Source organism: Peromyscus leucopus, chromosome 4 (genome assembly GCF_004664715.2).
Source record: "Peromyscus leucopus breed LL Stock chromosome 4, UCI_PerLeu_2.1, whole genome shotgun sequence".
Lineage (NCBI taxonomy): Eukaryota > Metazoa > Chordata > Mammalia > Rodentia > Cricetidae > Peromyscus > Peromyscus leucopus.
In genome coordinates this window covers 129,453,138-129,582,522 of record NC_051066.1, presented here as the reverse complement: position 1 = coordinate 129,582,522, position 129,385 = coordinate 129,453,138, and the positions used below count along the sequence as shown (strand labels likewise).

At 46.9% G+C, this 129,385-nt stretch overlaps 3 protein-coding genes and 2 pseudogenes across 10 annotated transcripts; 1 reads left to right on the top strand and 4 right to left on the bottom strand.

The window, feature by feature from the left end:
* Positions 1–8,766: 8,766 nt before the first annotated feature.
* On the bottom strand, positions 8,767–33,246 carry Mapre1 (microtubule associated protein RP/EB family member 1). 2 transcript variants are annotated; one of them, XM_028887445.2, is made up of 7 exons: positions 33,115–33,246; positions 28,374–28,497; positions 18,674–18,819; positions 17,540–17,747; positions 14,888–15,009; positions 13,081–13,233; positions 8,767–10,462 (listed from the first exon to the last, which is right to left on the bottom strand). In XM_028887445.2, the coding sequence occupies exons 2-7, from the start codon at positions 28,492–28,494 to the stop codon at positions 10,406–10,408; spliced, it is 807 nt and encodes a 268-aa protein (XP_028743278.1). In that variant the 5' UTR covers positions 28,495–28,497; positions 33,115–33,246; the 3' UTR covers positions 8,767–10,405. The 2 variants fall into 2 exon arrangements, with proteins under 2 accessions (XP_028743278.1, XP_028743279.1); XM_028887446.2 differs by lacking the exon at positions 33,115–33,246 and adding an exon at positions 32,846–32,934.
* An 8,476-nt stretch (positions 33,247–41,722) lies between these two features.
* On the bottom strand, positions 41,723–78,027 carry LOC114705587 (DNA (cytosine-5)-methyltransferase 3C-like). The gene is made up of 19 exons (XM_037205319.1): positions 77,843–78,027; positions 74,935–75,097; positions 73,640–73,701; positions 67,386–67,505; positions 66,129–66,332; positions 58,691–58,817; positions 57,240–57,362; positions 57,053–57,097; positions 55,476–55,555; positions 55,091–55,203; positions 54,661–54,847; positions 54,278–54,362; positions 53,646–53,791; positions 52,968–53,058; positions 52,475–52,623; positions 49,443–49,528; positions 46,211–46,280; positions 45,440–45,558; positions 41,723–42,408 (listed from the first exon to the last, which is right to left on the bottom strand). Exons 2-19 carry the CDS (start codon positions 75,089–75,091, stop codon positions 42,267–42,269), a joined length of 2,106 nt encoding a protein of 701 aa, XP_037061214.1. The 5' UTR covers positions 75,092–75,097; positions 77,843–78,027; the 3' UTR covers positions 41,723–42,266.
* Positions 69,424–69,575, bottom strand: LOC114705606 (annotated as a pseudogene).
* A 10,586-nt stretch (positions 78,028–88,613) lies between the features above and the next one.
* Positions 88,614–127,362, bottom strand: LOC114705546 (DNA (cytosine-5)-methyltransferase 3B). Of its 7 annotated transcripts, XM_037205314.1 has the most exons (23): positions 127,066–127,362; positions 113,121–113,298; positions 112,472–112,533; positions 111,842–111,955; positions 109,844–109,969; positions 109,070–109,276; positions 108,281–108,439; positions 105,994–106,101; positions 104,993–105,137; positions 104,543–104,602; positions 103,073–103,195; positions 102,886–102,930; positions 102,031–102,110; positions 101,645–101,757; positions 101,076–101,262; positions 100,303–100,387; positions 99,663–99,808; positions 99,202–99,292; positions 98,800–98,948; positions 97,891–97,976; positions 92,827–92,896; positions 92,062–92,180; positions 88,614–90,126 (listed from the first exon to the last, which is right to left on the bottom strand). In XM_037205314.1, exons 2-23 carry the CDS (start codon positions 113,290–113,292, stop codon positions 89,985–89,987), a joined length of 2,589 nt encoding a protein of 862 aa, XP_037061209.1. In that variant the 5' UTR covers positions 113,293–113,298; positions 127,066–127,362; the 3' UTR covers positions 88,614–89,984. The 7 variants fall into 7 exon arrangements, with proteins under 7 accessions (XP_037061209.1, XP_028743283.1, XP_037061210.1 ...); XM_028887450.2 differs by lacking the exon at positions 104,543–104,602; XM_037205315.1 differs by lacking the exon at positions 109,844–109,969 and having other exon boundaries at positions 127,066–127,184.
* LOC114705547 lies at positions 122,675–123,118 on the top strand (annotated as a pseudogene).
* Positions 127,363–129,385: the final 2,023 nt, after the last annotated feature.

The following is a 129,385-nucleotide window of genomic DNA, read 5'->3' as shown; positions in this document are numbered from 1 at the left end:
AAAGCAGCTAAGAAACTATTGTAGTCTGAAGATGGTTCAAGGAACCCGACAACTAGAAGCAATGTAAGATTTTACACTGGATCCAAGACTGGAAAAGTAAAACACTCTAGGGCCCAACAGTAGGTGAAATCGGAATAAGGGTTCTATATAACTATTGACTGCATTTGTTTTCTAGTCTTTTTTTTTCCCCAAGAGTGTTTCTCTGTGTAGCTTTGGAGCCTGTCCTGGAACTCGCTCTGTAGACCAGGCTGGCCTCGAACTCACAGAGATCTGCCTGCCTCTGCCTTCCATGTGCTGGGATTAAAGGCGTGTGCCACCACCACTCAGCTTGTTTCTAGTCTTTTACGAATATGTATTGCTTAGGAAACACGCATACTTAAATACTTTCAAGGTAAAGAGACATGAGATCCTTAGCTTGTTCTCAAATGGCTCGACAAATACAAGCAAAGCAGATCAGGGTGATGGTCACAATCTGGGCAAAAGGGAGTTCTCCATACTATTCTTCCAGCTAGTGTGTGAGTATGTATTTGGTCTGTGGATATGTGCTTAGTATGCACTGGTGTGAGGTTCCACCAGGTGTGCATGCATGCCTGTGAAGGCCAGAGGACAACTTTGGGTGTCATTCCTCAGATGCCATCCCCAATGAGACAGGGTTTCTCACTGAACTAGACATCACCAAGTAGGCAGCAAGCCCAGGAACCTCCACTTCCCCAGCACTGAGATTATAAGTATATGTCATCATGCTTGGCTTTTTTTTTTAATGTGGGGTCTAAGGATCAAACTTAGAATCTGCATGTTGCATGCAAGGCAACATTTAGCATTAAGTCATCCCCAGCCCCTCAAAACTAAATTTTATAAGAGACATATGTCTAAGTGACAGTTCATGCTAGCAAGGATGTGGAGCAAGGGAAACACTCCTCCATTGCTAGTGAGAGTGCAAACTTATACAGCCACTATGAAAATCAGTATGACAGATCCTCAGAAAGATGGGAATCGATCTACCTCAAGATCCAGCTATGTTACTCTTGGACATATACCCAAAGGATACTTCATCCAGCCACAAGAAAACCTGTTCAACCATATTCATTGCTTCCCTATTCGTAATAGCAAGAAATTGGAAATAACCTATATAACTCTCAACAGAAGAATGAACAAAGAAAATATGGTACATTTACACAATGGAGTATTACTCAGCTGTTAAAGAAATGACATCATGAAATTGCAGGCAAATGGATGGAACTAGAAAAAAACATCCTGAGTGAGGTAACCTAGACCCAGAAAGATAAATATGGCATGTATTCAATTATATCTAGATATTAGCCATTAAATAACTTATAACCAAGCTATAATCCATAGACCCAGAGAGGATAGGCATGAGAAGGGGACTAGGGGGACACGTGATCTCCCTAGGAGGAGGAAATAGATTTTATGGGTGGGTTGGAAGGGGAGGGGTGAGAATGAAACGATCAGGTGGCAAGGTGGAAGGGAGATGGGATTGAGGGAGGGAATGAGGGGAGAGACATCTAGAATTGAAGGGCATTTGAGGGGCAGTATGGAATGACTCCTAAACATATTCTGCTATACTCATAGATCAATGCCTTATTCAGACATCATCAGAGAGGCTTCCTCCTGCAGCAGATGGACATGAATACCAAGACCCAAAGCCAGCCATTACAGAGACCTTGGAACACACAGCTCGAAATGAGATGTGTCCGTCAAATCCCTTCCCTCAGAGCTCAGGGAACCCCGCAGAAGAAGAAACAGGAGTAGGAAAGACAAGCGGGATGGAGGACACCAGAACAAGGTCCTCTAAAACAACCAAGCAAAGCTCTTAGAAACTCAGAGACTGAGCAGCAAGCACAGTGCCTACACCGGTCTGCACCAAGCACGGTGCCTACACCGGTCTGCACCAGGTCCCCTGCATATTTACTGTAGCTCTCGGTTCAGTACTTTTATAGGACTGACACTTTTACGGGATGTGTGAACAAGTAGATCTCTGGTTCTTGTCCCTGCTCTTGGGGCTCTTTTATTTTTCTGTTGATTCATCTTATCCAACTTTGATATGATGGTTTTTGTTTTATTACATTTTATTTTGTTAGAAAAAGAGACCTACGTCTTTAATTAGAAGACAGAGAATAAACGTGTGGTCATGAACGAGGCATGGCATCAAGTGAGATTAAATGTATTGTTCAATGGTGGCAACAGAGACCACTCAAAAGAAATGGCCAAGGGCTGGAGGCACAGCTCAGTGGAAAGCACTTGCCTAGCATGCATGCCGCTTTGCATTTCATCTGCAGAACCAAAGAGAAAGGGACACAGGAAAAATGAAGGTGGAACCGAGAGGAACTTGAAGTCCAGAGGGAAGGAGGAAACAGGCAATGCAATTTATATTTAGAATCTGAGAGCAAGTAAGATCCCAAGTCATACCCACTGCTTTTAACACACCCAGGAGTTCTGTTGATGAAAGACTGTAGGGGGAGAGAAAGGAGGGTACAGATGGAGAAGTAGGGAGCACGATAGCACAGGAAGGGAGTAACCGACATGATACATTGTACTTGGTTGGCATGCAGTTATAGGGCAGATGACTCAAGGCTAAAGATATTTGTCCCAGAAATGAAAAAATGCTTCTGGTTCCCATTCAGCCCCTGGAGTCAAGCAAATTACTCTCAAGGCCAAGGTGTCCAATTTTCAGAGGACATTCACTCTGATCCAACTTGATCTCCAAGGTAAACTTGATGGCTGGCAGATAGCTATCAGTTTTCAACATTCACATCCTTTGCAACCTCTTGGCAGAGATCCGAGTCTACCTGACCGTAGTCAGCTGGCCATTATAAGCAGGGAACTGAGGAAATTCCACACAAAGAAAATGAAGGGAACGTTAGACTCTAATCCATAAACCAAAAACACACAGCCTTTTTCACCCAGTTTGAGACTTTTATTGATAAAATTGACTCGCGGAGGGCAGTAACAGCACCAAGAGCCAGGACAACAATGTGAATATAAAGCAATCCATAGGACAAGCACTGGCCCAGAGAGCCTCCTTCTCAAGGGAACCACAGGAAATGCCAGGGAGTCCTATGGTAAAGCAGGTTCACCAACCAAAAAGTCCAACTGGTTCCCCCAGTTCAGAGAACAAGCCTCTGACCCCCACTTCTGCATCAGCACCAATTATTTAAGAAGAGGAAGGCAACAAGAGCATTACATACAAGAAGGTGGGCAACCTGGACTTGGTACCTTCATCTATCTTCATCATGGCATAAATGCCAGAGCCAGCTGGTGCAAGGTCTCTTAAGTGAGACTTCTGGTAGGGCCGTGGATTCTAGATCTTTAAATCTGACTGTAAGGAAGCAGACATTACCACACTTTCAAGACACCACCACCAGCCAAAACTTCCTCCCTGGGCCGAAACAGAGAACATCAAAACACCAAAAGTCATCTCATCTATCTCACCCTAACGGGACAAAGGTCACACTGGTGGACAGGAAAAGGTCAAGTGGATGAATACGCTTTGGAAAAAAGGGCACAAAAATCCTTTCAAATAGTTTAGTTAGATATGAAGAAACTACATGAATGAATAAGCTTTGAAAAAAGGGCACAAAAACTCATTGCATGAGTTGGCTGTTTGAAACCTGGAGCTTATGCAGGGACACTTGACTCAGTCTGGGAGGAAGGGACTGGACCTGCCTGGACTGAGTCTACCAGGTTGATCACAGTCCTTGGGGGAGGATTTGCCCTGGAGGAGGTGGGAGTGGGGAGAATAGGGGAACCCGTGGCTGATATGTAGAACTGAATGGTATTGTAAAATAAAATTAAGAAATGAAAAAAAAAAAAGGGCACAAAAAACCCTTTCAAATAGTTTAGTTAGATATGAAGAAACTACAAACTTTTAATTTATTAGAATGGGGAGGGAGTGCAGGAGAGATAAATCAGTGGTTAAGAGCACGGATTGCTCTTCCAGAGGACCTGGGTTTTTCCCAGCACCCATATGGTGGCTCATAAACGTCTCTTAATGCCAATCTCAGGAATCCCAACGCCCTATTCTAGTGCATCTTTTTGGATACTACATGTACATGGTGCACAGAGGTATATGCAAGCAAAAGACCCATAAACTGTGTGGCCTACGTTGGGTGGGGTGGTGGGGGTTGGGGGTGCCTGTAGAAGACAGAAGATAACTTTCAGTAGTTGGTTCTTCCCCTCCACTGTGGGTTCCCAAGCTTGAGCTCAGGTTGTCAGGTTTGTACAACACACAACTACCTGCTGAGCCACCTCACTGGCTGAAACTAGAGATTTTCATAGTAAAAAACACAAGGCTGATGTTCCCCGTTAGTTTTCGGTTTTGTCCCTACAGAATGTTGATTCTTATGACGGTTTCTACATTTTTCCAATGATACATTTACTAATTTAATAGTGTTTTTTGTTGTTTTTTTATAGATCATATTTTCAATGACTAAACTATCAGTATTTATATAGTTAAAATACGCTGGGAGATAATTTTCCTTCTTTGGAAAAAAAATAGGGTCGGGGGAGACATGGGCTCCACTGAATTCATTTCTTCAAGGAAAAGTTCAAGAATCAAAATATAATCAATAATTCAAATTTTTTAAAATGTAGGAAGGCAGGCCAGGCGGTGGTGGTGCACGCCTTTAATCCCAACACTCAGAAGGCAGAGCCAGGCCGATGATCTCTGTGAGTTCGAGGCCAGTCTGGTCTACAGGGTGAGATCCAGGCACCAAAACTACAGAGAAACCCTATCTCAGAAAAAAAAAAAAAAAAAAAAAAAAAGTATAGGAAGGCATTTAGAAGAAAATCTAGATAAATCTCAGCACAATGATTCAGGCAAAGTTCAAGGCCTACTTGAGATGAATTAAACTACAATCTCTTCAAGGACATGCTGATCACTGAGAGATGCAGTAGAGCACTCAGGCAGGCATGAACCACAGCAGACACAGACCCTCAGAGCAGGCACTTCCTCGCTGACATTAGGCAACACCAATGCTCTCCCCTCACTGTGGACTCTAAAATGTCAAAACTCGACCTTTCAGCTCTATGTAACTTGCCAAATTTTTTAATATGCAAGCCAGGCATGGTGGTGCACACCTGTAATCCCAGCACTTGGAAGGCAGAGGCAAGTAGATCTCTGTGAGCTCAAGGCCAGCCCAGTCTACATACCAAGTTCCCGGCCAGCCAGGGCCAGCCACATAGCGAAACCCTATCAAAAATAAGATAAAATTATTAAGGTGTAAAGTGACAGAAACTATGGATTTCTGCCTGCCTGTAAAAGGAACACATAGGTTACCATCCTCAAAAGTAGTTTAAAATCTCAAAGTGAAACAGCACTCCTGAAACTAAATATGTAGTCTAGCTGGTGGAATGTTTGCCTAGCATGCAGGAAGCCCCTGGATTTGATGCTGCATATACTGGGCATGGCAGTGCATGCCCATAATCCCAGCATTCAGGAGGTGGAGGATCCAAAGTTCAAAGTCACCCTAAGCTACACAGTGGATTCAAGGCCAGTCTGGAATATATAAGACCCTGCCTCAAAACAACAAAAATACTCAAGGCTCTGAATTAAGGAGACTAGAAATAGGACTGACTCTAAGGCTAGACCCACTCACCTAGACGACCAAATTAATGAAGCTATCAGACAACAGATCAACAGAAAGCCCCTAAACTACAAGGAGGGAAAAGACTGACATTCACAAACTGCAACTAGGCAGCAACCTGCTAAAGCCATATAGGTCAGGGGTTCTAGCTATGGTCAGTTCAGTGAAAGCACAGAACCCCTCCTTGTCTTTGAGAAAGTTTTGCACACCTATTTACACCATGATTCATACACTATGAAAAGAGGTAGTAAACATAATAAAGGCACATAAATATCACCTTGTTCAGTTTTGAAATTTTATAAATGTTGTGGAGTATTAAGATGTATTACATCTGTTTATGCTGTGAAACATTTGTTTAATGATGCAAAGATGTGTTGCATTCTTTTATGTTGCCTTTGTCTAACACTGTTAGGCTGGGTTACTTTGCCTATCTAAAACACCTGATTGGTCCAATAAAGAGCCAAACACCCAATAGCTAGGCAGGAGAAAGGACAGGTGGGGCTGGCAGGCAGAGAGAATAAATAGGAGAAAAACAGAGAAAGGAAGAACAAGGAGAGGACACAAAAGGCCAGCCACCCAGCCACCCAGCCACCCAGCCACCCAGCCACCCAGCCACCCAGCCATCCATGGAATAAGAGTGAAAGTAAGATATACAGAAGTAAGAGAAAGTAAAAGCCCAGAGGCAAAAGGTAGACGGGATAATTTAAGGAAAGCTCACTAGAAAAGTCAAGCTAAGGCCAGGCATTTATAAGAAAAAATAAGCCTCTGTGTGTATTTATTTGGGAGCTGGGTGGAGGGATCAATTATGAGAATTCAAAAGTATGACATCACTCACAGCAAGTGATAGGACAGAAAATAACCAGTGATTCATGGACTGATCACAAGCTAACATTTAGCTTGGTTGAAAGCAATTCCTTTCACTCTCCCTGCTGACTACAGTAAGATTTGGGTCACTCACACACTAGCAAGCTAATCTGGCCAGGCTGGTCAGGCTTAGAGCCCATGGCCTGATTTGTAAACTAAGCAAACCATTGGGTTATGGGAAAATTACCCAACGAGCTCTTCACACTAATGCTCACGGCATAACCTTTAAAGAAAAGCTTCCCCGAGGAGTCCCATGCTTACAGCAAAAGAAAGCTGCTTTGTCTGTCCTCACCTTACATCCTAGAGAACAATCCTGGAATCATTGATGGTTTTTCAAAACCAGTGAACTGGGAGTCACTAATTCCTCCTTTACATGAAACCTGAAATGTGTTTAGTGGGGAGAACAGGATAAAAACCTGCCTAAAGACAAAGGAGCTTGACATCACCACCACGCTGAGAAAGAGCCACTAAGAGAACTCAATACCCACTTTTCTAAATACCCAAAGCCATGTCCTGAATTCTCAGGGCACAAAATCCCATTCTAAATTTTTTCTGATCTATAAACAACTTCCGGCCATGAAATAACATCTCTGGAGAGCTTTCCAACCCTGCAGCTCCTGCACTGGCCTGTTAGCTTCCTCTGATCCCAAACTGCAGCATGGGAGGCCCTCCAGCCAACAACAGTGCCTCTGATTTGCAGGCAAAAAAACAAAAGGTGGATTAGAACCCTCATATCTGCTGTTCTCACTGAAACATTAAGACTTGATGCTACCTCTAGGCAAGGCCCATATCTAGGCCACCTGAGGGGCTTGTTAAAATGCAGAATCATAGTCTCCCAACTCAAAGAACTTACGGGGATGAATTTCCAAATGTTCTACACCAACAAGCTCCCAAGAGATTGGAAAGCAATCAATTTAGCCTAAGGAACAAATCCTGAACCCCAATCTATCTACAGTACTCCATTCCTCTATGTACCATAGACCTTGCCAAGCAGCATATTCAAACTCACTGCACCATTGCCTTAACATGAATTAGTCACACTGAGGCTTTATATGGCTCAGCCAGGTCAATGGAGAGTCTCCACTTCACTTCTTACCTACTAACTTCTCAGCTGACAGCACCCCACACAGGTCCCTGCACATGTCTTCTCAGAGATGACGAGTGCAGACAGTGCCAAATTCTTCCCAAAACTGGGAATGTTTCCTGGATGGAATCATGCCATTAACTTCCAGGGAAAGCAGTTGAGTATAAACGTGATCATCAAGTTCTGCTCCCAGAGCAGCCATTAAGTAGGTACTCTCAAGATCAGATGAGTTTCTCTTCCCTCTTTTTAACATTATTTCAAGAAGAAAAAACAAGGGCACGTCACCTTTTTAACTCATTTTTAAAGGTATTAAGACTTTACAAAACAGGAATGGGGCAATAACTGTATTTTCTAGTTTGAGACTGTGCTGCCTTTGAAAATGCATTTTCAGGAAAAATGAAACAATGATCTCGACTCATCTGCCAAACAGAGTCCAGATGCATTTCTGAAAACAGCCCTAAGCATCCAGGGAAAGCTTTCCGCTTCTGTGACGAAAACTTTCTCAGGCTCACAGGAATTTAAAATAGCAGGGGACTGAGAAATGTAATGTGAATGAAAGAGAGAGGGACAGAGAGAAACTTCGAAATAAACATTTTAAAGCAGGCATGGTGGCACACACAATCCAGCATTCAGGAAGCCAAGGAAGGAGGACTACGCAAGTGTGAGGTCAGTCAGGACAATAATAGTAAAAGCCCTGTCTCAAAAAAAAAAAAAAAAAAAGAGGGAGAGAAGGGGAGAGCCAGATGGGTTTGAAAAAAGTGAGGGATTTGAAAAGATTAGTTCTATTTAAGAAAGCAGGAATCTGGGGAGGTGGAGATCGATGTGAGAGGAGTTAGCAGGAGTAAGGAGTGAATACAATCAAAATATATTATATGAAAAAACTAAGCCGGGCGGTGGTGGCGCACGCCTTTGATCCCAGCACTCGGGAGGCAGAGGCAGGCGGATCTCTGAGTTCGAGGCCAGCCTGGGCTACTAAGTGAGTTCCAGGAAAGGCACAAAGCTACACAGAGAAACCCTGTCTCGAAAAAACAACAACAAAAAAAAACTAAAGTTTTTTTTTTTTTTTTTTTTTTTTAAAAAGGGCTCACTTCTCAGCCTTATGTCTAAAATCAGTTGAAGACCCTGACCCTGACCCTAATGGATGTATGGCTACCTTATCCCTAAAATTAGAAGCTTACACCCAAGGCAAGACACATTTCAGAAGACAGGACACTCTTGAAATACAGAATTTTATTTAAAAACTGTTTAAAGTAGAAAAAAACCCTGTCAAGAAAGACCAGGTGGAAAAATGGGTTCCCAATAAAATGGAATTTGGGGGCAACAGAAGTCTAAAAGGCCACAAAGGAGAAATAGCACCACTGTCGTTTGAACAATGGCTAGTTACTTGCATTTTTTTTTTTTTTGGCATTGTTAATCACTAAATCTGGATTTTCCTCTGAATTCCACACACAGCATGCACTACATAACAATCTGTCATAAAATACCTGTTTTCTACACACAGCATAAGACAAGCTACCACCAGAAACAAATCAGTACGAACACATCAGGGGCTGAACAACCTCAGTAGTGGGTAACATACAGTTTGCAGAATTCTGCCAAACAAAGAAACTGAATAGGCTGTGGGCAAAGCAAATGAGGGAGAATTAAGGAATGAAGTATTTTAAATATTAATATTTCAGTCATGGTACTGTATATTCTTTAAAATAAAAAAAAAAAAAACATTTTAACATTTAGTAACACACTAGAGAATTTTATCTCCAAAAAGATTAGTGCACTGGCAAAGTATTCAGGTGACAATGGAGAGCTGTGGACAGCAGACACCGAACACCCCAGCCTCACAGAGCCCAAGGTGACACTGGCCTTCACTGATCACTCCTTTGCCAGAGGTCCAGAAAGAACTTGCAGCACGATCACCAGCCTGCTGTATTTACAACACTCAGCAGCAAACTTAAGGAGCCAGAGGAGTCCCCAGAGGTCAAGGGGAGCAGAGAAGAGAACGTGTTAAATGTAAACTTAAAAAGACAGTACAATGGGACTCAGTGCCCATTCAAATCCCAGAGATGTGGGCAAGTCCCAGAAACACAATACATAGGAACTTGGAGGACTGTTTGAAAAGTCCTCAGGGGAAAGCCCAGTGAAGACTGAGCTCTGTCTCAGGCACTGCAGGGCCAAGACACCCTCTATCTACCCAAGCTACCATGCTGCTTGTTTTTATAGCAGGGATGTAACCAGTCAGTGATACCAAATGGCTTTACACAACCACTTTTCAAACCTTCCTTCTGGGCCAAAGACTACATCTGTGAGATTCAAGAGGCCTTGAAAGGCCTGTGACAGCAGGTTCCAAAGGGTCTGAAGTCTGGCCCTTCCTTCCCAGACACATCATCAGACACACAAAATCTCCTGTCACGTTATATTTTATATTTTGAAATATGGAAGCATATTTTAAATACTCTTAAGGCATTTATTTATTAAAACGTTCTCTGCCAGAATTTCACATTAGCTTAAAATTCGTTTCAGTCTTTACATTTCTCTGAGGTTATCACCTCAATGTATTACAAAACCCCCTTCTCCATCAGTCAGTGTGACCAGCATTCACATGAAGGGCCCCATGGTTGGCCTCTCTGTTCCCCTGGTGAACCAACTAGATGTTAATACTGCTCTGCTACAAGGCAACAGCTCCTAACTCAAACTCATCGGAAAGAGACTTCTGCAAAGTGCACTTTGAAGAAGAGGTACTTTTTGCTTATGAAAAGAAACCAGTGAATCCTCTAATAATAATAAAAGGGAGTATTTAACAGTTAAGCACATGATTTGGAGTGAAGAATTCGGATGTTGCTCTGCTGGTCCAGGCTGCTTAATACTCTTCTTGTTCTTCCTGTGGGCCCCCTTCATCAGGTATCACAAAGCCTTCCTGAAAGGGGAATGAAAGTGGGGGAAAGCTATTACTCAACCGTTAGTGCCAGTTCCTCCCTCTGCTCACTGACTCACAATTTAAGCCTCTCCATGTAGGCAGTTCTTCCTGTCTCACACATACCTGGCAATCAAGCACATAGACCAGGTGACCACTATTATACTGTTTTAGACAATAGCATCATTTCTTTTTTGTTTGTTTTGATTTTTGATATAAGGTCTCCCCTATGTAGCCTTGTCTTGCCTGGAGCTTGTTTAAACATAAACCAGGCTGGCTTCAAATTCAAATTGTCCTGTATCTGCCTCCTAAGTTCTAAGTTTAAATGTGTGTCCACCACACCCAACAACAGCACCATTTCTTCTTCTTCTTCTTCTTTTTTTTATTTTTTATTTTATTTTTTTTTTTTTTTTGAGACAAGGTTTCTCTGTGTAGTTTTGGTGCCGGTCCTGGATCTCGCTCTGTAGGCTAGCCTCGAACTCACACAGATTCAACTGGCTCTGCCTCCCGAGTGCTGGGATTAAAGATGTGCGCCACCACCGACTGGCTAGCACCATTTCTTAATGCCAAAAGCTACACACAAATTTATCCTCAAAGCATTAAGTAATAAATATTTATGTGCCTCAATGTATGTTTAAAATATGCATTCCCTCAAAAGCACTTAACTCACCGGGCGGTGGTGGCTCACGCCTTTAATTCCAGCACTCAGGAGACAGAGGCAGGCGGATCTCTGTTGAGTTTGAGGTCGGACTGGTCTACAGAGTGAGTACCAGGACAGGCTTCAAAGCTACACAGAGAAACCCTGTCTCAAAAAACCAAAAAAAAAAAAAAAAAAAAAAAGACCTTAACTCTAACTCCAGGAATAGTGGTTCACACCTGTAATACCAGCCCTCAGTAGGCTAAGGCAGGAGGATGGCCATGAGGCTGAGGCCAGTCTGTGGCTAAAGACTTGAGTTCCAGGGCAGCCTCAGGTAGAATGAGACCCTGCCTCAAAAAATTCCTGGCAGAGCACTTAACTACACACAAGATAAAACTGGATTCAATCCCCAGCTACAAAACAAAACAAAAACATTTTTTTCAAAAAATGACATTTAGGAGCTAGAGAGATGGCTCAGCAGTTAAGAGCACTGATTGCTCTTCCAGAGGACCTGGGTTCAACTCCCAGCACCCACATGGCCACTCCCAACTGTCTGTAACTCCAGTTCCAGGGGACCTGACAACCATGGCAAAATACCAATGCATATAAAATAAAAATAAAAAAATTAAATAAATAAATAAATAAATAAATAAATAAATAAATAAATAAATGACATTTAAGCAGGCAGAGTAGCATGCACTTGTAATCCCAAAATTCAGGATGCACAAACAGAAGATCAAGGCCATCCTTAGCCACATAGTGAGTTCAATTCCAACCTAGGTTATGAAACCCTTGATCAAAAACAAAAATCCTGAAGTTGACTATCAAGTTCAGTATCCTAACTGGGTGTGGTGGCTCACACCTGTAATTCTAGCACTTCGGAAGAGGCTGAGGCAGGAAGACTGCTAAATTCAAGGACTGCCTGGGCTATCTCAAAACAGAAAGGCTAGTATTCCGACGTTCTAGTGCTGCCTTCACGCATGTCACACTGAACACCAGTGCTGAACCGAAGCACCTGCGACAGCAGGACAGGACTGGCCCAGGGTCAGTGAGAGCTGGGAAGCAAAGAGCAGGGCAGACTCATGGCGCCTCCCCTGCTCATTACAGGACACACTGCACGTCTGTACAGCACAGAATGGCCACACTGCTCTGCCATAAAAACACATCTTGATTTTTCTTAGTAACTAAATCTCTATAGCTTGAAGTAGTTAAGATGTACTTTCACTAAAGGACCAAAGACTCTTAGATCTTCATCATCTTTTCATTTCTAAACATAATGCAAATTTTAAGGATTTATTGCAAAAATTAGCAGCTTTTCAGTCATCTGTCTTAATCCTCCAAAAAATTCTAACAGTATGTTTAGAAAACTACTAGTTTATATTTGTGTAGTATTACACAGACCTTGTGAGGTGTGTGCAATCACAAATACTGAGAAGCAGTGCACACAGCCAGGTATCAGATCCTAAACCCAGGAGGAAGAAAAGCAGTCTTCTCTAATGAACGAGTATGTCACGACTAAAGGCTATGTAATAAAGACGGCTCCAAAGACGATAACAAAGGGAGCCAGCAGGCAGGCTCCTGGGAGGGAGGAGCAAAGGCACACACACCCTGGCGGCTATGGGTGGGCGCAAACGGAAGGACCAAGGACATGCCTGGGTCCCGATAATGGCAGGCAGCACCACCTCCACCGGAGTGGCTGAGCGGCAAGGGTGGGAGGCCTATAACCACAGGCACTGGACAAGCCAGCCACTTCTCTCCACTTCTCTGGTCTATTGCTCCCTTCAACAAAGACACAGGGACTTCAAGGGCTGAAGCTAGCTAGGCAAGATGCTCTTTGGCTAACTTCCAGGAAATCAAAGATGAATTTTTCTGGTGAACCCTACACTAAAACACAGGTACCAGCACAAAGTGAGCTGAAATCAACAATGCTAGATTTTTTCTTAGTGGCAGAATGGAAAGAGAACACCTCCAGGGGAACACGTACATCTGTGGCATAAAGAATGTCTACAATCCTCTGCAGTACAGGGTCATTTTCCCCCTCATTTTCTTGGCAAATCAATTCAATGTTCCTTAGCTTTCCGAAGTAGAAGTCTCTCTCTTTCTCCAAGTCTTCAACAGTAAGCTTCAGTACTTTGACCTGCACAAAATATTGAAAACAGTGAGCACTGGTGTACCAATATAATATCAAACCCAAAAACGATGTGGTCTTTGATCAAAATAAAACATAAGCAAAAATCCAGTTCAGTTTAATGTCAATTTTCTTCAGCCTCAGATAAGAAATACATACTAGTTCACAGCAACCTAGACTATGAGTTCCCAAGAAAGAGAAGACTATAAGAACAATAATCAGAACTGTCTTTTGTCCACTATCATTTATCCCAATGGAGTCTATACCAAACACCATTCGAGACATCTGAATTACTGTGAGCGAGTGTTAGCTCACATCCAGGCATAGTGATACACATCTGTAATCTAGCATTTGGGAAGCAGAGGTTGCAGCATGGCCACAAGTTCAAGGCCAGCCTAGTCTGCATAGTGAGATCCTGCCTCAAAAGAAAAAAATGGCCGGGCAGTGGTGGCGCACGCCTTTAATCCCAGCACTCGGGAGGCAGAGCCAGGCGGATCTCTGTGAGTTCGAGGCCAGCCTGGTCTACCAAGTGAGTTCCAGGAAAGGCGCAAAGCTACACAGAGAAACCCTGTCTCGAAAAACCAAAAAAAAAAAAGAAGAATGTTTAAAAAAAGAAAAAAATGAACAACAAAAAAAACCACCCACAAAGTATTAGCCCCCAATGCATACATGAAGTATTTAGTCCAGAGAGGCTAACGGATAAGCATCAGTGAAACAGTGGCGGAGCTGGTCTCAGTTACCCCTGTGCTCGTCATGAAGAAAACTGTCTGTACCTGCAGAACGCAGGGTCAACCTGCCAGCCATGTGGCCTCAGCTGATCACTCTTTCTACTCTTGTATTTTTTTTTCCTGCAACCGCTTCCTCTGAAGTTTTAGGGAGGTCTCCTTTTCCTCCACAACTCTGTATTTCACAGTAACAGTGCCTAGTAGGTACCGAGTCAAAATAATCACCCAAAAGCAATGAACAAGGGTACGATTAATATAAAGAGGATCAACATCCCCAGTTTGTTTTTCTGATCTACCTCCAGTCACTTAACTGTGAAGAACAGAACCAGAAGAGCAACAGGGCTTTCCTAGCCCTTCCATTCTCAATCTACAGAAAGGAACTTTGTTATCTTTCACTCTCTTAATCCCAGAGAATCCCAGGGCATTCCAATGAGGCTCAAGACTGACTATGATCCACACTGTGGATCATAACTGCCTATAACTCCAGCACTAGGGGATCCACTGACCTCTTCTGGCTTCTGTACACACATCAGACACACAGACACACACACACATGAATAAAAATAATTTTTGGCCGGGCAGTGGTGGCACACGCCTTTAATCCCAGCACTCGGGAGGCAGAGCCAGGCAGATCTCGGTGAGTTCGAGGCCAGCCTGGGCTACCAAGTGAGCTCCAGGAAAGGCGCAAAGCTACACAGAGAAACCTGTCTCGAAAAACAAAACAAAAAAAAATAATAATAATAATAATAATAATTTTTTTTAAAGTTGGTTTCCAGATAGACATAGGTTTCTGTGGTACTAGGGAAGCCTGAACCCTATTCTACTCTGCAGCCAAAGGCTCACACATCAAGAGGACTGATCAGGCAAGCAGAGAAGCCCTGCCCTAGGAGTGAAGCAAGAAACCCACAATGACAATGTCAACAACACAAGGAGCATACCTGCTGCATCAATTCAGCTGCTTCGTCGTCGCCATTGCCCACACCAGGATTCTTTCGCACCATCCCTGGGCCAGCCTTAGGAGCTGCAGTAGTTCTCTGTGCTGCAATGGGTCTCTGCGGAGCTGAGAGAAGACTAACCATGTTAGGAGAAATTTCAAAAACAGAAACACACAAAAAGCAAGTGTCCGTGATCAACTGCTTTCCACAGACAAGTCAGTGAAGGGAACTGATATTAGAGAGCCCAGATAAAACAGCACAACATCCCTAACACAAAGTGGTTCTTATCCTGGCAGTAGACTTAAGTAGCAATTTTAGCAAGCTCCTTCATGCTGGGGATAGTCCTCCAATGAGATCTTAACTCTGTTGCAGTGAACTGTCAGCTGAGAGGTATAATCACACTGGTACATACAATGATGGACCTTAACCCACAAGCAGGCAGTTTCATGGATCAAAGGCAAACCTTGTATCAAGAACAGATCACAATCCCAGATCACAAGTTCAAGGACCAACTGGGCAATTTTTGTAAGAGCCTGTCTCAAAATTTAAAAAAAAAGGTATGGATGTAGGAGGCTGATATGGTTCAGAGGCACACAGCTTCCCTAGCATGTGTGAGACCGGCGGGGAGGACAGAGATACAAAAAGAGAAGTACCAGCTGGGTGTGGTGACACATACCTTTAATTCAAGCTTTTGGGAGACAGGCAGACAATCTCTGTGAGTTTGAGGCCAGCCTGGTCTACATAGTAAATTACAGACAAACCAGAATTACATAGTGTGACCGTCTTTAAAAAAAAAAAAAAAAGTCAATAAATACTACAGCACAGATGAACTTTGAAATTATTGTGCTAAGTAAAGGAAACAGACATAAGATGGCACATATCCCATGGTTTCATTATAGAAAAATGTCCAAAATACGTGAAGCCATAGACAGAAAACAGGTAAGTGAGTATCTAGAGCTGGGAAAGGGAAGAAAGGTGGAGGAAATGAACGGTGACTGACACTGAGCACAAACGGGTTTCTTTTTGGGTGATCAAAATGTCCTTAAATTGCCTGTGGCAATAATAGTTACAAAATTCTTTGATTCAAAAAAAAAAAAAGTTGCCTGGGGCAAACGTGTACACCTTTAATCCCAGCATTTGGGAGGCAGAAGCCAGTCTGGTCTACGTAGTGAGTACCAGAACAGCCAGAGCTACATAGTAAGACATGGCTTTAAAAAAAAAAAAAAAATCACACACACCAAAAAAAAGGTGAGGGCTTTTCTAAGTTTTGCTGGCTTTCAGTCAGTAAAACGCTTGCCTTAGAAGCCTCAAGACCTGCATTGTATTCCCAGAATCCATGTAACAATGCAGGCTTGTAATCCCAGTGATGGAGAGGCTGGGACAGACAGATCCCTAGTGCTCCCTAGCAAGTAAGCTTAGCCTACTAACCAAGTTCCAGGCCAATGAGATATCTCAAAAAGCAGGTGAATGGTACCTGAGGAATATCCAAAGTTGTCCTTGATCTCCAAATGCACTGCACATACGTACATACATGAATACATGCATGAACCTACACACACACTGAGGAGCTGGAGAGATGCGTCAGAAGTTAAGAGAACCCTCTTCCAGCGGGCCTGGTTCTCAATTCCCAACTCTCACATGGTGGTTCACAACCATCTGTTATTCCAGTTCCAGGGAATCCAACACCCTCTTCTGACCTCTGAAGTCACCAGGCACATATGTAATACACACATACATGCAAACAAGACACCCATACACATAAAAATATTTTAATTTTTTTTTTAGGTTGAACATTTTAGGAAGGTAAATTATATAGTATGTGAATTCTTTCTCAATAAAGTTATTCAAACAAAATTCCAATAGGTGGAGCAGGAGGAACAAAGTTCAAAGTCATCCTTGGCTACAGTGAGTTCAAGGTCGGCCTGGGCCATCTCAGAAAAAAAAAAAAAAAAAAAAAAAGACTTCCATCTTTAGCAGGGAGTGGTGGCCCAGAACATATGTACATATTCTATGAATATACTACCAAAAAAACATCCTGGGAAACCAAAGAAGCCCATTTTTAAGATGCTCTCTACCATCCACTTCCCCCTCCCTCCTAGACCCTGCTAGCAGCAAAGCAAGCCACAGCAGCTCTCCCATTAAATCTCTATGAAAGAAGCCATAATAGGCACAGAAGGCTGGCCCAGACTGACGGCATGATGATGCAGCCAGCCTAGAAGAATCCCTGAGATCTAGAAAGCTCTTGAGGTCCTAAACTTCAGACCTAACTGTAACTTACCCTCTTGGGTCTTCATAAAATGCCCTAATGTCCCATTTAACTAAAGCTCTCTTATGTGAGCTAGTATAAGTAAATTCTATTACATCCAACAAAAAAGCCCTTAGGTAACGCAGTATACAGTAGCTCATCCAGGCCAGTGCAAGTGTGAACTTCCCAGTTTAGAAAGAAGGAAGACCTGGGGGCACGGGAAAAGAGGGTCCCGCGGAGCTGCAGAGCACAGGCACATATCTGCCATATGCAGAACCCATGTCCCTGCCAAACGCACAGGGCAGGCCCATGGCTACTCCTGATTCAGGCTACAGCACAGTTCTATGTGGAGCACCTATGCCCAATGTTGAATGAGTGGAGTCAGTGGAACCAGGCTAATGGTTGTTTACCTGCACTGCCGGAGCTGAGAGGTTTCTTCGGTTTACTCAGAGCTGGAGCGACAAGAGAAGGAGCCACTGCCGTTTCTTGACCTTGTCTGGCAGCTACAGGGTCATATTCTTTTCCATCATAATTTGCATCAAAAAACTTCTTAAACCACTGAACAAATTCAAAATTGTCCTGAAATTTTCCTTTTACTAATTTATCCACAGGAATTATCTGCAGAGAAAGATCAAGACTATTTAGACCAAAGCAGAGGCTTTGCATCAAATCTACCTACTCATGAGAACAACACAAGTTTTGCCAAAATGAGAAAATGTTTTAGAGATCTTACTGCTAAGATCAGTTGCCTTCAATACAGTACCAACCCTTAGTCCCTCCACGGAAGGAGGAAGAATGCTGAACAAAAAAGGAAAAAGGGCCAGGGATGCTTCAGTGCCTGCCTGGCTGCCCAAGGCCTTGGGCTGCATCCTCAGCACCACAGGGAGCTAAGTCACAGCCGCACATCAAGACACACTGAAAGGCAGCAGACAGTTCACTGTACCACAAAGAGAAATACCCTGGCTGGATGCAGTGGCACACATCTGTGAACACTCTAGGAGCTGAGACAGGAGCATGTCAAACTTGAGGTCACCTAGGCTACCTAGTAAGACCCTATCTAGAAAGGGAGGGGAGAAAGGGAGGGAGGGAGGGAGGGAAGGAAGGAAGAAAGGGTGAGTGGGTAAGAAACATGTCAAAATGCAAGGTGGTGGCGCACGCCTTTAATCCCAGCACTTGGGAGGCAGAGCCAGGCAGATCTCTGTGAGTTCGAGGCCAGCCTGGTCCATAGAGAGAGACAGGCACCAAAACTACATAGAGAACCCGTCTCGAAAAAAACAGAGTGGGGAGCAGAGGGATGGTTCCATGGGTAAAGACACGTGCTGCCAAGCTGATGGCCTGATTCCCCGCCCCCCAGGTGTCCTCTTGCATGTGCGCACTCTCTCTCTCTCTCTCTCTCTCTCTCTCTCTCTCTCTCTCTCTCTCACACACACACACACACACACACACACACACACACAAAATCATTTTGTTAAAGATATCTAAAACTTAAATAAAAATTTTAAATATAAGAAAGAAACCTAAGCAAAGGAATAGAGCTCACTTACTTTGTCAACACCCATCCTCTTGAAACCTGCTTGGAGTATTTTGAAGTTCTGGATGTACTCATGTTCTAGCTTAGCTTGGAATTTCACTTTCTTCAAAGCAATGGAGCCAGGGAAGAGCATGTCCATAAACTGACAGTATGCAGCCCCTGAATCAACAGTAACACAAAAGAAAAATTCAATAAACTGGGTAACTGAATGCCATGTTTTCCCCCCAGACAGAATTTCACTATGTAGCCTTGGCTGGACTGAAATTCCCAATGTAGCCCAGGCTGGCCTTGGACTCAGAGATCTGCCTGCCTCTGCCTCCTGAGTGCTGGGATTAAAGATGTGTGCCACTGTGGCCTACTCTAAATGCTACTAGTAAAAAAACATGGTCATCCACACCTACTTAACCCAAATACAATCTGTTAAAGATAGGTTTCATGTGGCCTAGACTAGGCTCAAACTCAAAGGAGCAAAGATAACCTGGAATTTCTGATCCTCCTGCCTCCACTTCTGAGTGCTGAGATTTTTTTTTTTATTTTTTATTTTACAATACCATTCAGTTCTACATTATCAGCCACGGGTTCCCCTATTCTCCCCCCTCCCACTCCCTCCCCTTACCCCCAGCCCAGCCCCTATTCCCACCTCCTCCAGAGCAAATCCTCCCCCAAGGACTGCGATCAACCTGGTAGACTCAGTCCAGGCAGGTCCAGTCCCTTCCTCCCAAACTGAGCCAAGTGTCCCTGCATAAGCTCCAGGTTTCAAACAAAATATCTTTTTGTTTGTTTGTTTGTTTGTTTGTTTTTCGAGACAGGGTTTCTCTGTGTAGCTTTGCGCCTTTCATGGAACTCACTTGGTAGCCCAGGTTGGCCTCGAACTCACAGAGATCCGCCTGGCTCTGCCTCCCGAATGCTGGAATTAAAAGCGTGCGCCACCACCGCCGGTGTGCTGAGATTTTTAAGCATAAGAAAATACACCCTGTTATCTGTGTGGAGCTCAGGGGGCTTAAGTATACTAACCAGGCCCCAGATACAATTTTACATTCCCAGGCCCCAAATACAATTTTACAATTTGTACAGTAGACCACAGACAACCAAAAAGATAGGGCTACAAAGACAGTTCAATGGTTAAGAACATACACAGCTCTTGCAGTGGACCCCAGTTTAGTTTCCAACAGCCACATCAGGTGGCTCTCAATCACCTGTAACTTCAGCTCCAGGAAAATCTCACACCTCTGTGGGCAACAGCACACATGTGCACAAACACACACACATAAAGTAACAGAAACACATGTGCACAAACACACACACACATAATTTAAAGTAACAGAAACAAATATTTTGGAGGACAGATTATTATATGAATGCAAAATCAATTTATAAAAATCTATTAACAAAGGGCTCAGAGAAGCCAGGAGGTGGTGGCGCACACCTTTAGTCCCAGCACTCAGGAGGCAGAGCCAGGTGGATCTCTTTGAGTTTGAGGCCAGCCTGCGCTACAGAGTAAGATCCAGGAAAGGTGCAAAGCTACACAGAGAAACCCTGTCTCGAAAAAACCCTGTCTCCTGCAGAGAACCTGGGTTTGATTCCCTACACCCACACAGCAGCTCACAATGGTCTGTAATGCCATTTTCCAGGGGATCCAATGCCCTCTTCTGGTGCCAAGGTACCTGGTGCACATGTAGTGTACAGACACACATGCATGTAAAACACTCATATACATAATAATTTTTTTAAATTATTATTAACAAAATAACAAGAGGTCCTATGTTTGGTTTTAGAAATATGTAGCTCTGGGAGACCTGAAACTTACTGGGGAGCCCAGGCTGGCCATGAACTCACAGCAATCCCACTGCCTCAATAGGGAGTGCTAACTCAAAGCTGCTTTTGTCTGACTTAATTCTCTAACATAATTTCAATTTGGAAAATGGGAAGAAAACGAAGGTTGCTTGTAGCTAGTTTTCCTGCCTTGCCCACAGTCAGGACAAATCTCTCTCACCCACCAGTCCCACAGCCGCTCAGACCCAACCAAGTAAACACAGAGACTTACATTGCTTACAAACTGTATGGCCAGGGCAGGCTTCTTGCTAACTGTTCTTATAGCTTAAATTAATCCATTTCTATAAATCTATACCTTGCCACGTGGCTCATGGCTTACCGGCATCTTCACATGCTGCTTATCATGGCAGCTGGCAGTGACTCCTTCTGCCTTCCTGGTCTTTCTTTTCTCCTCTCTGTTAGTCCCGCCTATACTTCCTGCCTAGCCACGGGCCAATCAGTGTTTTATTTATTGACCAATCAGAGCAACACATTTGCCATACAGAATATCCCACAGCAGTTGCTATGAAAGTCTAACTCTTTATTTTTTGGTTTTTCGAGACAGGGTTTCTCTGTGTAGTGCTGGCTAGCCTCGAATTCACAGAGATCCACCTGCCTCTGCCTCCTAAGTGCTGGGACTAAAGGTGTGCACCACCACCAAGCTGGATTTCTCAACTCGTTAGAAATTGTCATAAATAACCACTAGAAAGAAAAATGAATGCCCAGAAAAGGAACAAGGAAAAAGAGGCACTGCTATGGGATGTTCTGTATGTCCTGTGGGAGCCCATTCTCGGGTTCCTCGTGGCTTTACCCAGCAGGTCCGCATAGAGGATGATTAGGACCACAAGCCTGAGTGCAGGTGTCTGAGATGATCTGCACTTGGCTGTGCTGGGGAATGGTCTGTATGTCAAGTTGCTCTGATTGGCCAATAAATAAAACCTGATTGGCCGTGGCTAGGCATGAAGTATAGGCGGGACTAACAGAGAGGAGAAAAGAAAGACCAGGAAGGCAGGAGTCACTGCCTGCAGCAGGAGCCAGGACAAGGAAGATGTAAAGTACCGGTAAGCCACAAGCCACGTGGCAAGGTATAGATTTATAGAAATGGACTAATTTAAGATATAAGAACAGTTAGCAAGAAGCCTGCCCTGGCCATACAGTTTGTAAACAAAGTAAGTCTCTGTGTTTACTTGGTTGGGTCTGAGCAGCTGTGGGACTGGTAGGTGAGAGAGATTTGTCCTGACTGTGGGCAAGGCAGGAAAACTCTAGCTACAAGGCACCACATTTATTTTCTAAATCTTCACAAAGATACAGACTCACTCCTGTCTGTCCTGGGTGCAGTGGCGCAGACCTGTAGCCCAGCACTGAGGGCAGGAAGCTGGGGCAGGCAGACTGACTCGGTGAATGGCTCCATACCTAAAGATGCTAGCTGTGCATCCCTGGCAATCTGAGTTCGAGCCCTGGAACCCAGGTAAACAGAGAGAACCAATTCCGCAAGGTTGTTCTCTGGTTTCCACCATGCCATCATGGCACATGAATGCCCACATACATACATCATACACACAGTTTTTGTTTTGTTTTGAAGCGGAGTCTTACTATGTAGACCAGGCTGACCTTGAACACACCTTGAATGCCTGCTTCTGCCTCTTAAGTGCTGGGATTAAAGCCACGCACCACCACACACAGCACAGTATTTCTTTCTTAGAGCTAAACAGTAAACAAATATACTGACCAACCAACCAACCACTTAGCAGCCAAAGTCGCCTGCCTCTTAGTAAGTCTGCTCAAAGAATCATTAGTTTTTATTTTAGAACTCAAGAGAATCCTTAGAAATACTATAACTTTTAAAAAATAAACATGGGAGTTGGAGATGTAGTTCAGTGATAGAGCACTTACCAAGTACAAGGACTCTTGAGTTCAAGCCTCAACACACACACACACACACACACACACACACACACACACACACACAGAGAAACTTAAAAACAAGGACCAAAATATGTGGCCCAATAAATACCATAGAGGCCAGAGACCAACCCTAGCATCACACTGAGCACCTGATTCCCATGCATGGCTGTTCACATTAGTAGCCCATAGGGCACCATACAGTTGGGAAAAGCAGCATTTCCTAGAAGGGGAGTGTACCATGTGGCTACAATCTCATTGACCAAAATTGTGTGTGTGTGTGTGTGTGTGTGTGTGTGTGTGTGTATTTTTTAAAGTAAAGAAAAAAAATTAAGGTCCCACTAAAAGAATTGGGGATAGAGCCCAACAGCAGAGAGCTTCCCAGCTGTGTATGAGGATGGGGGTGGGGGGGTTGGTTGGTTGGTTGGTTGGTTGTTGTAGAGACAGATCTTGCTACATAGCCCAGGCTGGTCTGAAACTCTCAATAAATCCTCCTTCCTGCAACTCTCCAATGCTATTCTCAAACTGGGTACTACCATGCCCAATCCTCCTATCCTTCTCATACATGTCTCAGCTAGAAGGAAAAAAAAAAAAAAAAAAGGTAATTGGGGTGTCCTTTCCAGTCTCTGCCTAACTGAGACTAGGGCAAAGGTTGACAACCCAAGCAGAGCTTCAAGGTAGCCCAACAATCTTCAGCAAGACAAGTCCACTCAGCCTCTAGCTTGACAGTGTGAACTAATGGGAGGAGACTAAGGCAGTGTCAGGGTGTCCACTGGCTGTCACAGCTCCACTCTAAGACTCTGTTTGGGAACAGAGACCACAAAATACAAGGCCAGGACACAGCCCAATACCAGACAATTTCTTATCTCAAGTGTACTGATGTTCACCCTGGTTCAGTTCAGGGCACTCTTGAGAAAGTCTAATGAAAATCCTAGCCAATAGTACACATTTGTAATCCCAGAACTCAGGAAGCTAAAAGAGGTGCATCAGGAGTTCAAGGCCAGGCCAAACCCAGAAAAGGTCCGATAAAATATAATCTGTAATCCCAGCATCCTAAAGCAGACAGGAAGGGGTCCCAGGGAATTGCCTGGAAGCTGTAGGCCCAGCCTGGAGTACACAGAATGGCAGAAAAAGAGGAATCCCTGCCTCAACAAGGTAGAGGAGAATCAACTCAAGACCTGTCCTCTGACCTCCACATGTACACCATGGCACACTAGACCCCTCGACACCCACACAGCACACACAAATAAATAACTCCAGGCTTTAGTGTTAACATACACAAAACACACACGACTACTGAACATGAGGGGGTTTAGGCTTCAAAGAGCACCTGCAACCCGATCATCTTAGATGATGAATAAAGTCTGCACAGAGAGGGGCTGGAGAGTCATTAATACAGACCTTAAAATTCAAGCTCAAAGTATTTTAACCAGGGAAAATACTATTTTGATTTTTAAAGCAGTAAACAGAACTGTATAGCCAGCATTTGCTTTGCTTGTATGTTACTCATGGAAACAGTCTGAGGGGCAAAAATCTGGAAACAAACTACACAGCCAATCCACCAACAGAAGACTGATCAAAGAAATTAATAGTACTGCCCACCAGACAGAGGGCGGTCACAAGCAACTCCTGGCTCCTTCAGGACAAAAGCAAGCTTGCTGTCAAAGTCACTGTGTGTGAAGACACTCCTTCTCTGAGTATCTACGGCAGACTTGACTGGCTAGCACTCCAAAGGTGATCCCTGCAGAACACAGGAAGCCTCTTCAGTCAGCCTGCCAGTGTCACCAAAGTTCTCACATGGAGAGCAGAGCCAAGCAAGGGCTCCTTCCTCTGTGAGCGGGTGGGAGCTAAGGGTTCTGACAACACTCAGTCACTTCACAGCCAGCAGCATGTTACCAGGGAAGGACCCCCAGCTTTGTACTGCTAGAGAAAAATCTATCCTTACCTCCTAAAGACTGTGCTTGGTGGAAATGTCTGGTCTTTTTGATCCACTGCTTATTAGAAGTTGGATAAGGAAGAATCAGACCCAGTGCCAAAGCCCCACCCCCACAACTCTTCAGGAATAGTCTGCAGCTTATCCTGTGTGGTCTCAGGCTACAAGTGAGAGGTGCCTTCAAAAGGCCAATGTGAAACATAGTGCAACCACCTACGTACTCCAAGAGTCATCCCACGCAGCTTTCAGGAGGACAACGAGCAGTGTATAGAATTGACTAACACATCAGTTAAATGTCTTATACTCAACACTTTCTACTAAGGAAAAACGCCTTATCTGGGATAAGTGGCAGAAGCCAGAAAAACTGAAATACTTCACAGAGTTTATGGTAAAAGAGTGTCATTATAACTAATTATACACAATTGTATTCAATTCTCTTCCAAATGCCTCTGTAAAAATGCAAAACATGCCATGTGTAATCAATCCCTTAGTAATACTATACAGGTAATCCCAACATGTGAAAAGTAGAGGCAGGAGAATGGCCACAAGTTAGAGACCACCTTGGCTATAGAATAAAACTTCATCTCAAAAAATGATAGGGTGGGGACTACAAGTTAGAAACCAACTACCCTTGGCTACAGAATAAAACTTTGTCTTAAAAAAAAAGGTGGGTGGGGGCACAGTAATCAAGAGCACTGGCTGCTCTTTCAGTAGACTCATTTCCAGAACCCCCATCAGGCAGCTCACAGCATCTCTAACTCTGGCTCCACGGTTCCAAATGTCCTCCGAACTTTCACATGTCACACACACACACAAACTAGGTTCAAACCCAGGCTCTGCAATGTCTAAGCTATGCCCCATGGGCAATCTCCTCATCTTTAAAATGAAGCAATCTCTACTCACCACCAGGGTCTGACAGATAATAATATTACAGGGACCCTGACAACAGCCACGCTGGTGAGCCAGGACTACTGCCCCAGTTCACAGCTGAAGAAACAGTACAAGAAGACCATCAAAGAACTCATCCAAGGTCACATGGCTCAGAGCAGACTAAGGCCTCTTCATGCCATGACACGTCAATGACAGCTCCCAGTCTAAAGAAGAGAAGCCTGAGGCCAGATCGGGACATGCACTACTTATCTACACAGGAAGAAATGCATCTTCTAACTAAGTGAGAAATATTTTGGACTGCATTTATAGACAGAAAGAAACAAGGAAAAACTGCTGGTGAGCAAGCAGTCTCCAACAAAAATGAAGATGACCTCACCCCCACATTACTCATTACTCACAGCACGAGGCAAACAAGTGCTTTAAAAAGCCTTCAACAAACTGTGGCACAGCAATGAAAAGTTGAGAAAATGAATAGGAGCTAGAGGTCAGCAGCACCATTCTGAGGCAACCTACTTTATAACAAAACAAGGTTAGAAAAGGCCATTCATTCTTGGGAACCACAAGTTACTGTATTCCTCATGTACCGCCTCCCTCTGAACACCTGTAAAACAGATTGGACCTCACAGGGCACATGAAGCAAACAAATGAAACCAGCAGTAAGAACCCCTCCCTGCTCAAAAAAAAAAAGGGAAGTACAAAAGCTGAGCACCACAGGAAGCAGCTAAGGAATGGCAGTCTCTTTAAGTCAGTCAAGAAAAAGTCCAGTGCAAATAGGGTGTAGGGACTGAAGAATACAGGTTCGTGATTTGGAAACAAGTTCAAATCCCCATTGCACTCTTGGCTCTGTATGCCCAGATTCATTACTCAAATTCTCTAAGCCATCTGTCCCATCTGAAATCGGAAGTACCTGTACCTTCCTCTTGGGAATACACTGAGTTATTTGAGATGTTTGAGAAATGTCTACATAGTTGAGCCTGGTTGTCCAGGCTGTCTGTAATCCTGGCTTCTTAGGAAGCTGAGATAGAAGGATCATAAATTCTAGGCTCCACAGTGAGTTAAAGCCAGACTGGGCCATTTAGGAAGATACTGTCTCAAAATTTAAAAGGAGCTGGGGCTCAGTGCTAGTGCACTTGCACAGCATATGTTAAGTCCTGGGTTTAATCACTAGTACCAAAAAAAGTTACTGACTAGAAGAAGCAGGGTTCTGACTCTGGGTCATTAATAAGACTTTCCCCCAGGCTAGGGACTGAACCCAGACTTGGGCATGCTACCCAAGTGCTTTTCCACTGCATTACATCACATCCACTAAAACAAGAATTTCAGTAGTTAGAGGGGAAAATATCCAATCTCTCTCTCTCTCTCTCTCTCTCTCTCTCTGTGTGTGTGTGTGTGTGTGTGTGTGTGTGTGTGTGTGTGTGTGTCTGTCTGTCTGTCTGTCTGTCTGTCTAGGGCGAAGGTGTTTCTGAGAAAGGGTTTCACCACATAGCCTTAGCTAACCCAGTACTTGCTGTGTAAGCTATATAGACTAGACTGGCCTCGAACTCAGGTCTGCCTGCCTCTGCCTCCCAAATGCTAGGATTACAAACACGTACCCTCACACCCAGCTCTGGTATACATATTCTTGACTCCATCTACTAACTGTGGAAGATCCAGTTTTATAGCCGACATGCAAGGCTGAGGAGATGGCTCAGTGGTAAGAGCACAATGGAGACATCTAAGTCTGAATCCCCAACACCCATGCTAAGAGTCAGGCATGGGGGCTGAAGAGATGGGTTAGCAGTTAAGAGCACAGACTGCTCTTCCAGAGAACCCGAGTTCAGTTCCCAGCACCCACATGGCAGCTTGTGGTGATATCGTGTTCCCCAATATATCATGCACCCCAATAAATTTATCTGGGGTCAGAGAACAGAACAGCCACTAGACAGACATAGAGGCCAGAAAATGGTGGCACACACACCTTTAATCCTAGCCTTGTGGAGGCAGAGATCCATCGGGATCTCTGTGAGTTCAAAGCCACACTGGAAACAGCCAGGCATGGTGACACACGCCTTTAATCCCAGGAAGTAATGGCAAAAAGCAGAAAGGTATGTAAGGTGTGAGGACCAGGAACTAGAGTGGTTAAGCTTTTAGGTTTTGAGCAGCACAGTTCAGCTGAGATTCATTCTGGATGAGGACTCAGAGGCCTCCAGTCTAAGGAAACAGGATCAGCTGAGGAACTGGCAAGGTGAAGTAGCTGTGGCTTGTTCTGCTTCTCTGATCTTTCAGCGTTCACCCCAATACCTGGCTCCAGGTTTGGTTTTATTAATAAGACCTTTTAAGATTCGTGCTACAGCAGCTCACAACTGTCTGTAACTCCAGTTCCAGGGGATCCTCACACAGACATACACGCAGACAAAACACCAATACGCATAAAATATATATATATATATATATATATATATATATATATATATATATATATATTTTAGTTTGTGTATGGGGTGGGCGGGGAGGACAGGATATCAGTGAGTTCAAGGCCAGCCTCGTCTAAAATGTGAGTTCCAGGACAGGCTCCAAAGCTACACAGAGAAACCCTGTCTTGAAAAAAACAAAACAAGCAAACAAAAAAAAAGTCAGGCATGGTGTGCATGCCTAGAACTCCAGCACTGAAGGACAGATGGGCAGATCTCAAGTCCTCACCCATCAGCCTACCCTGGACTGAAAGCCTAGCCAAAACAGCAAGCTTCCACCTCCGGTCCTCCAGTTCAGTGACAGACCCGTATGAAGGCGATTCCGGTGGAGAGGAACGGACAGGACACTGATGTCTTGATCTCCACAGACACAGACATTCATACTCACACTCTCTGGCAACCAAACTCAGTGCTCTGTGAATGCCAGCCAAGAACATTATCAACTGAGCCACACCTCCCAGTACTCAGCATGGATGGCTAAAAGAAAGAAACTATATTTCTTTGTGGCTCTACACAGAGGTCTGTGCGACCCTAAGGTCGCACGTGCTTTTAAAAGGTGGTCTAGTGAGCCAGGTATGGTGGCGCAATCTTTAATCCTAGCACTCAGGAGGTGAGGCAGGACAGCCTGCTCTAGAGTTCCAGAACAGCCAAGGCTATTCAGGGAAACATTGTCTTAAAAAGCCAAAAAAAAAGAAGGGGAGGGGGTGTCTAGTGAATCCTCTTACCTGAACACAACTGTTCTATCTTTGTCAGATTCAACTGCAGAGATTCATTGATCCAAGCCAGCATGTCATGTCGACTTAGGTTATCACTGGTGACTGACGTCGAATACACATTCACTGCCATCTTCTATAACATGCAATCAAAGAGAGAAGGCTCCTGTTACGGTGAGCATGAAAGTGAGGGCAAGCAGTTCCCAGGTCACCCAGAACAAATCTCTACAAATACTCAATTTTAAGCCCAGCCTTCTTCCCTGAGAGGTGAGACCAGACACTAAGACTCCAGTCATAAGCCAGAGTTCCATGCATAAATGACCTGAAATAATAAATGTCCCAACTAGTCAGTCTAAAACTTAGGCCCCATCTATGTTAATAAGACTGATACACAATTACAAACCACAAAAGGCACTAAGAGATTAGCACGTACTTTATGAAGGGAGGCTGCCTCACAAACAAGAACATTCTGTTCAAAAACACTAGTCCGAGGGCTGTGGGGTAGTTCAGAGTAATAGAACATGTATTCTGCATGCATGACACCTGCGCTCAGTCATCAGCACCAAAGAAAATAAGAAAGGCAGGTGGGTGTGGTAGCAGCATACCCGTACTCAGGAGGCTGAGGCAGGCTCAAGTTCCAGGCCAGTGCAGGCTACAAAGGAAGACCTTTGAGTCCTCATCAACACCACACACACACAGGACTGAGGGCACTGCTCACCAGTAGAGAGCTTTGCACCAAGTCCTGCCAATCCCTAGCAACCCCTATCTACTTTCCCAGTTTCCAATAACCTAGGTACTGTACACAGGTGCGGTCAAGTGACAACCTCTCAAAGTCCCCGGCCCTACTCTTCTCTGCTGCACTCCCTGGGGACTAGGGAGTACCTGAACTCCAACAAAGTATGAGGTCTCTCAAAGACACTTGTCGCTGAACTGACAATCCTCTTAAGGCCCCTCTTCACTCTCTTCACTCCAGGGTGAAGAAAGGAGGCCCTGAATATTTACAGCCCAGCCTCATTTTCCCATTTCTCAGAAAATGCTACCCCTCACCTTTCAGACAGACTTCTAAAATAACCTTTTTATTGCCATGTTGCACAGGCAGGCCTCAAACTTCTAGGCTTATGTTATCCTCTTGCCTCAGGCTTGGGAGCAGCTGGGACTACATGCACCCATCATTACATTCAACTATAAATCTCATTTAAAGCACTAGTGAATGTGGGTGCCATACTCTATAAATACCCATTCAATAATTGCTATTCTTCATACTTTTTATTTACTGTGTGTTTTTGTGTGCAAAACGTCCTTAGTTCTCTCTTTCGACCATGTGGTTCCGAGAGCTCAAATTCAGCTGGTCAGGCTTGGTGGCACCTTTACCTGCTGAGGCATCTCACTCACCCAAACAGTAGGTTTTATAGTGACCCATGACACTTAGAAGTGTCCTAATTCCCTGAGACATCAGCCTTGCCACTGGAATAAGGGATGGAATTCACAGCAATTTACAACAACCTTGAGACACCCCCCCCCCAGCTCTCCTGGGCGCTTCACTCCCTCCACCCAGTAACTAGTGGGTGAGGGGTTCTTCCCACACTCATCTCCTGCACGGAGCTGCTGTTAAGCCTTGAGTCACACCTCTAGTCTGAGAACCAAAGACGGGGTTCCTTCTCCTCCCGCAGTGACTAGGAGGGGGACTTATGAGCAGTGGTGACTAGGCCCTCAGACACAGATGACTTGGCAGTCTATGCCCGATGTCCCTGCCCTCTCCCACACCCCCAAAGCCCCACCTTTCTTTCACACAGTGCCTTGAACAGAGTGAGTGCTAGGTAAATGTGGTGTGTTTCAGACTGTGGAGGAGGAAAGAGTGTCTAAAGCAACTCTCTTCAGAAAGCTAACTACCAACACTCTCTACACTCCCTAGTGCAGCTGACAGAGCTGGCAAGAAGACAGCGGTGTAGCGAGCGCCTCATTCCACAGGGAAATCCTCCTCCTGCTTCCAGAGCACTTCATTCAAACCCCTGGGACTTGAGTATCACACTGAAATGGTCGTTATTCCTCCATTTCTGAGCTTCCCAGACCATCTGTAGGCCAGGAGGCAACTGGAGAGCCTGGGTTTGAACATGAGTCCATCCCATTAGCCATGTGACTCTGGCACGTTACTGAGTCAGTGTAGCGCAACTCTACATTAACGCGACCATCTGAAAAGGACCTCAGAGAGAGGTATGGAATAAGGGACATAACATAGCCGGCATCATATCAAACATGAGGCACAGGACAAATGGGGTCCAGGGGAGGGGCCGCCTCTCTTTTAAGCTATCTTTGGTGCTGAAAACTGTGCCTGATATCTGCTGCCAACACCTCTCAAGATCCCCTGCAAGCCCTCAAATTAGTCTGTCTCAATCTGTTCCTACACGGCAGCCAGAAAGAATTTTCCTGAATCACAAATCACATGAGGTATTTCTCTCCTGCTTAAAAATCCCTGAACAAGTGAAATGCATACTGTGTGCAGAACGCTATTATCAAGTATCAGTGAGAGCCATCCAAACAAAATGACATGATCCCAGGCTGAGCACTTACAATCTATCTTGGGTATACATGTATACATTGGGTATTGTGTGTCTCAAGCTACCATAAAATGAAAGCAGCTGGTAAAGCCACATGTGTCTCCTGACCACACCCCAGCTCAGAAAAGGTTAATGGCCCTTCACCATCATGTAATTTCAAACTCTTTCATTAGCAGTACATTAATACCAGGTCCCATGTGCTCCACAAACTCTGTGGCCACTAAATACATGGGATTAGGCACCCTGTGGATGTGCAATAAACATCCACTCACTCAACCAATTAATTGGCTCTTCCAGGCAGTCAAAACAGAGACTCTCTCTCTCTCACTCTTTCTGGTAAGAATGTCTGATGTCTGAGCCAGAAGTGAGGGCCCATGCCTATAAACCTAGCACTCAAAAAGCCGAGGCAGAGACGTCACTCCATTCTAGGCCAGCCAGGCCTACAGAGTTAAGATCTTGTCTCCAAAAAGTACAAAAACATCCGTTGCTTAGCCTTGGTTTAAGACCCCTGAGCACAACACACCCACCCTTTTAGGGCTGAGCTGGGTATAACCAAAATGAAAACTATCCTTTCCTCACACTCAAGGGTTTCCCTCCCTTCAGTGACTCTCCTGGTAGCCTCCCTAACTCATTCTATCCTGCTCTTTCACACACGACTCATGATCTAGCTCTGAAGCTGGATGACCTTGAATTCCTCGTTCTCCTGCCTCTACCTACCCAAATACAAGGACTACAGGCATGTGCCACCTCACCTGGCTCCTCAACTCACTCCAATTCAGCACAGGCTGAATCACATCATATTTTTCTCCAAGGACCATCCCCAGTCCTAGGGAAAGGCAAGAGGGGGGTGGCACTAAAAAACAAAACACTATGTGACCCTGAATGAAAAGAAACAATTCTCCTTTCCTCAGAAATGGCTTACCTGTAAAATGGGAAGACCCTACCTTCTGTACAAAGCTGTGATAAGGATTAAGAATCCGAGTGAACACCCTAAGAGAAAAGCACACCTCCTCCCAAGCATCCGTGTGCTGACACTTTGACCCAAGAGGCATGTCTGTATAAAATGCCCTTTCTAGATGGGGGAGAGGGGAGAACACACAGTCTATGAATCTGGACTTGAGTTACCTGCTGGGCAACATAAGGCAAGTCATTTCACTACCTAGAGTCTCAGATTCGCCTCTGCAAATGTCGACCAGCCGAGAAGCAGCTCAGTGACCCAGTGCTTGCCCGATGTGGAGGGTGGGGGAACCGGGGTCAACTCCCAGCACCACCAAGAAAATAAAATGAACAAAATACATCAGAGGAGAAAGAAAGAAAGAAAACGAAGATAACACATCCTCAAGACAATGTGACTATTCAATGACACAATGCTAAATCAAGCTCTAATAGGCACTGCACACAGCAAGTGCCCATTAAAGAGCTATCTTGATTAATGCTCTTCAAGACATCCATCCCATCATGGGCAGACACCAGGCCTCGCTTAACTTCCCTCAATGGGCCTGCCTCCAGATCCTCATCTCCAAGGGGCAGAGGTCAGGCTGCACCCTGCAGTGCTAGTATCACCCTTTTACAGTAATTACAGAAATTATCTTGGCCATGTATTCATTTTCTTGCTTCCTAGCTCTCTGCCCACAAAGCAGACTCCTAGAAAGCATGTCTTTGCCTGTCTACTCCCTGATGGAAACCGGGCCTGGCATCCACCAGGCACTCAACGAACACCGGCTGACCGCCTGACATTTGCCAGGCCCCGCGCTGAGACCTTCCTGTGCTTCATCCTACGGTCCCCATTTTACAGATGAGGAAACTGAGACACAGGGAGGCTGGAGCGTCTGCCCTAAGGTCGCACTCTGGGGTCCAACACCGCAGACCAACTCCCCCCACCCATTATGCAACGACGCCTCCTACACCGAGGGTCCTCGCCTCACTCACCCCTCGCGCACACACCCTCCGGGCTCAGCCGCACAGCCAGGACCTCGCCGGTCGCCACTAAGTGGCCCCCACTTCCGGCCCACGCCCCGCCCCCGGGACAACGGAGCGCGCGCCCCCGGCCCAGGCCGCGCGCCGGGTCACGGCTCCGCCCTTCCCCACCCCCGGCCCAGCGGCCGCGCGGCGCCGCAGCGCCCACGAGGGCCGCCCCCCCCCCCTGCCCCCGTGAGCTCCCGACCGCGGCCGCCGCTCGGGCCCGCCAGCCGCCTCACCGGCTCTCGGGGAACCCGCGTCCACTGATCGCGCGCCCGGCTCCGGTTCCGTCTTCGTCTCGTTCAAACCGTCGGACCCCGCCCGCCCGCGCGCAATGACTTCACACGCACCCCGCCGTGACGCGGCGACGCACGGGCTCGTCAGCGCCCGCCCCGGGCCTTTTATAGAGACGGACAGGCCCGCGCGCCAGAGGCGGGGCCGAGCCCTTGATCGACAGCGGGGGCGCCGGGGGGCGGGGCGGGGAGCAAGCCTGTTGGGCACGTGGTCGGTTGTGGCCAATGAGTTGTGAAGTCCTCTTAGGAGGCGGGGTCCGGTGGCACGAACCGGTTCTCTGTTTGGTTCGACCGAGGTGGGATTATTGAATGGGCTCGGGACGAAGCTGGGTCGCGATGCTCGCCCAGCATGCGGGAATTCTTGGGTTCGGTCCCCAACACCGCAGAAACCGGCTGTGGCGGAGCACACCTGTCATTTCAGCAACCTGTCATCATCCCAGACCCTCTGAGTTCAGCCTGGGATACATGAGACCCTGTCTCGGAAAAAAAATAACAAAGAAGAAACCCGGAGTGATGGGCCACTCCCGTACGCTTGGACAGGAAAGAGAATCGCTGCAAATTCAAGGCCAGCCTGGTCTACATAGTAACTGGCCATCCGGAGCTACACAGCGAGATCCGGTCTCAAAACTAAAAGAAAAGGGGCCATCGAAATGGTTCAGCAGGTACATGCCCCCACACCTGGCATGAGTTCGATCCCCAGGACCCCACTGATAGAAGGTGAGACCTGAATCCTGCAAGTTGTCCTCTGACTTCCACATACGTGTGGTGACTCTTGCACGCCTACACACACACAGACACTGCGCACACAAGTAAATGTAAAAAAATAAAAAATAAAGATAGATTAACCTAATGTGGTGGTATAAACCTTTAATCCCAGGACTCAGTAGGTAGAGACAAGTGAATCTCTGTGAGTTCAAGGCCAGTCATAGTGCTATGCCACAGTGAGACTTTGTCTTAAAAAAAAAAATTATTTGGTAGACACTTGTCTTAGATAGTGTTACTGTCACTGTGATGAAACATGACCAAAAGCAGTTAGGGGAGAACATGTTTATTTGGCTTACACTTTGGTAGCACTGTTCATCATGGAAGGAAGTCAGGAACCTAAACTAGGGGCAGCAGGAGCTGATGCAGAGGCCATCAAGGGGTTCTGCTTACTGGCTTGCTACCCATGACTTGCTCAGCCTTCTTTCTTATAGAACCCAGGACCACTGACCCATCACTGGCCCCACCCACAACGACTAATTAAGAAAATGCCCTACAAGCTTGCCTACAGGCCGATCTTAGGAAGGCGGTTTCTCAATCGAGGTCAGCTCCTCTCAGCTGACTTTAGCTCCTGGCAGGTTGACATAAAACTATGCAGCACAGCACCTTAATAAAAAAAACTTAAGTCACCTCACAGGAGCACCTGCAACATCATGCAGTTTATTATTCTTAGCACTTCTGAGGAAGTTTCCTTGCCCTTCCTGCCTTTATCTTCTGCCTTCCCGAGGTGAAGCTTTCCTATTCTAGTTCCAGACCGTGTCTCAGTCCTGTACGTTTGATGAAGGGATGAACTATACCACTTCACAGCAGAGGAAGCAGGCTCAGAGAAGCCAGATGGCTTGTCCAGAACCACAGAGTTGGATCTATGTAACACAAATTGCTAAATGGTCTTATTAAATAAACAAATAAACAAATAAACAAATAAAACCGGAGCCAGATATTGGGGTGAGAGCTGAAAGATCAGAGAAGCAGAACAAGCCACAGCCACCTCGCCTTGCCAACTCCTCAGCCGATCGATCCTGTTTCCACGAATCCTCAGACTGAAAGCCTCTGAGTCCTCACTCCTGAGGGTCTCAGTTGAACTGCTACTCAGTTCCTGTCTCCTCATGCCTTATATACCATTCTCCACCCAGCGATATCACTTCCTGGATTTAAAGGCCTGTGTGCTTTCCCAGCAAAGGCATGAGATCTCAAGTGCTGGTATTAAAGGCGTGTGCCACCACTGCCTGACGCTGTTCCCAGTGTGGCCTTGAACTCACAGAGATCCAGACAGATCTTTGCCTCTTGAGTGATAGAATTAAGGGTGTGTGCCACCACTGTCTGTCTAGTGGCTGGCTCTGTCCTCTGATCCCCAGAGAAGTTTATTAGGATACACAATATATCAACACAGATCTAGGTCTCAGAATGGTTTCTTTGTCTCAATACCACTTATTTATATACTTCACATTTTTTTGAGAAGGAGCTAATATAGCCCAGACTAGTCTCCAACTTCCTATGTAGCCGAAGATAACCTTGAACTCCTGACCCTCCTGTTGCTACTTTCCGAATGCTGGGATTACAAGCCTGTGCTACCAAACCTGACTGCAAGCCTTTATTTTCTCTGACCAAACAGGCCCTGGGCATTTGATGGTGAGATAAAAGCAAACGTAGCCTCTGACTTCCAAAAGTTTCTACTGTGGCAAAAGAGGCAGAGTGGACACATGAGTGACTCCAATCTTGGTCTAACAACAGATCAGATGGAGGGCTAGGCAAAGGCAGTGATTAGCAAGGCGCTTGCATTGTGTGCGCTGGCTCCCTGAAAGTCTGGGCCTAGTTTCAATTTCTGAATCTCAGGGAATTTTCCTAAGAATGGCTAGAAATCTGACAAGGTAGCAGTAGATGGCTTACTGATGATCCTTCTGCCTCCACCTTCTGAGTGCTGGGATTACAGTTGTAAACCACCACATCCATTTTCTGTGAGGCTGAGGATCAAACACAGGCCTTTGGGCATTCTAGGTGAGCACTCTACCGGCTGGCTGTATTCCCAGCCTGCACACTGACAGTTTCCATGGTAGTAGAACGCCAAGCATATCACAAGAGACTTGACTTCACTTTGCAGCATGGGAAAACATCCCAGAGTTGACACTGGTCCCAAAAGATGTGCTATTACCATTCTAAAAGGGCTCATATAGGGAAATACCAGCAAGAGGAAATAGCAGAGCATAGTTTAATACCAGAATTTAGGAGGTCAGGAGGACCAGGTTAAGTACAACCCAGGCTATGTGAGACTCTCTTAAAATTATAATGAAGCATCAATAACAATAGTCCATCTAAAATACTTGTAATTTTATATATGAAAACATATCCTAAGTAGCAAAGCTAGTAGATCTGGATTTAAACCCCGCCTCTGCTAGGAATTGGAATTAAATAAGATATGTACTGGCCAGGGTCATAGCTTAACAGTACAGTAGTTATCTAACATGTACAGGACCCTGGGTTCCCTCCCCAGCACCACACACCCCTGGGAGAAAATAGACCTATATAAAGTTTTTCTTCTTTTACGTATATATTTTTATGCATAGGTATATGTGTGTGTGAATGCATGTTTGAATGTGTGCCAGTGTGCGTGAAGGAGTATTTACTGGTATGGAGGCCCAGGGTTGACACCCAGTGTCTTCCTCTATCACTCTTCACCTCTTATACTAAAACAGGGTCTCTCACTTGAACCCAGAGCTCACCAATTCTCTAGTCTAACCAGCCAGCTTGCTCTGGTGATCCCCATCTCTGCTTTCCATGTGCTGAGATTACAAATGGACCACAGTACCCACTGGGCTTTTTTTTTTTTTTTTTTTTTTTTTTTTTTTTGTGGATGCTGAGGATCCAAACTCTTGTCCTCCTGCATAGGCGGCAAGTGCTTTACCCAACCCTGTGTGAAGTCCTTAGCACCAAGCACATAGTAATTGCTCACTAAGTGTCAGTAAGGTCTGGGCTCTTTCAGTTCATGTCAGTTATCAAATTGTCAAATTGTGCAGCTTCATCATTTCACTCTTCTTTTTTTTTTTCTTTTCTTTTTTTTTTTTTTTTTTTTTTGGTTTTTCGAGACAGGGTTTCTCTGTGTAGCTTTGCGCCTTTCCTGGAACTCACTCTGTAGCCCAGGCTGGCCTTGAACTCACAAAGATCCTCCTGCCTCTGCCTCCCGAGTGGCTGGGATTAAAGGCTTGCGCCGCCGCCGCCGCCGCCACCACCACCGCCCGGCAATCATTTCACTCTTTACAGGCCATGCTGCTTGGGATGTGAGGACATTCATGTGGGGATAAGATCAACGGACAAGGTGCTTTGAGATGGGTATGGTGGTGCACTCCTGGAATCCTAGCACTTGGGAGGCTGAGTTCTATGCCAGCCTGGGCTACACAGCAATACCCTCTTTACTGGGGTGGGGCCGGGGTGCTTCTAATACAGGAGTGAAGTACTCAGCTCTAGAAACATAGGGAGTCTCGGTGCCTGAATCAGTTTCTGAAATAAAACTCACCTTCACTCCATGACAGCTCCCATAGAGAAGAGAGAGGAGCTCGTGGCCCATTAATCCTTAGTGACAATTTGATTATATCTAGAGTCAGCTAGAAGAGTCTGGGCATGGCTGTGAGGGCAGGACATTTTCCAAGGGGTTTAACTGAGGAAGGAAGCCCTCTGCTGAGCATGGTGAGGACCTTCCCATGGGCTGGGGTCCTGGTCTGGACAGAAAAGAGGGACAGGAAGGAACCAGCTAAATACTGGCATTCCCCTTTCTCGACTTCCTCTTCCACTGGTCTGTAAACACACTGCCACACACTCACAGCTCCACAGAGAGGCCTGTCACCATGTTCTCCTGACATGCCTGATGGACTTGCTCACAATGACAAGAAAAATGACTAATACACCAAGCTTATCTCCATCTCAGTACGTTTTGATCAGAAAGTAAGTGGAAAAGAGAATTTCATCCTGTCAGAGAAACAGTTTGGGAAACAGGGTATGGTGGCCCCAGCCTCTAATCCCAGCATTTGGGGGCTGAAAGGAAGAGAATCACAAGTTCAAGGCCAATCTGGGATACATACCACTCTGTCTCAGCACACACACACACACACACACACACACACACACACACACACACACACCACACACACATATCCCACAACATTTTTTTGTTCCTGTTGCTGCTTCTGGAGTCCAAGTCCCACTGTGTAGCTCAGGCAGGAACTCACTCTGTAGACCATGCTGTCTTCCATCTTGCACAAATATCCCTGCCTCTGCCTCCCCAGTGCCAAGGTTACAGGCTATGGTGATGTACCATGTGTAGAGACTTCAAGACCCACACTCAATCAAAAACAGGGGCTGGGGACATGGCTCCATTAGCAAAGTGCTTGATGAGCAAGCACGAGGTCCTGAGTTCAGATCCCAGCGTGCACACAGAAGCTGGGCGTGACCTATAACCCCAGCACCGGGGAGATAGAGACAGGACCCACAACCATAAGGAGAGAACTGACTCCCACAAGTGTCTTCTGACCTCCACACATAGACTGTCACACACACACACACACACACACACACACACACACACACACATACTCATACATGTAAAAATTTAGTTCTAAGTTTTTTTTAATTCAATAAATTCTGACAGGAGAAGAAGAAAGGGAGGAAGTAAGATAGGCGGTAAGGAAGGGGGGCAGGGGGACCAGAAGATGGGAAGGTGGGAAGGTGGGAAGGTAGTGTGAAGGCAGCAAACTGTACAAGTGCCGAGGGCTGCGGGGAATTTTAAGTTCCACCGAAGCAAAGCAAAACGAGATGCCGGCAGGATGGAGGAGCAAAGACAGACTGGCTGCAGGGATCAGGCTTCTACTTGCTACCCTAAGCCTGATAGCTGTGTGTCCCTGTGAGGTGGCCTCTCCCAGTTCTCTGCCCCCATAGCTGCAGTGGTCAGGCCTCCCAGAGGTTGCTAGGAGGGCTCAACTGCAGGCAATAGCATTTCTCAACCATGCTTCCAGAACGCTCAATCATTCGAGCCACATACCAGCCCTGTGTGTTCATAACTGGGGAGCGGAGAGACCCAAAGAAGATACCAAAACACCCACACTCACATGGAGGAATGGGCCACCAATACGAGGACCCAGATAATCTGGCTCCAGGGAGGAATAAGGAACCAAGAACATCCCAGTGCAGACACTTAATTACTTAGCTAGAAAACAAGAGGGATGGAAGGATGGGAGAGCCATGTGCCTTGTGCTCACCCGACCACCACCACACGGCCGTCGGACTGACCCGGGGCCGGGTCCTGAAACTCAGACAAGATCCCCACCTCTCACCAAAAGCCACCTTGCTCCTTCCCTAACAACACTAAGACCTCACACGGCGGAGGACAATGAGGGACACAACACCAGATGCTGCTGTTGCCAGTGGGCAGCTGCTGCACATCTGGGCAATACTGTCCCATCCTTTTTTAAGGACTTCATGATTCATAATCATTGGTTGTTGCTCTCATTACCACCGTCTTCATTGCCATTAACATCAAGATGATGGATGGCTTTCGTTTCCTTAATGCCATCTACTACAAGTGTAAGGCTTGCTGCCTAAAAGGCACGAAGCAAAGCATTTTCTCCAGATCTCACCCATGGAATTCACCAACCTATAAAGTATACAGGATGTGTTATTCTCGCCTGTTAGATGTGAAATTAAAAGCTCCAGAACTCGAGGCATCTGCTTGAGGCAATACAGCAGTGTGTCAGACCCCAGACACAAACCCACGAGAGCGCTCCAAGAGACCTCCACGGGATGCCAGCTCCAACCTTCGTCCCAATATGTTTATACTCCTCCACAGCCACACAGCCTGGGTCACTCACATTCAAGCCTAGCCTACCCTGAGAAAAGTTACAACTGCCCCCCCTCGAGGTCTCCACCAGCTACCCCACAAGCAGGCCGGGACACCCTAGAGCCCCTCACCTGGAGGGCCCGTCGGTTTCTTCTCTTGAGGTTCTGAGGAGGGAGCTGCTTATTCTGCTTCATCTTGTCCTGGCATTTGGTGCAGTGCTGTACGCTGTACACAAGATGGCTTAATTGGGCAGCAGCCGTCCCTCGGGTCTCCAGTCCTCGGAGAGGAGAGTACACAGGCCCAGTCTTTTGCTAATTGCCAGTTGTGTCTCCATGGCAAACCTCAGCAGGGATGCTCTAGCCGGAGGCAACTTTCTAATAACCTATGTGGTTTTCCATCCTTCCACTTGCAAAGCTTCTTCTCACCCTATCTGCACTTGTTAACCCTGGGCCAGACCCTTTGAGACCCTGGCCATGTCACACCGTGAAGCCGAGAGGGATCAGTGTGAGGTTAATTCAGGGCCACGTGCACCCCGTGAGCATCTTACCCTCCGTCCCACATGCTGGTAACTGAAGTAGGTCCTCCTTGGCCCCTGCTTCTTGACTAAAGGCTGGAACACGTCATGATGGGCTCCAGGTGTTGGACACCTTGGTCACTAGCTGGCTCCAGCCAAACTAAGGAGGAGCCATCAGAGGCGGTTGCAGTTTTGAGTGTGAGGAAACAAGTACATCTTTAAATGGTCAATAAATATGATGTTAGTCTGGGCATTCAACTCACTCTAAACCAGTCTAGATGAAAGATTACATTACGTGCCGGTGAGATGGGTCAGTGGGGGAGGGTACCGACTTCACAAGCCTGATGATTTGAGTTGGATGCCCAGGGAGAACCCGTTCCACAAAGTTGTCCTGTGACTTCCAAAACACACATGCCGTGCTAAACACACATACATACTAATTAATAATAATAGATGAAATTTGAAACTTAAAAAGCTTGCTAGAATCACAGAAGCCATTCCCAGCCATCCTGGTCACTAAAGGTAGCTGCACCATGTCAACTGGACAACTGGGAAATGAGGTTCAGCAGACTCCCACGGAAGTTGTGAGGAACAGTAGAAGTCAGGGCTCATGTTCTTCTGCATGGGTATCATCTAGTCAGCTTCCTAAGAAGTCTGGAGATGAGTGTCACAATCAAGCCTTTGCCAAATGTCCTAGTTGGTTTGTATTGTCAACTAGACTCAACCTAGAGTCACCTGGGAAAGGGGAGTCTCGATTCAAGGAATGCCCAGATCAGATTGGCCTGTGACAATGTCTGTGAAAGATTATCTTGATTGATAACTGATATGGGAGGGCCCAGCCCACTATGGGCAGCGCCATTCCTAGGCAAGTGGGCCTGGGCTCTATGAGAAAGCTAAGTAAACCAGGGAGTGGGCCAGTAAGCAGCATTTCTCCATGGTTTTGCTTCACTTCCTGCTTGAGTTCTGACTTCTCTCGATGATGGTCTGTGACCTAGAAATGTAAGACAAATAAAGGCTGAGTTGCTTTGGGTCAGAATGTGAGGTTTTGTTTTCTTTGGGGGGAGGGGATGTTTTGTTTCAGACAGGGTATCACTGTGTAGCCCTGGCTAGCCTGGAACTTGATATGTAGACCTAGCTGTCCCGAACTCCTGGAAATCCACCTGTCTCTGCTTCCCCTGTGCTGGAATTGAAGGGATGCCACTAGGCCCAGCAAGTCGGAGCAACAGAAAATGAACTGGAATTTAAGGCTTGAACAGGCCTTTCTAGCCCTGGAGCAGCCACAAATGAAGCAGGGACTGTCAATGGGGCTCCCAGCAAGGACCGTGAGACACTCCCAGGGGATGGAGACGCAGTGTCCTGAGGGCACTGCAGGAGATCTCAGGCTCCACGAGCCCCTGCAGACCCTGGGCATCCCTGTGCTTGATGAATGGATGACACACTTCCACAGAAGAACAAAGTACAGATGAGAAATATTGACTTTAATTAAACAAAAGGGTAAGCTCTTCATCTGTCATCTTTCAGCCTAGAAATCAGCAAAAAACTGTTGAAACAAAGCACAGTTTCTCCCATGTTGTCACATGACTCTGGTTTTGGGGTTTTGGTTTGGGGTTTGCAGTACAGAGTTTCTCTGTGTAACCTTGGCTGTCCTGGAACTTGTTCTGTAGCCCAGGCTGGCCTCAGACTCAGAGAGATCCGTCTGCCGCTGCCTCCCGAGCTCCAGGAGTGAAGGTGTGTGCCACCACCGCCCGGCTTGGTTGTAAAGTTTAAAACTGGGAAAACATAAGAACCACGTTGGGCCACTGTAAGATGCCAGATCTGAGCTGTGCACAAGTAGGTTCCCCTGTAGGGCCAGGAGGCTCTGCTACCACCGAGCAGAAAAGACTGAGTATATAGTGAGACCCCACAGAGGCGAGCTAAGGAAGGGCAGAGCTGGGGTGCTTCCAGGACCAGTATGACTCCTAACAGCTGGCATTAGCCCCAAGACCCCAGTCCTGGGTAGAACTATTCACATGCAAAGTAGTCCTTCAAGGGGGCAAAGAGGTGTCTGATGACTGGCACACTCCAGGACTTTCCCAGCAGCTTCTGGCGGGCACCACGGCCCATGTTGGAGACATCTGTGTAGTGGGCAGGAAAGCCGAAGATCCTGGGAGAGCACAGAGTGAAAAGACACAAGGTTAGAAGGGCCCATGTCCCCAGCACACCAAGAACAGCTGTGTTCTGGAAGTCCAGGCTTAGGAAAGCTAGCAGGCTGCCACTGTCTCTGCCCACAATTACACTTCCCCACGCCTTCGGTCAGGACTACTGGGCTCAAAGGAACCTTCTAGACTACCAGTTCCACTGGTTCCTCAGAAGACTTGCTGATAGCTGATAGCTGAGTCACAGGGCACTGTGCTGTCTCCTGTCCCCTGCACTGGGACTATGCTTCTGGTCCTTATGTGCTGCACAGGGGCCATTCTTAAGTGCCTAGTGTGACTTAATCCATGCACGATTGCCAGTCAGCCCATGCACTTGTATTTGACTTCAAAACTCAATGAGAGAAGTTTAGCAATTTCCTGGGGTGGAGAGATGTATGTGTGCACATGTCTGTGGCCATGTGGCCAGAGGTTATCCTCAGTCCTCCGGTGTTATTCTTCAGGGGCCAGGCATTCCCTTTTTTTTTTTTTTTTTTTTGAGACCGGGTCTCTCGGAACTTACAGATTTGGCTCGGCTGGCCGGTCAGCAAGTGCCAGAGATCGATCCCCTTGCTCCGCCTGCCACACTTGGCTTGAACTCAAGTCCCTACGCTTGCCTGACAAGCACTGTAGTGATAGAGCCATCTCCTCAGCCCCACAGTCTCTTTAAGAAGGAACAAAGTAGTCGGGCGGTGGTCACGCACGCCTTTGATCCCAGCGCTCAGGAGGCAGAGGCAGGAGGATCTCTTTGAGTTCGAGGCCAGCCTGGGCTACAGAGTGAGTTCCAGGAAAGGCACAAAGCTACACAGAGAAACGCTGTCTCAAGAAGAAGAAGAAGAAGAAGAAGAAGAAGAAGAAGAAGAAGAAGAAGAAGAAGAAGAAGAAGAAGAAGAAGAAGAAGAAGAAGAAGAAGAAGGAACAAAGTCATTCCCAAAACAGCAGAGCAGATGTTTCAACCCCAGTTCAGTTGAGTACAATTTAGAATTCAGAGTCTGGGGGCTGGAGAGACGGCTCAGCAGTGAGATCACTGACTGCTCTTCCAGAGGACCCAAGTTCAATCCCCAGCACCCACATGGCAGCTCACAACTGTCTGTAACTCCGGTTACAGGGGACCCTCACACAGACACACACACAGGCGGGCTGGAGAGATGGCTCAGCCGTTAAAGGCTAGGCTCACAACCAAAAATAAAAGACACACACACAGGCAAAACACCAATGCACCTAAAATAAAATTTAAAAAAAAAAGAAGAATTCAGAGTCTGCCTACAGCATTTGTCCAGGCACAGACAAATACACAGGCAAAACACCAACAATAATAACATTTTAAAGAAAGAAATTCTGATAACCCAGTTCTAGGAACAGCACCACTGAGCCAATGACTGCCTCCAGCGTGGTTTCCCTTTGCTTTGTGTCATCCTTCTGCACCAGGCCTCTGAATCACAACTCTGAACGCCTTGCCAGGGTTTGCAGAAGGATCTCTTCATAGATAGACTGAGCAATGTTATCTACAGTTCTTCTACGAATGAGAAATTACTATTTTTCAATTATTTATTTAGTTCATGTATGTGCATGTCTATATGTGTTTGGGCAGAGGACAACTTTCTCGGGTCAAATTAAGGTTGTCTGGCTTGTGCGACAAGTGTCTTTACCTGCTGATCCCTGTCACCAGCCCAGAAATTAACTTTCTAGGCTGTGTATGGCGGCTCATCCCTGTAATGCAGCCCCTGGGAGACTGAAGCAGCCTGGCTGCCGTGAGTCTGTGGGCAACCTAGGCTCCATACTGAGTTCCAGGCTGGCTACAGAGTGCGCTAGCTACAGAGGGAGCTTTGCCTTACCCCTAAAAAGAGGTTACATTTTTATTAAAGCTATTTGTTAAAGAAAAAAATAAACTCAGAACTGAGGTTTGTGATGAAAATATTCAATACGAAAGTCTTCAGAATAGAGCTGCGACATTTAAAAAAAGAAAGAAAAAAACTTGAAATCCAAGAGTCAGATCTCCACGTGACAATGGACAACGTAGTCCAATAAAGCGTCAGAGGTTAAAGACAATCTGTGGCCAAGGAGAAATAAGCTGCCCCTTGAGGAGTGTGGCTCAAAGAGCTGAGGGGTTTCCCATTTTCCTAAAAACCCAGAAAGCTGGGACAGGAAAATGTCAGGGCAGCGCAGTTGACAGAGAGGCAGTGTTATCTACGAACCTCATGCCTGAGATTCCTCATCACCACAGTGTCGCCGTTTCTGTGGGAAAAGAAGGGCTAGTTCTGAAAAACTATTATCACGCAGACCCAATGCTTAGGGCCAGGGGGACCTGGAGGAACCACAGCAACTAAGGCTACGGAGCGAGGGCTCTGTGTGCCACTGGCTCTGATTCCACACTCTCCCTCCTGCCTCTGTCCCCACAGATTCCCTCTCCCAGTGCAGCCTTGTTCACTGTGGTGAACAGAGTGATAAACACCGTGTAGTTTCATTTAGAAGATGTGGCCTTGTGGTAGTAAGTGTGCCACTAGGGGAGACCTTTGCAAGTCTAAAGATTCTATTTCTCTCCTTCTCTCTCTCTCTCTCTCTCTCTCTCTCTCTCTCTCTCTCTCTCTCCTTCATGCTTGCTGTTCATGATGTCAGTTCTCAGCTTGCCATTGGAACCACCGTGCCTGCTGCCATGCTTCCTACTTCCCTGACATGATGGACTCTTACTCCTCTGGAACTGTAAGCACAAATAAACTCTTCATTTTATAAATGTCCTAGGCCGGGCGGTGGTGGCGCACGCCTTTAATCCCAGCACCCAGGAGGCAGAGCCAGGCGGATCTCTGTGAGTTCGAGGCCAGCCTGGGCTACCAAGTGAGTTCCAGGAAAGGCGCAAAGCTACACAGAGAAACCCTGTCTCGAAAAACAAACAAACAAACAAATAAATAGATAAATAAATAAATAAATAAATAAATAAATAAATAAACAAATGTCCTTGCTCCTAGTGTCCTATCACAGCAACAGAAGAGTAACTAACACACTCACCTTTCGAGCTCAGTACACCACAAAACATCGTCCTTGCCATTCATGACTACAGGGGAAAGCTGGTTTTTCCCCTGTCTGATGGAGTTCGACTTGGTGGTTATTGTCTGTACTTTCTTTAACTGGAGGGGGAAAAACATTTTGGGGTGAGCACAGGAGGCTTCCACGTGGGGTCAGGCTCAGAAAAATCCAGAGGGCAGAGGATGGAAGGCACGAGTTAGGAGAGGTGGCGGGGACGGGCACACACAGAGAGAGGACAGAGACTTACGTGAAGAGATTCTTTCTGCTTCTCACAAATGCCACATAAATTTTAGCCAAAAGTGACCATGAAGGAGCACATGGGGGCCAAGACACCAGTTACTGATCAAAAGGGTCATTAAGAGCAAAAACCACCCAGACTCAGCATGGCCAACCAGAGCTTGGGCAACAGGCCTTCCTTCACTTTTCTCAGACATGGAGGAGCAGGCACTCAGAGGCCTTCCTGTGCGTCTCTGACTTCACAGCATCCGCCACTGCTCCTTACAGCAGAGATCACCTGCAGCACAGCCTCTGGACCTCCAGCATTAACCACTGCAGAGCCTGCTTGCATTTTCTTACTGAGGTTATTCACCAAGAACATCTCCTACTCTGTACTCGAAGAAGGGACAGAACAGTTCTGTGGGGAGAGGAAAGAGGCCCAGCACCAGGAGTGTGTGAGGGAGTGAGCAGGAGCCACGTGGATAGAGCCAAGGTCAGTTTTCCAGAAGGTGCAGCATAGACCACTCAGCATCTTACCTTTGCTGTCCTACTGAACTCCAAGCAGTCCTGCAGCTCGAGCTTATCATTCTTTGAAGCTATCACGGGCCTGGGAACAGCCAAAACCCGTTACTCTCCAGCATCTGCCCTGGAGGTCTACACTAGAGACCTCACAAGTCAGGTGAGGAGAGAATCTGTTTTGCCCAAGTGTACTATGGCAGTGACCATGTTCATCCACAGGATGAAAACTGACAATTCTGTGTGGTAAGACCAAGATTCCGCTAGTCCCCAAAGAGTACAGCCCAGGGCCCAGAGGTAGTGTTTCTCTGAACTTTAGACGTTAGTATTGGGCAAAGTGAGCTTCCCACAGAGGGACAGGAGCACCACAGTGGGATCTGTGCAGACCAGGAAAATGTGATAGAGGAACTTGGTCTAGATCAGCGGTTCTCAACCTGTAGATCTTGATCCCTCTGGGGGTGGACAGCCCTTTCACGGGGTCGCCTAAGACCACTGGGAAACACAGAGATTTACATTACAATTCATAGCAGTAGCAAAATTACAGTTATGAAGTAGCAACAAAAATAACTATGGTTGGGGCATGACCACAACATGAGGAAGTTTAAGGGTCGCAGCATTTGGAAGGTTGAGAACCACTGGTCTAGATGCTGGTGAATCGCTTTTATAAGAGCATTCCACACTTTAAAAATGAAACTCAAGAGGCTTTAAGTGGGTGCCATCCTCGCAAGGAAGGACACTCAAACTTTTCACTTTCCCTCTGCCAACCAGTTTTGCAAATGCAGAGACAAGTAAGCTGAGAAGGCAAGAGCCCGAAACATCTGCATGGGGGAGCCATCAACACTGTCGTGGCCCCAGTTAGGGACCTCAAAAGGAATAAAAGAGCAAGTGCCACAGAGGGGCTGAGGAGTCACGCCAAGAATTTCCCTTGACCACACCTTTCAGCTGTCCAACGCCAGCCCTAATTCTGCTTTTAAAAATCTATTACTAATGTGTACATGTGTGTTTGATGTATGTGGACATGCATGCCACAGTGCATGTTTGGAGGTCAGAGGACGACTTGGTCAAGTCAGTTCTCTCCTTCCACCTTTACAGGAGTTCTGGGGATCAAAGCCAAGCCATCAGGCTTGTACAGCAAGCTCCCTTACCCACTGAGCCATCTCACTGGTCCCTATCTCCTTTTATATCCTCCATGGACCTAAGTAAGGTGAGGGGCCAGGAGAAAGGGGACATGGAAAGCTCGGTGTTATATAGATTGAACGATTAAGATTCATACAAACACAGAGCATGGTGGCACACGCCTTTAATCTCAGCCCTAAGGAGGCATAGGCAGAAGGATCTTTGTGAGGTCAAGGCCAGCCATGGTCGACATAAGGAATCCCAGGCCAGCCAGGGCTATATAGTGAAAAGATCTTCACAAACCAGATGATTCAGGCCTCAGCCCACATGACAACTCATACACCCTCTCTGTCACCCATCAGCGCTCAGTTACAACAGCCCATCATCCTATAAACTCCAGAGGACACTGCCACCAACTTCATTTGCTTTCTCAGCGGATGGCACCTTCTGGGACACAGCGTAACAGCTGGCCATCTCACCTCCTTCTGCAATGTGCCACCTCCCCAGTGCCCTCACAATATCTAAAAATGTCACAATATCTAAGAGATAATTGCTTCAATTCACTACAATTAATCTCTTGTGGTACCCTATGCCCATGTACAGCTAAGTGGCACCATGTACCAGGCCTGCAGGATCTAGCCAGAGATACTTGCATCTCTCTTTTCCAGTCACTCTTGACCTAAGAATACTGATCTCCAAGCTGGTCTGGGAATACCTGCCCACCATCTATCCCAGAGCCCTCCCTTCTGCCTGGATTGGCTCCATTCCTTTAGTTCTGTTGGATGAGGTCTCTCTCTTTCCCTACCCTACTTTCCAAGGCCTCCTCCCCAACCACAAACATACAGTTACTCACTGTGTTTTCTACCCCTCCCACTAATATGTCTACTCTACAAGAGCCACTGACATCCCTGTGTCCCCCATTGAATTGGTAGCAATACAGCGCTTGGCAGGGAGAGCTTGATTGTTGAGTAAATCAGCCCATGTGACTCCAAACAAAAACATGGTACCTTTAATTAGATGGTTAGCTGAATAAATACTATCTATCCCAGGAGTAAAAATAATATTAAAAATTTGAATTAAAAAATGTCACAATATCTAAGAGAAACCTCCAAGCTGTTCCAGGACCCTCTGACTTCTGTCCACACTCTGCCAGACTCTCAAAGTTTATGCTTCTAACACACCTTTCTGAAAGTGTTTCACAGCTTAACTCATTTGCATATACGGGACGGTCACTACGGTCACATTGCTGGTCTTAGTTAGCAAACTGTTCTTGAAATCGCAAAGGATGATATAAGGAGGCGCCTGCAAAACTCCTTGCTTTGTGTCTAATCCTGAGACCAAACACTGGGTATGGCTACACAAATGTGAGATGAGTAAGGATGACACCAACAAACATGCCAAAGTGGACGAAGAAAAGCCCACGAGGCCTCAGCCCTACCCAGAGAACAATAAGCAACTGAGAAAAGCTGGGAACAGGAAAGGTGGCCTTCCCCAGGGAAGATCACACCAAATGGTTGCCTAGTGCCAAACAGTCAGCCCTGAAACTGTACATGCAAATATCATTCTATGGACGTAACAGGTTATATTTAGGAATGTATATGTATACACAAGTACATATATGCATACAATAACAACTGATAAAGAGAAAGGCCATGAATTTGAAGGAGAGCAGGGAGGAGTATAAGGAAGGACTTGGAGGGAGGAATGTTATAATTACATTATAATCTCAAAAGCAATTTTTTTAAGGGTGGAAAATGTCCCTGACTGAGAAAACTGGAGGGAGCCAGCATCTGTGCTACTGTTTGTCACTCAGCTCTTCCCCCTGGTCGGTCACCAGTCACCTAGGCCAAGGCCCACTTCATCTCAGGGGCAGAGGATGGTGTCTCTGACACTAAACATTTGCAATGGAAGACAGCACAGCAGGAAGAACAGGGAGGCTTCACAGTTTTGTTATCCTGGGGACCTTGAGAAACGCCCGCCCGCCCGCCTGCCCTGCAGCTAGAGCAAGGCAGCGGCCCCAGGAGTCCTGCCCAGTGCTCCACTCATCCAGAGCATCCTAAAGCTCTAAAACTTTCTAGAATGCTAGGATGTCAGTCAGACATATATGTCTGTTACCTGTCCCACTCAGGGTTCTTACCTGTTCATCCCAGGGAGGTTGCCCCAGAAGTATCGGGCCCTGTGAGCGGCAGAAACCTTGATGGCATCGATCATCACTGGGTTACACTGCAGGAAGAGAAGGGGAGCTGCTGGGGGACACCTCAAGACTCAGCTGTCAGTCAGCCCAGGTCTGACCTGGCGGCTGACCAGGCTTTCCTAGCTAAACAAGAGGAAAGGAGACAGACCAGTTCCCACCCAGAGGCTGGCTGGAGCAGAGCTGATGGATGTTCACAGCAAAAGAACAGTGGCCAAGACAAAAGTTGGGTAGTGCTGTGAGAGACCTGACCATGCTGTCTGTTGGCAGGACGTGGACTTTGGGACTTTGGATAGAAAAGCAGTTGAACACTAAAGCTTGAAAGTGGGGCATACCAGTAGGAACATGGATGGCAATGCTGAGAGCAACATGGGCCCAGCTCAAGAAGTTTCAGAGGAGAAGAATATTAACACGTGGCCTAGAGACCATTCTGGTGATTCTTTGGCAGAGAAGGTGGCTGCTTTCTGCTTTTATCCTAAAAAATCTGCCTGAGGCTAAATTGAAGAGGTTTCAGGATAACTGTGTAGTGTGGTTATCAGTCATCACTCTTAGGCAGATCTATAATGAAAAGGACCAAGCTGGATAAAGAGAATTGCCAAGTGTACACTTACGAGGAAAAAGGAAGCACCAGGAAGCGTAGTGGAGCTAAGTCCAGTGTTCAAGGAGATAAAAAGTTTTTTGTTTTTAAAAGCCTGATGTTAAATGGAGTAAATGGAGTGGTGACCTCAGGGCAAGGCAGGACCCCGCCCAACTTTGTTTCCAGCTTGTGAAGAGGAATTAAAGAAAAGCTCAAACAGTGAAGGAGACCCTCAACAACAGAAAGCTGATGCGGATGTTAACTGAAAAGGGCCCAAATTCCAGCCCTACCCAGCAGCATGGTTCTGGTTTTAGAGTCAAAAATACAAGAAAAGGGTTGTGGAATCTTCCTCCTCCACTAAAGAAAGCAGCTGAGGCCAGGAGTGTGTCCGGGTGTCCCAGAGAGGCCATTATGTGAAGCTGTGAAGGTGAAGCCTGAATTGTGTTGGAGATCCCAAGATGCTGGAGATGCCAGAGCCGTGGGAAACCTGCCCAAGAGAGCTTCAGACCAACTGTGAATCTAGTCCAAGAGAGGGAAGTGTGTTACATTCAACAAAGCTGAAATCAATTGGAGATCTGAAGTGCGCTTTGACATCAGATGTGGAAACGCAGAATTTAGAGTTTGCCCGGCTGGTTTTCAGTTCTCTATGGCCCAGTATTTCCTCACTATGCTCCCTTTCTTCTCTTTTGGAATAGTAATGTATGTTCTGGGCCATCGTATGTTGGAAGTATGAGATCTGCTTTTTTATTTTTATTTTTACAGGGGGTTACAGCTAAGAGACTGCCAGGAGTCTCAAAAGTGATTTTGAACTTTTGACTTTTAAACAGTATTGAGACTGTGAAAGAGTATGGGAACTTTTGAAGTTAGACTGAATACATTTTGCATTATGGTATGACTACAAGCCTACGGGGTAAGGCAAAGAGTAGAATGTGATAGTTTGAATAAGAGTGGCTCCCACAGGCTCATATATGTGAATGCTTAGTCACCAGGGAACGGAACTGTTTAAAAGGATTAGAAGGATTGGGAGGCATGGCCTTGTTGGAGGAAGTGTGCCACTCAGGGTGGATTTTGAGGTTTCAAAAGCCCATGCCAGGTCCAGGCTGTCTCTCTTCCCGCTGCCTGTGGATCTGGGTGTAGAACTGTCATCTACTTCTCCAGCAGCATGCCTGCCTGCATGCTGTCATGCTCCTCACCGTGATGGTCATGGACTACACCTCTGAAACTGTAATCAAGCACCTAACCAGTTTATTTTGTAAGAGTTGCCTATGTCATGGTGTTTCCTCACAGCAATAGAACAATAATCAGACAGCTGATCTCTGCTTGTGAATGGGGGGGGGGGTGACAAGTCAGATCAGACCTGCACAGTCTGAGTCACGCCAGTGACAGATGTGCTCAAAGGTAGAGATACTTCACGGCAAAATCTGCTAAGTCAAACCCCAGCTGCAGAAAGACTGTGTGAGCAATGTATGACTCAGGGTGACATGTGACAGTTGGAAAACAGCCAATTCTATCACCTCTGAGGCCAAAATTGTAAAATTCCAATGAAAACTAAGGTACAGTCTAGGTGTGGTACACACTTGTAATCCTGGCACTTTAGAGGTGGATACAGGAAGACCAAAGGCTGAAGAAAAGCCTGAGCTACAAGAGACTCTGTCTTAAAAAACAAACAAACATGGGGCTGGAGAAATGGCTGCTGTTCCAGAGGACCTGAGTTCAATTCCCAGCAACCACATGGTGGCCCACAACCACCTATAATGGGACCCAGTGCCCTCTTCTGACATGTAAATGTACATGCTGACAGAGTACTCATATACATGAAATATATATCTTTTAAAACAGAAGAAGAAGAAGAAGAAGAAGAAGAAGAAGAAGAAGAAGAAGAAGAAGAAGAAGAAGAAGAAGAAGAAGAAACCAGGAAGTAGTGGCACACACCTTTAATCCCAGCACTAAGGAGACAGAGGCAGGCAGATCTCTGAGTTCGAAGCCAGCCTAGGCTACAGATCGAGTTCCAGGGTAGGCGCCAAAGCTTCACAGAGAAACTCTGTCTTGAAAAACAAAAACAAAAACAAACAAACAAAAAAATGAAATCCAAAAACCTGCTTGCTACAGTGTTTGATGTAACGCAAGTGGTGGATAATTAACTTCTCTGTAACTCCTGAAGCTATCATCTTCAGAAGAAAAAGGAAGCAGGAACTGACTAGAGTGGAAGTAGATCTGGTACCTTGCACAGGCAGGGTTATGTCAGGGATAAATGTCACCCACGCACTCAAAAGTGGGCTGTGCCTTTCCTCCCCAGATCTAGCCACAAACTGGGGAATCATACCCACCTGTCAACACTCAGTAGCCTTAATGCCAACGTGGTCTCCCTGACCCAAGTCGTCTTGACACTCAGGTCACTCACCTCCAGGAACCGTGAGATGTCCCTCTTGTCACCCACCTCCATGGCCACCACATTCTCAAACATCCAGAAGAACGGACGGTTGTCACACTCCTCAGGGCGTGCGTGATTCAGCAACCGGTAAAACTCGAAGAAGAGTCGGCCGGTGCCCTCTACGTCCATAAAGAACATCGGAGAACAGGGTTTGATCAAAAGCTTCGATGCAAGCCCCCACATTCCCTGAGGCCAAGAGAATCTCAATAAGCCCCATCCGTGAAGCCAGTGCCCTCACATGCCAACCCCAGAATGACCAGGCAAGGACACAGGGAGCAGCAGGTCACCATTCCCTGACACCTTTCTCTGGGGGCTGAGGATTTGCAAAGGGCACAGGCAGTGCTTAAGGACCAGTGCTAAACAAGAATGATCAGAAGCCAACAGCCTCTTCTGAGGCCACCCCACATGGACCAGCACTCAGATATGGTAGGATCTCTGTGAGCCAAAGCAAATGGCTGCTCACCAAACAGGCCTTTCCTGACAGGATTCACACAGGAGAGGTCATTGCAAGGGCTTCCACCAATCACCAAGTCGAATGGGCCCCACTCATCAACCTGAGAGAAAACACAAAATGCTGGGATGAGCCCGAGGGAGGAGGGAATCCTTGGTTCTGGGGCAGGCGAGATGGCTTGGAGGTGTATAGGTACCTGCCATGTGAGCCTGGCAACCTGAGTGTGACCCCCAAAACCTATGTAAATGTGGAAGGAGAGGACTGACTCCACAAAGTTGTCCTCTCATCTCCAAAAATGTGCCACGGTGCTGGCACCCTCATCCATGTACATGCACGGACACACTGATGATGATGATGATGATGATGGTGATGATGATGATGATAAATTGTTTTTAATTTAAAAATAAAGAAAGCTTAGATTATTAGAGAAGTTGCTAAGAAAAGTCAGTTCTAGAAACTTGCTCAGTCAGCAACCCCAGTTCCAGCCCATGGAGCCTCCATCGACGCTCACATTCCACTAGAAGTCCTGAATTTTTCCTATTACGTCACCTTTTCTGAAATGTCTCTAGCTGTCTTCTACCCACAGCCCTAGGCCTGAGGGAGAGAGAGAGCAGCCCACCATGAGACCAAGGTCCAGGGCATAGAAGAACAAGCAAAAAATGAACCCCAGGAAAAAAAAGCCACCCTCACATCTTCCTTTGTGATGTTCCTGACGTCATCCACGTATTTGATTTGGCCTTCATGCTTAACGGTTCCCACAGCGATGGACTCTGAACAGACTTCGGAGGCGACGTACTTTTCCACTTTGATACCCAACTCTTTGAGCACCAAGTACCCTGTGGGGGATCAAATAGAAATGTGAGGACAGGGGAATGAGGATCCATCCCCTCACTCCATCACTGTCGCTTCAGAGCAGCCGTGTCGACTCCAGGGGCCCTCACAGCTTCGCCCACAGTGGCCATGCTCTCTCCTTCCATGCAGGGGACGTCTCACGACATGGAAAGGAACCAGGACTGAGGAAGGTAGTTGCTACCTAACTGACCACGAATGTATCTATGCACACAGAAGGCAAAGTTTAAGAATCAAGGTTAAAATGCAAAGAGCTAAGAAGTATGTCCTTTGAAAAGGGGAGCAAGCCCCCTGCATGAGCCACAGCAGACCTGAGAGTGCTGTGCATGCTGACTGATTCCTACGTGCACAAACGGGAAAAACTAGAAAAGAGCCCAGACTGAGGGGCTTGCCAGCAAGCCGACGGTCCGCAACTGTCACAGGGGAGACACCTTCAGCCCGTCTAGAAGCGTCTTTCATTGCCTCAGACTCACCTGTCGCAATTCCATCAAACAGGGACAGGACTCTAATGGGCCTCCTCCTGGCTGCGGGAATTGCTGGGTACAACTTGGGCGGCTCCTGCCAGATAAGCAAAGAGAGTGATGCCTCAGAGTGCCCATCCATTCTCCTGTGCCCAGATGCTTTGATGGGAACCGGGAAGAAAGCATTAGCCACAGGCTGGCCATGCTGTCCTTAGATAGGAGGGACACACAGAGCCAGATAAGGAGCTGGACCAGTCGCTGCCAAGGCCTCTAAGAACAGGAGATCAACTCCTACAATGTGGGAGCAGCTGCTCTTGTAACCCACAGGCTCTGAACATTCCATCTTGTTCCCTCCTCAGAAGGCACTGGAAAGAGACTTGTCGGCTATGGCTTACAAATTCTTCGAGGTCAGGATCAGTCGTGAAGAAGTCTTGCAGGCGCATGTTCCAATCCTTCCTGCGCCTGAGGACACCATGGCAGCGCTGTGGTAGGCACATATAGCAGCTCCAGGGTTCCTTCAGCTTGGCATCCTCCGCTGTCCCTGTCCCCACCAGCACCTCCAGACACTCCACACAGAAGCACCTGTCAGAGTATCCAGAGGCAACGGGCACCAAGGTTACCAGACATTTGTCATGCAGGCCCAGTTAGATCTCCTGCCTGATGCTCAGCACTATGCATCAATGCAGTGCAGTTCATGCCCGTGAGCACCAGACTCCACAGACTATCGACGGGGTGCTTTTTCTGTTTGGTTTTCGCTGCCTACAGAGTGCAGGAACTGTGAGGTCCCCCAGGGATCTGAGGCCCTCTTGTCCGGCCCCCACTCACCTGCAGCAGCTGGTGTTGCTGCAGAGAAGCAGCTCCCGGCCCTCGCAGCACACGGTGCAGTAGGACTGATAGCCGTCCTCATCATACATGTAGAAGAGCTCCAGGAAGCGATCCTGACCACCAGAGAGAAGCACGTGAGACCACAGGCCTGACCTCAGCCAGGCCTGGCTAGCAAGCTGGCTGGGGCCCTAGCCGGTGGCCTGGCATGCTCTTCAGCGGCAGTGCATGTGATTGGAGGGCCTTCTCTGCTGCAGCACCTGTCCCCCAAACAGGAAGTGGGGTTGATGTGCCCTGGGAAGCTGTTCACTAGTGCCTGCAGCAGGAACTGGGCTGGGGGCCTGGACGGGGGAAGGATGTGACAGGAGGAAGGGGCAGGAAGACTCACCCGGCAACTCTGGCAGAGCCCACCCTCAAAGAGGGGATGGAAGGACACAGGGTTCTTCCTACCGCAGGACAAACAGCGGTCTAAGAGAAAGACAGGTGTCAGAGTTATGGAAATCAAGGGCCTGACATTTGCTGATGAAGTCTTAAGCGGGACAGTTCTCAGTATCTGCCCCTGGCCAGCCATGTGTGAGGACTCTGTACCACATCCAGTGTTTAAGTCATTTCAGGCACATTTCAGATGAGATATGGTGTGTTCGAGGTGGTTAGCCATAGACCCAACACTGTTTAAAGTGCCATCCCCACGCCATAGTCCGGGAAAGACAAGTTCAAACTAACAAGAGGAAGCACAAGGGAGGCCAAGGCCTGGCCAGGCAGAAAGACAAGAGTCTGAATGTTGTTTTGGGTTTGGCATCTCCATCTTTGATAAACATTAAATCTCAGACATTGAGGCCCTGTAGTGATTCTGACTGACTTGGTGGCAGATACAGAGCCTGCCTGCAACCATGCCCTCTAAACACAGCACAGATCGCCGTCCCAGACTTTGGTTTTTGGTTTTTTGTGTTTTTTGTTTGTTTGTTTGTTTGTTTTTTTTTGTTTGTTTGTTTGTTTTTGAGCCAGGAGGCCACTCTGCCTTTGCTCTTAATTGATTCACTATTCAAGAGGACAAAACCTTTAAATGGCCAATACTGTTCCACTGGTGGAAAGGGTCAAATGGTGGATGACTCTTGGGATGCATGGAGGACCATGGGTCAAATGTTTGTAAAATTAGATGGGTGGTGGTCATGCATGCCCTTAATACCAGCACTTGGGAGGCAGAGGGAGGCAGATCTTTGTGAGTTCAAGGCCAGCCTGGTCTACAAAGTGAGTTCCAGGATAGCCAGGACTACGCAGTGAAACCCTATCTTGAAAAACCACACACACACACACACACACACACACACACACACACACACACACACACATACACACACAATTCTAATTGTAGGTACTGATCTAAACTGCAGCTTTTCTGGGGCACCACGGATCCAGGTCTGTTTTCTAACCTAATAATGAGTAACTACTTGATAAATATTTGAAAATTAAGGCACATTGGACCAAGAATTTGAATGAAGAATCCATCACATATTCAAACTCCATTAGGTCTGTTCTTGGAAGATTTCTGAATCCCAGTGCAATACCCTCTTGGGGAAAGGATACCAGAGTTAGCTCGAAGAGGAGCCAATAACAAAATGTGTCTCATTTTAACCTAGAAGTTAGCTGTGCTTACTGAATGGAAAGCTCAAGGTTCCATTGATCTGGAGTTTTCAGGTATTGGCCAAAGTGCCCCAGCTTCCATTCCTCCCCCACTCCAGTCACCCTGGTCAGTGGCTGCATCTGATCCAGTTAAGAATGGAAGCAAATCACACCACTTGATCAAAAAAAAAAAAAAAATGTAGCAACGAATACAGAAGAAACAGAAATGGTCCTAATCTAGGTCAATACACAGGGCTCTGGATTAATCCCATGCAGATGGTCAACATCAGGCTAAGGCAGGCCTGGGGCACCCCTGAAGGGAGGAGGGCCAGGAGACGACAGTACCTTCCAGATTGCCCTTGTTGTTGGTGACGTCAGAAGCCATCCTTTCTGTTGAGGAGAGAGGGACAGGTGAGAGAAGGTGGGGAAGTCTCTCCTTTCCCACGCAGCTGTGCACCTCTGTACCCCACAGAGGACCTGCTGTTCCTGGTCCTGCACCATGCATGGCCAGACCTTTCAGCACCCAAATCACCTCGGCTCTCGTCATCCTCCCCTCGGTCTTTCCCTCCACAGCTGTTTGTCTTGAGGCGCTTGGGTGTGGGATAGTACTCAGAAGCGGCAGAGTCATTGGTGGTGCGTCTTCGATCTTTGTTCTCTGGAGGGGAAGCAGACGGATGTGACTGAAGGTCTAAGAGACAAGGCAGGCCTAGGACAAGACCATGCTTTGTCTGGGATGCAGCTGCATCTAGAGCAGAGGACAGTGATGGGTGTAGAGAAGCCCAGAGGGGAACCCACAGCAGAAGCCAATTCAAAGCTCCTCTCACCCGGGAAGCAGGACAGACTCGTGTTCCTGGGGTTTACACATCTGAATGTGTAAGAGAATCCATCCTTCTAGAGGTAGCCCAGAGCACATGCTGGACCACAGCTGGAACTCTGAGGTTCCTACAGTGACGCCCCGGACAATGCCCAGTGGGAGCATAAAGCTACTGAGCATTTTCTTGTTTTGTTTTGTTTTGCTTTTCAAGACAGGGTTTCTCTGTGTAGCCCTGACTCTACTGAAACTTACTCTGTAGACCAGGCTGGCCTTGAACTCAGAGATATTCACCTGCCTCTGCTGGGATTAAAGGTGTCCACCATCACCACCTCTACTGAGTATTTGAAATGTCAGGAGGGACAAGATTTCATACTGAGGGTCAAGTCCAAATTGTCAAGTGATGCTACTGATTTGGTTAATTTGGACTGACTTGCACCCTGGGATCTACTTAGTCAAGTTAGGACATTAGTATGTGTTCATTAATCAATTTCAGTTTAACTTTTACCTAAAGACATCATTTTCTTAGGGCAGTACTAGAGAAAAGTGAAATATCTCAATGTTTTATATAGATTAAATGTTGAAATGCTAAGTTTTTAAAATATTAGCATAAAACTACTAGAAAATAAGTAAATTACATTCTGTGGCTCCCATTCAATAATGTTTCTTTTTAGTTTTATTGGATCTATTGAATCACAGTGGACATGGTTGAATCTGACTCTTCCTCATTCACACATACGAAGAAAGAAAATTAGATCCCCATCAAAAGTCATGAGGAGCCAGATGAGGTGACACATGATTCCAATCCCAGCCTGAGACCAGACAGGACTACGTAGTGAGACTGTTGTCTCAGAAAACAGAAGCACAAGGAGCCTGTGACGGCAAAGTGACATTTGCCAATGCTCATATATGCCATTAATATGAAGACATAAAAGGGGAGGCAGGAGTCCTAAGATTACAGGAGGCCGGATGTGCACCCATGGTTAGCCTGGGGGTCATATGTGAGGGTCAGTGACTCAGCTCAGCTTAGGAGACTTGATTCTTCTCCAGTGAGCACTGTAGATGCCAAGAAATCGCAGGACAGAGCAAAGAAAACAGAACCTTCAAAGATGGCAAGGGAATACCGTGCCTCCTGGGTTCTAAGTTCCTGCTGTCTGTACCATCCATCCCACCTGGTTGCTTGCTGTTTGGTTTGAGGCCCTCGACGCCGTGGGCCCACTCCAGCACGGGCTTCAGCTGGTCCTCCAGCGAGTCTCCCGGGCTGCTGGGGAAGGTCTTGCCAGCTCGCACCCTGGCTCTCTGCCAAGACACAAATAAAGGCAAAGTCTGTCCATGAATGGGAGCAGGCGAATGAGGTATGTGCCAGGGTGAACGCAGGGATTCCTCCTGCTGGGGCCTGCATTCCCCAAACACTGGTGTCTTTCAGAGCTGGACAGCTGTCCTTGGCTTTGTTATGTGACAGGGGCCTGCTTCTGAGAGACTGGTAATGAAACAATAGACTATAGGGGCAGGCACCACATACGAGCCGTCCACTGTAGAATCAGGGAGTGGTCAGCTCGCTCCCAAAGCAGGGTTTCAACTCAGCTTTGTTACTTAATACACAGCAGCTTCCGGCAGTTTTACCCTACCCTCCCGTAGCTTGTCTCAGACAGCAGACTTCTTGCTGTGTCTTCCCTGAGAAGATCTGGATGTAGTCACGCATTCTTCATTTTAAGGCCAATGCCAATTTACATGCCTAATTAGGCACTTGGCCAAGTAGGGCAGGCTGGTAGGGGTTGGAGGGAAGTGGTGGGGAGCCTAATGACTGAGAGGAGATACAGGGTCTACAAACCAGGAGAGGAGGCAACAGGCTGGCTCCTCTAGGCCTTGAAGGACCCTGCTTGAAGAAAGAAAGCTCACCCATCTCTGGGGCAGCCTGTTCCGCAATATCATTATTTCCCCTGTGACAGACGTTAGTTACACTGGTCCATGGTCACGGGCTGCTTAAGCTCACTGAGAGCCAGCTCTGGAAGTGAAAGGGCCTCCCTTGTCTCAGACTCAAACATATTGATTTCAAGTGTCTTCCAAAACTCCCTGTCCTGGGCAAGCTGGGCCCCTAACACTGTGACAGGGACAAAGAAGAACAGCAAACAGCGGAGGGCATTAAAGACCCCACACCCTTGAGAGCAGCTAGAGTAAAACCATTTCCCACAGAGGTTACATGGTTTATCCTGTGAGGTAAAGATGGCTGCCGGTAGGATGAAAGCAGCTAACTGAAGGTGGCCAGGTTAAAATGCTGGCTGAACAGCCCAGGGCCAAGGACCACCAGTTTGTCAGCAGAGACCTAGGAGAGAAAGACATCACCAATATCTACCCGCACCACAGTGAACAGGTGGACACTCTGGGTGTACATATTCACCCAGAGCCTGTTCCTGGGATGATTCACAGATACCAATACCAAAAGGGGGGAGGGCAGTAGATAGCCCATATCATGGAACCTGAGATAAGAACACATGATGCTCCAAATGGGAGAAAGAATGAAGCTCAGAATGTGTACATAAGATGCATCCCATTTGTGTTCACATAGTGTATGTATGCATGCATGTATGCACAGTCAGTGTCGCTGGTAGAGACAGGAGACTCAGTCCCAAAATTGGCTTAAATGTATTTTGTGCAGGCTCTTTGCCCTTCCTGAGTGTGAGGACAGTTATTGAGTCTCCAGATTCTCATTCAGTGAGTTCCCATCATGCATAGGTTCAGAGAACATGCTTGGCACAGAGTGAGCTCTTACTGCTCACAATGATTGCACATCTTGATCATGAATGGCAAGCTGCATGTGCCAAGTCCCCAGACGATGCAGAAAGAATTGTGGGGTGGCATTCCTAGTGAGGGGGACGATAAAGCAGGGGTTTTCGGGCTGTTTACCACAGTTGTCGGATATATGGGATGTCCCGGAATGCAATGCTTGCTTTCACACTCAGCCCCATCTTATGCTCAGAGCCTCAACTCTGTGGTGTGGCCACCATGGGTGACAAGGTAGTGCCAGCTGCTCTAGCCAACATGAGCAGAACACAGTGGATACCAGGTAGGCTCTGGACCACAGCACATTGTAATCCTATTCCATAGTTCTCCCTCACCATACTGCACTTTATTGCCATCTGAGCCTGTCTAGAAATGAGTATGTTACATCTCACTGAATATAGCAAGCATCCCTCATCTATGCCAAACAAGTCATTGTGCACATATCCCAGAGTGTGATGCTTCCGTGGCCAGCATAGGCCCAGGACACTTATCCTTTTTCTCCCTCTGCTGGTCACACGGCACAACTACATGAAGTTTCTCATATTGATAACCTTTTTTTTTTTTTTTTTTTTTTTTTTTTTGCCTCTCTTGGGAAATTTTATGCATGGAAATGACCCCAAGGGAAAGTAACTCATGAGAAAATCAGAACCTCAAATGGAGGCTGAACCCTAGCAATGTTCTTTTTAAAACGGCTTATAATTGTTTATGTGTATTTGTCCATGTGAATGTGTGCCACATGTGTGCTAGTGTATTCAAAAGGCAGAAGAGGGTGTTATCAGATACACTGGAACTAGAGTACAGGAGGTTTTTGAGCTGCCCAATGTGGATTCTGGGCACTAGACCTCTGGAAGAGCATCAAGTGCTCTTAACTGACAGTTGAATCATCTCTCCAGCCTTCCCCCACCCCCAGCAATCCAGCAATGTTCTTTTTTTTTTTTTTTTTTTTTTTTCATCTATTATGTATACAGTGTTCTGCCTGCATGTACACCAGGCCAGAAGAGGGCACCAGATCTCATTATAGATGGTTGTGAGCCACCATGTAGTTGCTGGGAATTGAACTTAGGACCTCTGGAAGAGCAGCCAGTGCGCTTAACCTCTGAGCCATCTCTCCAGCCCCCATTCGCCCCCTCCCAGGAATGTTCTTAATAGTTTCCCATGTGCTTTTATCCTGCCCCATTCCCTGTGTCCCTGTCTCTTATGTTGTGAGTTGATCCAGCACTGAGTAACATTCCCAGGAGACCATTACAGGAAAACCATTCTATCTACATTCTTCAATTCAAAATCTGTGTAGCTCTCAGACCAGCTGTTCAACAGCTGTAAGGTCCAAACTGGGGTCTGGTGGAGTGGCTCGCTGATAGAGTCTGCCTGACTCCTACCCAGTCATGGCCTCCTGCCTGCCCTCCATGCAGGACTAAACAATACTAAGGGGCAGGACCTACCTCTCTTGTCCCTCCCAGGCTTCTTTCTAAATGCATGGGTGTGTGCCTGGCTGTTCCTGTGCTATCAGGGCCTGTAATGGTGACTCTGACCCCAAAGAAGCAATTGCCAAAAAAATGAATTTAAATCCGTGGGGCCCTGCATCCAGAACTTTCTAACCCTTTGCGCTTATCAAGAGCAGACTTGTTGTCTCTGATCCCACATGCCACCAAGAGTTGATTTAAGGGAAGTAACTCCGGAAGTCTTTGTCCAGACCCAGCATCAAAGTTTAATGTATCCATTGGCAGAAAATTGTCTTCAGAGCAACCCCAGTAAGGAAGCCAGCCCTCAGGTCTGTGAACCCCCAAACCTGCCTTGTCCCGAGCTCACCTCAGAAAACTTGCCATCACCAAACCACCATCCCCATTGCATGCCAAGTATGGCCTGGTGCTGGGAGGTGCCTTTCCAGGACACCACCATGGCAGGCCACCAGGAGAAGCCATCCATCTTTTCCCACATGTGAGTGAGTTCCAGAACAGACTGAAGGATCCTTGGAACTTCCTGGCCAACCAATATAGTCCAATTGGTGAGCCCTGAGCCAGTGAGAGACATTGTCTCAAAAATAAGGTGGAGAAGGCTGGAGAGATTTCTCAGTGGTTAAGAGTACAGGCTGTACTTCCAGAAGACCCAGGTTCAATTCCCAGCACCCACACAGTGACTCATAACTGTCTGTAACTCCAGTTCTAGGGAATCTAACACCCTCTTTTGACTTCTAAGGACACCTGGCATGTACACGGTACACATACATACATGCAGGCAAAACATCCACATACATAAAATGAAATTTAAATTACATTAAATTCTGCATGCAATGAAAATAAAATAAAGTAAGGTAGAGGGCTCATTAGATAAAGCACTTGCCATACAAGTATGAGCACCAGAGTTCAGAACCCATTTAAAGCTGCATGCAATAATGCATTTCTGTTATCTAGCATGCCTAGAACATGAGAGAGGTGGAGACAGGAGAATCCTTTGAAGCCTGGGGGCTAATGCCTGTCTCATAAAGTGGTAAACAGCAAGCGACCATGTCTCAAAGCACAGTGGAAGCCAAGGACTTGAGACTGTCCTCTGCCTTCTACACACACTATGGCATGTACAACCTGTGGTCTCACATTCACACAAACACAATAACAGGTGGAGATGTGACTGAGGAAAACATCTGATGTCAACCTCTGGCTTCAACCTGCACATGCACATACTATGCACATACACATGGCGGGGGGTGGGGCACTGTTCACTTTGATGTCCAGGAAAAGAACAGGCAAAGGAAGAGCCATGTTGCATTTGGAAAATACTTAGAATTGTAATGTATAATAAAAATGACAACAATCGCTGGGCATGATGTTGCATGCCCTTAATCCCAGCACTTAGGAGGCAAAAGCAGGTGGATCTTTGTGAGTTCAAGGCCAGCCCAGTCTATAAAGAGAGTTCCAGGACAACCAGGGCTGTTACACAGAGAAATCCTGTCTCAAAAAAAAAAAAAAAAATGACAACAATCATAGTGGGTGATCATTATACAACTGTTATCTCTTCCCTATATTCAGAGGCTTAAGGTAGTGTGGTAGTTTGAATGTAATTAGCCCCCCCATAAGCTCATAGGCAGTGGCACTATTAGGAGGTGTGACTTTGTTGGAGTGTGTATGGCCTTATTGGAGGAAGTGTGTCACTGTGGGCGTGAGCTTTGAGATCTCCTATGCTCAAGCTACATCCAGTGTCACAGTTCACTTCCTGTTACCTGTGAATCATGACGTAAAACTCTCAGCTCTTTTTCCAGCACCATATCTGCCTGCATGCCATGTCCCACCATGATGATAATGGACTAAACCTCTAAAACTTTAAGCTGCCCCAATTAAGTGGTTTCCTTTATAAGAGTTGCCGTGGTCATGGAGTCTTTTCACAGCAATAGAAACTGTAACTAATACAGAAGTTGGTACCAGGGACTGGGGTATTGCTGTGATAGACCTGATCGTGTTCTTGTTTAGAGGAATTTGGACCTTGGTACTTTGGGTTAGGAACATGGTGGAATGCTTTAAGCACTGCTTAATGGACCATACTGATAGGAGCATGGAAGATTTGAACTATGGGAGGCTGGCTCAAAAGGTTTCAGAGGGGAAGAATTTTAGTATGTTGCCTAGAGATCATTCTTGTGATATTTGGGTGAAGAAAGTGGCTGTTTTTTGTCCTTGTCTGAAGAATCTGACTGAGGCTAAAGTGGAGAGATTTGGATTAATTCTACTGGTAGAGGAAATCTCAAAACAGCCTAATATAGAATCTGTCATATGGTTATTGGCATTAACTCTAATGAAGGTATATAATGAAGAGGAAAAAAATACTGAGCAAGGAAAAATACAAAATGTACGATTTGAGGAGGAAAGGAGCACAGGGAAGTGGAATGGAGCTAAGTGTGTGTTCAGAGAGACAAACAAATTAATAAATGGAACAAAGGGAGTGGTGACCTCAGGGCAAGATCCCACACAGCTGAGTTTCCAACTTGTGAAAAGGAATTAAAGGCTGGGTGGCAATGGCACACACCTTTAATCCCAGCACTCGGAAGGCAGAGCCAGACAGATGTCTGCAAGTTCGAGGCCAGCCTGGTCTACTGAGCAAGATCCAGGACAGGCACCAAAACTACACAGAGAAACCCTGTCTCAAAAAAAAAGAAAGAAAGAAAGAAAGGAAGGAAGGAAGGAAGGAAGGAAGGAAGGAAGGAAGGAAGGAAGGAAGGAAGGAAAGAAGGAAGAAAGAAAGAAACAAAGAAACAAAGAAACAAAGAAAGAAAGAAAAGGAATTAAAGAAAAGTTGAGATCTGGATGTAGTAGTGCACATTTTTAAACTTAGCACTTCAGGACAACCAAGTTTAGGCAGTGAAGGAAATCATCAAAAACAGGAAACTGGTGAGAAGATGTACTTGAATGATGGGGCCATGTTCCAGACCCAGCAAGCAGCAGAACTTGGCAGCTTCAGCCATGTGGTTCTGGCTTTTAAGTCAAGGATACCATAAAAGGGTTATGGTAGTGGAAACACATGAACTGTGGACCAATAGCTGTGGAGCCCCCATGGTACTGGACTAGGCCCTCTGGATAGGGGCCTAGGGGGACCCTAAGCAGTAGGATCGGGATCCATCCCTAGTGCATGAGGGGGCTTTTTAGAGCCTAGTGCCTATGGTGGGACACTTTGCACAGCCTTGGTGCAGGGAGGAGGGCCTTTGACCTGCCTCAACTGAATGTATCAGACTCTGCTGACTCCCCATGGGAGACCTTGCCTTGAAGGAAGTAGGAATGGGGGGTGGGTTGCGGAGAAAGGCTGGGAGGCGGGAGGAGGGAGGAGAGGGGGATCTGTGATTGATATGTAAAATGAATAGAAAATTTCTTAATAATTAAAAAAAGAAAGGGATTATGGAATCTTCCTCTGTGACTAAGGAAAGCCACTGAGCCCAGACAGGTGTCAGGGGTGTCCCTGAAGGGAGGCCTAGAGAGATCATTGTGTGAAGTTGTGAAGTTGAAGCCTGGATTGACTTGGAGACCCCAAGTGGTTGGAGATTCCAGAGTCGTGGGAAACCTGTTCAAGGAAAGCTGCTAACAGAGAGGGGAAGCAGTCCATGAGAGAGAAGTGTGCTGCAGTCAACAAAGCTGAAAGGAGCTGGAGATCTGAAGAGCATTTTTACATCAGCTATGGAGGTGCAGAGTTTGGAGTCTGCCCAGCTGGTTTTCAGTCTTGCTTTGGTCCAGTATTTCCTCACTGTGCTCCCTTCCCTGTGTTTTGGAATGGCAATGTATATCCTGTGCCATTATATGTTAAAAGTATGTGATGTGCTTTTTGATTTTGATTTTATAGGGGATTACAGTTAAGGGATTTCATGAATCTCAGAAGAGACTTTAAACTTTAGACTTTTAAATAAGTTTGAGACTGATATAGACTATGGGGACTTTTGGAGTTAGACTAATGCATTTTGTATTATGATATTGTAGTGGAATATAGTAGTTTGAATGTAATTGACCCCCATGAGCTCATAGGCAGTGGCACTATTAGGAGGTGTGACTTTGTTGGAGTAGGTGTGGCCTTGTTGGAGGAAGTGAGTCACTGTGCGGGTAGGCTTTGGGTTCTTCTGCTATGCTCAAGCTATACCTGGTGTCACAGTTCACTTCCTGTTGCCTGTGGATCAAGATGTAGAACTCTCAGTTCCTTTTCCAGCATCATGTCTGCCTGCATGCCATGTCCCACTGTGATGATAACAGATTAAACCTCTAAAACTGTAAGCCACCCCAATTAAATGGTTTCCTTTATAAGCGTTGCCATGGTATCTCTTCACAGCAATAGAACCCTAAGACAGGCAGAATCCCTTTTCAGTGGTACCTGATAATTGGTGTTATCTCCATCTCTGCTTTCCACATCCACCTGTGTGGTATCCTCCTGATAGCTGTCCTGGCTCAAGTCAACCAATGGGGTACTGATGCTCTGGGGTATCACTTCTTCATCTGTGAGGTCAATGATAGGGTAAGGGCTGGCAGGGGACAGCCATGACATGCTTGCTGAAGCGGTTGCTTGCCAACTCAGGGACTGTAGACAGAAAGAAAAGGTTGAGTCCCAGCAAACCAAAGCATGTAGGGGTGCATATGAACAGCCTCCCTCCATTAAACCCCATGCAAGCAAGAGTGAAGAAACAAACCAGGACCCTTTTGTTTTATAAGAAGGCAGAGTAGAAACAGAACAAGGATGTGAGTGCAAGGGCAGGTAATGACCAGAGGCTCTGAAGCTGAGCTCAGAGAGGGCGGGGTCTCTGGGGAACTGGTTCCTGTACATCTGGAAACAGCAGTAGAATGTTCTGGACCTGCTGGAATTGGCTCAAAACAGCAGGAAAAGACACAAGAGACATGCAGAGTAGACACCAGTGGCTTTCAGCTCAGCTCCAAGGGGGGGCCAGAACTGGGCCATGGGAATTCTTGCCTCCTGAATGTAATTCCAACAAGGCCAGGCCAAGAGTGAAGCCAAAGGCTTAGGAGCTTACCTAACACCCAGGAGAAAGAGGCAGACCTTGTTCTGTAGTTATATTTGTTTGTTTGTTGTTTTTAACGAAACAGAGCTGGAGCTAGTTAACAGAAAGATTTAGGGGATGGAATGGTAGCTCCAAAGTTCAAGTCTTTACTGCTCTTTCAGGGGACTTGAGTTCAGTTCCAGGCACCCTCCTCATGTGGCTTACACTGCCTGAAACTCCATCTCCAGGAGACACCACGCCCTCTTCTGGCCTCTGAGCACAGATACACTCATGTGACAAACACACAGAGACATACGAATAAAAGTAAAACAACTTTTTAAAGATTTAATACAGTTTTTTTTTTCTTCTTTTTGATTTTTCAAGATAGGGTTTCTCTGTGTAGCCCTGGCTGTCCTGGAACTCACTCTGAAGACCAGACTGGCCTCAAATTCACAGGGATCTGCCTGCCTCTGCCTCCCGAGTGCTGGGATTAAAGGTGTGCACCACCACAGTTCGGTTGGTTTAATGTAGATTTAAACATAGGCATGGACAAAGACTTGCTGAACCACCTACGCCTCGTTTTCTATGCCAATCTATGAATGGCAGGAAGTGCCTGGGCTCGGCAAGAGGGAACTTACTGTTGGGGACTTAGAGGGTGTCCTGGCCTTCCAGAAGAGTTTGGGCGTCACTGGGGTGCCAGAGCCACGGCTGTCCTCCACCTCGCCATCTCCACCTTCATCTCCATCTCCTGTCAGGTCCTGTGAAGGAAGACAGCTTTCCAATGTAGCCAAGTCACACAGGCAATACAGCTAAGGAAAGCGAACGGTGTTGAAATGCTTAAAAAAAAAAAGAAAGAAAGAAAGAAAGAAAGAAAGAAAGAAAGAAAGAAAGAAAGAAAGGCACATGAAAGAAAGCCAAACGTTAGTAAACAGAGAGGATGCTGAGCAGACCTCCAGAACAATTAAAAAGGAAGTGTCACGATCTGAGAAAGAACAGCTGAAAGAGTTCAACAGCGCTGTCACCAGGGTGACCGCACAAACCTACAAAGCTCTGGGAGGCAAAGCCATGGTCTACTAGTGAGAATATCCCTGTCTCTCCTGGCACACACCTTTAATCCCAGTGTTCAGGAAGCAGAGTGTGGGCGCCATGGGCCCTGGCCCCTGCCTGGGAGTGGCTGCGGCCTTGCTTGCTGACCTTGATTAGATGTCCTCCCTATTCAGATTCCCTGCCGGTATCCACCCTTCTGAATGCTTAAGGGAAGTTCCTTGTTTGTGTATCCTGCATTTTGGGCGTTAACAACTTAGATGCAAGAATGTAGAACATTGGGTCTGGAATGTAGACCATTGGTAGCGAACTTCTGCCCTCTGGGGGTTCCTCCATTTGTGCTGTAAGCCTGTATTTAAGGTTTCTTCCCTCTTTCAATAAACGGCATTCGACATCCAATCGTACGGATGACCCGCTGTCTCTTGTCTCTATTTTTTAATCCGCAGCCCTTCGCTCGGACATGGTGAACGGTTATCGGTAATGCGGGCGTTACCGCTACAGCAGAGACCAGAGGTTCTCTACCCCTTCAAGGCCAGCCTGGTCTACACAAAACTCTACACTAGTCAGGGCTATGCAGTGAGGCCCTGTTTAAAAAAAAAAAAAAAAAAAAACTATTCCTGTTAAGATGTTTGTTATAGTTACCCTTTATTCATGGTAAAATAATTTAAAACTATCTAAATAAACCACTCTGTATTTTATGAATTACATAGATATGTTTATTATTGTTGTTTTGGTGGTGATTATTACAAGCTACATGTCCTTACCCTCTTTGAATTTAGTGGACTGGGGCATCACATTCTACAATATCTTGCTGACTTGAACCTGACTATGTACTAAATACTTGCACTAAAGAGTGCACAGTGTGGGATGTAGAGATGACTCAGCAGTTAAGAACACTGGCTGCCCTTCCAGAGGACTCATTTCCCAGCACCCACAAGAGTTATAAGCTCCTAAAGACCTGTAACCCCAGTTCTAGAGGATCCGATGCCCTATTCTGGCCTCTGAGGGTACTGCATGCACATGATGCTGCATGCATGTGACTCATAGACATACAATGCAGGCAAAACACCCATAGACATAAAAAAAAATAGTAATTTAAAAATAAAATAACAGGGGCTGGAGAGATGGCTCAAAGGCTAAGAACACTAGCTGTTCTTCCAGAGGTCCTGAGTTCAATTCCCAGCACCCACATGGTGGCCCACAACCATCTGTAATGAGATCTGGCTCCCTCTTCTGGCCTGCAGGGATACATGCAAATAGAACATTGTATACATTATAAATAAATAAATCTTTTAAAAAAATAAAATAAAATAACAGAGAAATCCTGTTTTGAAAAAATAAAATAAGATAAATAAAATAAAAAGTGTACTGCACCTGGGCATAGTGGAGCACATCTTTAATCCTAGAACTTGGGAGATAGAGGCAGGCAGATCTTTGTGAGTAAGAGGCCAGTTGAGTCTACAGAGTGAGATCCAGAACAGCCAGAAGAGCTACATAGTGAGATTCTGTCTGGAAATGCGGGGGTGGGGGTGGGGGGTGGGGGCCATTACAAGGCCAGGAAATGTTATAATCTTATAATCTTTTTCCCTATATTATGTCCTGTAGTAAGACTGTCCTCTTTATTTTTTTAAGGGAGAACCGAAACACACAACCAGAAATTATACAGTCAAGTTTCCCCCATTTGCGGAAATCTCAGGGGTCAGTGCATCCAGCGTACAATGAATAAGCATCATCCTGGGAAAAACCTCTCCATGGTCATGGCATCTCCCCTCCCAGGAAGGTATCGTTTACCCTTTTTATGAAGTGAATTGCAAATGCACTGATTAAAGTCCACTTACACATCCCTGTATAGAAATTATGATTTTGTGATTATAGTAATCACAAGATTACAGTACAAACAAACGATCTGTCCCTGTGAAATATTGGCAATAAATTACCTCGGTGCATAAACGCTAAAAAGATTTTATGAGCGCTAACCACAGGCCCACAAATCCCAAATGGGACTGAAGGGCAAAACATGGGTGATCAGCAAGTGGCAGGAATTGGACAAACACACAATGCTGCCCAGCAGGGGGTCCTGGCAGATTTTTTTTTTTTTTTTTTTTGCCATTCACAACACGTGTGAGAAGGACACAGGCCAACTGACCAAATCAGACACCTGTTAATAAAAGGACCTAGAAGCAACTCTGTCCTTGGCCTTAGGCTAAACCCAGCACACACAGAACACAGACACAGAACAGTGGAAAGCCCAGAGGCCTGGTCAAGGCATTAAGAACCTAACTTTTCATTTGGCAACAGTGTGGCCTTGCTGGTGTGTTCCTTTCAAATTAGATGACCAGTCCTTTCACCAGATCAGCATAGGCACATTTATTTCAGTGCCAGGCTCAGACTTGAGTGCTATTACTGCTAACTAGCCACAGAAACACAATAACAATCCCAGCCCTCTGACTCTGCAGGCCACCTCTTTAGGTGTCCCTTTTATTTCTGAGAAAGTCTCACAACAAAGTCCAGGCTGCCCTCAGAGTGCTGGGGTAACAGGGTGTGCCACATGCCTTAATTTTCCATTGTTCCTGGACATCCCCTAGGTCCCCTCAAGGGGATTCGCACCATCCTCCAGGGGAACAGAAGCTGAGTGGAGATGCGTGTTTACGGCTGTGGTTTGTCTGGATTGTCCCTGATGCCTGACAATTGGGGGAAAACTAACAAGAGAATGATAAAACGAGGGGGGAAGTCATGTGGAAATATAACTCAGCCGGACAGTGGTGGCACGCGCCTTTAATCTCAACCCTTGGGAGGCAGAGGCTGGTGGATCTCTGAGTTCGAGACCCACCTGGTCTACAAAGTGAGTTTCGAGACAGCCAAGACTACACAGAGAAATCTTGTCTCAAAAAAAGGGGGGAGGTCGGAGAGATGGCTCAGAGGTTAAGAGCACTGACTGCTCTTCCAGAGGTCCTGAGTTCAATTCCCAGCACCTACATAGTGGCTCATGACCATCTATAATGAGATCTGGCGCCCTCTTCTGTGTACATAATAAATAAATAAATCTTAAAAAAAAAAACAAAACAAAAAAAAACAGTAAAAATGTGAAAAAAAGAAGAAGAATTTACCAGTAACAAAGCTGAGTTTCTAAATAACAACTAGATATAACTAGCTTGGGGGCTTAATTTTTGCAGTTCTTTATGTACTCAGGTTACCAAACTCCTGGCTAAAATCTGGTGGCAATGGTTTCCTCCCATTCTGTAGGTTGTCTGTTTCATTTGCTGTGCTTGAAAGGTTTTTTTTTTTATATTCATTTATTTTTATTTCACGTGCATTACTGTTTTGTCTGCATGTATGTCTATGTGAGGGTGTCGGATCCCTGGAACTGGAGTTACAGACAGTTGTGACCTGCCATGTGGGTGCTGGGAATTGAACCTGGCTTCTCTAAAAGAGCAGTCAGTGCTCTTAACCATTGAGCAATCTCTCCAGCCTTGCTGTGTAGAAATTTTTGACTTCATGTGACTGTGTCTCTTTATTCTTGGGACTATTTCTGATGCTACTGGAAGCCTGTTCAGAAAGTCCCTGTCAAATACCTATGTGTTGAACTATATTCTGTATGTTTCCCACTAGCACTTTGTGTAGCAGGAATCTTAAAAGTTCTTACTAATAAAGTCAAACCCGAGGCGAGTTATTGGGGTCCATGCTGGTAGATCAGAGAGACAGAACAAGCCACAGCTATCTCACCTTGCCAGTTCCTCAGCTGGTCCTGTTTCCTCAGACTGGAAGCCTCTGAGTCCTCATCCAGAATGAATCTCAGCTGAACTGTGTTGCTCCATAGCCTGAATGCTTAACCAGCCAAAATGCTTAACCAGCCAAATGCCTCTAGTTTCTGGTCCTCAAGCCTTATATACCTTTCTGCTTTCTACCATCACTCCCTAGGATTAAAGGCTGGCTTTCTGGGATTAAAGGCGTGTGTCACCATGCTTGGCTATTTCCAATGTGGCCTTGAACTCACAGAGATCCAGAGGGATTTCTATCTCTGGAAAGCTAGGATTAAAGGTGTGAGTGCCACCATTTTCTAGCCTTTGTATTTAGTGGCTGTCTGTTCTCTGACCCCAGATAAATTTATTAGAGTACACAATATTTTGGGGAACACAATACCACCACAACTTTGAGCATTTCAGGTTTTAAATTAAGGTCTTTGATCCACTTTGAATTGAGTTTTTTTTACAAGGTAAGAAATACGAATCTCATTTTACTCCTCTACAGGAATGTCTTAGACTTTCTATTGCTGTGACAAGTCACCATGACCAGGGCAGCTTATAAAAGAAAGCATGTCGTTGGACTCATGGTTCCAGAGGGTTAGAGTCCTTGATGGCAGAAAAAAGGCATAGTGGCAGGAACAGCAGAAAGCCCACATCTTGATCCATAAATTGGCCCTGTGAAGGCCACTCTTATTCAAATGGCTATAAGATGGATAACCAGCTTTGCCAGCACCATTTGTCATTATCCTTTTGTGAGGGTATGTTTTTGACATCTGTTAAAAATTAGGTGGTCATACCTGTGCGAGTTTACCTCTAGGCCCTCTATTTAGCTCGATTGAGCTCCAGGTCCATTCATACAGTATCTGCCATGCATAACTCAGCGACATAATCTGAAGTGGGGTCTTGTGATACCTCCAACAGTGTTCTTTCTGCTCAGCATCTATTCAGTTATTTGTCATCCTTTGTATTTCCATATAAGTTTTTTAATTGCTTTTTTCTAGTTATCTGGAAAATGTCATTGGAACTTGGTTGTGGAATATTCCTTTACACTGTGTGAAGATGTGTCACTGTGATTGGTTTAATAAAGAGCTGAATGGCCAATAGCTAGTCAGGAAGAGCTTAGGCGGGACTTCTAGGGAGAGAGAGAACTCAGAGAGGAAGAAGGCGGAGTCACCAGCCAGACTCGAGGAAGTAGCATGAGCAGTACAGAGAGATGAGGTAATGAGCCACGAGGCAGAATGTAGATTAAAATAAATGGGTTAATTTAAGTTATAAGAGCTGGTGGGACAAGCCTAAGCCAAGGGCAAGCTTTCATAGTTAATAGTAAGTCTCTGTGTCATTTTTGGGGAGCTGATGGGACAATGAAAGACTCATTACAGAACTTTGACGAGGATGGCATCAAATCTGTAAATTATTTGTATATGTACAGCCATTTTCATATTAATTCTATTAATCCAAGACCATGGAAGGTCTTTTTATGATCTAGTTTCATCCTTAATTTCTTTCTTCAGTGTCTTAAAGTTTTCATTATAGAAGTCTTTCATTTTCTTGGTTAGGTTCATTCCTAAGTATTTTATGTTTGGGGGTTTCTTTGGTTTGGGTCTTTTGTTTGTTTATGTTGTATCTTGTTTTTTGAGATGAGAATAGAGGGATTTAAAAACAAAACTTTAAGGACTGGAATATAGTCCCAGGTTAGACCATGTGTGAGGCTGTGGCTTGATTCCCAGCTAGGAAACAAAATGTCAGGGGTGGCGACATGTCTGTAGTCCTGGTCTGCTCAGAGGTCTCCAGGCCCAGCAGGGCTACCCAGACAGATCCTGTCTCAACATGAAACAAAACAAGACAAAACGAAAAGTCCAAAGATGGTATGACCATGTTAGAATAAGTGAAGTTTGCTGTATTAATTAACTTATCAACAATATTGACAAATTAAGAACTAATTTCAGAAACACACAAGAAGGACCCAATAACTCAAAACTTTCTAGCTTGATAATGAATGAAGATTTTAATTTAACCTCCAGATTTCACATTTTTTGAGCCTCAAGATACCCATATATTGAAAGTGAAAAGAAATGCCCAGAACCCTGGGAAGGAGGAGACGGTACCTGAATGTCAGCAATCGTGCTGGAGACCTTCCTCTTGGCTGGTCGTGAGCTTGTTCTGCAGTCTATGGAGGACAGAGGCAAAGCACACATTCAGAGGAAGGGGCGGCAGGCCCTTGCTGACAGGCCTCCTCTAGTGTCTCCCCCATGCCGTGTCCCTGTCTCCTCTGTGTACCCATAAAGCGACAGGGCGCGGGCTCATGCCTTCCTCCCTACAAGCTAAGTAGTAACATTTGGGGTCCTCGTATGGAGGGGAGGCATCCAGTTCCTTCAAGAAAGTCACTGCCGGGCGGTGGTGGCACACGCCTTTAATCCCAGCACTCGGGAGGCAGAGGCAGGTGGATCTCTGTGAGTTCGAGGCCAGCCTGGTCTACAGAGAGAGATTCAGTACAGGCACCAAAACTACACAGAGAAACAAACAAACAAGCACACACAAAAAAAAATCAAGCAAACAGGAAGAAAGGTAGGGGGCTGGAGAGATGGCTCAGTGGTTAAGAGCACTGACTGCTCTTCCAGAGGTCCTGAGTTCAATTCCCAGCAACCACATGGTGGCTCACAACCATCTGTAATGAGATCTGGTGCCCTCTTCTGGCCTGCAGGAACACATACAAGCAGAATACTGTATACATAATAAATAAATCTTTTAAAAAAAAAAAAGGAAGGAAGGAAGGAAGGAAGGAAGGAAGGAAGGAAGGAAGGAAGGAAGGAAGGAAGGAAGGAAGGAAGTCACTGCCTAATCCTACGAGGACAGTTTCTGATAGGGGATGCATTTCAAGTATTTCTACGTGGTCAAGTGGCTACAGGGGTGAACAAGGAACTTGGCCACTTTTGCCCTTACAGAAAGTTCTGAGGGCACCACAGGTCTCAAGGACAGGAATGGACAACACAGGGGGGCTTCACACAGAGGGGGCTGAATTCCAGGTGTTCTGGGAGGTGCTAAGAGGAAGGGGCAGTAGGAAGCAACTCTCATGATGATGCCAAAGTTAGCACAGCCCGAGGACCCATGATCCAGTCCCCGCTGAGACCAGCCCTACCAGGAGTGGCAAAGTAAGGGAACCGCCATCTCGGGTGCTCTTGCTCAGAGTCCCAAGGAGAAGAAAGAGACAGGAGGCCGTGGGCAGAGACAAGACAGAGCTTTGATGTTGCCTGTGTCCTGTGGGAGTAGACCAGTCCCCATTTAAGGAGCCATGTGAGGGTGCTCAGAATCCCCAAGGCTTCTCCAAGAGCCAGGGTGTGGAGCTTGTGACCTCTGTTGTGTCAGAATATAATCCCATCCCAGCTCCTCCCTGGCCACCTACCTCTGCTCTCCACCGTGCAGACTGCCTCCAAGACGTGGATCAAGGGACCATTGGCAGTGTCTGAGGACTGGCCACTGCAGGTCCCATTGATGACGACACAGTCCTCACATCCAGTGACACCCTCTTCATCCTGGAGGTATCTGCTCTCTCCCTCCATTGCTGTCTGTGGGAGAAGGCCAGAATGGATAGGAAGGAAGGAGACAGGTAACATTGGGCTCCTGAACCCTATCCCAGGTCCCTCATCAAACTCAGGCTCGGGGTTTGGTTCCATGTACCAAGTAGCCCAGAAGGCTCAGAGGCCAACACTCAGAGCTGGGGTCTGAGACGTTAACGGATGCATGGCAACTCTTCAAACAACATCATTCAAGGCATGCTTGCCCCAGACATGCTAGGTTCCCATCTGCCCCCGGCCCTTTCTCCCTGCTCAGCTTCTGCAGAGCCTCAAGAAGCCAGTGCACTCCTTTCCCTCATGACCCCCTGGTTTGCTCTGTCTCCAGGTCTCCTTCCCTCTGACCCTCCTCTCAGACAGGCTTCTCTCCTCTCCATGGCAGCATAAGCCCCACCCCGGCCCATCCTCTGGGGCCCAATGGTCAGTTGGCCTGTCACTCCCTCCCTCCCTCATCAGCTGGGGGTGAATCCCAAGTTCTGAAGGGAAGGAAGGATACAGGGAAAGCGGTGGCAAAGGGCTGTGGCCGTCATCGGGAGTGACAGCCTGACCTGCTGTGGCCTCACTCCACCTCCAGGACTTCGTCTTCCCATTGCTGTCTCTCTAGTGAGCCAGCTGAGACAGTGAGCCAGGTCCTCACTGACGGCCCGTAGGCTTGTGTGACCTCTGCCCTGGCTCACACAACATTGTGAGCACCAATTGGGCACACACACACACACACACACACACACCACACACACACACACACACACACACACACACGAAACTGCTGCCCCTTTATCTGGAGGGCTGCAATCCTATTTTGGAGAAATAGAGAAAAGATATACCAGGTAAGCGCTCAAGGATTCAACAGCAAGGGCAACTGGGCCCAAATATGCAATGGTAGCTGGGGCAGGAGAACTGAAAGCTGGTAGCCTGGGCTAACAGGGAGAAGGTGTCTCAAAGCAAAAAAAAACAAAACAACAACAACAAAAAAAAAAGACATGGCAAGACAATAGATTCAGTTCTTAGCATTTAAAAAAAAAATGTCAGGTCAGAAGACTGTAACAGGAGCTGGAGAGATGGCTCAGTGGTTAAGCACTGGCTGCTCTTCCAGAGGACCTGGGTTCAATTCCCAGCACCCACATGGCAGCTCACAACTGTCTGTAACTCCAGTTCCAGGGGACCCAACATCCCCCACACAGACATACATGCGAGCAAAACACCAATGCACATAAGATAAAGAACAAATCATTTTTAAAAAAAAAAAAAAAGTGTTAGACCGGGCAGTGGTGCATGCCTTTAATCCCAGCACTCAGGAGGCAGAGCCAGGTGGATCTCTGTGAGTTCCAGGCCAGCCTGGTCTACAGAGCGAGATCCAGGACAGGCACCAAAACTACAGAGAGGAACCTTGTCTCAAAAAAAAAAAAAAAAAAAAAGTTAGAGATGGCTCAGAGGTTAAGAGCACTTGCTGCTCCTCCAGAGGTCCTGAGTTCAATTCCCAGCAACCACATGGAGGCTCACAACCATCCATAATGAGATCTGGTGCCCTCTTCTAGTCTGCAGGGATACACGCAGACAGAGCACTGTATACATAATTAATAAATAAATCTTTAAAAAAAGAAAAATGTTAGAGTTAGCCACCACAACAAAACAAACCACACAAGCAACCCATAGATGCACATTTGTCACTTCGGAGGTGGAGGCTCCAGTTTCTGCCGCTGAAGACAGCCTGGGCCACTCAGGGAAAGCCTGTCTTTCACTAAAAAGTTAAATAAAACTATCTGAAAAGTGGGCCCAGGATTGGGTATAGACAAGGCTAACACTCAGGAAATGAAAGCTAAAGTTCTCTGTTTGAGGCAGGGTCTACGCCCATAGCTTAGGCTTCCGGGAACTCACATTAAACACAGGCGAGCCTCCAAACTGAGCCTCCCAAAAGCTCCAATTACACACCTAAGCCATCCTTCCCGCCTTGCCTTTGCTTTAAAATCCATGTTGGGTTTGCAAAAACTAAGCCAAGTCAAAACAGTATTATGAAAACAAAAAAACAGTATTATGATCTACAACAGTGTTCTCAACCGCTGGTTCGTAAACCCCTTGCGTGTCAAAGAACCTTTTCACAGGGTTCGTCTAAGACCGTCGGAAAACACGGTTATTTATTACGATGTATAACAGTAGCAAAATCACAATTATGAAGAAGCAACGAAAATAATTTTCTGGTTGGGGGCCACCACAGCAGGAGGAACTGCAGTCAAGGGTCGCAGCGTTAGGAAGGTTGAGAACCACTGTCTACAAGAACTGCTCAGGGCGGTGTGGCGCACGCCTTTAATCCCAGCACTCGGGAGGCAGAAGCAGGCGGATTTCTGTGAGTTCGAGGCCAGCCTGGGCTACCAAGTGAGTTCCAGGAAAGGTGCAAAGCTACACAGAGAAACCCCTGTCTCGAAAAACCAAAAAAAAAGAAAAAAGAAGAAGAAGAAGAAAAGAAAAGAACTGCTCAATCAAGTTACCAATCATCACCACAGAAAAAGAGACTTAATGTTTTAAGTAAGTTTACAATTCTGTGTTGGATTGCACACAGAGCTACCGGTCTCCGTGGGCAGTAGGTTGCCCAGGCCTGAGCAGGAAAAGATTCTAAAGCACCATCTGTTCACTTCATGAGGCCCAAGGTGGTCACTATGAACTTTGCCTAGAGAAAGTTTACTACTGAGTAGCTGCTATCTAGCTCCAGTTTTCTCCTTGCTTCTGTCCCATCCAGACACTCACCGGAAAAAAAAGGCTATCCTCAGAGAACCTTCTCGAAGCACTTTAGCTGCCTGGGGATGCTATAAGCTTCGCATCCACCAGGGGGCGCGATGTAGCACAGCCCTGGACAATCCATAGACCCAGAGACGCTAAGTAAGGAGGGCTGTAGTGGGAAGGCATGGATCTCCCTAGGAAGGTGAAATAGAATAGATTTTGTGAGTGGACTGTGGGCAGGTGGAGATGGGAACCAGAGGATCAGGTTGGGGAGGGAGGGACACAGGGAGAGATTATGGGGAAAGGCGAATTGGGTAGCTGCTGTGGGACGGTCTGTATGTCAAATTGCTCTGATTGGTCAATAAATAAAACACTGATTGGCCAGTGGCCAGGCAGGAAGTAGGTGGGACAAGGAGAGAGGAGAATTGTGGGAAGCAAAAGGCTGAGGCAGAGAGACACTGCAGCCGCCGCCATGACAAGCAGCATGTGAAGATGCCAGTAAGCCACCAGCCACGTGGCAAGGTATAGATTTATGGAAATGGTTAATTTAAGCTATAAGAACAGTTAGCAAGAAGCCTGCCACGGCCATACAGTTTGTAAGCAATATAAGTCTCTGTGTTTATTTGGTTGGGTCTGAGCGGCTGTGGGACTGGCGGGTGACAAAGATTTGTCCTGACTGTGGGCAAGGCAGGAAAACTTAAGCTACAGGTAGCAAAAAAAAAAAAAAAAAAAAAAAAAAAAAAGGTCAGGCGGCAGGCAAGCCTATAGGCATTTTCTTAGTGATTGATGGGGGAGGGCCCAGCCCATTGTGGATGGTGTCATCCCTGGGTTGGTGGTCCTGGGTTCTATAAGAAAGCAGGCTGAGCAAGCCATGGGGAGCAAGCTAATAAGCAGCAATCCTCTGTGGCCTCTGCATCAGCTTGTGCCTCCAGACTTACGCGCTGTTTGAGTCCTCACCTGACTTCCTTCAGCAATGGACTCTGAATGTAGAAGTGTAAGCTAAATACACCCTTTTCTCCCCAACTTGCTTTTGGTCATGGTGTTTCATCACAGCAATAGGCACCCTGACTAAGACCCTGGCTGATTAATCTGCTCACTAGAGATTCACTCTGATTACACAGACAAACAGAAGATGAGACTCCTCTGCCAGACATGGCCCAGTGCTGGGACTTTGTTCTCAAAGGCTCTACAGGACTCTCTGGGCTCCCCACAGCCTAGGGAAGTGTCTGATCCAGTCCCATCAGCGAGGCACCATGACTTGGGAGAACAAACTAGCTGACTGCGGCTAGTTCCTGAGGCCAGAAAGGCAGACTTTCAGGAAGGCTGCTGGCCTGTGTTCAGAAGGAGCATTTCCCCTCAGACCACATCAGTGTCACTAAGTAATCTGAGGGGCCTGCCGTGAGTGGGAGGCTGGACCCTGGTGGGACGCTTGAGGATTCACTCTCTCAAGGCACACCGTGAGGGGGAGGCATGCTGGAGTCAGGAGCTGGGCTGGAGTCAGAGGCCTAAAGCAAGGACATGCATGACCTCATGCAGGGTCAGTGGTGGGTTCTCCCACAGCCTTGGACTTCAGTCCCTCAGACGGGCCCTAACTGGGTCACCAGAAGCCAGACAGGAGTGTGCCCTCTTCCTACACAAGTCCAAGCAGACCTGCTGCCCAGAGCTGACAATCATTAACTACCTCAGACCTTCCCCCAGGGCATGAGCAGTGCCTAGGAAGCCAGTGTCTGAAAGGTGGGCAGCACACCTTCCCAAAAGCACATCAGTATCCCACAAAACTCCTGCCTGGACCCAGAGCAGGGCCTGGAAATGAGCCCTGTCATTACTGCCCATTACCTGGGTGCCCAGGGATGAACTGTACAGGGGACTGTGCCTCCTTCACAATGCACAACTCAGTGTCATAGCAGAAACTTTTTTGTTGTTTTGGCTTTTTGAGACAGGGTCTCACATGATCAGGCTGGCTTTGAACGCACAACAATCCTCCTGCTTCAGCTTCCACAGTGGAGAGATTATACATATGAACCTGGTTTATTAAAAAAAATTCTTAGCTGGGGATGGTGGCACATGCTTTTGTTCCCAGCACTCAGGAGGCAGAAGCAGGCAGATCACAGTAAGTTCAAGGCCAGTCTATCCTGCATAGAAAGTTCCAGGTGAGCCAGGGCTACATAGTGTGACCCTGTCTCAAAAAACAAACAAACAAACAAATATAAATTATTTTCCTCCACGTTTGAGGGATAGTTCCTGAGATGGGCTAGCCTGGGCTGCGTAGTGACAGCCTGCTTTGTGAAATTCTCTATTTTATTAGCTACTGTCACGGCCTTGCAGCCTCTAATATGCAGGTTCTGTGGCCATGACTAAAATCCGCCTAAAATAGTTCCTATCCTCTATCCACATTCTACCGACAGGCCCAACAAGTCCAGTTCCCATGACTCAGGATAAAAAAAAAAAAAAAAAAAAGGCAGGGAACATTCTGGAAACATTGAAAGAGAAGGGAGCCCCTCACCCAAGAGTCCAGGTGAAGTCACTGGCCAGCTGAACATCTAGAATTCCAACACAATTAACATTTGCTTAAGGCCTTTCTCTGTCCCCAACTATAAGACTACAATCTGCTAAGAATCTCACCAGAAAACCCACTTACGGGAAAAGATACATCCTAACAGCTCGAACAATGAACAATCCTAACAGCTCCTGAGCTTCTTATCAGATTAGAATTCTGAGACCACTTCCTGTTGCCTGTGGGTCAACACGTAGGACGCTCAGCTCCTTCTCCAGCACCATGTCTGCCTGCACGCTGCCATGTTACTCAATGAGGATAATGAACTAAACCTCTGAAAATGTAAGCCACCTCAACTAAATGTTTTTCCTTAAAAGAAAAAAAAAATTCCATCCCGGTCACTCTGGAGCCGCTTTATAATCCCATTTTTTCAGAAAGAGAAGAAAAAAAAATGGTGTCTTAGCAACCTTTTGAAATTAACTGGACAGCCACGAGAATGGTATATATGGCTGATGCTAAGACATGTAATGATGGCTCTCCCTTTGAAGACCACACCACACCTGGTGTCTTACCTTAGCCTGAGTCTATTCATATCTACATTTAAATGTTTTTTTATTAAATAGTTCTCTTTTTAAACTTGTATGTATTGTGGTGGTTTGAATAGGAATGGCCCCCATAGGTTCATATAATTGATTGCTAGTCAACAGGGAGTGGAATTGTTTAAAAGGATTAGAAAGATTAGAAGGTGAGGCCTTGTTGGTGGAAGTGTGCCAAAGGGGGGTGGGCCTTCGAGGTTTCAAAAGTCCAGGTCAGGCCCAGTCTCTCTCTTGCTCTCTGCCTGCGGCCTGCAGAGCAGGATGTAAAGCTCTCAGCTACTGCTCCAGCGCCACATCTTTCTGCCCCTCACCATGATGATATGGGACCAACCCTCTGAGACTGTAAGCAAGCCCTCAGTTAAATGCTTTCTTATGTAAGAGTTGCCTTGGTCATGGTGTCTCTTCACAGCAATAGGACAGTGACTAAGGCGTGTGTGTGTGTGTGTGTGTGTGTGTGTGTGTGTACATGTTATATGTGTATGCATACACTTATACCACAGTATTCACGAGGAGGGCAAATGCCATCTGGCTGGAGTAAGCTCTTGGCTTCTCCCATGTGGATCTCTGTGGAGCCAAGTGCCTCCCCGCCCCCCCGCCTCCCCTACCCCCCACCCCCCACCCCGCCCGAGCCATTTTTTCAGCCCTGTGATTCTTTATTGAGAAATTGACATTTATGGTTTCTGGCAAAATTATATATTTTTTCCTGAGCATTTTTCTATTTTTAATAAACACCCCAACTCTGTTTCATGCTGGCCTGTTCTAGAATCTTTTCTGTGTTGAAGCTTCAAATCTTGGGTTTGCCTAAGTCACTGGGGAGAACGGTGTGGAGCTCTGCCTGTTTCCAGTCACTGGTATTATCCTTGAATGTGCTGCTGCTGTTCCTGTAGCCGGGACACCGTCCCTGTCACAACTGCCACTGTAGCCGCAGGCCTCTTTATTGCCCAAACTTCAAAGCCAGGACAGGTTCTCTCCTGGGCCTCTCTTCCAGGATCTCCAAGAGGATGGGCCTGAGTAATTAATGCCTAGCTGCAGGAGGCCTTGGGGTTCAATTTCAGCACTAAAAACTGATTCTTCAACCTATGACAACAGAAATATAAATCCCCCACCTGATAATAAGGTAGGTTTTTGTTTGTTTGTTTGTTTGTTTGTTTTTTGAGAGCTTACAATGTACCACCTGCTACTAGGTGTTTCACCTAGTTAATTTTATAGTAACCCATTTAATCCTTCATCGTAGATGTTACTGTTTTGGTGGTGGTGGTGATTTTGTTTGTTTGTCATTGGGATAGGTGTTGTTTTAAAAATAATAAACGGTGTTGGTTACCATGCAGAAAGGTCACAAGCCATGACAAAACCCAGTATCAGAGCTTTATTAGTGGCAGCAGCGGGAAGGGGGTGGGGGATAGGGAGTGGGGGGTGGGATGGGACGACACAAAAGAACCAGGCCTGGGGAAGAAGCACAGAGCAGACAGAGAGAACAGAGAAGAGACAGTAGGGAGAAGAGAGAACAGAGAGGAGGAGTCTGTGTCTAGTTTTTTAAGGATCCCCATGCACATGCACAGCTGGCCTTACAGAGCTACACCATGAATGCGCTGATGGCGTGAGCACGCCATGAGCACATAATCATGCAGCGCGCAGCGTGCATTGATGACATAAGACCCCTTGCTTAGCTGCTGAACTGCACGTGCCATGCAGCTGGAGGAGCGGCAGTATCCTACCACCCCAGACTTTTGGCTTATTATAAAAAAGTGGGTGAACAGTGTGGTGGTATTGTGTTCACCAAAATATTGTGTACTCTAATAAAAATATCTGGGGTCAGAGAACAGACAGCCACTAGATACAAAGGCTAGAAAATGGTGGCACTCACACCTTTAATCCTAGCATTCCAGAGATAGAAATCCCTCTGGATCTCTGTGAGTTCAAGGCCACACTGGAAATAGCCAAGCATGGTGACACGCCTTTAATCCCAGAAAGCCAGCCTTTAATCCCAGGGAGTGATGGTAGAAAGCAGGAAGATATATAAGGCGTGAGGGCGAGAAACTAGAGGCATTTGGCTAGAGGATTTTGGCTGGTTAAGATGTGGCTGGTTAAGCATTCAGGCTATGGAGCAATACAGTTCAGCTGAGACCCATTCGGGATGAGAACTCAGAGGCCTCCAGTCTGAGGAGACAAGACCAGCTGAGGATCCGGCAAGGTGAGATAGCTGTGGCTCGTTCTGTCTCTCTGATCTACCAGCATGGACCCCAATAACTCGCCTGAGGTTTGATTTTATTAATAAGAACTTTTAAGATTCCTGCTACATCTGGCACCCAACGTTTGTGTTATGAATTCATGAAAAAGCTGTTTGCCTGTGGCCTTGTGAGCCCCAGCTCAGGCCCAAGCTACACTCAGTCGGTTGTGGTGGCGCACACTGGTAGGATTTGCTGAAGGAGACAGAGGCAGGAGGATCCCGAGTTTGAGGCCGGCCTAGGAGGCTTGGGAGAAGCTTTGGCCCGGACTGAGCCACAAACAGTGGTGGGACCATGGAAGCAGTGGCTACTGCTCCACATTGCCAGCTCCTTCTCATCATGTTGGTGACTGCGGTGATGCTGCTACCTGGGACGAAGGGTTTACTGCTGCTGGTTCAGAGAAGAATTGCCAGGACCATCGTGTTACAAGAAAGCATCGGCAAAGGTCAGTTTGGAAAAGTTTGGCAAGACAAATGGTGGGGAGAAATTGTTGTGAAGATTTTCTATTCTAGGGAAGAATGTTCATGGTTCCGAGAGACAGACATTTATCAGACTGTGATTGCTCCAAACCACAGAGGAGGCAAAAAAAAAAAAAAAAAAAATCCGCAGGGAACCAGAACCACGCCTAACAGTGACTTTGAAATCTTCAAAAGTATGATGGGATCTTACAATGATGATTCCACATGGACTATGATAAAGCCATTAAGCCGATTAACACCATGGAAAAAAATCTACTTTGGACTACAAACTGGTCAGAACAATTTCAAGAGGACTAGTTGAGAAGATCCAGCCTGACAGACTACTCAAACAAGGACTTGAAAAAAAGCTCTGAACTTTCCTATTATGCAGAGACTGGAAAAATGATACAGGACTTGATGATTAACCCAAAAATTTTCTTTTCAAGATTCCCTAAAGATATCTTCACCCCTAGAAAGCAAAAAGAAAAAGAGAATATAGATATGAGATAGATCATCGAATCTACTCTGAGAAAAAAGATAAAGAAATAATAGGATAAATAGGTGGATCATTGAATCTACACTGAAGAAAAGGGGGAAGATATAAAAATGACAAAAGGTAGACTACTGAATCTATTATGAAAAGAAAAAAGAGAAAATATGGATATGATAAGATAAAAAGGGAGATTATGGAATCTACTTTTAAAAAGGAACTACTTGTTTTAAATAAGATAAGTAATGAAATTTTTTTGTTCTGAGTTTATCAGATGTTACTGGACTGGACATTGTTAATATATATAATGGAGTTTTTTTATCTGAATCGGTCAAATGTTAATGGACTAGACATCATTAATGTAATTTTTGTCTATATATATTGTATATTATTAGATAGTTTTTCCTGTATTAGTTATATGCTTTTTTAATTTTAGACAAAAAGAGAGGAAATGTGGTGGTATTGTGTTCACCAAAATATTGTGTACTCTAATAAAAATATCTGGGGTCAGAGAACAGACAGCCACTAGATACAAAGGCTAGAAAATGGTGGCACTCACACCTTTAATCCTAGCATTCCAGAGATAGAAATCCCTCTGGATCTCTGTGAGTTCAAGGCCACACTGGAAATAGCCAAGCATGGTGACACGCCTTTAATCCCAGAAAGCCAGCCTTTAATCCCAGGGAGTGATGGTAGAAAGCAGGAAGATATATAAGGCGTGAGGGCGAGAAACTAGAGGCATTTGGCTAGAGGATTTTGGCTGGTTAAGATGTGGCTGGTTAAGCATTCAGGCTATGGAGCAATACAGTTCAGCTGAGACCCATTCGGGATGAGAACTCAGAGGCCTCCAGTCTGAGGAGACAAGACCAGCTGAGGATCCGGCAAGGTGAGATAGCTGTGGCTTGCTCTGTCTCTCTGATCTACCAGCATGGACCCCAATAACTGGCCTCGGGTTTGATTTTATTGATAAGAACTTTTAAGATTTCTGCTACAGAACAGGAATAGGGACATCGTTTCTCCTGGAAAAACTGCTTCCAGCTGACTTGGTGGGGGTCAGTTGGCTCTTGGTTGGGGGGGGGGAGTAGGAAGGAGGCTTCTGACACAGGCATCCTGGGGTGATGGGCTGTTGTCTGCTGCCTCGGAGCTGTTCATCTTTCTTGGCTTGGCAGTCTGGATGCTTGTGTCTGACAGGATGCTGATGAGACTGAGAAAAGCTTAAAAAATTTACTATTTTTAGTTTTTCCTTTGGGGGGTTCCCAGGGTGATAGAGGGGGTCCCAAGACCAGGAAAGTTCGGGTTTGGCACTTATCTGAAGTAGATCCAACCTGTCCAGATGGATTTAAGCTGGTTTCTGGAGCTTAGAAAAAAAAAAATTGAACATATTAAGAAGCAGCCATGAGAAAAATTAAAGGCTTGGGCTGCTGACCCTTGTAGTGTTTGGTATTCTGCTTATATTGGTTAGTGTTAATGAGAGAGAGAGAGAGAAAGAGAGAGAGAGAGAGAGAGAGAGAGAGAGAGAGAGAGAGAGAGAGAGAGAGAGAGAGAGACAGAGAGAGAGAGAGAGAGAGAGAGAGACAGAGAGAGAGACAGAGATTGGAACATGTCTTTAATTTTTACCTGAGATAAGCCTTATCAGAGACAGATTATTTAAGGCACCTATTTCATTAGTTTAGCATCCAGGAGACACAGGTGATCAATTGTTAAGAGCATTTAACAGTAATAGATGATTATATAAAATTCTGGGGTTTTTTTGTTTTTGTTTTTGTTTGTTGTTTGTTTGTTTGTTTTGCAGGGCCCAGAGCCTTTTTGGTCTGGGGGTGTAAATACCTTTTAACTGTTACTGTTCCTTACCACTTGGGTGTATATCTGATGATCCTTGGACTCCAGCTCTATGGTGATCCTGTAACAATTAGCTGAGTAGTTAATTAGAAGAAGGAACCCTGAAGAGAAAAGCTTGTGGGGTGAGCACTCATTTTTCTGGAATTGGTGACAAGGCAGTGGGTCCTGACGTTCTCCGGAACTTGAGAGAGAGCAGGGCCCTGTCTGTGCCCCTGTGCATGGGAAGCACTGCTGGCCGGTCTGGAGTGAGGCACATGGGGGGAGCAAATGAAACGAAAGCTCCTACCTTAGCTGGAAAATCTCTTCCCATTAATTAACCCTGAAAGTACAACCAAGTCTGGTGAGGTGGATAAGGCTGTTCCCCCACCCCAACAATAGGAAAATGAGGACAGATGGGACCCCAAAATTCCCACAGGACTGATGAAGTGGCTCGGTGTCCAACAGGAAGGAAATGGATCGCCCCATGCTGCATCCCTGTGAGGATCCTGATAGCATAAGGGGCTGATTTGGATCCTTTCCTTCCGGTATCCCACCATGACAGCCATAGGAAACGGGAAACCAGCACCTCAGTCTCGTCCTCTCTTGTATCAAAGCTAGTTGACAAGTCCGACCTAACTTAAGCAAGCTCCTTCTGGGCAGCCAGCTTAGCCTAGGCACACCACTGGTCATGTAACATTCTTCCCTGTGTACCATCAGGCACAACGCCTTCTCTAGCCCTCCAGCCATTTCCAGGGTCGTCCCCCACAGAGTGGGCACAAATGTCACTTTAGAGTACGTTCATTCCTGTCAGGATGGCCACAGCATGCTTGTGTTCGAAACAAACATAAAAGGATTACAAAGGGCTGGAGATGGAATTCAGTGGTAGACAGCCTGGCTAGCATGCATGAGGCATGAGCTCAGTCTTCAACAATGCACGAAACTGGGCTGTGAAGAGACACCATGAGCATAAGAAGTTTTTAAAGATTTATTATGTATACAGTGTTCTGTCTGCAGGCCAGAAGAGGGCACTAGATCTCATTACAGGTGGTTGCGAGCCACCAAGTGGTTACTGGGAATTGAACTCAGGACCTCTGGAAGAACAGCCTGTGCTCTTGACCTGTGAGCCATCTCGACAGCCTCCCACAGCAACTCTTATCAAGGAAAACACTTCATTGTTCAGAGTTTAGCCCATTATTGCATGGTGCAGAAGGAGCAGAGTGTCATGATATATTGTGTATCAAATAAAGATTGCCTGAGGATCAGAAGACAGATCCAGCCACTGGATTAAACAGAGGCCAGGCAGTCGTGGCACAGACCTTTAATCCTAGCATTTGGGAGGCAGAGGCCCATCTGGATCTCTGAGTTCAAAGCCACCATGGACTACATGAAAGATTGACTCAGTCTAGGAGAGCAACAGAGCCAGAAAAGTAGTGGCACAGACCTTTAATTCCAGCACTTGAGATCTCATGCTTTTACTCCCAGTATTTGGGAAGCACACACGCCATTACTCCCATCACTCGGAAGGAAGTGAAATGGCTGGGCAGAGAAAGGCATATAAGCCGTGAGGAGACAGGAACTGAGGACGCAGAGGTTTTCAGTGTCAAGATTCATGGCAACAAGATCTGCTGAGGAGTTGGCGAGGTGAGAAGTAGCTGGGGCTCGTTTCCTCGGATCTTTCAGAATTTACTCCTTTTAGCTCTGGGTTTTATAAAACTATTTAAGGTCAGGCGATGGTGGCGCATTCCTGTAAGGCCTTAATCCCAGCACTCAGGAGGCAGAGGCAGGTGAACAGGCACCAAAACTACAGAGAAACCCTGTCTTGAAAAAGACCAAAAAAATTAAAAAAAAAAAAAAAAAAAGTGCTTAACTGCTGGGCAATTTCTCCAGCCACAATAAATTTATCCTTAAAATAAAAAAAATCCATGTGTGGATATGTTCCCTGGATGGATGCCGGTATATAACATGAGTGCCTGCAGAATCCAGAAAACTGCAATGGATTCCCTGGGACCTGAGTTGTTAGGTGGGTGTTGACAACCAAATCTTGGTGCTCTGGAAGAACAATGTACCACTCAGCAGCCCTCGCTTCAGCTTGTGGGGTGTTTTTGGTTTCTGGCTGTCCTGGAACTTACTCTGTAGCCTCAAACTTGGAGATCCATCTACCTCTACCTCCCAAGTCTCCCAAGTGCTAGGAGTATGGCATGACTACCACCTGGCTTTTTTTCTTTTTTTTTTTTGTCCTCCCTAAATATAACTGTAGCTGGAGTTTTCTCCTGTTCTGCCTGGCCCATGGTCAAGACCAGATACCCAAGCAATAATGTTCTACAAAACGAGTCAAACTAAAGAGCATCTTAAGCTAAAGGTACCAGAACTTTTCACTTGATCAATTATAACAATTAATTCCGTGTTTAACAATCAACGGGAATTTAAATTGGCCACTAAACTAACTTTCAGGATAATTATGGTAACTAACCAAGAATGCTACAAGTAGGAATATTTATCTTTGTTATGATTTTCCATGTGATCCAGCAAGCTAAGGTTTTATTCACAATGTAGCCCAGGCTGGCCTAGAACTCACATGGATGTGCCTGATCTGGCATTAAATGATGGGATTAAAGTCTTGGATGGCAAAACCTGGAAGTAGACCAAGCTCCACGATGTAGAGAGCACAGACATCCTGTGCATGTCAGCACACACCAGCAGATGAACACACACAAGAATAGAGAAATACAACTTTAATCAAACAGAAAGGAAAATTCTAGGCATCTGTTAGCTTTCTGCCTAAAACTTAAAAAACAGGAGACAAAACTGTTGAACAAGGCAATTCCCCCACACTTGTGACACTGCTCCATTACCAAAATAAAAAAATAATAATAAAAAAACTTTAATGAAAATGTTAACCATGAAAATAGAAGTCTGAGAGTCGTAAAAAGTGTATAAAAAGCCCCCCAATGCGACAAGGCTGTCCTTTTTCTACAAAATAGCACCAGTAATCACAGTAAAAGGTGTTAAAAACCATTGAGATAGCATTTCTGAAATGCAGCTTTTCTCATCTCCAGTGATGCCCCTAAAAAAGAATGCCCCTTAAAAACACAATGGATCATGGGGTAAAACGGTTTTAAAAATCTCCAGAGGATCCAAGTTTCTCACTGTGGTTTCCCCATCATCTCTCAGATAAGGGAAAATGATGTGCTTCTGGCCCTCGTATTAGAGGATCACACTTTTCTGGAGACCTGAGCTGTGGGGGAGGAGGCTCCATCATTTGGAGAGAGGGAGTGGGGAAAAGTTTAGCTCAACTCCCTCCGTCATGTCCCTCACACATGAAAGAGGGGCCACCCCCCTCCCTGAGCTCAAAACAGTCTATTCCAGTCTTCTTGAGGATTAGCTACATGGGCCCCTGCCCAGGGAATCTTGGGGGAAATGGCCCTGAATGTGATGATGATGTCATCCCTGCTGACATCATCATCATACTGGGAAATGCTACAAGACCAAAAGGACTCCAGCCCTTGCACCAAAGCAAGGGGAAGGTGCCGGTAAGACCTAAGTCATAAACCTTTTCATCTTCTACTATCCCTAGGGAAAATTAAAAAACAAAAAACAAAAACATTTCTGGCCCCTTGACCTTGTTCATCTGAGCCCACATGGCACTAGCGTCCTCTAGTAAATAAATGTGGAGCACAGGTTATTTAAAAACAAAACCTGAAGTGATTTTGCAGCATTAACCTGAGTACTGGGAGAGCTGTCATTTTGGTATCTTAGCCAACACTTCTGACTGATTAACCCAGGAGGGGAAAAAAGCCATATTACTATCTACTTCAAGTTTTCAAGTTTCAAGATAAGAAAACATGAGCACCGTGTCGGGCTACTCTAAGCAGCCAGGTCTGAGCTGTGCACATGGAGGGAGCACCTTGGGCTCCCTGCAAGGGCCAGGAGGCTCTGCTCCCACTGAACAGGAGAAAGCTGAGGTACACAGTGAGGTGAGGCCCCAAACAGGTGAGCTGAGTGAGGAAGGGGAGAGGTGAGGTGCCTTCAGGGAGAGGGTGACTCTGGGGACCTGGCTCGCACCAAGAGCACCCCAGTCCTGGGTAGAACTATTCACATGCAAAGTAGTCCTTCAAGGGGGCAAAGAGGTGTCTGATGACTGGCACACTCCAGGACCTTCCCAGCAGCTTCTGGCGGGCGCCACGGCCCATGTTGGAGACATCCGTGTAGTGGGCAGGAAAGCCGAAGATCCTGGGAGAGCACAGAGTGAAAAGACACAAGGTTAGAAGGGCCCATGTCCCCAGCACACCAAGAACAGCTGTGTTCTGGAAGCCTAGGCTTAGGAAAGCTAGCAGGCTTCAGTCAGGACTATTAGGCTCAAAGGAACCACTGGTTCCTCAGAACACTTGCTGACAGCTGACAGTGACAGTGACCCAGGGCTGTGCATCTTCACAGGGATTGTGCCCCTGTCCCTTACATTCCATGCAAGGCTGCTTCTTAAATGTGAATTGACCCATGAATGACTGCCAGTCAGCCAGCAGACATGTATCTAGAACCATTCTTAAATGCTTAGTGTGCACTGGTCAGCCAGAAGACACGTGTATTTGACTTCAAAACATAATGAGAAGTCAAGCAATTTGTTTTCAGAGGGAAAACCAAAAAGACAAGATTTTCAATGCCAAACACAGGGGGCTCAGATACCAGAGCTGCTTGAGCACATGTACACACAACTCTCTCACTCTCTCTCTCTCTCTCTCTCTCTCTCTCTCTCTCTCTCTCTCTCTCTCTCTCTGTGTGTGTGTGTGTGTGTGTGTGTGTCACGAAATATTAAGAGAAGAATAATTCCAGAGCTTGCCAAAGGGACTTCCTCCAGGCTGCTGAAGAGGACAAAGACTGATCCTCAATACTGCGAGCTTACGACAGCTCTAATGTTACCTGCGGGAATTCACCACCTCAGGCCCAGCCTTGTTATTCCCGGCATCTACACAGTACCAATCATACCTCATGAATCACTTTAAACAGAACTTTCAAATTCCAGAACAAGCTGCAGCTTGAACATAATTAGTGTTGCCAGCCCGTGGACCCGGGAACATTTGTAGAAGAGGACACTGAAGAGGGCATTTGTGAAGAGGTTGGTAGTACCCTGAAACTGTTTCTAGACATAACAAGCAGGTACAGAACTCACAGTATTGTGATGGAATGCACCAGGCCTGTGCAAGTTCCCACTATAGAGTGGGGGAAGGCAGGAATCCCAGAATTGGGTAAAAACCTACTGGCATTCCCGGGAATTGGAAAGTCAGTTGACGTGAACCCTGCTGGGCTTATCACACAGCAGGCCAGAGTCCTCGCTGTAAGAATAGCTGGGGAGGACAAAAGGGACTTGATGAGAAAGGGGGAATAGTAATGTCTAAATTGAGTGAATGGGAGTGGAGAGTGGAGAGGGTAGTGATAGAGTTGAGGGAAAAGGGTAAATATGTTCAAATTTGAAAATGAATTGTGAAAAAAAATGACTTGGGCCACGGTGGTTCACATTTATAAGGCGAACCTTCAGGAGGGTGAAGCACAGGCGTGCCTAGACTACAGTGAGTTCTTGCTCAGCCAGGGGACCAGAAAGGAAACCAATACCCAATGAAATATGGAACACTAACACCTTCATGAAATAGTTCATACAAACTATCTGGAAAAGAGGGCAAGTGGTGGTGCACACCTTTAATCCCAGCACTCGGAGACAGAGGAGCGGGTCTCCATGAGTTCGAGGCCAGCCTGGTCTACAGAGCGAGATCCAGGACAGTCAGGGATACACACAGAGAAAACCTGCCTCAAAAAAGGACGGGGGAGGGGCAGGAGGATCTCTCTCTCTGAGTTCAAGGCCGTCTTAGTCTACAGAGTCAGCTCCCGGACAGGCAGAACTCCTTAGAGACCCTGTGTCATCCAAAAAACAACAACTGAAATCAATGAGATGGCTGCTCTGCACAACAAAGGTAAGAGAATCCACAGACTAGAGCAAGAAGGACCCCTGAGCGGGACTCGGGATAAAGCAGACTTTCCGCAGCTTCCTCACTGACAGCATATTGAGACAGGAGAACATCAGGGCAGTACAGTAAGGCGTCCACCACCCCATCTTTCTCCACCCATTTCCCCTTTCTGCCTTTGTCCCCACGGCTTCCCTCTCCAAGTGCAGCTCACCTTTCGAGCTCAGTACACCACAAAACATCGTCCTTGCCATTCATGACTACAGGGAAAAGCTGGTTTTTCCCCTGTCTGATGGAGTTCGACTTGGTGGTTATTGTCTGTACTTTCTTTAACTGGAGGGGGAAAAACATTTCGGGGTGAGCACAGAAGGCTTCCATGTGGGGTCAGGCTCAGAAGAATCCAGAGGGCAGAAGATGGAAGGCACGATTTAGGAGAGGTGGCGGGGATGGGCACACACAGAGAGAGGACAGAGACTGACGTGAAGAGATTCTTTCTGCTTCTCACAAATGCCACATAAATTTTGGCCAAAAGTGACCATGAAGGAGCACATGGGGTCCAAGACACCAGTTACTGATCAAAAGGGTCATTAAGAGCAAAAGCCATCCAGACTCAGAATGGCCAACCAGAGCTTGGGCAACAGGCCTTTGCTTTTCGCAGACATGGAGGAGCAGGCACTCAGAGGCCTTCCTGTGCGTCTCTGACTTCACAGCATCCGCCACTGCTCCTTATAGCAGAGATCATCTGCAGCACAGACTCTGGACCTCCAGCATTAACCACTGCAGAGCCCGCTTGCACTTTCTTACTGAGGTTATTCACCAAGAACATCTCCTACTCTGTACTCGAAGAAGGGACAGAACAGTTCAGTGGGGAGAGGAAAGAGGCCCAGCACCAGGAGTGTGAGGAAGTGAGCAGGAGCCACGTGGATAGAGCCAAGGTCAGTTTTCCAGAAGGTGCAGCATAGACCACTCAGCATCTTACCTTTGCTGTCCTACTGAACTCCAAGCAGTCCTGCAGCTCGAGCTTATCATTCTTTGAAGCTATCACGGGCCTGGGAACAGCCAAAACCCGTTACTCTCCAGCATCTGCCCTGGAGGTCTACACTAGAGACCTCACAAGTCAGGTGAGGAGAGAATCTAGCTTTTTAAATAAAATTTAATTTTTTTAAATGTGTATGCGTGTTCCCCTGTGTTTATAAGAGCACCACATGCAGACACAGGCCATGAAAGTGAAAAGAACTAGAATCCTGCAGAATATTGGGCATTGGGAACAGAACCAAGAGCAACAAGGACTCTGAACTGCCTAGCCAGTTCCCCAGCTCCAGAATCTGATTCTAAGTGTACTTTGGTAATGATCATGTCATAAACATCAGATGCAAACCATCCTGGTGAGAGCAGAAGGCTGTGCCAAAATGCCTAATGACAGCCCACTACCCACACATGTCTTGCTACCACTGAATGACATGCATTAAGGGGGAAACCAAGTCCTGTGCAAACCACAACGTCTTCATTCACTGTTATATATAGACAGCACTATCACCTTGGTCTAGATCACCATGGGCATCTTTACTATGAGACATAATGCCATGGAATAACCCTCTTGTACATTGTAAAGATTTGTCACTTGAATTGGTTGTAATAAAATGCTGATTGGCCAGTAGCCAGGCAGAAAGTATAGGTAGGGCAACCAAACTTAAGAATGCTGGGAAGAGGAAGGGCAGAGTCAGGAGTCGCCAGGCAGACAGAGAGGAAGCAAGATGCGAATGACGTCTTGAGAAAAGGTACCAAGCCACATGGCTAAACATAGATAAGAATTATGGGTTAATTTAAGTGTAAGAGCTAGTTGGTAATAAGCCTGAGATACTAGCCAAGCATTTGTAATTAATGAGTCTCTGTGTAGTAATTTGGGAAGCAGCTGCCAGGTATTTGGGAGTTGCTGGCTGGACAGAAAGACTCCATTTACACGCACACTGCTAGAGACGGGAGCTCAGAAGGCCAGCGATTGTAATGCCACCGTCCCATGAAAGACCTTCAGTGATTGCTCCTTCTCTGACTCTGTGATTGACAAATGTGGATTCAAATGTCAAGAGCTGGGTGTCAAAGCAGAAACCTGTCCACATCTGTACACAGAAGTAATGAACTACACCAGCCCCTATCAGAGGACCCGAATACCTCAGAGACGTTGCAATGGAGGCAGTTAAGGAAATCACACCCAGCCCTGACAGCCTTCTAGCCACCCAATGAGGTATTCATGAGCCTGACACTGAGACCAAGAGAGAAGAGTCAGAGCAAGCCTGGATCTGTGCAGATTCAAGATCCACACAAACCTTCAACACAGGTAGTGGAGCGTGGTCAAGTATAACCCCAGGGACCCAAGAGTGGATGATGAAGACCAACATAAAGCTTCCAGGTGTTCATAGCACACACAGGCTCAAACAGGCACGCACATAAGTATAATTAAAAAAAAAAAAAAGACTGAATCAGTGATGGATGATAAACCAGCAGGTATTAGCTAGTGCAGCCTGTATCTGCCTAGACCTCAAATGCTTAGTGTATCAAACCACACTCCTCTTGTTAACCAACATGTTGACTGACACCTAACAAGTTTCCAGTGGTTGACATCCTCTTGGATAGACAATACTCATCACTTCATTTACACCTTTCTGTCTTCTTCCTCTTTTCCTCCCACTAGACAAAAATGCATCTCATGTTAGCAATGTCCCATGATTTCCAATGCCAACATATAAGTAAGCAGCATTGTGTTTAGATGGAATTTACGCCTATACCTTCAGTTTCTTCCCAAGGTGTTCCTGGCCTAAGAACACTAATCTTGAAGCTTGTCTTGGGAAACCCATGGGTCCCACAATCCCGAGTCCTTCCCTTCAGCATCAGATTCTCATTATTCACATGGCTGCATCCCTTCTGTTCTACTGAATGGGCCCTCTTGCCGTCCACATCCACATTTGCCAAGCTACCCTCCTTAGCTTGTCCACTCCACAAGAACCATCAACAGGCTCTACCACTTACTGTGCCCAGCAGCAGCTATGAAAGAGCTTGATGGCTGGGTAAGTTAGCACAGGGTACCCCAATAATGAACATGGTATGGTAACCAATAGCTCAGCAAGCTCCAGTGATTAACGATACTCCCCACCCCACCCCACACAAAAAAACCTGGTCCACCCTACTACAGGCTCCAACTCCAGCAACACTTGACCAATATCTAAAGTTGCTTATCAGAGCTCATGGCAGGTCAGAGATGGTCAATATCATTGCATGTAGTGTCTTCATTAGCACGGTCTTGAAAGCAAGCATAGATAATCAGGCCCTTACAGAGTGAACCACTTGTATATAAACTCCCTTGACTCAGCAACTTTTGGTTCATGATAAAAGGGTGGGAAATACTGACTGAGAAAATTAGAGGGAGCCAGATTCTGTGCTATTTATAAAAAAAAGTTTTATGTATGAAAGTATCAGCATACCACATCCATACTGGCATCCTCAGAAGACAAGAGAGCCTCAGACTCCATGGAAAAGGATACTAAGACCAATAACTAATATATAGGATGCTATGAACTTATAAAGCTTCTATAGGGCAGAGGATACCATCTTGTGGCAAAATTGCAGCCTATAGAATAGGATAAGATCCTATCAAATTATGTATCTGATAAGAGGGTTAGTATCTACAATAAAGACTAAAAGATGGGGAACAGAAGTAGTGAATAATTCCTCAAAATATGAAATACAAATGGCTGAGACACAGTTAAATCTTCAACATTCCTACCCATTATGAAAATGCAAATTAGATGAACAGCAGTGGCACATGCCATTAATCCCAGCACTTGGGAGGCAGAGGCAGGCAGATCTCTGTGAATTTGAGGCCAGCCTGGCCTATAGAGCTAGTTACAGGACAGCCAGGGATACACAGAGAAATACTGTCTCAGGCTGGAGAGATGGCTCAGCAGTTAAGAGCACTGGCTGGTCCTCCAGAGGTCCTGAGTTCAATTGCCATCAACCACATGGTGGCTCACAATCATCTGTAATGAAATCTGGTGCCCTCTTCTGACCTGCAGGCATATATGTAGGCAGAACACTGTATACATAATAAATAAATCTAAAAAAAGAAAGAAAAGAAACATTGTCTCCAAAAGATAAAAAGGAAGAAAAGGAAAAAGAACAATAGAGTAAGAAAAAGAAAAAACAATAAATGAAATTATAAATGAGATTTTATCTTCTATCAGTCAGAATGGACAAGACCAAAAAAACAAATAACTTGTGGGGGCAAGGTGTGGGTGCAGAGGGAAATACTTATTTGTTCCTGGTGGGTGTGCAATTGGTTCAGGCATTATGGGCAGTGTGGCAGTTCCTCAGGAAATTGGAAATGGATCTGCCTCAAGATCCCGCTATAACCACTCTTGATGATATAGCCAAAAGACTCTACATCCTAGTAAAGAGTCACTTGCTCCGCGATGTTCATTGATGCCTTAGTCATGATGGCCAGAAGTTGGGAACAGCCTAGAAAGTCTGTCAATTAATGAATGTTCGGTGAGAATGTCATTCCTTTATACAATGGAATTATTCAGCTATTAAGAAAAACAAAATAGTCGGGCAGTGGTGGCGCACGCCTTTAATCCCAGCACTCGGGAGGCAGAGACAGGCGGATCTCTGTGAGTTTGAGGCCAACCTGGGCTACCAAGTAAGTTCCAGGAAAGGCGCAAAGCTACACAAGAGAAACCCTGTCTCGAAAAACCAAAAAAAAAAAAAAAAGAAAAGAAAAAAAAAAAAGAAGAAGAAAAACAAAATAATGAAATGTGAAGGTAAATGGATGGAATCAGGGGGAAAAATATCCTGATTGAAATAACCCAGACCCAAAAGGTCAAATATTGTGTATTCTCCCTTATATGTGCATAGTAACTTTTAAGCCTTCAATGTGTGTGCTGCCACACATCAGAGGTTAGGTACACAGTAGGGACATGGGGGAATCCAAAGAAAAAGGAAATAGAACATAGAGCTATAGAGAGGTAAAGGGAAAGCTATACTAGATGGATCAAGTAGGGAATATGGGGAGGGGCAAAAGATTACATTTTTATGAATGGTTTGTCTGCATGTGTTACTTGCATCCCAGGTGCATTCCTGGATCCCACGGATGACAAGAGGGTATCAGACCATTTGTATTACAGATGGCTGTGAAGTACCATGAGTCTGCAAGGGCAGCAAGTGAGCTTAACCACTGACCACCACTTCTCCAGCCACCATGCTACTACCGTTAATGCCTCCACTCAGCCCTGGGTTGGTCACCAAGGGCCTAGTCCAGGACCCACTTCATCTCAGGGCCATAAGGAATGGTGTCCTTGACACTCAACATTTGCAATGGAAGACGGCACAGCAGGAAGAACAGGGAGGCTTCACGGTTCTGTCATCCTGGGTACCTTCAGCAACACCCGCCCGCCCTGCAGCTAGAGCAAGGCAGCTGGCCCAGGAGTCCTCCTGCCCAGTGCTCCACTCATTCAGAGCATCCTAAAGCTCTAAACCTTTCTAGACAGTGGTTCTCAACCTTCCTAATGCCTCAACCCTTTAATACAGCTCCTCATGCTGTGGTGACACCAACCATGAAATTATTTCATTGCAACTTCATAAATACAATTTTGCTACTGTTAGGAAACATATGCAGGATATCTGATATGCGAACCCTGTGAAAGAGTCATTGGACAGATCTGTGTGTTCCCCCCAGGGATCACTACCCACAGGTTGAGAACCACTGTACTAGAAAGTTGGAATATTGGGCTGGAGAGATGGCACAGAGGTTAAGAGCATGGCTGCTCTTCCAGGTCTTGAGTTCAATTCCCAGCAACCACATGGTGGCTCACAACCACCTGTAATGAGATCTGGTGCCCCGTTCAGGCATGAAGGCATACATGCAGGCAGAACACTGTATACATAATAAATAAATACAATTTAAAAAAAAAGAAGAAGAAAAAGAAAGTCAGAATGTCAGTCAGACTTGTATATAACTTGGCTGTCTGTTACCTGTCCCGCTCAGGGTTCTTACCTGTTCATCCCAGGGAGGTTGCCCCAGAAGTATCGGGCCCTGTGAGCGGCAGAAACCTTGATGGCATCGATCATCACTGGGTTACACTGCAGGAAGAGAAGGGGAGCAGCTGGGGACACCTCAAGACAGGTCTGACCTGGTGGCTGACCAGGCTTTCCTAGCTAAACAAGAGGAAAGGAGACAGACCAGTTCCCACCCAGAGGCTGGCTGGAGAGATCAATGCATGATGGTGGATAAAGAGATGAGATCAGACCTGCCCACATTGATTCATGACCGAATTCTATTTTCAGAAGGTTGTGCAGACAGAGAATGCACACCTAAGCACGGGTTGAAGACAGCTCTATCCCTCAAGGCCAGATAACTTATAAGCTAGCTGCGGTGGTGCACACCTGTAATCCCAGCTCTCTACAGGCAGAGACAGGAAGATTAAGAGTTCAAGGAAAGCCAGGGCTACGTGAGACCATCTTCAAAAAGAACAGAGCCAGCAGGATGGTTCAGCAGGCTTGGGTGCTTTTATGCTGATGACCAGAGTTTGAGTTCCAGAAGCCACATTGTGGAGAGAATGGACTCCAAAGTAATCCTGTGACCTTCAAACATGCAGCATGGCAGGTGTGCCTGTGTGCACACATACAAAGTAAAGCTTAAAAATGAAGGAAAACAAACCAAGAGATGGAAAGACAAAAGCCTATTAATTTCCCCACAGACCTTACATCAGCAATTATCAATACAAATAGAAGATAGCATTAGTGCTGACTAAGAAGGAAGGGGTGACCTAAATGGATTACCTACATTCAAAAAGCCTGTGGAATTGTTCATCCTCTAATAAGAAAATCTACTGCTCAGCAACATCGAGCAGCTTTCTGTGTTAGTGTTGCCTTCCCTGCCTAGTTTCCCTGACAACGGACTCACCGCCAAGAATCGGGAGATGTCTTTCTTGTCGTTGACCTTCATGGCCACCACGTTCTCAAACATCCAGAAGAATGGACGGTTGTCGCCCTCCTTGGGGCGTGTATAATTCAGCAAGTGGTAAAACTCAAAGAAGAGCCTGCCGGTGCCCTCTATATTGGGAAGAGCATTGGAAAATGGAGTTCAATCAAGAGCTTCATTCAACACAAGCCTCAATTTCCCCAACCAAGAGTTTTCCAAGGACACGGCAGTAAAGGAAAACCTGTACCTGTTGTGCCCTGGAATGACAAACAGAATCTGGCCTAAGCTATAAGCAATGCTGAACCAAACTACAAGCCTATTCCACCTGGACTCACACTGCTGATAGAGGCCCGGCGGGCGTCACAAACCACTCAATCTACTCACCATATAGGCCTTTCCTGGCTGGGTTGACATTGGAGAGGTCATTGCAAGGGCTTCCACCAATCACCAAGTCAAATGGGCCCCACTCTTCAATCTGAGGGAAAAACACAGGCCTAGGATGAGCCTGAGGAAGGACGAACTAAAACCTTGGATTCTGGGGGAAACATTTAAAACAAAAACAAAAATAAATGAAACAAAAAACACCAATTCTAAAATCATCCTTTGCCACACTAAATGTTTGATGCCAGACACCTCAATGCTCATGTTCTAACAGAACTACAGAATCTTGAATTATATCTCAAACTGCCCTATTTACACTTTTTTCTAAAGTGTCCACAGCTTCCACTACCTGCAACCCTGGACCTGAGGGATGGGGACAGTATGCCATGATATCAGGGAAAGTCCAGGGTATAGAAGAGGGATAGGTAAGATGAGATGAACTTCAGGAAAAAGGTCACCCTTACATTTTTCTTTGTGATTTTCCTAACGTCATTCACGTATTTGATTTGGCCTTCATGTTTAACGGTTCCCACAGCGATAGACTCTGAACAGACTTCGGAAGCGACGTACTTTTCCACTTTGATACCCAACTCTTTGAGCACCAAGTACCCTGTGGGGGATCAAATAGAAATGTGAGGACAAGGGAAATGAGGATCCATCCCCTCACTCCATCACTGTCGCTTCAGAGCAGCTGTGTCAACTCCAGGGACCCTCACAGCGTCGCCCACAGTGGCCATGCTCTCTCCTTCCATGCAGGGGACGTCTCACGACATGGAAAGGAACCAGGACTGAGGAAGGTAGTTGCTACCTAACTGACCACGAATGTATCTATGCACACAGAAGGCAAAGTTTAAGAATCAAGGTTAAAATGCAAAGAGCTAAGAAGTATGTCCTTTGAAAAGGGGAGCAAGCACCCTGCATGAGCCACAGCAGACCTGAGAGTGCTGTGCATGCTGACTGATTTCTGCATGCACACAACAGGGAAAACTAGAAAAGAGCCCAGACTGAGGGGCTTGCCAGCAAGCCGACTGTCACTGTCCGCAACTGTCACAGGGGAGACACCTTCAGCCCGCCTAGAAGCGTCTTTCATTGCCTCAGACTCACCTGTCGCAATTCCATCAAACAGGGACAGGACTCTAATGGGCCTCCTCCTGGCTGCGGGAATTGCTGGGTACAACTTGGGCGGCTCCTGCCAGATAAGCAAAGAGAGTGATGCCTCAGAGTGCCCATCCATCCTCCTGTGCCCAGATGCTTTGATGGGAACCGGGAAGAAAGCATTAGCCACAGGCTGGCCATGCTGTCCTTAGATAGGAGGGACACACAGAGCCAGATAAGGAGCTGGACCAGTCGCTGCCAAGGCCTCTAAGAACAGGAGATCAACCCCTACAATGTGGGAGCAGCTGCTCCTGTCACCCACAGGCTCCGAACATTCCGTCTTCTTCCCTCCTCAGAAGGCACTGGAAAGAGACTTGTCAGTTAGAGGTGTTGACTCGCAAGGGCTCTCAGGGCTCTGTGAGGTAGCAGAGATGGAATCTCGCTGCACATTCCCAGCTGGCCTTGACCTCACTAACATAGGCTACCCTTAAACTCATCACAAAGTTCATGGCTCAGCTTTCTGTGCTGAGATTCCAGCCATTGTTTCTATGCCTGTTACTATAATTTTCTTTGGCTGTTTTGATACAGGATCTCACGATGTAAGTAGCCATGACTGCCAGGAACTCACTATGTAGACCAGGCTATCATTGAACTCAGAGATAGGTCTGTCTCTGTCTCCTACATTCTGAGATTAAAGGCCTGACTCTTGCTTGTACAGATGCACAGGATTCAGATTCTTGGGGACTGTAATTGCATGGGACTACACAGAGTCTATGGCTTACAAATTCTTCGAGGTCAGGATCAGTCGTGAAGAAGTCTTGCAGGCGCATGTTCCAATCCTTCCTGCGCCTGAGGACACCATGGCAGCGCTGTGGGATGCACATATAGCAGCTCCAGGGTTCCTTCAGCTTGGCATCCTCCGCTGTCCCTGTCCCCACCAGCACCTCCAGACACTCCACACAGAAGCACCTGTACCAGAGTATCCAGAGGCAACGGGCACCAAGGTTACCAGACATTTGTCATGCAGGCCCAGTTAGATCTCCTGCCTGATGCTCAGCCTCCGGCCTCCAGGTATTTTGAGATATAGGATAACAAACCCCCTTCTTGAATATGGATCCTTCACACTCCCTTCAGGTCTAGAGCCTTTCAACAGAAACCTCACAGGGCTGACCTCACGGGCACACTGACCTGAGTCCAGCACTATGCATCAATGTAGTTCATGCCCGTGAGCACCAGATTCCACAGACTATCGACGGGGTGCTTTTTCTGTTTGGTTTTCGCTGCCTACAGACTGCAGGAACTGTGAGGTCCCCCGGGGATCTGAGGCCCTCTTGTCCGGCCTCCCACTCACCTGCAGCAGCTGGTGTTGCTGCAGAGAAGCAGCTCCCGGCCCTCGCAGCACACGGTGCAGTAGGACTGATAGCCGTCCTCATCATACATGTAGAAGAGCTCCAGGAAGCGATCCTGACCACCAGAGAGAAGCACGTGAGACCACAGGCCTGACCTCAGCCAGGCCTGGCTAGCAAGCTGGCTGGGGCCCTAGCCGGTGGCCTGGCATGCTCTTCAGCGACAGTGCATGTGATTGGAGGGCCTTCTCTGCTGCAGCACCTGTCCCCCAAACAGGAAGTGGGGGTGAATGTGCCCTGGGAAGCTGTTCACTAGTGCCTGGAGCAGGAACTGGGCTGGGGGCCTGGACGGGGGAAGGATGTGACAGGAGGAAGGGGCAGGAAGACTCACCCGGCAACTCTGGCAGAGCCCACCCTCAAAGAGGGGATGGAAGGACACAGGGTTCTTCCTACCGCAGGACAAACAGCGGTCTAAGAGAAAGACAGGTGTCAGAGTTATGGAAATCAAGGGCCTGACATCTGCTGATGAAGCCTTATGCAGGACAGTTCTGAACCCCTGCGTAAGCCAGCACTGTGTCAAGGACTTTATTCTATGTCCAATGTAACTGTTACTTTGAAACCAAAAAAAAAAAAAGAGTTACACATCAGAAAAAGGTTTGTAAGGAAGAAGAACAGGAAATACTGTGAAGGAAAGATATGAAACTGCCTGCCTTGAATACTTCTCGTTTGCCTAGCACAGGGACATCAATCACAGGCACTAACGGTGACTGCAATCAGCTTTACAGATGAGGAGACAAACCCTACCAATGAGGTAGCACTGATGTGTCTTCAGACTCCCAGGTGTCTCCTCTACCCTGAAACAATCAGCAGGTTTCAACTAATTGGATGCAACACCAGCTCTGAATCCATTTGTTATTCATGCAGCCTTTATAAGCCCGCACATGGAAGGAGATGTAAGGGGTACTCCTGGACAGCCTGGTCTACATAGTGAGTTCCAGGATAGCCAGGGCTATGGAGAGAGATAGGTAGGCAGGTAGGTCGATAAGAGTTAAAAAGTATGTATTAATAATGGTGACCAAGACTGTGTGACTGGGAGGTGGTGGGTGAATTTAAAAACCAGCTTTCACAGGATGAAACAGATACAGTGCTATGCCTCTTTCACTAATGATTTTTGCAGATGGTCAAAGCCAGGCTAAGGCAGGCCTGGGGCACCCCTGAAGGGAGGAGGGCCAGGAGACGACAGTACCTTCCAGATTGCCCTTGTTGTTGGTGACGTCAGAAGCCATCCGTTCTGTTGAGGAGAGAGGGACAAGTGTGAGGAGGTGGGGAAGTCTCTCCTTTCCCACGCAGCTGTGCACCTCTGTACCCAACAGAGGACCTGCTGCTCCTGGTCCTGCACCATGCACGGTCAGACCTTTCAGCACCCAAATCACCTCGGCTCTCGTCATCCTCCCCTCGGTCTTTCCCTCCGCAGCTGTTTGTCTTGAGGCGCTTGGGTGTGGGACAGTACTCAGAAGCGGCAGAGTCATTGGTGGTGCGTCTTCGACCTTTGTTCTCTGGAGGGGAAGCAGACGGATGTGACTGAAGGTCTAAGAGACAAGGCAGGCCTAGGACAAGACCATGCTTTTTCTGGGATCCAGCTGCATCTAGAGCAGAGGACAGTGATGGGTGTAGAGAACCCCAGAGGGTTCTCTAACCTACAGTAGAAGCCAGTTCAAAGCTCCTCTCACCCGGGAAGCAGGACAGGCTCGTGTCAGTCAAGTGAAGCCATTGATTGGTCCAATTGGAGTAACTTAAAACAATGGAATCTATTTTAGCCAATTTTATAATATTAGTCAATGTACATTTAATAATCAATTACTAATTAGGTGATATCTATTAACCAACATCACTAAAACTAAATATTTTAATTTTTATAATAAGTAATAATTTAAAAGTAGAATAACTGTATAATTATTCATTTCAGTTGTTCCATTACTAGAGAATTATTGATTTTCTTAATTGCTGAGTGATAGTACATGCCTTTAGTGACAGCATTCAGATAGCAGACAGGAAATTCAGGACCACCCAAATCTACATAGAAGATTCTAGAACAGTGAGGGCCCTACTTAGAAAATAAATTTTATTGTTGCTCACATCCTATTGTTTTTATATTGACTCATAATACAAAGGATTAAATTTGACTCCTCCAACTAAGGAAATAATTTATGCTGGGACAGGGTTTTTCTGTGTAGCCCTGGCTGTCCTTGAACTAGCTGTGTAGACCAGGTTGGCCTCAAACTCAGAGATCCATGTGCTTCTGACTCCTGAGTGCTGGGATTAAAGGCATGCGCTGCTATGGCCTAGCCAAGAAATGAAATTGTAAACCCATCAAAATCCGTACGGAAAGCATGTGTAATGACACACTCTTATAACCAAATCCAGCCTGGGGTATATGGTGAGGCCAGAAACAAAAATACGGCCAGGAGACGGCTCTGTGGGTAAATGTGTTTGCAGCTAAGTCTAGCAATCTGGTATGATAACCAGTCACCCAAGCGTTAGAGACTATACTCCTGAACACTGTCCTCTGATCGTCACACGTCTCCAAACATAAACAAACACAAAAACAAAGATAAATATTTAAAACACACCAAAATTCCAAGAGCTTTTGATGACAAAGTGACCATTGCCAGTGCTTATATGCCATTAATTTTAAGAAACAAGAGAGAAGGCGATAATCCAAAGAGTGTAGAAGGTTGGATGTGCACCCATGGTTAGCCCGAGGGTAAGTGAGGGTGGGGAGTGAGGTGAGGGAGTCTTATCAGCTTAGGAGACTTGATTCTTCTCCAGTGAGCACCGTAGATGCCAAGAAATCCCAGGACAGAGGAAAGAAAATAGAGCCTTCAAAGATGGCAAGGGAATACCGTGTCTCCTGGGTTCTAAGTTCCTACTGCCTGCCCGACGCACCTTCGACTTATTAACCACTTTTGCAGGAAAACAAAACAAAAACATTGTATTAGACATCGGGGCTGTTCGGGTCCATCCTTCACTTCATTATGTTGAATCATGAGTATATTCAGGGAGATAAGAAACCGGTCAAAATGACAGGTAGCCAAATTTGTCTATTTATTTTTTATTTTAAAGAAAGAATGGCCACAGAGGTAAAGGATGAATTTGGACTTGTGGAAAAGATTAATTGCACACAGGAAGCCTGACAAGGCAGGTAATAGCGGCCCTTGAGTTTTCAGAGGCTTTTAAGAGCCCTGGGGTCCACAGGGCACAAGTCGGCCTTGCTTGAGGTGACCCAGTGAGTGCCGGGGCTGCCAGTGTGGCTGAGGGCTACACCAGCAGCAGTGGCATATATTCATGCCTACCTGGTTGTTTGTTGTTTGGTTTGAGGCCCTCGATGCCAGTGGGCTTGAAGCCCCCATGGGCCCACTCCAGCATGGGCTTCAGCTGGTCCTCCAGCGAGTCTCCCGGGCTGCTGGGGAAGGTCTTACCAGCTCGCACTCTGGCTCTCTGCCAAGACACAAATAAAGGCAAAGTCTGTCCATGAATGGGAGCAGGCGAATGAGGTATGTGCCAGGGTGAACGCAGGGATTCCTCCTGCTGGGGCCTGCATTCCCTAAACACTGGTGTCTTTCAGAGCTGGACAGCTGTCCTTGGCTTTGTTATGTGACAGGGGCCTGCTTGAGGGTCAGGTTAGGAAACAATAGAAAGGGGGGCATGGGTGGCAGATATCTTTCCCTATAGGCACCAGACATGTTTAGATCCCTAAAAGAGATTGGTTAAGCTGAGCTATTAAGATGTAGAAGCAAGCCTCAGGCTGTTCCATCCTCATCTCCAATAGCTTGTCTTGGAAGACTACCTTTGGATTAAGACTTCAGAAGGGATGTAGCCAAACATCCATTGTTTCAAGGGCCAAAAGAATCTGTACATATAATTTAGGCACTTGCGTACATGGCACGAAAGTTGGTAGAGCTATAGGGAGGGAGTGGAAGAACCTAATGATTCTCAGGAATAAACAAATGTCTACAAACTATATTAAGAGAAAACTAGCTACTACCTCCTCTATGCCTCGAAATCCTGTTCACAGGTTGGTAAAAGGCCCTTTTTAGTAGTATGACTATGTGAACACCCAAGCCAGGAGTCATCCTGTCATACCTATTTCATCAATATTAGTAACTTACCAGTGACCCCTTTGGAACCAATTTAACCCAGTAGAGGTCAGGACCCATCTTTTCCCCATTTACTTTCTTGGTGCCTCTACCTCCAAGCCAGTCTTGAAGGATACCTGCTACCCCCTTTCCCTCAGTAGGTTTCTTCTTTCCTGCCTTTAGGGCGACACCCTAGTTAACACCCACACCCATGTTACCTCCAGAGTGTGGTACATGGCCTTCCTATAAGACACCAGCTTATTGAAGGTGGCCAGGTTAAAGTGCTGGCTGAACAGCCCCAGAGCCATGAGTTTGTCAGCTGAGACCTAGGAGAGAAAAACAAAACTATGATCGACCCACACCTGAGTTTAATGTGCACTGGTTCATCCAGAGCCCAACCTAGTGACAACTTACAGATGCCGGTACTGAACAATAAAGGGCAAAGGAGAAATGGCACACAGAGCAGATCTGGCATTGAGAAACTCCAGATGTGGGCAAGAAGGATAACTGCAGACCTTCCTGAGTGATAACGTTGACTCCCAATCAGTAAGTTCCCACCTTGCACAGGCTGAAAATATGCTTAATTCTTAATTCTCACAAAGACTGTATAACTCATGTTTTGATCACTAAAGGCAAATTGCCTTGTGCCAATGCAGAAATGAATTATGGGTGGGATTCCTAGTGAGTGCAAAGATAAAATGAGGTGACTCGGGCTGCTTATCACAACTGTAGACAGGGGATGTCCAGGATGCAATGCCTGCTTTCACGCTCAGCCCCATCTTATGCTCAGAGCCTCAACTCCGTGGTGTGGCCACCATGGGTGACAAGGGAGTATCAGCTGCTCTAGCCGACATGTAACGTAACATGTAACACGCAACGTAACATGCAACATGTAACACAGTACCAGTGGGGACTACGTTACAGGCTCTGGGCAGGTCTTGGCCTTCCTATAATCCTACCATAGCCATACTACCCCTTAATGTCATCTGACTCTGTCTACAAATGAGTACGTTATGTCTCACTGGATCCCTGTAGCTTGATGCTTTAAAGACCAGCATAGAATGGGGCGCCGGTGGCACATGCCTTTAATCTAAGCACTTGGGAGGCAGAGGCAGGTGGATCTCTGTGAGTTTAAGGCCAGCCTGGTCTACAGAGCTAGTCCAGGACAGCTAGGGCTACACAGAGAAGCCCTGTCTCAAGGAAAAGAAAAAACAAACAAACCAACCACCAGCAGAGGCCCAAGTCACAAGTCCTACTGCTCCCTCTGCTGTTCAAACAGGACAACTGCATGTAATCTCTCAGATCAGATTTCATTATTCTTACCCAGGGAAATGTAGGATACATGGAAACCCAATTTGTAGGAAAGAAAACTTGAATTGAACCAAGAAAACTTGAATTGAACCAAAGTCCTAAATGCCACTTCAGTCTTACCTGCTTGCTGTATCTCAGGAACTCCTTCCTGTCTATGGCTGGGCATTGGCCTAACACTGACATTTCTAAGGAAACCCCAGGAAATCCATTCTGTATCACTCAAAATCTTTGCAGAGCACTAGACAATGTTAAGGGGTTAAGAGCACTGCGGTTCATTCTCTAAAGGACTTGGGTTACATCCCCAGCCCCCACATGGTAGCTCAGGACTGTCACTAAGCCTGGAGTCAAGATCCATGAGATCTACAGATCTGAAGTCCTTCCTCCGGCCTCCCATGGTGTACAGAAATACATGTAGGGAAACACCCATACTGGTAAAAAAATTTTAAAGCAGATCTTGGAACATGTGTTTAACAGTTAAGAGTCAAAAGTGGGCTGATGAGATGTGAGGTACATGGTTTGGATCCATAGCACTTCAAAGACACAAAATAAAATCTCTAATTTAGACCCAGAAGACTCTCATTATAAAGGAAGACTCATTTTAAGTTGCTAAAAGAAAGATTCATTTTAAATTGCTAATACTAGAAGTTCATACTGTCTTTTTTGTTGTTAATGAGACAGGGTTTCTTTATGCAGTTTTTCTGTGTAGACAAGGTTTGCTTAAGGTGTTTCACAATACCCGGGGTGTGTGTGTGTGTGTGTGTGTGTGTGTGTGTGTGTGTGTGTAGCTACCCACAGAAGGCACAGCAGGGCATTGGAAACCTTGCTTGGGAGTGTGGGCATCCAGATGTAAGTGAGTTACCTTTCTAAATGCTTTCTAAATGCTACACCATCTTCCAGTAGACTAGTCACAGGTGTGGCCTCAGGCAGCAGGCCAGGCAGATCTGAGTTCAAAGCCAGACTATTGTACATACTGAGTTATAGGTCAGAGGATTACTGAGACCCTTTCACTAAGAAAAAGCAGCTTATCTCTGACCCACAAGCAGGCATTTAAGACAAGTAACCCAAGAAGCATGTTTCTTTACTCTGGTCCCAGTGCCAACCTTAACGCATCCATGTCCAGAACGTTGACCTCAGAGCCACCCCCAAGAGAAGCAAGGCCTCGGGTATAAAGAGCCCACCTTGCCATGGCCTCACCTCAGAAAACTTGCCGTCACCAAACCACTGTACCCATCGCATGCCGGGCATGGCCTGGCGCTTGGAGGTAGCTTTCCAGGATACCACCATGGCAGGCCACCAGGAGAAGCCCTTGATTTTCCCCCACACGAGGTCACCTATTCCAAACTCCTTATCATCCTGAAAGAAGAACCAACAGAATGAATTGCAGTCATCCAGGGAGATGAAACCTGGGAAACCTCCCTGACCAAGGGCACGAAAAGAAATGGTGGCCATAAAATGTGATGCATGAGTTTGAGAAATAGCTCACTGGTACATACAAAAAGATGTCCAGGAAAAATAAGTTGGTGTTTATATACTCCCAGCATTCAGCAGAACAAGGATTTGGAGGTCATCCTTGGCTACACAAAACTTTTTTTTTTTTTTTCAGACAGTGTCTCACTATATAGCCCTAGCATGGAACGTCTGTAGATCAGGCTTGCCTCTGCCTCGTGGGTTTTATGATTAAATGTGTGTGCTATAAAACTATCTTTTAAAAAACAGAAATAAAATATCAGGTGGTCCTGACCCATGCCTTTAATCCCAGCACTTGGGAGGCAGAAGCAGGAGGATCTCTGTGAGTTCAAGGCCATCCTGGTCTAAAAAGTGCGTTCCAGAACAGCCAGGGCTGTTACAGAGAAACCTGGTCTTAAAAAAAAAAAGGGGGGGTGGGTGGCAGGCGTCATTTGGTCACTCAATAATTTTTGCAGTTCTCTTTCCCCACATTTGCATGTTGTGCAAACCTGGGCCCAAACCCCTCCTCAGTGGTACCTGATACTCCGTGCTGTCTCCGTCTTTGCTATCTGCATCCAGCTGTGTAGCATCCATGCTCTCCTGCGGGCTGTCCTGGCTCAGGTCAATTGATGGGGTGCTGCTGCTCTGAGGTGTCACTTCTTCTATGAGGTCAATGCTGGGGTACGGGCTGGCAGGGGATGGCCATGGTGTGCTTGCTGAAGACGATGCTCGGCGTCTCCGAGACTATGGACGGAAGGACAAGACAGAGACCCAGTGAAGCAAAGCAGAAGGGGTACACAAACAGTATCCCCCAACAAGTTCCCAGAGAATCAACAAGAAGGAGAAAACAAACCAGCACCCCAGGAGACAGGGTTACAAGGACCCCAAGGCAGAGAGAAGACAGAATAAACAGTGTGAGTGCATTGACAGGTTACGACCAGAGGCTCTGAAGCTGAGCTCAGAGAGGCCGGGGTCTCTGGGGAACTGGCTCCTGTACATCTGGAAACAGCAGTAGAATGTTCTGGACCTGCTGGGGGTTGCCTCAAGACAACAGGGAAAGACACAAGAGACATGCAGAGTAGACACCAGTGGCTTTCAGCTCAGCTCCAAGGGGCCAGAGCCCTAAGCAATTGGGAACTCCTGCCTCCTCGAAGTGGTTCCAAGTACGATGAGTCAGAGAAGAAAGTTAAGAAGCCAGACCCTGGAAGGCAGGTGCAGGTGAAGAAAGCAGAGTTGTGTTATATACACACAACAGGCAGTTCTGTGCAAGTGAGTGAGCAGGCAGATCTTGCAATCAGAGACAGGACCAACCCTGGTAGCTGGGAACTCCACGGGGTACTCCTGCACATGGTGGCGGCCCTGGCGGCCTCGGGTGATTCTAGGGGAGGCTCTTTGCCTCTCCAGGCTGGAGGTACTGTTGCTATTTCGGGTTCGCACCTGAAAGTAAGAAAGGATAAACACTGGGCCGTAGGTGACTGGATGCAGGGGGTCCAATAAGGGCTCCCAAAGGGATTGGGCCCTAAGGAAGCCTCAGGCTGACCTGCTGAAGTGAAGAAGACAATTGGATATAAACTCAGGGATCCCTTTAACAAGGATATCTTTGAAGGAGACAATCACACTGCCCCATGTCACAACACAGATTTGACTACCCAAACTGGCAGCAGCAAATAGTGATTAAGCAATTGTTTGCCTTAAACCAGTGGTTCTCAACCTTCCTAATACTGTGACCCTTTAATACTGTTTCTCATGCTCTAGTGATCCCCAATCACAAAAACATTTCATTACAACAGTTATAAACTGTAACCTAAATATCTGACATGCAGGATATCTGATATACGAGCCCTGTGAAAGGGTTGTTCAGTCCCCGAATGGGTCATAACCCACCTTAAGTCGAGCGATATTCCAAAAAGCTCAAGCCTAAATACTGGCTTATTTAGGAAAGCCCTGGATGGGGCAGTTCAGAAAAGCTCAGCTTTCTCAGAATGGTGTGAAGCTGCCTGTTGCCGCCACTTATTCAAAATCGACAACAGTTGACCGTTAGTCACATGTGGCACAGCCTGCCTGTAATCCCAGCGTTAAAGAGGCTGAGGCAAGAAAGCCTGAGACCCAAATTCAGTCAAAAAAACAGCAAAGTAACTGGAATCTTCTCCTATGTGTAAAATGAGGAGAGTACCAATTCATAGAAGGTGATATTATTACAGTAGCTGCCATGCGCTGAACTGACCCGCTGTGACTTTCCATTTCAATAACTCTGTTTTTGTTCTGACTGACATATGTTTGTTTTGTTTGAGATAGCATATCATTCCTCTCTGGTCAAGGGTGGATTAGAACTCACCCATTCAATGTTTTCTTGAGCCAGGGCATACAATGATGGAAGAAAATGACACACATAAGCAACAGGCAACTCAGTCATCCACCCAGAAAACTACATATCCATCCACGGTCGTCACAAATGACTGTGTTATCTCTCACAGGAAAGAAATGGCATGTTGAATAAATAAAATACCAGCAATGACTGAGGTTAGCAGATGTTTTCCCAAGTCGAAATCATTTGAGAGTTGTGAGTATAGCTAAACTGATAGAATGCTAATTTCATATAAGCTCTGGGTTTAAACCGCAACCCACACATAACCAGGTGTGATGGTGCATGCCTGCAATGCATCACTCACGAGAGGTAGCTCAGAGAACTGATTACAGTCAACCATATCCTGTAAGACTGATCCTGCCTCCAGCTCCCAGGCTCCAGTGTTACAGGAGCTCCACACACCCAGGCTACAGCTCATTCCCTGGCATCAGCAGGGATCTGCACTTAAACTTGATCACATAGTGAGGGAGTTTTAGCAGGAAAAGCAATGATTGTGAAGACCTCCTCAAAGGAATCATAATCAGAAAATGTTGATGATAACCAAAAACTAAGTGGTTTTTTTTTTCATTAAGCTCTTGGTGCCGTGTTCCGTGTGTCAAACGGCCATGGCTCATCTGCTCTTCACTCTTATCAAATGTCATGTTTACCTTGAGGTTCAAGTTAGGATCTGAATTATCCTGTTGTGGCTAAGGGATATCAAACTTAACCAAGGAGCTCAGTGGATTAGGAGACTTGCCGAAGCCTGCCAACCCTTGAATTTGGTCCCTGTAATCTACATGCTGGAAGGTGATAACCTACTCTCCTAAGTTGTCCATTGACCTATATACATCCACCACACAAAATGTGTCCAAAATTTTTTCTGATTAAGTAACTGTCTAATCCTTATTTTCTATACAAGGCCCAGGAACGGTGGCAGGTGCCTGGGCTCAGCAGGTGGGACTTACAGCTGGACTTTCAGAGGGTGACCTGGTCTCCTTGGTCTCACGCGTGAGCTTTGGCATTACAATGTCAGAGCCCTCCCCATCCTCTGCCTCACCATCTCCATCTCCTGCTGAGTCCTGTGGTAAGAAAAAAGGATGAACTAAGGGAATCAATGATACAGAAGCATCATTAAATTGACATTACCCTAGGAGTCCCCAAAATACATCCTACAATCACCTGGGTTTTCTTCAGTGAAATTCCACACCTGCTAATCATATGTTCACAAATTCAAATTGGGTTGAATCCCAGGCCACCAGCCAAGTTATGGAAATGCAGAACGCTGCCGGCCTGGCATCCTCAACTTATTCACAGCACATGTGAGAAGACATGGGACATCCTGGCTTACATTGACATCCAGGCCATCCACACACTGTCTCAAACAAACCATAACACACTTTGGCCAAGATGAGCCCATTCCAGAAATGAGTGAGTTTTGATCTGTTAGTACACTGATGACAGACATAATTTCAAACACACAGAAGGTTTGAATAAAAGACTTTCCTGTGTAATAAAGAATTATTTGTCTTGTTTCTCATGCAATCTAAACTAAAAGAAAGGTGCAAACCACGTGAAGTGAAGAGGAGAAACGGTACCTGAGTGTAAGACAGCAGGCTGGAGACCTCCCTCTTTGACAGCCGTGAGCTTGATCTGCGGCCTGCGAGGAAAAGTCAGGAATCCATATTTGCAAAGTAGGACAGTGGTCACCAACCTGGAGAGTGCTCTTGCTAAAATGCATCCTCAACAGTCTGTCTGGGGCCAACTCTAAACCAGTCATTTTAGGAAGCCAGTGTCCCTCATGATCTCCATGAAGAGACAGGGCAAAGGGACACACACACACACACACACACACACACACACACACACACACACACACACAGCCTGGTTTATGCCTTCCTCTTCACATGCTAGCCCATTTCTTCACAGCCCATTCCATGAAACTGGTTGACACTGGCTACATTTCAAATGTTCCCATGTGGCCAAGTAGCTCTTGGGTTGAACAGGAAAATAGGCCACTTTGATCCATTTCAGAAAGTCCTAATGGACACTGTAGATTTCAGTGACACTACAGGGCTCCAAACCAGTGGGGAAGGACTTTCAGGGAGTCTATGAACTTCTAAGAGCAAGAGGCAAGTGGGCAGCATCTCCTGATCATTATGAAGCCCTTATCACCAGAAGAGAAGCAATGAGCTGTCTCCACTGAGACCAGTCATGAAGCTGCTGTGTCGGAGCTTTGACACCCACCTCGGCTCTCTGGTGTGCTGACTGCCTCTGTGCAGATCGCCTCCAAGACTGGGGGTGAGGGAGCATCCTTAGTGTCTGAGGACTGGTCACTGCAGTTCCCGTTGACGATGACAGAGTCCTCACACCCACTGGCTCCCTCTTCCTCATTCAGATGTCTGCTGTCTCCCTTCATTGTTTCCTGGGGAAGAGATCAGGAGAAATGGGGGCATGAGGGGCTGCACATTCTGTTTCACACCACGGTTCTCTATTCCCAGCCCAAGAGACCCCATGACCCACTCTGAGGATGACATCCTACCCACGTTCCCTTCAGACTTCTCCCAATAGCCTGTCTGCTCACCAAACTTGGGAGGCTCAGGACTTGGTTCCATGTGGCTGGCTAGGTGGATTCCAAGCCCCTGATGCCAGGCCCCAGGACAGAGGAGGAGGACGGTGCTAAGGCTGGAGTCTGAAGCTAGGGCCGCTCTGCAGTTGGCCCACACTTCTAACAGTTCCACTTAGCGCATGCTGGCCTGCTTGAGCAGCCTAGGTTCCCATCTGTCCCCGGCCCTTTCTCCCTGCTCAGCTTCTGCGGAGCCTCAAGAAGCCAGTGCACTCATTTCCCTCATGACCCCCTGGTTTGCTCTGTCTCCAGGTCTCCTTCCCTCTGACCCTCCTCTCAGACAGGCTTCTCTCCTCTCCATGGCAGCATAAGCCCCACCCCGGCCCATCCTCTGGGGCCCATTGGTCAGTTGGCCTGTCACTCCCTCCCTCCCTCATCAGCTGGGGGTGAATCCCAAGTTCTGAAAGGAAGGAAGGATACAGGGAAAGTGGTGGCAAAGGGCTGTGGCCGTCATCAGGAGTGACAGCCTGACCTGCTGTGGCCACACTCCACCTCCAGGACTTGGTCTTCTGAGACAGTGAGCCAGGTCCTCACTGACGGCCCGTAGGCTTGTGTGACCTCTGCCCTGGCTCACACAACATTGTTTGTACCAATTAGGCGTATGTACATATAAGAACCTGTACCTGTCCTGGAAACCTGTACAAGTCTTTAATCCCTACACTCAGGAGAGGCAAAGGCAGATGGATCTTCAGACCACAAGGCTACAGTGTAAGATCTTGTCTCAAAAGAAAAAAAAAAAAGTAGAGAATGTAGCTTTCTAACAGCCCACTGTGAGTCCATTCTGGAATAGGGCAGTGGTACACCATTAAAGAGCCTGAAGTTTCCACACACTGCTGCATGCTCCGAGAGCAAAACACCGGGGAACCTGAGGAAGGGTCGAGGGCAGCCTGGGACACAGAGAGGTGCTGACTCAAGAGACAAAGGATGCCGAGGATGTATTTCAGTCCTAGTACAGTGCTTGCCCAGCACTTCAGGGAGCAGCATTAGAAGACGGTCACTGAAAAACATCGTGAATGTTAAATCGTGACCCCGGCTCTCAGCTGTAAAAAGGAAACCGTAGGACAGAAAAATCAGGTGCGCGCGAGTGAGAGACGGCTGTCAATGGTGGTGCTTGCCATGAAGCCTTGGAACCTGATTTTCACGCCCAAACTCACATGATGGAGCAACGCCTGCATTTTCCTGACAAATGCAAGCTCCTGTGTACACATGAGTAGATAGAAAAAAATTAAATTGTAGGCCAGGTGGGGTGGCACATGCCTGTAATCTCAGGACTTGGGAGACAGAGGCAGGCGGATCTCTGAGTTCAAGACCAGCCTGGTCTGCAAAGCGAGTTTTAGGACAGCCAGAGCTGTTACACTGAAAAACCCGGTCTCGAAAAACCAAAACCAAAGCAAATAAATAAATTTTTTAAATTAAATGGAAAAAAAAAACCACACCAAGGGAGGAAATACAGCTGGGTTAACAGAATAAATTTTTCCTATCATGAGAAAATTAAAGCTATCCATGGTTATTCACATCTGTAATCAAGAACTTAGTATGCTAACGAACAAATAGCTTCATGAGTTAAAATCGAAACTGGGCATTGGTGGCACACACGTTGTTTAATCCCAACACTTGAGAAGCAGAGGCAGTTCAAGGCTAGCCTGCTCTACAGAGCAAGTTCCAGGACAGCCAGGGCTACTGGGGAAAACCCTGCCTTCAAAAAACACCAAAAATTAAATAAATAAATAAATAAATAAATAAATAAATAAATAAATAAATAAATTGTCCGCCTGGGCCATAGTAAAATCTACTTGAAAACTATAACCCCAGCACTGAGAATGCAGAAGCAGGCAGATCCCTATCAATCTGAGGCCAGGCTGGGCTACATAGCAAGTTCCAGGCCAGCCAGGGCAACATCATAAGACCCTGATAAATAATTATAAAAGCTTGAAAGAAGGCTCAGTGGTCAAAAGCATTGGCTTGCCGCTCTTCGTTCCAGCATAGTGGCTCACAGTCCTCTCTGTAACTGCAGTTCCAGGGGATCTAACAACCTTTGGAGTCACTGGACACATACACCAACACTTATGCAGCCAACACACCAACCAAAACAAATCAATCTTTTTAAATAATAGGATTATAAGTGAGTAGTCTAGGCTTTTATTCCCTCAGGAAATGACAGTGAAGTTTGCTTTTTCATTGTGTGACAGGTTCTACTATACCCAAGAATTCCTGGACAATGCAGGCTGGCTTTGAACACCTAACCGTTATCAGTCTCAAGAGTATTGAGACGGGGCATGAAGTAAGCCTGGCTTGCTTTGTGAGCCCTGCTCCTTCAACTGGGGTGTGTTCAGCCTTGACACTGAAACATGTTAACTACAAGTCTCAGGCATGAGAACTGTATAATCAAGTCTCTCTCTCTCTCTCTCTCTCTCTCTCTCTCTCTCTCTCTCACACACACACACACACACACACACACACACACACACACACACAAAATCTGTTACTGCTTGGTTTTTCAGTTTATTGTCCTTTGCTTTTTGTTTCGCTTGTTTCTCTCTATAGCCCTGACTGTCCGTTTCGGGACTCAGAACTGCCTGCCTCTTTCGCCTGAGCTCGTAAGTTTCTGAGTTTGAACGGATGTGACAGCTATCCACAAGAATCAGGTCGCACCAGGCCTGGAATATCACTCATCCCCTCTGTTCACACTGTACAGCCCAAGGAAGTCACTCACCACATACACTTGTGTTCAAATACTCTGCCTAGAGAGCACTTGCCCATCTGGTTTCCTTGCTCCTGTTTCAAACACTCACCACAAAAGGCTATCTACCCAGAGAACCTTCTAGAAGCAGCACCTAGTGCTGCTGCCAGAGTACAAGATCTGCTTCTTGTCCACCAGGGGGTGCTGTGTAGCTCAGATGAACAGGCCCCGTGGCCCCCAAGGGTGTATTTGTGATTTACTCAAGGGAGACCATACTGCGTCCTTGTACTTGCCTAAGCATGAGCACTCTGCAAACTGTGCATGCGGACCTCATTACATTGGTAGGCCAGAGCCGGTACCTTGGACTTGAAATGCAGGCATTAGCTACAGTCTCAGTCTCAGGCTGAACCTAACTAACCTGCTCCACCAGGGTTTTAAACTTTATCAAGATCCTTGGCTGATTAATCCATACATTAAAGATCCGCTGTTCTTACACAGACAAACAGAAGATGATACTCCTCTGCCTGACATGGCCCAGTGCTGGGACTTTGTTCTCAACACGAGGACTCTCTGGGCTCCCCACAGCCTAGGGAAATGTCTGATCCAGTCCCATCAGTGAGGCACCATGACTTGGGAGAACAAACTAGCTGACTGCGGCCAGTTCCTGAGGCCAGAAAGGCAGACTTTCAGGAAAGCTGCTGGCCTGTGTTCAGAAGGAGCATTTCCCCTCAGACCACATCAGTGTCACTAAGTAATCTGAGGGGCCTGCCGTGAGTGGGAGGCTGGACCCTGGTGGGACGCTTGAGGATTCACTCCCTCAAGGCACACCGTGAGGGGGCGGCATGCTGGAGTCAGGAGCTGGGCTGGAGTCAGAGGCCTAAAGCAAGGACATGCATGACCTCATGCAGGGTCAGTGGTGGGTTCTCACACAGCCTTGGACTTCAGTCCCTCAGACGGGCCCTAACTGGGTCACCAGAAGCCAGACAGGAGTGTGCCCTCTTCCTACACGAGTCCAAGCAGACCTGCTGCCCAGAGCTGACAATGATTAACCACCTCAGACCTTCCCCCCAGGGCATGAGCAGTGCCTAGGAAGCCAGTGTCTGACAGGTGGGCAGCACACCTTCCCAAAAGCACATCAGTATCCCACAAAACTCCTGCCTGGACCCACAGCCAGGGTCAGGGCCTGGAAATGAGCCCTGTCATTACTGCCCATTACCTGGGTGCCCAGGATGAACTGTACTGGGGAACTGTCCCCTTACACACTGGGGCTGGAAATGACTCACTTGTTAAGAGCACTTCTCTGGCAAAGCACATGGGTTGCCCTACAAGGTGCCTTATAACTACTGTAACTTCAGTTACATGAGATCTGACTCCTTACATCCTCCCAAAATCCTAGGCAAACTCACACTGTGCACACACACAGTGGGTCCCAGCCCATTGGGTCTACATGTTAGACCACGTCTACAAAAACAAAGGACGAGGGAGGTGTGGGGCTGGATATATAACTTAGGTAAAGAGAACTTACTTGCCTAGCAGTCCTAGAGCCTGGCACCACCCCAAAAACTAGTTCCCCCTCAGGGACTGGTATGTAATGCCAAACACAAATCTCTTCCCGGGCATCTCATTTTGGCTTCTGGCAGTTCAAAGCTCGCATTTCCTCAGGAGTATGGCCCTTATCATAAGCCAACTGCTTTATCTCCTGTGATTTTCTAGTAGGGATGCTAAACTGGCTTCCTTCCCAGGGGAGGTCCTAACTTCATAAGGGACTTTCCAGTGTGGCTAACAGGCTACCACACTAACTTGTAAACCTGAACACAGGTAGTGTTCCCAGGTCTCTGCTGTATGTACCCTGAACACAGCACATGCATCCCCCCACTGCCAACCATGAGGGAGGAATTAATTAGAATGCCAAAAGTAACATGCCAATTCTAATACCCAGGCAGTCTAGAGCACATACATGCCTCACTAATGTTTCTGGAGACAAGCAGACAGACCCCTTAAATGCTATTAAGGATGTATCAGTCACCCCGGGGCTTGGGGGCACTCCATGGCTTGAAACACGATCTAGTGTTGTATTTACCTTCCCAGGAGTGACTACCTAACCTTGGGAGCAGAGGTAACCTCTAACTGTTTCCCAGAGACTGGGGTCCAGCATGTGACTCGGGGGTGGGCAGCAGTGGAGGAACCAGGTCAGAGGAGATCAAATGCAATGTGGCAGACAAGAGGGATAAATGACACCCCCAATTAGACTCAAGAGAGGGCCCAGGAACCTCAGCAATGAAGCGGAGAGTTGATGGGAGAGTTGATGTCATCCACCTCCTCCAGTCCGGCCAGCAAAACAGCTATTCCTTGGCATCTTATGATGTTAATTGCATTCATCAAACCTCACTGACAGGAAGGAGGGTGTCAAGGGCATGAAGGGAAAGTAAATAGGAGTCTGTCTCACCTACATCCCCAGGACAACACAAAGGGAAGTAGGAGAGGTTGAAAGAGTATCACCTGCCCCTTTACAAAGTTTCTGTGTAGGGGCATTGACACCCACAGCCTTCCTGGGTGTCTTCCCCCCTTCCTGCCTCCCCCCTAAAAAACCCCAGCAGACATGCTACTTTTTACAGGAGGATACACTACAGCTCAGAGGAAGCAGAGCCTTGTCAGGTTCACACAGCTGCAAAAGGCAGAGATTCGGGCCACTACAGTTCTTACAAGGCCTGGGAACATGGCAGAGCTATAATTAACATTTGTGGAGCTAGAGTGGGCTCAGAGGCTAAGTTACTGTTTATTGCTCTTCCGCTGGACACCCTTTTCTGGCCTCTGAGGATAATGCATGTATGTGGTGCAGACATATGCAGACAAACACCCACAAACATAAAAAATAAATCTTGACTTAAAAAAAAAAATGTAGAGCTGGTTCATCATGTAAAAAAAGCCACCAAGCCTGGCAATGTGAGTCCAACCCCCGGGAACACAGAAAGGAGAGAACAAATTCAAGTTGTCCTAACCAAAATGTGCTATAGCATAGGTACATGGGTGTGTAGATACTTACATATCATTTTGAATTTAGGGGTTTGGTTTGGTTTAGGTTTTTGAACCTGGTACTCCCTATGTAGCCCAGGCTGGCCTTGAACTCAGACCCACATGCCAGTGTCTGGAGTTCCAGGATGAAAGGTGTGCCATCATGCAGAAGGGGAAACCCATTACCCACAATAGTCACGCTACCGTGCTGAGGCAGAAGCACCAGAGCTCGTCTTAGAATGAAATTCTGCCCAAGTTCCAAGAATCACATCAGGTTCTCTTCATGTTCACCTCACACATTAGCACGTCATTTGTGATAGAATGGTCCCTGATGGACACATACCTAGCCCACACACTGCCTTTGATACTAGATGTCCCTGAAGCCAGCCATGGTAGTGAATGACTAAAATACCAGCACTTGAGACAAGAGGATTAGGGGTCCAAGGCCACCTGGGCAGTACGTACAGTCAGATCCTGTCTCCAAAATAAGGCCAAGTGTCCTTCATCCTGTGACTCAGGACTGCCCAGGACCTCAGAGTGCCTGTAACACCCACTATTCAGGAGCCTGAGAAGTATGACAAGTTCAAAACACCCCAGGGCTACATAAGAAACTGGCAATTTTTTAAAGGGGGAGGCCAGACAGGATGCTCAGTGGTTCAGGAGCAGTGGCCACTCTTGCAGAGGATTCAGGTCTGTATCCCAAGTTTCACTTGGTAGCTCACAAATGCCTGTATCTCCACTTCTAGGAGGTCTACTACCCTCTTCCGGCCTCCATGGTCATTATGTACATGTGGTTCCACATACATATATGCACATAATAAAACACCCATACACATACAATAAAATTTTAAAAATCGGGGTTAGCTGGAGAGATGGCTCAGTGTTTAGAAGCGTGTATCGAGGGGCAGTAGAGGGCAGCTCCTGCTGGAAGGGGCCATGTTAAAGTAGAAAAACCTATACCTCACAACCCATGTTATTCTTACCATATGCAGTAAGCCATACTCCTCTAGCCTGTTCTTTTTTTTTTTTTTTTTCCTTTTTTGGTTTTTTTAAGACAGGGTCTCTCAGTGTAGCTCTGATTGTCCTGGAACTCGCTCTGTAGACCAGGCTGGCCTCGAACTCAGATATCCACCTACCTCTGCCTCCCTGAGAGTGGCATACCATCGCCCGGCTCCTGTTTTCTTCCTCTAAGAGTTCACAGCTCCAGGACCGGGGCTGTAGTTCAGTTCTTGCCTAGCATGCATGCATGCATGAAGCCCAGAGTTGAATCTCAAGCACCAAATAACCCCACACACAGTGGCACACACCTAAAATCTACTTCAATACCACTTCAGAATTCTCACTGCAGGAGACTCAGAAGCTCAAGGCAATCCTCACCTACAAAAAGAATGACGTTAGTCTTGACTACGTGAGACCTTGTCTCCAAAATATAAAAATAAGAAACTGTAAAAGTATGAATGCCACAATTCTAGCACATGGAGGCAAGAGTATCAGAAGTTCAAAGTCATCCCAGCTTCAAGCCCAGCCCCAAATACTTGAGACCCTGTCTCCACAGCAATAAATGTATGTGCGCCATGTGAACGCTAAGTGCCAGAAGCCGGGGTTGGGTCCTCTGGAACTGGAGTTCCATAGGGTTGGGAGCCATCATGTGGGGGACCACAGGTCCTCTGTAAGAACAAGTGCTCTTAACCACTGAGCACTCTCTTCTAAAGCCTGTCACATTACCTAGGGAGAGAGGTTCAGATTTGTCCACTTCAGAGCCCTGAAACAGGTCAGTAGGAAAAGCGCTACTGGTACCAACCTACGCTGGAGTGTCTTGATTCAACACATCCTGCCAGCACCTTTTTGGAGGAAGCCAGGTTGAGGCAGGGGTTACTGGAAAGTCATTTCCAATGGGATTCCAATGCAGAACCCACTCCAAGCTATCCCACACCACCCCTGTCAGTGGTACCACTGAATGTAACTCTGGATGACCTGGAACTCACCATACAGGCTACCCTAGAACTCCTGAAAATCTTGTCTTAGCCTCCTGGAATGCTGAGTCTAATTAGAGACACCACTTTTATCTATTAACACACTGTGAGGGAAATAACTGTGCTGTGACCACAAAGAAATAGTGGGCATCTCTACTACACCCAAGACAGAAGAAAAGCAGGGCCAACACTTTAGGTTTTTACTAATCTGCTTTTAGTTAGGACACAACTAACTATGTTATGTGGTACCCAACATCACCAGTCAGTGTGGGAAGCTGCTGAGGCTAGACGACCCACTTTTTCCATGGCTTTAAGGTTCCCTCCCCAGGCTCCTTCCTTCACACCTGCAGAAAGGCTGCAGTATCCATCACACAGTGCTCCCTGCCAGAAGCTTGGGAAGTCAGGCAGGGATGTTGGGGTTGTAGTTTTGATCAGGGAACAGCCTAGCTAAATGAAAATTTCACTGAACCCATGAGCATCTACAAATAACATGCTAAGAAAATTAGTTTTGCTGGGCTGTGGTGGCACACACCTTTAATCCCAGCACTCGGGAGGCAGAGGCAGGCCTATCTCTGTGAGTTCAAGACCAGCCTAGGTAGGCTACAGTGCAAGTTCCAGGAAAGGCAAAAGCTACAGAGAAACCCTGTCTTGAAAAACCAAAAAAAAAAAAAAAAAAGAAAAAAAGAAAAAAAGAAAAAGAAAATTAGTTTTAACAAGCCAGGTGGTAGTGGCACATGCCTTTGATCCCAGTGCTTTGGAGGCAGAGGCAGGTGGATCTTTGTGAGTTTGAGGCCAGTCTGGGCTACAGAGAAACCCTGTCTCAATAAACAAGCAAACAATAACAAAAAGTAGCTTTAACAACAGCAGGCAAAGGCCAGGAGACCCTGTCCTCATGGAACTGCTCAAAGAATAAGGAAGGTAAGAAGGGCGATGGTGGAGGCAGAGGCAGGAGGATCTGAGTTCAAGGCCAACCTGGTCTACAGAGCGAGTTCCAGGACAGCCAGGACTACACGGAGAAACTGTCTCAAAAAAAAAAAAAAAAAAAAAAAAAAAAAAATCAACCAAACAAAAAAGGATTAAGGCAGGTAATAATTAGTGGACCACCAAAGAATAGAGGCAGATTGGGCAAACAAAGCCAAGTTCAGACCCCAAACTATAGTTTCTGTTGTAGGTCCCTGAGCACAAATAGAGACTTCACCCACACATTTGCTCAGGCTTTTCCTAAACCTTGTTGCCCTCTGCCTTTGGTGAACCCCAAGTTGTTTAAAAAACAAAAAACAAAAAAAACAACCCTGTCCACAGCTTCCATTCACCTCTTCAAGTTGCTAGCTTGAGCAAGGATTTCTCATTAGGTCCCTGGGGTCAAGTGCTTCAACTGCATGATGCTTATCCACCAACGCCCACTGTAGCAGCTGGAAATACCAGTACAATCCATTCGTGTCACCCGAGTGCCAGGAAGCAGTGATGGCAGTTGGTAATGTCACCCCAAGTTGGAGTTACATACAGTCCCAGCACTGGCCCAGGCAAACACAAGAGGATACCAATGTGGCTCCTTGTCATGGAAATGAGACTCCAGGATTGGCTAGACTCTCTCTCTCTCTCAGGTACCCTTCCTCAATTTGTTGTTGTTGACCTTTACACGGGCTGAGTCCTAGACAAGAACACAAGAGACTAACATTCTTTCTGTGCTCCCGGTAACCAGACATGCAGACTTACACCTGCGAGTTCGTCGACCTGTACGTGATGCAAAAATGCTCCACAAGCAACCACATCATTGTGCCAAGGACCACTCATCCATCCAGATGAATGCGGCCAAGGCTGACAGGGTCACAGGCTGGTTTAATGGCCAGTTTAAAACCTACGCTATCTGCGGGGCCACTTGCGGCGTGCAGTGTCAGATGATTCTATTCCTGGACTGGCTAAGGCGGACAGAACTGTCTCAAAGAACTTTTGACCAGGAGAGATCAGGGAATATTTGTCATAAATTAAAAGTGAGAAAGTTAAAAAAAAAAAAAAAAAAGACACAAGAGACTAAGCAGTCCAAGTCCAGGAGAGGGAAATACAACAGCTCAGGAACTCCCATATCTCCAGCAGAACACTGGAAGAGCCCACTGTCCAGAAACTGAAACCTACTAGGAAACCGAAAACAGGTCCACTCATTTGTTGTCCCACCACACTTGGGTGGGTTTTTTTCCTTTGAAGGGTGTTGCCAGGTCAAGATCAAACCTGACCAGAGCCTCCTGCATACCTCATGTACCTACAGCAGAGCTCCTAGATCCCATTAACCAGTAAGCCCTATAAACAACTAGTCCCACTCAATAGAGGTAAAAGTTTAAACATCAAATGTTGAGCTGAGCTGGACAGTGGTGGTGCACACCTTTAATCCCAGAGCTCGGGAGGCAGAGCAGGCGGATGTCTGTGAGTTCGAGGCCAGCCTGGTCTACAGAGTAAGTTCCAGGACAGCCCAGAGATACACAGGGAAACCCTGTCTCCCCCTCCCCCCAAAAAAAGCTAAAACCTGTTGTGTGTGTGTGTCTGTGTACATAGTACAATGCACTAAAGCCAGGGCCTCACGCTGTCCGGGAAAGTGTTCTACCTCTGAACTACATCCTCAACATTTGACTCCTCAGAGTCCTTCCTTCTATTAACTCAATGGAACTTCAGCATCTCAGGAATTAGCCAGCAATCAGATGCTATAAAACCAACTCTATAGAGAGAACAAGGGAGGCTGGGGCACGGCCTCATAAATAGAACCTCAACCCTGAGCCCTGCTGCTGTTGCCTCAGCCTATCACCCTACAGACAATGGATTTTAATTAAACTTGGGGCTTTCCTCAACTAATTGAGAATGAGCTATTAGTTCACTAATCTAAAAATCTAAACATATTGTGGCTCCCACTGATGGGTAAAGGTGCACCCATATCCACTTCTCAGCTGGGAGGGAACCTCAGAAAACTAACTCAACACAGCAACCGATATGCATGTCTCCAGCCAGAGACAGACCCATCTGAAGGTCTGCACTGGGCTCCTTGTGCTGGGCAATGTGTCCTGAGATGGTAACAAGTGTTAGAGTGGAAATGTCCCCCATTAAAAGCTAGTCACAATAAGGGAAGCAACTAGATCGGACCCTCAGCCCCACCATCTATAAAGGGGCTCCATGAAATACACAAAGTCACACTTTGCAAAAGACATGAGGAACATTCAGACATGACCGACTCTGAATTAAAAAGTATTTGAGGGAGGCAATGGATGGAAGTCAGGGAGAGGGAAGGAGGTCAGGCCACGTCAGGCCCGACCATCCAATAGAATACACCTGAGGCCAGGCCTGGAGACACATGCCAGCACATGGGGGCAGAGGAAGAAAGGCTTATGCAACAGAGAAGGCCCTATTTCTCAAGGAAAAAGGAAAAAGAAAAAAAAAAAAACACAACAGGTCTGAGAGTGCCCTGTATAGGACCCAGGAAACTTCAGATTTAGGTATCTCAGAAATGGTATCCGGAACTAGAGGTGGAGCTGCCATGGGGGAGTTGGTCTGGGACAAAGGAACGCCAAGGGCCAGTTCCCGGGATGGAGTGCTTGTCCAAATGTCCACTGAACTCGGGTGCCTGGGGCTTCAATAATGAGGGGTGACAGGCGGCTCCAGGTCACAGGCACCACATGGCGGGAGGAAGGGCAGGCCGGGAGGCAGCCTCCTCAACTCCACCTTCCTTCCTCCGCCCTCAGCCCCCTGCAGCTCCCAGATCCTCTTCTCCCCTCCCCCAACCTTTGTAGGGGTAAGGGTTTTTTGCCTATGGCTTTAAAGAGGATGTGGCTGGCCCCAGCAACCTCACCAGCCCCTTTGTCTGGCTCTCTCCACCCCAACAGGAAAGGTAAAGGATTTTGCTGAGCTCCACAATTACACCTTCAGCTAGCCTCAAGCTTGGGGGGGGGAGAGCAAAAAGGGTCCCAAACCATAAAAACACAGCCCTTTCCCAAAGGGAACAAAGGGGCTGGCGATGGGTGGGCTCTGCAGGTAAAGGCGCTTGCAGCCAAGGCTGACGACCCAAGTTCGCTCTCCAGAGCCACATGGTAGCGTGTCCCACGACAAGTTTCCCTCTGACCTTCACAATGGTCCCACGTGTGTGTACACACATACAAAGTGAAGCGTAATAATTTTTTTTTTTAAAGGAAACAAAGACAGCCCTTCCTGCCAACTCCCCAGTCACGGACAATGATGGTTTAGAAAGGCTTCCATATCTGAGAATGAAACGGAGTACCTCAGGAAGGCAGGAAAAGGAGGGGCTGGCAAAGGTGACTCTCCATTCCGCTCTCGGCACAGGCTACCTCAACATTCGCGTGTTGGGGCCTACCCTAGGTGCTGTGCCCACCACCTTCGAGACGGAGGGCTCAAGACCTCAACCCGGCTTCATCCCTAAGTCTTTGTGAGCATTGTTCCTATTACACAGATGTAACATTCAAGATTACAATTAAGACACAAGGGATATGTGCTTTGCACTAATATGACGTAAGCACAAATCCAAAACTATGCTTGCCTGAGAAGGAGAGCCTGCGCTGGGAGGTAATGAGGCCAACTACAGTAGTCACCAGTGCTTGCTGTATTACCAACCCCACAAAAGTTTACCTTGAAGCTGGGAGATGGGACCCAGTGGTAGATGGCTTGCCTGAAATAAGGTCCTGGGTTTGGTCCCAAAAGCACTAGGGGTGGGGGAGGGCATACTCCCAAATCTGGAAAAGCTAAGTATACACCCGAGGTTTCCAAGGGCCAGCACACAAGCCTCAGCAGGCCTGGTGGGTACAGGAAGGTCAGTGTAAGTGCCACTAGTCCACCAAAACCCACAGCATCCACAAGGCCGGAAGCACTCTACCGGGCCCTTCATTCCTTTTCATTCATCCGCCTCAGACTGCAGAGCGGGAATCACAGGGACTCCATGCTGCAAACCTCAGGGATGCAGGGGGTTGCAGGCTGGAGCCAGAGGCATGCAGGAGAGTACAGGACTGCAGCCACAGGTGGACTCGAGCAAGTGGACTCGAGCAAGAAACGCTGCGCCTCTGGGCAGTCCATCCTTGTGACTGCAGTGGTCTTGGGTTTTCTGATTGCACCTTCTACCCTGGAAAGACTCCACAGGCGTCTTTAAGCAATCCCTGAAGTACAGACACTTGTAGGCTAGAAAGTGAAGGCAAGTTTTTTGTTTTTTGTCTTTTTAATTAAGGCTTCAGTGTATAGATTGGAAAGTGGGGCCACCTCACCCCGGAAGAAAGTTAAGAATGGAAAGTGAGCCCCTAGGGCAGCCGGCAGGGTGAGGCACCGCCCCCAGCCAGCTCCACCCTGGCCAGGTGTGCTCAGCCAGCCCCTCCCAGCAGCCGGCTGCGCCTCAACTCAGGTGGCTCTGCTCCGGAGGACCCCGAGGACAACGCCCATCTGGCATCCCCACTTTTTGGTACCCAGAGCACCATCCCAACCTGGAGGTGTCCGTCATTCGAAGTTCCAAGCCAGAAGGGATCCACATCCACCGCCACCTTGACGAGACTGCTTCTTCCTCTACATCCGGACCATCCCTCCCTAAGGAGGCTCCGGTGAGACCCGGGCCAGGTAAGGACAGCCACCCCTCGAGCCCCATTCCGCTCCCAAGTGCCCTCAACTCCAGATTCCAGAGAAGCTACCTACACGTCTCCTCCCCTCAACTCTTCAGAGTGGTGGGGTGCAGCGGAGGCGTCGCTTCCTCGGTCCCCATGCCCGGTCCCGTGTCCCCGTCCCGCTAGGCACCATGCGCCCCGTTCCCCTCCGGTTCCTCGCAAACCTCCAGGAGCCTCTAGGGGACCTGTCGCCCCGGCACCCACCCCACCCCAGCCTCCAGGTTCCGGTCCCCTGGGACCCCCCCCTCGGGGCGCGGGGTGCGCTCACCTGCCGCGAGGTTTGCTGTGGCGCGGCGCCGCGGTCGCGCCGCGGGTCGTGGCCAGCGGACGGCGCGGGGTGCCGGGCTCGCGAATCTCCGGCGCCGATCGCCGCGCTACGTTTACTTGGGCCGCTTAACCCCCGCGCTGCCGGCCGGGAGCGGCCGTGCGCTCGCCCGCGCGCCAGTGGGGCCACCGGGGGGTGGGGGGTTGGTCCGGGGCGCTGGGGCCGGAGCGTCCCACGCGGGCTGCAGCTGCGAGGCGAGGGCGGCAGCGAGGACGCTGCGGGGCCGGGCGCGCACGGGAGTGGGTGGGGAGGGGGCGGCGCCGCTTGCCCTTGTAGCCCCGGCCCGGCCCTCGCCCCGCCCCCGCCCGGGGGCGCCCCCGCCGCAGCCACTCACCGACCGGCCGGGCCAAAGGGACGGGCGAGGGAGATTTGAAATCCCTCCCGAGCCTCCACGCCCCGCCTCCTCGGGCGCCGCCCCTGGGCCCCCTCTGTCTGGAGGGTCACCCTCCCGAACGATCCGAGCCCACGGAGACTCCACCTGAGACCCTCCCCCCCTCCCCTCCTGTCCCCCAACCCCGAGCGGACGCACACACTCACAGGCAAGCGCACACAGATCTGGATGCACGGCCCAGAGAGGGAAAAAGCCCCAGCTGGAGTCACACAGCAACCCTGCATCCGCTTTTCCACCACCCCTCCCGCTGCAAAGGCTGGCCAGGGCGCTGTGGTGGCCCTGCAGGTCACCCGCTGGGGACCCCGCCACTGCTTCCTGCCTTCACCTAGCTTGGCCTTCGTCAGCCATTTTGAAGGGAAAGGAGGCCCTTGGAGGAAGAAGCAGCATTCTGGGTTCCCCCGACTACCTGGGTTCCCGTGCCAGCTGGGGAGAAGTCCTACTCCGCAGCTTAGGGCTGCCTCGGCCATAAATCCCACTCTGAGACCATTGGAAAAACACTAATAATATTTATGATAGGCACCTGGCGTTTGTATTTATTTCTTTATTCGCTCGTTTGCCTGCTTCTTGTCTGTCTCCATACATTACATGGTGAACATCAAAGTAGATACTAAATAAATGTAAGTTATAAATGAATGGACAGAACGACTGATCGCAGTGACCAACTCCAAGGCCAAGCATGCGCAGGCTCCACGAATCTCCTACTCTGTTGGCTCCCTGACTTCCCTCCAACCTCTTCTCTGCTTTGCTGGTCTCCCTCCGATGCACGAAGCGTTTTCCTTAGGATGGATGCTCTGGCTTCTTTCCTCCTCTTCGTTTCCTTCGATCTGACACAGGAAGCAGCTTTCTCATTACTACACAGAACAGTCTTTGCATCCTTCTTCTATCGTTGTGTTCCCATAACTAACACCTTAAACCTCTCTGAGATTGTTTTGTATATTCTTGTCTGCATTTCCCTTGGGGTGGGGGCAGAGGACCTACTCTAGGGAGATGGAAGCCACAACTCTCTGTCTCTATAGCCCACGGGGGCGGGCGGGGGGGGGGGGGGGCTGGCATCAAAAGGAACTAACTCAACACAAGTTTGTTGAATGAATGAATCTCCACAGGTTTCCTGCCTCTGGGGCTCCAGCTTGAGTTAAACACAGCTTTCCTCCTGCACCTATTCCTGGGGGTAAAGGAGCAAATAGGGGCTACTTTGGGAGACGTCAAGTTTCAACACTTCTGGGCCTTGTTCCATTTAAAAAAGACTAGAAAGGCCAAGAGACAGAAGGAGGAAAAGCCCTTAAAATAGAGCTCAACCTGGGCCTGGCTTCACGGGGAGGACCAGTGGGAACTTCTTGGCAAATGGGTAAACAGCTCTGAAGTGTGACCGGAAGGTTGGTGGAGAAAGAGGCAGATGTCTTAAGCATCCAGATTAGCAGGCGGTCTTGGTCTCTTCATTTGGAAAGGACCATAACTATCGAGAGACTAGCAGGGCATAGTGGATCCTGCAGGGAATCCCAGCACTTGGGCGAGTTAGACCATTCCAGGCCATTCTCAACTACATAGCAAGTTCCAGGCCATACTAGGCTGTGTGAGACCCTGTCTAAACCCCCTCTCCTCTAACCAGAAAAAAAAAGATCAGGAGTAAGAAAACTACCTACAGGGCTGGACAGATGGCTCAGTGGTTAAGAGCACTTGCTGATCTTCCACAGGACGAGGGTTCAATTCCCAGCATCCACATGGCAGCTAACAACACATCTGTAACTCCAGTTCCAGAGGATCCAAGACCCTCTTCGGCCTTCCACAAACATACATGAAAGCAAACGCTGTACACACAAAATAATAAACTTATTTTAAAAGGAAGAACACTACCTCTAGGGAAGTGTGGCCCAT

Coding starts and splice junctions, on each gene's coding strand:
- Mapre1 (XM_028887445.2), bottom strand. CDS start 28,494: ATGGCAGTGAATGTGTATTCGACGTCAGTCACCAGTGATAACCTAAGT. Junction 17,748..18,673: donor AGAGGATGGGTGTTGACAAA/GTAAGTGAGCTC, acceptor CTTTCTCTGCAG/ATAATTCCTGTGGATAAATT. Junction 13,234..14,887: donor CAGCTGAATTGATGCAGCAG/GTATGCTCCTTG, acceptor TATTTTGTGCAG/GTCAAAGTACTGAAGCTTAC.
- LOC114705587 (XM_037205319.1), bottom strand. CDS start 75,091: ATGGAGGGAGAGAGCAGATACCTCCAGGATGAAGAGGGTGTCACTGGA. Junction 53,059..53,645: donor GGAACATCACAAAGGAAGAT/GTGAGGGTGGCT, acceptor GTTTTCTCTCAG/GTTGATGAGTGGGGCCCATT. Junction 45,559..46,210: donor AGTTCAGTAGGACAGCAAAG/GTAAGATGCTGA, acceptor TTCCCCCTCCAG/TTAAAGAAAGTACAGACAAT.
- LOC114705546 (XM_037205314.1), bottom strand. CDS start 113,292: ATGAAGGGAGACAGCAGACATCTGAATGAGGAAGAGGGAGCCAGTGGG. Junction 109,970..111,841: donor CACCCTCTGAAAGTCCAGCT/GTAAGTCCCACC, acceptor TCTTACTTTCAG/GTGCGAACCCGAAATAGCAA. Junction 102,111..102,885: donor CAACAAGGGCAATCTGGAAG/GTACTGTCGTCT, acceptor TCTTTCTCTTAG/ACCGCTGTTTGTCCTGCGGT.